Source organism: Helicoverpa armigera, chromosome 13, assembly GCF_030705265.1.
Source record: "Helicoverpa armigera isolate CAAS_96S chromosome 13, ASM3070526v1, whole genome shotgun sequence".
Taxonomy (NCBI): Eukaryota; Metazoa; Arthropoda; class Insecta; order Lepidoptera; family Noctuidae; genus Helicoverpa; species Helicoverpa armigera.
The window spans coordinates 102,652-215,389 of record NC_087132.1 but is presented as its reverse complement, the minus strand read 5'-3'; the positions used below and the strand labels follow the sequence as shown (position 1 = coordinate 215,389).

Sequence of the window (112,738 nt, the reverse complement as noted above, 5' to 3'; positions counted from 1 at the left end):
ACATTGTACATAATGAGCCGTGCCATAAATATGTGTGTACAGACTACGACCAACGAGCATGCATCACGCAAATGTCGACCGAACCGGGAATCGAACCCGGGACCTCAGGTTCGGCAGTATGGTGACCATTGCGCCATCGAGGTCATCGAGAATGTACGAATGATGGAAGCACTATTTGATGTCTGCAATGAACAATATGAATAGCAAAGGACCCAGAATGGAGCCCTGTGGAACTCCCGAACGAAGTTACAAAACTCCAACCAGAGGTGTAACCTTGAAGCACAATGCAGGTTGCGTTCATTTTTATATACAGGGGGAGAAGCACCGGTAAAAGTCTCCGTGAATTCCAGCAAGGTACAGCTTTTTCAGCAGCATGCGATGATCAATGCGGTCGAACGCACATCAAAGAAATTCTTGTTAAAAAGGCATATTATAATGTTAATGATTATTTCACAGATACACGCAGATGGCAGCTCTGAAGTGGAACAAAAGTGCTTTATTTTATTTTGTATTTTTCGGTGTTCTAAATTAATAATTGATAAATTGAATTGTATAATTGTAAAATAAATTGATAATAATTAAATTGTAATAGACAGCTGTGTTGCTGGGAAGTTTGTTCTTCACCGTTTCTTCTTTCCAGCCATAACACTAGGAAGTGGTGAAAGGGGGCGTTTTGGGGGTGCTGTCATTCTTGTAAAATGTTGACGTTAAAAAGTACTAATCGTATTAGCCTATATTTTAATAAATGATTTTGACTTTGACTTTGCACGCACTTGCTGTAGTTGGTATAAACCACGTCTACTTGACGCTGTACCATACCATTTGTAATAAACTATTGTGACAGAATCAATCCAGACGAGGACGAGCGGTTCCTAACAAAACCGTACTGCTCATCGCCAAGAATTGTCTAAAAACTATCCGTTCAAGGACTTTTGAAAAAAGGCAGATTTTTTAAATGGGGTGGTAGTTTTCCATGTTGGCTTTTTTTGCCCTTTTTGAAGAAAGGAGTGACGAAAGCAGACTTCCAAATCCTTGGGACTTCACCTTCAGAAAGAGAACGCTTAAATAGGATAGTGACAGGTTCAGCATGACTATCAGCACAAGTAACTATGAACAATGGAGGTATAAGGTCTGGTCCAGCTGGTTTGATTGGGATTAGGGATATGAGCAACGTTTATCTAGTTGTATTTAAAGGGTGCTAATTAAACGTATGCATGTTGCCTTCTAAATTACTAAGTCGGCCACAATTAACGAGCATCTAAATATTACTATCTTAGCTTAGCCACTAGTTATCTTCTAAGTAAACCACTCTAAATACAACTCAGCATGATGGTTATTTTTTAGCATCTAAATTTGTAGCATGCATTCTAACAGTAAACTTCTAAAATACTATAAATGACATCATAAAATATATTTATTTAGCTTCAAAATTTTTAACTCAGTACGTTTAAAATATAAATGTTCCCATGCGAGCTTATCGTCGCAGATGGTTTTCACGCTCACCATCGCAGCTTCGGCTTGCTGGCCAGCCTCAGCCGCGGTGGCGAGCGTTAAAACTACCTGCACCTCAGCTCGCAGGCCGCCTCGCTACGCGGTTTTGAATTGCACTCCAGGGGTAGGGCAGACGGGCACGCCACCATCGTGGCGGTAAGTCCCCTCTTTGAGGAGTGGCTCGGGAGGAGTCACGGCGCCCTCACGTACCGCATGACGCAGGTCCTCACCGGACACGGTTGTTTCGGGAGGTACCTGCACCGCATCGGTCGTGAGGAGGCGCCCGGGTGTCACCATTGTGCGGACAGCCCCGAGGACACGGTGGACCACATAGTCTAGGTGTGCCCCGCATGGGAAGGGCACCGCCAGGTCCTCGTCGAGGCTTTGGGCGGCGGCGACCTCTCGCGTCCGGCCCTGGTTCAGGCCATGGTCCGGGGCGAGAGGGAATGGGATGCCGTCGCCTACTTCTGCGAAGCGGTCATGCTCGAGAAGGAGGAGGCGGAACGCCAGAGAGTTCGCACCTCTCACCCCGGCCGCCGCGCTGGACCAGGTAGTCACCATGGGCGCCGGGTATCGCGAGATGACTCCCGGCCACCGTAGGCGTGGGTCTGTGGGCGGTGAGTTCGGGTGGCTCATCGTCCCTCTGTCTATTTAGACGACAGACCCGTGTCGACTGCGCGCGTTGTTCCACGCGCTCCTCAAAGAGATGTCAGCAACCCCAGCGGGGCCCAGCAGGGCCAAGGCCTGCCGGGGCTGCGGGTTGTTCGAAAGAGATACCGCGGCCCTGGTACATAAAAGGCCTATGACGGAACACGACGGTTTTTAGTCAGTAAGAGTTTGACACTCCCTCACCGCTGCTAACCCACAGCGGGATTGATGAGTTTTGACGTCGGAAAAAAAAAAAAAAAAGGCGTAGGGCAGACAAGACTACGTGGAGTCGGTTTTGCAGCGATTCGTTTTCTTCACTAACTTCAATTTTTAATACAATGTTTTTTTAATTGAAGGTTATAAATGGCAATATGCTAAATAAAAAGAATCCAAATTAAATTCTACCATAAAAAAAAAACTTGACTTGATGACAATGTATATAAATAAGAAGGACAAGTTACAATAATTGATGATCTTTTATTGAAGCTTTCTAGTAGATGGCGTTGTAAAATAGACGAATTAGTTTATTAGAGGCTATGTCAAGCCAAAGCTGTGGTGGTGAGCGTGAAAACCATTTGCGACGATAAGCTCGCATGGGACCGCCGGAGCCCTGCAGCGTCGGAGCCGCGACAGAAGCCATGCTTGCTGCATGTTGCACGCTTACTTCCATGCTGGGTCAATTAATATGGGATGTGTTATATTTTAAACAAAAAACTCAGTACGAGTAAAAAAATTAGCAACTAAGTAAATAAATATATTTTATGATGTCATTTAAGAAGTTTACTGTTAGAATGCATGCTACAAATTTAGATACAAAAAATAACCATCATGCTGAGTTGTATTTAGAGTGGAAGATAGCAAGTGACTAAAATAGTATTATTAAGATGCTCGACGCTTTATTAATTGTGGCTGACTTAGTAATTTAGAAGGCAACATACATTTTTAGGGCGAATAATGATATTAAAAAGTAGCCTGTTTAATTAGCACCCAAAAAATAAAACTTTTTTACTAATCAAGTGGTACAGACAGAGTATACATTTATTTTGAATTGTAGCACCATTTTATTTTTAAACCGAGTAGGTACTTAAATAAAAACTAACTGAAATATATATAACATTAGTTTATTTAGTGCCTTCTCAAATAAAGTGTAGGTATTTTTCAGTATAAGTATCGTATTATAGCGGGAACAGAAATTTTGTGTCTTCGTTAATAAATCAGAAATAATGCTGTGTGTAATGCAGGGTTCTTAAGATACAGCCTGGTGACAACCGGACATATGAACAGCGACTAGCGAGTCTTATTGATAGCGGGACCCTAAATAAATCATAATAAAGTGTTGGTATACCACACACACACATAAGCCTTTACTTTCACTAAGTACTTATTTCCTGTGATGACTTACCTATCACAACATATTCATTCGATTAATATTTATGCCTGTGGCATATCTGAAAGACAAACAACTGGCAGACAGATGCACAAACAAGTGATTCTACGCGGTTTATTTAATCCACTTGAAACCTCGAATCCTAAGGAAGTCCACAAAATCTAAACGAAGAAAAAAAGATAGGTACGGTTAGGTACACGTCGCGTGTGGGAGGACAATATCCGCTGTCAGCTGATGATGAGGTCGACAGAAACATTATGTTGAAGATGACAATGAGGTACCACAACCCTAGCAAGCATAGTCGTGCGAGTGGAGTCGTGCCGTGGAGGGTGAGCGGGGCGCGCGGCGGCGACGCGGCGGCGCGGGGCGTGGCGCGGCAGTGCCGGACCCGGCCGCGACCCGACGCGCCGCTCTCATGTCGCTGTTCTTCAAGTTCAGGAGCGGCGTGAGTATCGCGGCGTGTCCTCGCTGTGTTCTGCTATTATAGTGCTTTGTGGCTCCGAGCCTTTACCTGTGTCCTATCAAACTCAAATCGAACAAGCCTTACTTATCTGTTTTATTGGGTCCAGCAATGTCGTTAGGAATTTGTCTCGACTATACCTATCTCGCATTATTGCTACCCAATATGCATTTTTGTAACATAACCGACGACTGATGACGAGGGACTCGTGTAACTTTTTGAGTCAGATTGATATCACTATACCTACCTTCTTGTATAAAATTCCAACCAACATGCTTTACGATTATCAAATGGTAACCTACCTACATAACAATTTAAAATAAGTGAATTAGAAGTGTAGGTATCAGTAAATGTGATTTGGATATTGGGATGTTGGATGGAACTGTACCTTAGCAAGTACGAGAGTGAAACAGTGCCTCCATCCATAGCAATTGTAGTCCAGCATATCGAGTGAGTAGTAAACTACATAATGTGGTCGAGTGAGGTGACGGGCGCGTGTGTCCGCGGCGAGGCGAGGGCGCGTCGGTCGCCTCTCTGCTTTGTGTACTACATCGACAGTTTTATACTGTACTGTATAATTTTGAATTGTTATTTTTTTGAATTGGAGTCTTGACTAAAATAGCTCGGTAGGTAGGGAATATTGTAAAGTACTTATTTTAAACTTCATTTTTCTGGTGTTAAATAATTTTATGGTGATCGATCATTATATTTTACCAATTTTACTAAATACATAACCAATCAATCAATCAATTCATCTTCACACTAGCATACATTATGTTGTACAAAATTGTTAGTATATAAAAAACGTAAAACTATGTTAGTAGCACTTCACTATGCACTATGTCAATGTGGGTCCCTGTGGTACTTGTCCGCGGAAGCGACGGAACACCACGTCCTGTGGCCAGAAGTTGTCGTCCAACACGAGGTGCAGGAAACACGTCGGCACTCGCACCGCGAACGCCTTGAAGTTGGCGTTATGGCGCGACTCCAGCAGCTGTACTCTCGGCTTTCTCGACTCTCGTACTTCAGCTTCTGGCGCACGTACTCCACGATGTCCTCCGCCTTAGTGGTGTAGTGCAGGCGGGAGATGTACACCGGGGTGTTCGGCTTGGCGGCACGGGGTTTGATGTAACATGTCACACACTATTTATTATCTTACCTGATGGAGCTGAGTACCTGGGTGACTACTACTTGATTAATTGTTTAAGCTGCAGCAACTAGTATCGGAACATTTGGCTTCTTACTACAAACATGTAGATTCTTAGCTATCTACAAATAACATCGGGAACTCGTGACCCACAAATGATCGTGTTTTCTGAAGCATCCATCAACGAGTACGTACCGCCCCCAGCTCCTCTCCAATACTATGCTTTTATACCATGAAGCATGGAGCTCTCTTTAGGGTTCCCTACTCAAAGGGAAAAACCCTATTGTTTTCACTCCTCTGTCCGTCCGTCCGTCTGTCACCAGGCTGTATCTCATGAACCGTGATAGTTAGAGATTTCTTTGATCTAAGGTTAGAGAGTTGAAATTGCTCCCATGTAACAAATATGTTTTTTTGTTAATTTTTTCTCGATAACGATAACGGCAACAGGTAGATGCGGTTTTATAAATAATGGTACGAAGCCCTTCGTGCGTGAGTCCGACTCGCTCTTGGCCGGTTCTTTTTTCTTTTCTCGGGTGAGAATCATGTTTAATGTGTTTGAAGCTGAGTAAGCCGGCGAGATGATCTCCCGTTGCCAGACTTGCTTACATCTGACTCAAGTGTGCGGAACATGTGGCCGGGTGGGGCTCCACAACTCTTAGGAAAGCGATCGTGCCTCTGCGCCATTCTCGGGGCGCTCGCCAAGTCGATTTAGAAATTCGACGTAGCGCGTAGCGTTTTAGGGACCAGGATCTCGGGAATTTATTCAATTAAAACATTAAATAACTTTAAATCTTGAATTATTGGACTGAATGTAAGAAGTGACAAGCTTAGTATCAGAACCTCATGCTATTCTTTTTACATAGAACAATGTTTAAATATTTGTCCAGCTTGGAACAAAATATTAGGAATAAAACCAAAAGACTAAAAAGTTAACTACTCTACACTGCCCTACAGTTTTGGCAGCGACCAGTGGCGGATTAACGTATAAGCACTACAAGCACGTGCTTGGGGCCCCTGTTCTCCAGGGGCCTCCATCCTCTGCTGGCGTTTCATTTTATACCTACATTTTATCGAGATTCATCCACAATATGTCTGTAATCACAGTGCTGTTGATTGTTGTACGATCGCAGAGATTTTTTTTCAATTGTGCAGGTTCCCGATTCTCCTAATTTTACTTAAGCGACATACGATTCACGTTCGACTCGGTTTAGCCGAGATCCAATCCTGACTCGATTACGATTTAAGCGTATATGGCAATCCGCTATTTTTTCTTTGAAATAAACGTTTTTATCCTTTCTGTCATTCAATAATGAATCATTTTGTCTGCAAATGATTTACGATTGCAAAATGATTGTACAGCAAACTACCGTATAGACCAAAATCACCAAAATAGCAGACCAATCGCAAACCAATCGAATGTCATTGGAATACGATTCTTATATTAGTAGCAGAATGCGCGATAAGGTTAAAACTGCTATTCCGATCATATTGCGATTCAATTTCTATTCGATTTTGACAATATTAACTTAGGAGAATCGGGCCCCAGTTGTTATACCTACAATTTTAAAAGAATTAATAGGCAACGATAGCGTTTTGAAGTCGCTATCGGACACTCGTTGGGAAGCTCACGTGCAATACAACAAACATGTCCAAAAAATTTAGGATGCTTTAGATCAGTGGTTCTTAACCGGTGGTCCGCGGACGACTGGTGGTCCCCGGAGGCCTTCCAAGTGGTCTGCGGACCAACGTCGCGTTGACGTTGTTATCGATCTTACGTATATATCCATCTTACTTGTCCAACGAAACTTGTAGAAAGAAATGAAGGTTTGAAATGTAGCCCTTTTACGTAATTTTGGTCCTGAGTCTTAAAAAATAATCAAGATTTCGCGCTGGCTTCGCTCGCGTATTCAGAAACTATGTGCCTTCGTTTTTGCATTTGTCAACAAACAAAAAATTAAGTACGTTTGGGATACATTTTACCTCCGTGCGAGTAAGAAAAAAATTTAGCGCTCGCTTCGCTCTCGCATTTGTAACTACAAAGGCATCACGCTCGCTTCGCTCGGTCAATTTCTTCAACCTTCCATTCCTTCTATTTCCATTCAAGCAATAGAGTTGAATAGAGGGTCTACACAGGCTCTGTGCTTAGGGCCTCGGAGACTCTTAATCCGCCACTGGCAGCGACCCTCAACCTAGGCTACGGCCAGTATCATGAAGATCTTAGTTCTGCAAAATTCAGATTTATTTTTTCTTAAATATTTGACTGTCAAGAACTTCGATCAACAATACTACTAGATAAAGGATCAGGAACAAAAAGACGTCGGTGGCTACGGCACAAATGTGAACAATTCCAAATTCAAATCTACATTTCCTAGAAAAAAGTTTAATAATATAAACAACTTCAGTTTATTATAACGCTTCATGCTTAAAGATAAAGTTCAATTTCCTTTGTAAAATATATTTATTCACTAGCTTCTGAACGCGCTAATCTCAGGAACTACTGGTCCGATTTGAACAATTGTTCTTATTCTAACTCTCCCATAACGGGCCAGCTGGAAGAAATTTCTCTTGAAATAAGCTGTGCCTATGTACTATATGTTCTATCTTTCTTCTTTTCTGTATTCTGTGTGTGTATCTGTGTACATGAACTATTAAATAAATAAATAAATAAATTGTTTAGATAGCCCATTTATCGAGGAAGGCTATAGGCTACTTTTTATCCGGGTTCGTGCAGAGGTTCCCACGGGATGCGGGTGAAACCGCTGGCAGAAGCTAGTATTTACCCAATAAGTTCAGTTCGATTAAATTTGAATTGTGATCTTTCGGAGTTAAAACAAGTACATGGTTCACCTGTAACTGGCAACTGTGTGTGTAAGCCCTTTAAATTACTTGTATAACTTATTATTTTTGTTGATTTATAAACAGAACCAGTTGGTTCCTCTACATAGGTATAAATTAATAAAAAAGTACACCTATTAATTACTTTTAGGTTGAGGTACCTATATTATAACCGCAATCAATAAGATGACGCCGCATATCGAATGTTAACTTAGACAATACATTTGAATTGGAATATCTCGCCACTAGTCACTAGTCGACGCATTCTCTTAAGTGACTACTTAATTGAAGTACCTACTTATAACTAGGTAACATTTTAGTCGCGAGTTCAGAGCGTAACAAACCTCACACGAAAGTGTGAATGGTCTGAAGTCCCCGGACAGCGGCATTGATGCGAAGTTGCGGCCTTTAAACAATGTACTCTGTGCTCACAAACTTAGGCGTCTGTCCCCGGACGCGGCATTGATGCCCCTCAAAGCGGCGTCCGTCGCCACCTGCGTCCGCGAAGTGTGACGCGCGATCGTGTACCGGTCCGCTATGGCCGTGCTGTCAAAGCAAGCTGTGGCCGCTGCTGGTGGTCGCTGGTCGCTGTGCGAGGTGTCGCGCGATACGGGTCGGAGATGATTCTAATGACACGCCGCCACTGTTATTTTACTCATATGTATGAACACTGAGTAACGGTGTTCTCCCTGAATCGATCTCTGTGTTCGTCCAGCTATATGCGTGTTGGATTATATAAAGCAAAAACTAATACAACTTTGGTTGTTCTTTGTTCTATAACAATCTACTGTTTATTTAACTCTACACACACTGCGTGATCTTGTTAGACGGACGTATTGCTTCAAGTACCATTTAAAGTATATTATTAATATCAAATTAGTATATTATTTCTTTTAATCCCATACCTCCTATAGGTTATGGGCCCAGTGCGAAAAAGGACATTTAGTAGTGAGAACATTCAGTAGTGCTCTGTGTTTGTCCAAATAAATGTGACAATTGGATGAAAAGAAACATTAAGCCTAATGGAGAAAAGTTCGGAAATTTAGAATGTACACTGCTTGACTCGAATGGGAAAAGAATCTAATATTATAGTCGAACGGTCTTGTTGACGGACGTGTTGCTTCCGCGACTATGAAAGGAATGTAGAATAAATATTTCAAATTAAATTAAAACATTATTTCTTTTATCAGCTATAAATTAGAGGAGGACAAAAGCCCTGTAAAAGGATCACTGTTGAGACACTATCTGAAAAATATCGTTTTGCTTCCAGAAGTAAAATTAAAGTATACCAGTTTAAAGTTGTTGAAGAAAAATATAATAAAACAATACAGCACAAAGAAGAATACAACTTCAAGAATGGAAATTTAACGCAAAGGACACAAGGAACAGTTACAAAAGACAGACAAATATACAAATGCCCCAGAAAGGACAAGTACTGCCCTGCAAGAGGGAACGAAATCTTTTCAGGATTTGCGTTCATTGGAAAAAGACCACTCGACAATTAAATTCCTATTCCACATCATGGGAAAAGAATTAAATAATTTCAGGAAAAGTACATTTATTTCAGCAACTAATTTCAGTAAAGTTACAAATTATTGTTAAGTAAAAATTTAATTGCGCAAGCAGGATTCACCAAATATTTGACAAATAACACAAATTACAAAGTATAGAATTGATTGAAAACAATTATAATGGAAAAATGAAAAGCAGATTATTTCATAACATAAAGTATCTATTCCTTGAAAATGTCAGAATTATTAGCTTAGAGAAATAAATATTAACGGATAAATGCTTTATTACTTAAACTTTCACAAATATGATGGCTGTTATCACTGCAATTTAGAAACTAAGAAGAAAATATCACTTAACGATTGTTAAAACTATTAAACAGATAGTACGCTTAAAAACGGACTATGAAAGTTAAAGATAATTAAAAACTAATAAAAAGTAATACAAAAACAAAAACTATTTGAAGAATACAACATTATAACAAACTAATTCAAGAAACACGCAGAGGGCATGAAGAAACCTCTTGTTTTATGTTCAAAAGACAGACAAATATACAAAACAATACCCAGATGAGGACAATAGAGGATTGACCTGCAAGATTGAATTATATTTTCAGGATTTGCGTTCATGACAAGCGCATACCATTATGAAAAAGACCACTCGACAATTAAATTCCTATTAGATTCAGGAGCGTCTGATCACATCACAAATGAGAGATGATCTCTTCACATCGTTTGAATGTTTAAATCCTCCTTTAAAATTTCAGTAGCAAAAACAATACATTTATTTCATAAAAAAATAAAAATTACCATAAATCTTAATCATCAAAAAATGAGTGCAAGGAATACTTAAGTAATTTATTGAGTCCGAAGTAAAAAATAAGGAAATACCATAAAGAGCAGCAAGAACATTAAAATGATATTATGAAAAGGTAAAATACAAAGAAAGGTAAAAATAAAAAGGTATTTTAGAAAAATCTTATAGTTTAATAAATAAAATAAAAAAGCGCTTACCAAGATGAAAATAAAGATGATATTTTATGGCATCAACGCCTAGGACATATAAGTAAAACTAAATTCCTTTAGTTAAAATGTTAATATGATTGATTAATTAACATGAAATAAAAATACATAACTTAAATATAAGTTGAAATTATGCATAAAGGGAAGCAGACTCGAAATTATAAATTATAGACAAAAGTTACATTAAACGCCCATGTTTATTGTAAATTCAGATGTTTGTGGTCCTATAATATCTTAAATAAAAACAGAAATTATTTTGTTTTATTTGTTGATAAATGTAACATTATCCCACATATGTATAACTTACATCAGAAGTGCACATAATTTTAATTATGTCTTGCTAAAAGTGAGACTAAATTCAATTTCAAAGTAGTAAATCTTTATGTCTATCAGTGGTGAATACTTAACACCGTTTTGAAAATACTGTCGAGATAAGTTTATAATTAATGTTTTAAGAAGTTTTAGTCAAAGTTAAATGGTGTGTTGCAACAAAAAAACGCACAATGTTCTAGCTCGTGCTATGTTAAATGGCACTAAAGACATTTAACTTTTGGGGAAAGTATATACAGGTATTTAATAATCCCATACGCCTACGAAAGCTTAAGTCAATCTAATATCCATGTAGATGTGGCATGATAGGAAACCTAAGCGTTCATCTCAGGTTTTCGGTTCGAATGGCGTTAATATTCCCAGTAAAAATTTGACTAGGTCGGAAAGGAATTGGTAGGTTATGAACCCAATGGTTATAAAGTTTGTTATCTCTCAAATAACTGACTACGCTGTACATGGATTGAACGAAAAATTTTAGTCATTGCGAATATGGACTGAGCCCGGACCATGAACGGAGTAATAATACACTTCCCAAGACGAAACTGATAATGACTCCGTAACAAAATCAGTGTCTTATAAGTCTATAAAATGATTAAATGCTGATAGCTCTCAATCTGATGAAGTGCAGTACAAGCGATATTCGTGAAATCGGTAGTCATGACGAATACCGAATTATCGTGAAAATGCATCAGTGAAGTTATAATTTCGTGCAGATTAAGTAATTATGGCCTCGTGGTCACATCCGTGACGTCTGTAGTTTTCATAAGTTCGTATTCGTAGTGTATGAGTGAGTGGAGTGCAATGCGGAACAAGGATTATTCTTTGGTAGCGGCTCGCTAACTGATAGCCACTGTTTACATTACATTTCAGTTCAATGTAACAATTGCCAGCTGCCACTGTTTCTTGCGTGTTGATGGTACGATGATTCTTCATACATAATTACATACATAGCAATAGCTGCTATTAAAAGGATTCAATGTTATGACCAGCATAATAAAATGTTATGATACCCTTTATTCAGTTAGGTACCAAAAATAATTTCCATTTTTAGGCGGGTCAATTTAGACATAAAAATAGTGGTCAAATAACAATAACTCCCGGAAAGAAATATGTATTGGTGGAGAGCTTGGGTTTACCATTTTAAATAAAGTTTTAAAAGTCCCCATCGATCCCATGTGTGCTTCAAAAGTTATTCGGAGTCGCGAGAGCTAAGTTTTATCAAATCATCATCATCCTCCTGAATTTTTTACTTTTCCCAATTTTATTCGGGGTCGGCGTAGCATGTTTTTCCTTCCATACTCTTTTCTTGCTCATCGCAAGTAACATAATTTACGTAACTCAACATACATAAATGTAAAACTGGTAGGTTCTAAATGTAGGTAGGTATATTGGGTAAATTGGTATGAGCAAACGCGGCTTGGTTGGTGACCGATCGTTAACTTTATACCTAATAATGTTAAAATTAAAACTAAATATTCGGGTCGGCGTGGAACTGCTGAATGCGCGCGATTGATATCAATAAAACTGTACTTTGTACACACTGTTTCCAACCATATCGACTTTCACAATCCCCAGTTTCTAGGTGTCTTCTATATCCGCCCGTTCATGAAAACCTTTCACAAGATGACTATTTCCGCATCAATCCCATACCATGACACCGGTTTCGCATTTAGTTAAACTTTTAAACTTCTTTCTACCGCATGCATGCAATTGTCTTTCATTCGTCGCTTTTGTGGGCCAGCACTCTGATCCATACAGGACATCACGTCTAACCATAGTCTTGTGAATTTTCCCCTTAAGTTTAAAAGGAGAATGCGAGGGTCACAAATACTTTCTGTTACCTGCCGCCATTTCATCCAATCCAATCCTGCGTTAATTCTGTGCGTAACTGTCCGACCTAATTCGCCATCAAGTTGTCAAGCGCTATGGCTTCAGGACTGGGGCCCGATTCTCCTAATTTTACTTAAGCAACATACGATTCACGTTCGACTCGGTTCGACTGAGATCCAATCCCGACTTGATTACGATTGAAGCGTATTCATTACGTAGTACGTAGTATTCATTCCGCTATTTTTTCTTTGAAATAATTTTGTCTGCAAATGATTTACGATTGCAATATGATTGTACAGCAAACTACCGTATAGACCAAAATCACCAAAATAGCAGACCAATCGCAAACCAATCGAATGGCATTGGAATACGATTGGTCTTATATTAGTAGCAGAATGTCCGATAAGGTTAAAACTGCTATTGCGATCATATTGCGATTCAATTTCTATTCGATTTTGACAATAATAACTTAGGAGAATCGGGCCCCTGGAACCGAAATCGCAGAGCTACATGCTAGGTCATACAAACAGGTTCATACAATAGTGTGTGCTACTTTGCCGGGACACGGCCGCCGTCTCCGCCACGCTCACGCTTACGCTTTGTTACAGGCTGGATATCGTTTCGTCATGTTAGTTTAGCTAGCTAATTTTCACCTAGGCTAACAATGTTATAAAACAAGTCTAGTTGTATGAATTTCTATTCAGACGTGGATGTTGACAGCCAATGTTTTATTAATTGATGTTCCAGGTTAGGTTATTGTAAGCAACGATACCCGACCTCCCACCGTGGTAATGTAGGCAATACGCTGCTTCTTATCTATGTTAGGTGCTCACCCCTGCCTGCCAACTGCCTAACAGGACAGTCAGAAAAATGTAATAACCGCCGTAAATTAGGTACTTAAGCAGGGTAAAAACCCAGTGGTCAGCTTGTTAGTGGAAAATAAAATTCTAACTTTTTTTAAACTCTTATTTTAATAATGTTCTATTCTAGCGCGTACACTTTGTTTCGAACCATTTAAGAATGTATGTTAAAAAAATGGTGCGATATGTTATAGCGACGAAACATAATGCCAAATGGAAGCTCTGGAAGAGCATTATTGCAGCCAATTTGAATCCCAGACCATACGAACATAGTGTTCAATATTTACGTCCCTTAATAAGTTGGTCTTTAACACGTTGTACTGTTGAAACGTAGACTACATACTGTATGGCTAAACCATAACGAAAGTGAGCTAAAAGGAAGGGCTATGCTCGGAGTGTCTCTGGTGGATACAATTCGCAACGAAGTGATCCGTCAGAGGACTAAAGTCACCGACATTGCTTCCTTGTTCGCATCTGAACAATCACCGGCTATTTAGGACACGGACAGTCGTCACGGATATCTTGTAGACCTACGTGTTGGGTCCAAGTACCGTAGAGCAAGTGGAGACGATAAAGATTTCAGTAGTCGCGGCAATTGGTATATTGATTTCCTTTCATCCCATACCAGGAATAATTTGTACATTAAATAAGACTGACGAAGTGCTGATACTATCTCTTATGACTCTGTTCTATTCGGTCGTGGATTGCGAGTGCGCTATGTGCATCGCAGTGTTCTGTACCCATCATCCGTCCAGTCATCCGCCTCCCTTACAAGTATTTTGTTTGGCTTATAAAGATCATAATTCATATCTTACAGTAGTTACATGTATATTAATGTGCAGTACTGTAATTCTTTTTAGATTTTGAGATCCTTGTATTCACCTTAATTGGGTCAACAAAAACAATTGAGTAATTGAGATAAATCTAACGATAGAACTTCGCGGTGTAGGATCAAAATTAGTGGATATGTAAAGAATAACATGCCACGTGTTTTCACACATACCATTAGAACCCTACAGTGCTGAAAAGAAAATGGATTGAGCTTGATGATTTTGAATTGCGTTGCTAATTGTGAACTGAGCCCTGTTGTGTACGTAACAGAAACTGGCCATAATTGATTAGATCTCTGCTGTGATCTTTCATCCCCGATTGTTTATAGTTTTATGGGTACAGCCGGTGGAAGAAGTAAAAGCGACAACCTCATACATCTGATGGCAACACCCAGAACAAGAATCGAATATATCAATATCTTAGCTTGGCGAAACGAAGTATTACCGATGTTAGCCACTTGGAATATATAAAAATAATTATTTGGCTGTCCAAAAAATACAGAGTAACCGCGGCGTCCATGTCGTTAGCTGTTTGTACAACGCGATAACAATATGGCGATAAACTTGACGATATGTGGCCACACAATTCTCCGTTTCAGAAGGAAGCTTAATCGGTGACTCGTTTACGAGTGCGAAGTACCTAAGTAGGAACTCAGTGACATTTATAATTTCGTGCAGATTAATTGAATTTTGGCACAATTATGGTTAGATCCGTGTATCGACTGTAGTTTTCATAAGGTATTCGTAGTGTTTGAGTGAGTGGCAATGCGGAACAAGGATTATTCTTTGGTAGCAGCTCGCTACTGATATTTTATATTACATTTCAGTTCAATGTAACCAGCTGCCACTGTTTCTTGCGTGTTGATGGTACGATGATTTTCATACATAATTACATACATAGCAATAGCTGCTATTAAGAATTCAATGTTATGACCAGCATAATAAAATGTTATGATACCCTTTATTCAGTTAGGTACCAAAATTTCCATTTTAGGCGGGTCAATAGACAAAATAAATAATAAAATAACAATAACTATTGGTTTTTATTTTAAATTTTGTTTTAAATTTAAATAAAGTTTTGTCCCCAGCGAAGTTTGTGCTTCAAACAGTTATTCGGAATTTATTTTATCAAATAATATTTAAATTTTTACTTTTATCAAATTCGTAATCTCGCAGTAAAGCATTTCTCCATCCAATTTCATAAGAGTTGGTAGGTAGTATGGTAAAATAAATGGTAGGAAATTGGTAAATTGGTATACAAAATTTTTGGTAGGTCGGTAATTTTATTTTTAAAATGTGGCCTTATGACCGATCGGGTAACTTTATACCTAAATATGTGAATATAATAAATTCTCCAAAACCTGAATCCGCCATCGATATCAAAAAACGGTCATGTACACTGTGCCAAAACTCGCTTATGATCCATCCATCATCCGCGCATGACAGCCGGTTTTGCAAAAACCTTGCGTCAAAAGATGATTCTATTCCTGCATGGACATGCGTCAAGATGACAGATCCATACACGACATTACGTAAAAATATAATCTTTAATTACCCTTTTTTAAAATCAAATGCAAGGGTTCATAGTCGTGTTACCAGCACCTTTCATCCAATCCAATCATAACGTGCGTAATGTCCGTAATTCCCAAGTTAAAAGGCTATTTCAGAGGGGGCCCGATAATAATTTTACTTAACCATACGCCACGTTCTCTATCCAATCCCTGTGATTACGTTGAAGCTGTCCGAGTACTAGTATTCATCCGCCATTTTTCTCAAAATATTTTCAAATGACTACGATTCCAATTGATTGTAAACTACCGTAAGACCAAAATCACCGTGCAGACCAATCGCAAACCAATGGAATTGAACGATTGGTACTTATATTAGAGCGAATGTGGTAAAACTGCTATTGCGTCATTTTCAATTTCATTGATTTTGACAAGTAACTAAGTATAGAACCGAAAACCAAGAATAGCTAGAAAAACAGGCATACAATAGTGTGTTACTTTGGGGATTGGAACCGTATTACGCTCACGCTTAATGTTTGAATAGGCTGGATAATTTCTCATATTAGTTTATAGCTAATTTCACCTAGGCTAACAATGTTATAAAACAAGTCTAGTAGTATGAATTTCTATTCAACCGGAATTTGAGAGCCAATGTTTTATTAATTGAAACCAGGTTAGGTATTGTAAGCTACGATACCCGACCTCCCACCGTGGTAATGTACAATACGCTGCTTCTTACGCTAGTTTTGTGCCTTGTGTTAACAGGACAGTCACGAAATGCAATGCTTGGCCAGATTACCGCCGTAAAAAAATTAGGTACTTAAGCAGGGTAAAAACCCAGTGGTCAGCTTGTTAGTGGAAAATAAAATTCTAACTTTTTTTAAACTCTTATTTTAATAATGTTCTATTCTAGCGTATACACTTTGTTTCGAACCATTTAAGAATGTATCTTAAAAAAATGGTGCGATATGTTATAGCGACGAAACATAATGCCAAATGGAAGCTCTGAAAAGCCAATTAGTTACGACCAACATAGTGTTCAAACCATTTTAAAAGACCAGGGTCAAGGGTCTTTAACCAAGGCGTCCTACTGGGGCGAAACGCGGAGACTTACTTACATACTGTATGGCTGGTCCATACCATAAGTTGAAAGTCGCAGCGTAAGGAAACACTATGCGGAGTGTTATGGTATAAATTCGCAACAATGATCCGCAGAGGATAAAGTCACCGAGGCTTCCTATTCGCACACTGACCAGTGCACAAGCATGTTAGCAGACGGACGGACAGTCGATAGAGCAGATAATACTTGTAGTGTACCTACCGTGTTTGGGTAACGTAAACGTAAACGTAGAGCACAGTGGACCGACGATTTAAAAGCGCACTATGCATACAATTGGCTGATATGAAAACAGTTTCAAATCTCCAAAGCGGAATTTTAACTTACGACTGACGAAAATGAGAGATCAATCTATCTCTCTATGACATCTGTCTCTTATTTTGGTCAGTGGATTGTTGAGGTAGACGCTATGTCGCATCGCAGTGTCCATCCCCTCCGCCTCCTTACAAGTATATGTTGTATAGAAGATCAAGTCTTCGTAGTTATGTATATTAATGTGCAGTTCTTAATTTTTAGTTTCTGAGATCCTTGATTCACTTATTTTTCAACAAAACAATTGAGTAATTGAGATAAATCTAACGATAGATACCCCGACGGCTGTAATCCGAGATCAAAAATATATGTGGATATGTAAAGAATATTACATGCCACATTCTTTTCACACATACATACAAAAATTAGAACCCTAAAAGATGCTGAAAAGTGAAAAGTTTGAGTACTTGCTTTTAATGAGGCTGTTTTTCCTTTCAGCGTCTGTCTCATTGTAACATTGTACCCTAACATACATAACAGAGTACTATAATAATCTGATTAGATCGCCAAGGCGCGGCTTCTTTCATCCCTAATAATGTTAAAATTGAAACGGGTAACCTGAATGCGTATACAATCGAAACTGTATACAATCTTCTCAGCACGGAATCTTTTGGTCGTCTATATTTTCATATAAAATTCAAAGCCTACGCAAACTAATGTAGAATATGTTAGCCGGAATTCTTTTAGAATGCGCCAGCACAGTTTGAGCCTGGAGACAGTCACACCTTAACCGTCCGTCCTACTGCGCCGGTAGCCGCCAACCCGCTGTACTCGCGACAATATGGCGGCGCTCGAACTTAAGCACATCGTGTAGGTACTGGACCAATCCCGACTTTACGTATGCGTAGTACTAATTGGTAACTCGTTGAAATTTTGGCAAATATTGCAGCGTCAGCAAAGTTACAAGAACAATACTCTTTGAAAGTTGGTCTTATAGCTGTATAATTAAAAGTATTGCGAATATACTAAGGGTTATTGCACCGAGAGGGTCCTCTCGCTATCACTACAGGTTTGCTCGTGAAAATACAGCACGTCGGGGCTACACACCGCTACGAGATTTTGCGAAGAAAAAAACATTACTACATGTCATTCAGTGTACTTCTATCAGTAATTGTTATTGGGTGAACCTAAAGACATTAAACATATGTAAAATCTCTACATTCTCAATTCTTTATTGCATTCCATAATGTATAACAGGTTGTTGGTAGGTTATAGATTAGTCACTTGTTATGGACCCTGTTAAACTCAACAATAATAGTAGCGCGTACAGGAGTTTCGAGCATTGTGTGTTATATTACTATGGACAATCATAATGTAAGTAAGTTCAAGATTTTTATATTATAATTATTACATTGTTTATTCAATTTTCTTTTTATATATTAGGTTTTCTAATGGGACGGTTTGTATTTTTTTTTAATATAAGTATGTATGTAGATGTTACGTTACGTTTCAAGCAGAGGACCACCATTATCATGTTAGGGAGTTAGCAGATTCTTCGTAGAAATTGTTTATTAAGGCCGTGTCCGCTTTACTCTTAGCTGGGGTACTGCCGTAGGTATTCTATTTGACTTATAATATAACTAATGTGACAGATTGTATATTTTATAAACTCGGTTAAAAATAAATCATCAGAAGGTAAAATAAAGCACCTTAGACCTCGCGTTCTTACCGTTGTTACATGTACATTACATAATTCTTCTGCCATTGAGGCGTTCACAAGACATTGTAAATCCGGAGGATACCCCGACGCTTGATCCGAGCACAGCCTCGCTCGACCATCGAGTGTCATGCCACACATGTACGAGCACATCGAGGCAAGCAGCACTTGTGCATCAGCTGGCAAACGCGTGAGACGTCGCCTACTTATTACGAAGTCACTACTAACTCACAACTTATTATTGAAAAAATCAATTTCAAAATTAAACTTGACTGCAAAACTGCACTTTTCGAACGTCAGAAATTTACAAAGAAGACAGCCCCCAAAACGCCCACCCTTCACCACTTCCTATGTGTTTTTCCTGTGTCTGCGCAAATGCTCGTGCACTATATGTCCTGCGTAGTTGGCTAATCTCCTTTCCGCAGAACAGCCGCCGTAGCCGACCTCGGCTAGGCATCATCATCGTGTCTCTTTGGGAAGAAGTGGCGCACTGACTCCCCACTAACACATTGTACAAGCAATATACATTTGATATAGAACATTGGCAGCACCCAAAGTCCAATTAATGTGAAAATAATAGCGACGTGTATCGGTTCTTCAAGATTTTATGTCATCAAATGATTTCTAGAGCATTGCAAAAACTTACTTTTTGCTTTATATTGTACTAGCTTTTGCCCGCAACTTCGTTCGCGTGGAATAGTGACTACCAGTCATTTTGTGTGATAAATATTGTATTATATGTTGAATAATTTTACATTTATATCAAATGTAATAAAACATTCTCAATTCTTTCTAAAGTTTCAAACTTATGTTGTACCATTATTTCACACAAATCGGTTCAGTAGTTTAGGCGTGAAGAAAAGACAGACAGACAGACAGAGTTACTTTCGCATTTATAATATTAGTTTGGATTTCTTTGATCTGAGGTCTTGACATACATTCGAATAGCATGTTACCGTACTCATAACTTTCACATAGGCTACCTTTTAAAGAACAAACAACTAAGCGAAACGATCTGCTGTCTAGATACTTGGTGTAAATACTTGGTGCTACGCAATGTTATAAAAACTTCTTGGCGCAAACTCTTGGTAAATAACTCTAATCTTAATAACAATCGAATAGCTGCATAGGCACATCCGTTGATAACTACTCACAATATCGATATCATGCCACTGCCCATAGCACTTGTCATATAAAAATTCGCCTACTTATAGAAGTATTTGGACTATCTATATTGAAAAAGAGAAGTTGTCATGTTCGGTTTTGAAAACGCCACCTATTAGTGTGAATACAACAAGATGTAAGGTAGCTTAATCTTGCTTTTGAATACCGCAGCAGGTGCTGCGTGGCAATGGAGTGCGGCGGGCGGATATAGAACATCAGCCCCCTTCCGCAATGTGAAAATAAAACCGCTCTCTCCACCGAGCTGATTTCAAGTCGGGGCTGCACGTGAACTTCAGCGACAAGGGCGAGGTAGGTGACCGATGAATGTAATGACTTGTCACTTGCAACTTACCTTATTGTCTAAAAACTCGTTGTGGTAAATTCGGCATCACTTGCATGTCTGTCTTCAAACGTGGCAAGTGCCAACAACATTCTCCCACTCCTTTTGTTAAAGAGACTTTCTCTTCTTCAATCGCGAAAAGTAAATTATAAGTATAACGGTACCTGGACTGTTTATAAAGGTGTTAGATACCAACCCTGATAGAAGTGGTCATTGTCGCAGGTGAAGGAGCGGCGCGAGAAGTTCCTCACGGCTAAATACGGCAGCCACCAGATGGCGCTGATCCGCAAGCGACTCGCTGTCGAGATGTGGCTGTACGACGAGCTGCAGAAGCTCTACGACACGCCGGTGAGGCCCCGATACTTGCTACTCAGTCGCTAACCTATGTCGTTCCTTCGTTTCCTTGGTCGTCCACTTCATACATAAATCATGCCAACCCTTCCAACAAAGCAGTCAGTCCACTGTTCTCCATGCCTTTTTCCTGAGCAACCACCATTTGGTTAAGCTGTCCTTCCTCTTTGTTACATCTTTCAGTCACTTTTTGTACTAGCGCGTTCATTGACACGAGATCAGTGAGGTAGGTATTGCAGACAGGACCTCGTCAAGCGTGAATGCAACGTTCAGTCCGCGCAGGTACATTAAGGCTACGCGCAGACCTTAACCCTTTGAGCATAATGGCACAACCTTAAGCGTAACGGCCTCTACGCCCTAGGACAGCCGAGATAGAGTTATAGATAGTGCTCAATATGGATATGGGATGGAGCCAAAACATGACAGAAAGTCTTCAGAGGGTGCGATACATTCCCGAGGCGTTTTCGAGTACCCATGTGGTTTATCAGCGGTGAGGAGTGTTTTATAACGACTAAAACCATTCCAGAGTCAAGCGAGTATCAGACTCCGCGGATCTCATTTTTATAACCGTTGTTCTTTAAAACCATTGTTTCACCCCGCGGTTGTTTCGATCAAAGACCCCACCGCTGCTAGTTGTTCAAAAGTTGGTAAAATTACGAAAAAGTTACCTGGTACATAAAAGGCCTACGACGGAACACGACGGTTTTTAGTCAGTAAGAGTCTGACACTCCATCACCGCTGCTAACCCACAGCGGGAGGGGTCATTTGACGATTTTTGCCATCATTTAAAAAAAGGCGGTAGAACCCGTTACAAAAGTATTAACGAAGAATATCTAGACCCCAGAACTTTTTTGTTGACTTTTTATCGACGTTTTCTAACAAAATCGTTTTTTTTTTAAGATTTATGAAAGGATCATAAACAAGTTTATTTATAATATTGTGTCTTTTTTACAGGGTAACTCTCATTCAACCCTCTCATCAAATGTGATCCTAATTTAGCAACTTTTGAAAAATCAAAGGATAGTTAATTGTATCCATGATGAGTGTACATAATAAATGCGAAGATTACGTAGAATCTCACAAAAAAACATTTTTATCTTGAACTAGCTTCTGCCAGCGGTTTCACCCGCATCCCGTGGAAACCTCTGCACGAACCCGGATAAAATGTAGCCTATAGCCTTCCTCGATAAATGGGCTATCTAACAACGAAAGAATTGTTCAAATCGGACCAGTAATTCCTGAGATTAGCGCGTTCAAACAAACAAACAAGCAAACTCTTCAGCTTTATAATATTAGTATAGATGTAATCTTGTACATAGTTTACAATATGCTTGCTTACAAAGTCAGACTTTTATGTGAGTTTTGAACCTCTTGTCGTTCAGTTTCAAAATGTTAGTTGATTAGAGAGATCAGCCAACTGCGCAGGCCACTATTATAGTGCACAAGCATTTGCGCAAACACAGGTGCACTCACTATTCACTTTCATACCCCAATCCGACTCGACTGGAGACAGATCAGGCGCAGCACCGACATTTACGTGCTCTCCGATGCACGGGTGTACCAATCACCAACTTCCAGGCTCCGGGCTACTTTGTGAAAGTCTTTTATTTATAGCGATTTCGGCCCAACTAAGGAATCGAACCCGAGACCTCGTAATAGCCGCACTTGCGACAGCTAGACCAACGAGGCAGTTGGTATATTATTATAACGTTTGACACAATATTCCATGCAAGATGTCTGTAATTTACAATAAACTCAAAAATCAATCAATCACAAATCGGTCAGCTGTTTAGATTTCTAACCATTTAATATGTTTAGCTTCTTGCATGCAGGCAATAACACTATTGCAGCCCAATCCTAATTTTTGTAACGCATTACAAATTGCAGAAAGATAGCGGCGGAGGGAGCGGAGGGGGCGGCGCGACGGGCGCGGCGAGCTCGCAGGAGGTGGAGGTGGACATCGACGAGCTGCTGGACATGGACAGCGACGAGCTCCGCCGCAGACACCTCACGGTGCGTGCCCGCTGCTACTCCAGACACTTCTTTCATTAAGCCCGATTCCCTAGTGTGTCTGTGGCTTGCGCATTTTTTGAGTGACCCAATTTTAGTTTAAATCAAAATTTTAAATACTTCACGAAATGGACAAATTTATGGTGCATCTACACGGTGCAAGTAGCATGTAATGCAATGCTTGCAAGCATTTTAAAAACGTGCGGATCCAGCGACTCGCGCGTGTACCAAAGGGAAATACCGCAGTTTCCCGACTATAGCCCGTACCTATCCCGAACCCACTAACTCAGAAAAAATTTAATACATAGCTCGAAATAGCAAAGTGTACAGCGACATCTCTCTGGAAATTAGGTTACCACTCTGCAAAAACTAGATGGGTTATGTTTGTTGGGTTCTCAGTTGTAATTTTGGATTACGTGAACTGAATTTAAAACTTCTTTTTATATTTGAAACTAGATTTCCGCCCGCGTTGAGTTTCGGTTATATCGCGTCTCCAAGAGAACTCTTCAAAAGTCCGCGATGAAAAATATCCTGTGTTCTTTCTCAAGGTCAACTCTATATCTGTACCAAAAAAAATATTGCATCTCCGGTTAAATTAGTCGATCTTCACACTGCCCCGTAACATGCTGCATATTGCGTGTCGCTGTCGACGCACCTACGCGCGTTCCTGCGGGAATCCAGATCTGCAGCATCGTGCGGGTTTTTTGCGCACTCACGCGTGTCATGTATGCAGATGAGCTCTGTTTCGTGGCTGAATCCCCTGAAGTCCTGCAACAGCTAGTCACGAACCTTCACAAGCAGTGCTGTACATTTGGTCTAAAAATCATTATCAAAAAGACAGATCACAGAAGTGATGTCTTTAGACAATCACGGACGTCAAGAACTGGCCATTATGCTTGGTGAAGATGTCCTGAAGCAGGTCGATAAATTTAGATATTTGGGGAGCACTATAACAGCAAAGTGCGACCTTGACGCCGAAATCAATAGCAGAATTGGTGCTGCAGCCGCTGCTTTCGGCAAATTCGACAAGAAGGTCTTCAGCTCCCATGACCTAAAGATATCCACAAAGGTCTCTGTGTATATGGCAGTTGTGTTGCCTTGTATACTCTACTCAGCGGAAACATGGACACCGTACCGACGCCACATCAAGCAACTAGACCGCTTCCACCTCAAATGTCTGCGCAAAATATTAAATATCCGTTGGTTTGATCGCGTGCGTAACACAGAAGTATTGAGGAAAGCCAATGTAGGTGGCATTGAAGCATACCTCATGAGGAGACAGCTTCGTTGGTGCGGGCATGTACTGCGCATACTAGAGTGGCCAAGCGCATCCTCTACTCCGAGTTGCAGGAGGGCAAGCGGAAACGTGGCGGACAGCTGCTGCGATACAAGGATGTGCTGAAGCGCCACATGAAAAGCTATTCCATTGATCCGTCTCAGTGGGAGAATCTGGCATCCAACCGCAGAGACTGGAGAAGCCGCGTTAAAGCCAAAGTCTTTGACTTTGAAGCACGCCGGCTTTCTGAGTTGGATGCCAAACGAGATGAGTTGAAAGCTCGACCACCGGTAGCTATCAACTACAACTTTCTGGCTGGTACCCTGACATGTCCGCAGTGTGCGCGGACTTTCACGCACAAAATTGGATACTCCAGCCACATGAGAGCACGCGCACGCCATTAGGGTCGAAGTGGTCGCCGTTGCCGAAATCGGCGTGGAAGAGATTAGATTAGACATAGGATAAAAACTTGACACTCAAGTGTATGCCTGAAAGTACTATTCAACAGTGAAGGTTTGAAGCTGAACTGATGATGGAGACCAGAGAGGGTCGAGGGAACTCGACAACTGAATATGTGAACTACCTCGTGTTTGGGCTTATATTATTTGTATTGACGAGACCTTTGCAACAGTGAAGGTTTGGAGCTGACCTGATGATGAAGACCAGAGAAGGTCGAGGGAACACGACCAGTGGCGGATTTACCAATAGGCCAAGTAGGCCAGTGCCTAGGGCGGCAGATTTAGAGGGGCGGCAAATTTAACTTTTGTTTGTTTACAGATTTTTTTAAATAATTATACGAGTACAAATGCGCGTGATCCGCATGAACGCGCGTGGATGCATTTTCAGTGTGTTGGACTGTGCGTGTTTTCCATACAAACGGAGACACTTTCAAACAACGGAAGAACACGCATCCACGCGCTACGCTGCATCATGCGGGGCAGTGTGATAATCGCCTACACACTTGTTTGGGTACTTTTGTGTCCCAAAAGTAAAAAATTTCGCGCTCGCTACTTTTTTACTTTACGGGACTTTTTTTTACTTGTTTTGGTACTGTACTGTTCCAAAAATCAAAAATTTCGCGCTCGCTACGCTTGCGGTTTCTTCTCTTTACACTGGTTTTTCTCACACATGTTTGGGTACTTTTGTGTCCCAAAACTAAAAATATTCGCGCTCGCTGCGCTCGCGGCTTTTTCACTTACCTCTGCTTTTTGGAAAACTAGTAAGTTTGCAGTGATCTGACTCCGGTTTCTTTATGTTAAACCTAGCAAAAAGCATTTTTAAGTACTTCAATTATAATTAGTGCTCAATAGGTAGTCGAATGGATGCTACGCCGCCACTAATCATAGCAACCGAACGAATTAACCGATTTCAATTTAGTTTTTTCTTGTATTACGGGTGTTTTACGGGCGAGTATTCTTAGACATGTTTGATGAAAATCGATTGAGCCGTTTAAAAGTTACAGAGGTTTTACGCTTTAAAGTCGCTATCAAATAAACTTGTCAGGTCAACATTAAACTCTTCAGTATATAAGTAGAGGGTTGCAAAAATAATCAAGTAAATGACAGAAATATCATTAAGTCACAATCATTAGGGGCGGCAAATTTGTAAATCCGCCATTGAACACGACAACTGAATATGTAAAATACCTCGTATTTGGGCTTAAACTATTTGTATCGATGAGAACTTTCCAGTTATACTGATAGTGACAGCTATTCGTATCACTGAAAAGTTGTAATTAAAAAATCTTGTTTACAAAAAATTAAACGGACTTCCAAAAACCCTAAAAAGCAAAAAATAAATAATTTTAGGTGCATCGGCCTAGAAGTCGGTGGCAAAATTAACTTAAGAACATTCATTAGAAACCGACTTCAAGACCGATGCACCTAAAATTAGTTTTTTTTTTGCTTTTTAGTGTTTTTGGAAGTCGGTTTAATTATTTTGTAAAAAAGTTTTTAATTACATAATTGAAAAATGTTTACGTAAGCATGGGGTAAAAGCTTTACTTACTTTTGCTGACAAGGGGGATGGGGGGGGGGGGAATAATTGTAATAAATCTGCTTACGTAATATTTGAACGGCTCCTTTCAAATCAAAAAATAAACCACAAAAAAAATTACCACTGAAAACCCAACATACCATTCAGTTTATCCCCATTTACGGAACCCTAAAACAAGTTATTTTTTATATTTCAGATTTTACTAGCGGATGCCAAAAAACCACAAAAAGATGTACACGTAAGTAGAAATGTTTACAATAGCGTTGAACTCTGGACCATCAGGGGCCCGATTCTCCTAAGTTAACCGTCAAATCCGTAGCGGACCCCAATCGGGGTGTATGGCTCAGAGCTAGTATGTTGATTGTAGTTAAGTTGAGTTGACGGTAAAACACGGCAGATCACTTGAAATAGTTTATTTCTTAAAGTCACAAATAGTTATAAGTTGGCTGCCCACCGTGCCAATCGCGATGAGTGAAAAATGTCAACTAAGTTTATATTGAAGAATTATATTAAAGTAAATTAAGGTCGCATAGTCAGCAACCGAGTCATTGTACGGAAACCGTACATGCTCCCAAGGGAAAAAAGTGAGATAAGAAACCCGAAAGGCGAGTTGGGCAACCATCACAAAGCAAATAAAATATTAATTAAAGTGTAAACATGCATAAATGAAATAATGTAGAACGAATAATAAAATTAAGCAAGTATAAAGTAAAACTATGTAAACATTAATTTGAAGATATGTCATCAAAACAAAATCCTTTTCTCGATTCCTGCGTAGTCGGGGACCGGATCTCTCGCATCTCGATGTTTACTTCTTCGTTGTCAGCTCCTTTCTGTTGTTCCAGTTTAGTGCTTGGTGTAGTATTCGAAGAATTAATTTTTCTTCGCTTCTTGATAATAAGGTAGATGCCAACCACAGCAAATCCTCCCAACAACAAGGAAGTCGTAGAGTAAAAATACACATCGTGTGGCGAAACATTTGAAAGCTGAGGCAGTACTTCCTGTCGTTTCTGGTAGGCGATTTGACGCTCAATTTTGGCCACGTCTTCTACTCCACGCAATTCAGTAATGTTCAATTGTGCGTTCCTCCAACCTAGATCGAACATGTTGTTTATAGTTGAATTTATGGTCGGTACTTCGATATCCGATTCCATGTTTACTTTACTTCCCATGTGATTGAAAGTAAATATCGTGGCATCTTTTTTCTGTAATAGACACTTTGGCGCCAAGGCGATAACTCCTGTCCCGTCAATGACCGCTGGTGTCACCTGATCGCTACATATTACGCGCATCAGCTGTTTGTTGCACAACGTAAACAACCAAACGTTGGGTTTATGTAGTTTTATCCAAGTTTCCTTGCAAGTTATGTCGTTAATGACGCACGCCAGCGATGTTTGTTGACTGAACACTTTAGCCTCACATGGTGCATCTTTATCATGGAAACTGTATACTGGTTGATTGGAGATGCAGGTGTATTCGTCTTCTCTGTAGGCGGTGCAATGACGCATGTCCTCTTCTTCCAATGTAATATGCGAGTTTTTAATCAGATTGATTGCGATGAAGGCTGATAAAGGTTGCACAAGTTTCAAGTGTGTCTGTCTCATGAATGGAATTGGGATAACACGATATATTTTGTAGTCATCATCACTTAGTAGTGGAATGTGCAACTCGAATAATAAAAAGTTACGTGTAATTCTGGCTTTAACGTGAATAAGTTCATACATGTCTTGAAAATCCTTTTGGATATCCTTAATGGGGAGTGAAACTCCTTGCGGTAGTTTTCCTGATATGATGTTGAGCTGCTCAATCAGCTGAGAGGCTGAAAAAAGGTGCGTGTCTAAATGGCCTCGGTAGATATTGGCTAAGGCATTCATCAGCATGTCTTGAATTCGGTGTAAATCGTTAAGAATTAAAGTTGAAGTTACTGCGGCCGAATTAATATCACTAATCGTATATAACATTTGCGCTCTGTTTTCTATTTTTGTGATTGCGCTGCAAGTTCGATTCATGTAAACTTGAACGTTTTGTAGTTGTTTATCCATAAATTGCGAACTTCGCTTAATCATGTTATTTTCTGCTTCAACAATCAGTGTTTGATTTTTCATTAATTGAAGTAAATAATTATCACTTATTTGTAAGTGTTTTATATCCTGTTCGTATTTCTCGGCAAAATCTGCATCGAGGACACCGAACAGCGTCCTTGCTAATTTTCCGAACCCGTCAAAGTATCCTCGCCTCTGTCTTGAATGTTGCGATAATAAAATGGAATTGTATTCCGTAAGGTAGTTCAATTCGTAACGCAGGTGATCGACGACGGTTTCACAGGGTTTGTATTCGTGGGCTATTTGTTGACAAAGTATATCCACTTGATCGATGTACAACTTTATCTTACTCGTGGCTTGCCAATATGAAGTTAAATTGTAGAAGATTAAGAGCGACCATTCGTCGTGTATAAGTTGCAGCTTCCCTGCTTCATCAAAGTATATGGGTTGATTATTGCGTATCGAGGTCACCTTATAGTTGTTAGTCGTGAAAGGCGCTGCTTGTGTGATTCCAAATATTGTCATCATACACAGTAGGAGCAGAGAGAGTAAACTATGTTTGTTCGTACTAGGGCTTCTCTCCCTTCTTTGTTTTTTAGGTTCCGGCGGTTCCTGTTTGTTTACTTCGTTTACTATTTCTTCCGTGCATGGTAAGTTGCGGCGTACCGGTAACGGCGATAATTTCACGATTGGTCGTTTTAGTTGACCTTTCTTAGTTTTTAAGGTGACGACGCGTACATTTCCGTCAGTTCCCGGATGAAGTTCCACCACTCTCCCGAGAGCCCATCTTCCCGGTGGTAAGTTTTCGTCTTTGACTAACACTAAATCTCCTTCTGCCAAGTTTTCTTTGGGTTGTTGCCATTTGCTGCGTACTTGTAGTTGCTGTAGATATTCGTTTGACCAGCGCTTCCAGATGTGTAAGTTTGTTTGTTCTACGAGCCTCCATCTGTTTCTCAAGTCGTGCTGGTTGAAGTCTTCTTCCTCCTTGGCTGGGGACAGTAAGGGCCCGCCAACAAGGAAGTGCCCAGGTGTCAAGTATTCTAGATCTTCAACGTCTTCAGACAGTGGGCAAAGCGGGCGTGAATTTAAGCATGCTTCAATTTGAGTTAAAAGTGTTGTGAACTGTTCGTAAGTAAGCTTCTGTTCTCCCAGAACTCGCTTCAGATGATACTTCATAGATTTAACGGCGGCCTCCCAAAGTCCACCAGCAGAAGGCCATAGAGGGGCGTTAAAATGCCATTGTATTTTCATGTTGTTTATCTCGTCATAAAATTCAGATGTTTTGAAAGTTTTGTTTTGTTCGAAATCTTCATACAGTAATTTTGCGGCACCAACAAAATTAGTTCCATTATCTGAGAACATATGCTTCGGGGTACCTCTGCGTGCGCACATACGCTTGAAGGCGGCTAGAAAAGTTTGAGTTGTCAGGTCAGACACCAACTCGAGATGCACCGCCTTGGTGACCATACAAATGAAGATGGCTATATAAGCTTTGCATGTCTTTACGCCTCTCCCCTTGTTGATCTTGATGTCCACATGGCCAGTAAAGTCCACGCCAGTATTCGTAAATGGCCTTGACGGTGTAACTCGTTCTTTAGGCAAGTCCGACATTATTTGCATATTACGATGAGGCTTAAAACGGTGACATCGTATGCACTGCCTAAGTTCCTTTTTTACTGTCCTGTTTCCACCAATTATCCAGTACTTGAGACGTAAATATGCTAGTGTGAGTCGTGCGCCCCCGTGGAGGGTATCACGGTGAGCTTCTTGAATGATCATTTCAGTAAATCTTCCAGTAGCAGGGAGAATAATTGGATGTTTTGATTCAGGAGGCAGCATTGAGTTTACAAGTCGCCCTTTGACGCGCAGTAGCCCATTCTTATCGAGAAATGGGGTTAACTTCAAAAGGTTACTCTTTGTAGGTATTGTTTTGTTTCTCTTTAAACAGTCAATTTCTTCACCAAAGTAGGTTCTTTGTACGTCTTTGATCACCATGTTCGTTGCTTCAGTTATTTCTTCAGAAGTTAAATACGTAATCCACTTATTCCTTTCGCAATCGGTTAATTTATTTTGCCGGACGCGTGAAGTGATGAATCGTATAATCCACGCAAGTACTCGGATTACACGCTTGATACTGCTGTGCTTATTCAACAAGTTGGTTATTATTTCGCTGTTTTTGTAAGTTGCAACGCAGCATGTGTTGTTTACTGTTAGAGTGTCACATAGTTCATCGCCCTGTAATTGGAGGGCATTGTCTTGTTTACTATGTTTTAATTTTAGCCAAGAGGGACCCTCCCACCAGAGCTTGAAAGACAGAAGTTGCGATGGTAAGAGACCTCGAGTAGCACAGTCAGCAGAGTTCTCTTCCGACTTAACGTAGTCCCATTGTTTAGCAGGGATAATACTGTTTATTTGTGTCACTCTATTGGCGACGTACTTGTCCCACCTATTTATGTCTCCCTGTAGCCATGCTAAGACGACCTTCGAGTCACTCCAGCAATGTATTTGGAGATTTTTGTAAGAAAGAGTGCTCTTAATTTTCTCCATAAGTTTGGCGAGTAACAGTGCTCCACAGAGTTCCAGTCTAGGCAAAGACATCTTTTTACTAAGCGGCGCCACCTTTGTTTTAGCGGCGATTATCGTAGTTGTAAAGTCTCCATTGCTGTTTTTCACTCGACTATAAACGACACATGCGTATGCCTTTTCGCTTGCGTCGCAAAAGCCGTGAATCTCGATTGTATCCTCTGTACACTGAAGCCATCGTGTAACCGAAATCTTGTTGATAGAAGGAAATTCCTTTCTCAATTTTTCCCACTCTGCAGTTATGTCATACGGCAAACTGTCATCCCAGTTGGTTTTGCTGATCCAAACCTTTTGAAAAAGTAGTTTTGCTTTTATAGTCGCAGGCGATAGGAAACCAAGAGGATCGTATAATTTACTTATCTCACTCAATAATATTCGTTTCGTCAGAGATTTCTTCTCACATAGTCTCCATTGATAAGTAAATGTATCCTGTTTTTGATTCCACATCATCCCTAACATCTTCGTATTGGAGGTTTCAGGGCTGAATTCTATATTAGCTTTAGTGCTTTTCTGGTTATCTGGCAAGCCCTCTAGTATAGATGCTTCGTTACTCGTCCACTTTCTTAAGTTGAAACCGCCTTTTTTCAGTAGTGCAATGAGTTCAGCGACCACCCTCTTCGCATCCTCAATGCTGTTCTGGCCATGGACGAGATCGTCCATGTAGAAGTAATTTTGTAAGGCGTTGGCGCTCTCAGGATAATTATCCTTTTCATCTTGTGCTAGTTGATGTAATGTGCGCATGGCTAGAAAAGGCGCGCTTTTCATGCCGTAGGTCACGGTGCATAGTTGCCATTCACGTAAAGGTTCGTCCGTAGAAGATCGCCACACAATAGTTTGTAGATGCTGTTGTTCTTCTTTCAGCCATATATATCTGAACATCTTCTCGACATCTGCCGTGAAGACGTATCGATACGTACGCCAGTTAATAAGTAGGGTAAACATATCCTTTTGTAAGTTTGGGCCTGAATACATAAGATCGTTCAAGCTGTTGTTATTGTTCGCCTTGTAAGATGCGTTAAAAACAACTCTCAATTTTGTCGTTGTAGACTCTGCCCTTAGAACCCCGTGATGTGGTAAATATACTTGATTTTTACTACGCGTTTCCGCAGTTATGGGCTTCATGTGACCCAGGGAAATGTACTCCTCCATAAAACGATGATATTCCCTGCGTAGGTCACTGTTCCTTAGCATTTTCCTCTCGAGTTGTAGGAACTGAGCTTGGGCTTGCGACTTAGTAGCTCCTAGTTGAGCGCTGTAGTTTGCTTTCATGGGCATTTGCACCACGTATTTCCCGTCAGCTAATCTTTCCGTAGTGGATTTATAAAAGTCCTCACAATACTGATCTTCGTTAGTTAAGGCGGCAGTGTCTGAGATTTCTTCAGTTTCCCAGAATCGTGTCATGTTTTCGAGATCATTAAGTATTGCAAAGCAGCTAAATGTTTTGACATTCCCACATAGTATCCAGCCCACTCTTGTTTGTTGGGCTACGGGGAAGTTGTCCTCCTTTATGATTCCAGTCAGTATGAGTTCTGAATAAATGTCGGCGCCCAGTAACAAGTCAATCGGACCCGACTCATTGAAATGGGGATCTGCAAGTTTCAAGTTGTCTAGGTAGTCCCATTTTCGTATGGAGAAGGAGACTGTGGGTAAGTTATTTATGAGTTTCTTCATCACTAAAGTTTCCAATTTAAATTCGTAGTTGGAATGTATAGATTTGCAATCTAAGTTGATCGAACCTTTACAATTGCCAGACAGTGACCCGACACCCGACACAATAGCGCTGACTTTCCGTCTCGGTAATCTGAGTCGCTGCGCGGCGTCTTCGGTCACGAGACTTACTTGCGAACCTTGATCCAGCAAGCCCCGTAAGTTTATGTAATCACCGTCAATGTTCTTAACCTTTAAAAGGACAGTTGTCAGCAGGACTTCCCTTGTCTCGTTCGTCAAGTTGTTCACAGCGTGTGATGTTGATGGTATGCTGCTACTATTAGGTGTGGAACGGTGGTTCTGCTGGTTTCCGTCATCATGCAGTAGTGTATGGTGTGCCTTATGACATAGTTTACAAGTTTTTCTCGAATTGCATTTACGTTCTCCGTGACTGTATAAACAATTTGGACAAATACGCAAATTCCGCACTGTGTCATTCCGTTCCTTAGTGCTCATAGCCAAGAATTTGCCACATTGCATTAAAACATGTTCAGTTTTGCAAATCGGGCAATTCCATGCCATTGTAAACAAGGCTCGGGGCGACTTATTAAGTCTGTTAAAGTTTGATGACCCCTGGGTATTATATTTATAGTTATTGTTTCGAGCGAATGACACATTGTTGGCTGGTTTATATGACGTCAGATATCTAGGCGACGAGTGTGACCGTTGCTGATTATTCCCTTGTAAAGCTTCTAGGGCCATGAACTTGTTTTCCAAAAATTGGGTGAATTCCTCCAGGTCAGGGAATTCCCTCGGTTCCTTGAGATCCTTCACATACTCATTGTAAGTCACCTTGTCGAGTTTTTGAACTAAAAGATGGACGATTATCGGACCCGGGTTGCTTGTGTCCAGACCAATGTTGCCGAGTCCGTTCAGACACTCTAGTGTGACGTCGTGCAACTTTCGTAGGCTCGCAGCGCTTGCTTCTTGTATGGTAGGTTGATTTAGCAACGTGTTCATGTAGGACGTGAATAGCAGACGTTTGTTATCGTAACGATGTGTGAGTATCTCCCAGCAGGAATTATAGTTCTCCGCACTAATACCGAGATGCTGTACGATTTTTTCGGCTTCGCCCTTGAGTTTGGTCTTAAGGTGTTGCATTTTTTGCGCTTTCGACAGTGACGGATTGTTGTGCACACTCTCCATGTAAAGATCTTTGAAGGTAGGCCACTGATTATAGTTTCCGTAGAAGTCCGGTATCACAATTTTCGGTGTAGATTTTTCATAGTGAACGTTGTTCCAAATATGATGATGCAGTTTCTTTCGCAAGTTATCATAAAGGGTCTCTGTAGCTTCATATTTTCGTTTGTAAGTTGAGTCTTCGTCATGTGAAATATAGTCTAGTTCCCAGTTAGTTTTCTCAATGTGTTCCCACTTGCCTTTCAAGATACAGAGATTATCCTCAAGCTCCCACTTTTCCATCGAGGAGTTTAAGTTCAGCTTCTCCACGGTACGCTCAAAAGCTCGAAAGTTACAGTATTGCTGTCGTAAAAGTTCCTGCTGTTTTTCACTAGTCTTGTCTAAATCGCGAGGAGGGACGTGAAAGTCGATATCATCGAAGAAAAATTTAGTCTTTACTTTACCTTCAGGTGCAGAGGGTGACAACTCTGCTTGAGTCTTGGAAGTCGATGGTAGCTCCGCTTTCCGTTTCAGTATATCTTGTAGAACGTCCTCGTACATCTTCTTAGTGTTGCTGAAAACGTCGTCGACGAAGTATTGGATGTCCGTTACGCCTATTTTTTCCAGTAGTTGGTGATTGAACACAAACTTCTCCCAGTTCGTGTTCAGTCGGGAAAGTCGCTCCTCCAAATACTCCAAGGTTTTTCTGCTTGTACTGTCTTTCTTGTAGTTGGTGCTGATTTGCTTCAAGTTGTTGAAAATTGTTTCTTGGCGACTGATTATTTCATTGATGTTCTGAGCCATTGTTATATATAGTCTTAGTTAAGTTGGATGTTGAAGTTTAAGTTGAAGTTCATAGTTCGATAGTACCACAGGATTACGTCACCGCAGGCACTAGTTCAGTAAAATTGCGAGTATCGCAGTTAGTTTTCTAGATACTAAGCGTATTTTATCTCTATTAGAGATATGTGCGCCTTCTCAATCCTACTGGGGCGACCCGCTTCTGGGAGACCAGTAAGACCGATTCGCTATCGCTAATAGGGATTTTCACACACTTAGTATCCGGCTCGAAGGACCACTTTTTATGTATGGCTCAGAGCTAGTATGTTGATTGTAGTTAAGTTGAGTTGACGGTAAAACACGGCAGATCACTTGAAATAGTTTATTTCTTAAAGTCACAAATAGTTATAAGTTGGCTGCCCACCGTGCCAATCGCGATGAGTGAAAAATGTCAACTAAGTTTATATTGAAGAATTATATTAAAGTAAATTGAGGTCGCATAGTCAGCAACCGAGTCATTGTACGGAAACCGTACACGGGGTCTGAACATCAATGTCACCGTAAGCTCGGTTTAGACCCCAATTGGGGTCTGCGAATCAGTCATACACTTTCCTAATTATTTACGCTCATATTTATTTTCTTTCCAATCAAACCACATTTGCGAGTACTAAATAAATTTAAATTATTTTTACGCATTCAAACCTTTCATATTTAGCATCCCGTTAGAAATATACCTTTTTAAAATCCAATCGTAATTACCGGGAATTCTGATCGAACTCGCCATGTTTGTTTACATTAGTTGTTTTTTTTAATTTGAAGACGCATAGACAAGATGGCGACGGTGATAGAAGTTTTGCATCGAATGATCCGATTCGTTAAAATAAAGAATCGATTTAATAATTTTATATTATTTGATATTATAATATTACTAAATTGTATACGGTACCATAATCTGAAAATAAATTAGGAAAAGTAAAATGACTTAATTTATTTTGAAAAAAAAATGCTAGAAAATCAGTGGTAGAAAATACGTTGTAGCCGGAATAAAAAAAATTTTCGGTTTTTAGGGTTTCCGAAGACGGCAAATGAAGACTTATTTATTTCTTCGGGTGTTTTATGTGCAGGATTCCTGTAGACCTGCCAAACTTAATGGCGATTCGTTACTTCCAACTTTTTAACTGAGCGGCAAAGCTATTTGACGAGAGCCGTAGTTAGGTGTAGTTATAGCAAAATTTTATGACGTTTTTATTGTTTGAAAGGGCAAATAGTTCGCTGTTCATCGAAAGCTGGTCCAAGATGGAAAGATGGCCGCCGCCGACTTATTTTTAACCGATTTCCCAAAAAGCGGAGGTTCTCAATTCGACCGTTTTTTTTGTATGTTTGTTACGCGATTACTCAGCCATTTATTTATCGATTTTGATGATTCTTTTTTTGTTTGATAGCGTATACTTTCGAGGTGGTCCCATTATCATCAGGTCAGGATCTGATGATGAAACCTTGAGAAATTGAGGGCGACTTTCGAAAGTTGCAGAAAGACATAGGTTGAAATCTTATCACTCAGGTGTTTGCCTGGTAGCACTATTCAACAGTGAAGGCTTTGAGCTGACCTGATGATGGAGACCAGTGAAGGTCGAGGGAACTCGACAACTGAATATTTAAACTTTCTCGTGTTTGTGCTTATATTATTCGTATTTACGAGGCCTCTGCAACAGTGAAGGAGATGGAGACGAGAGAAGTTCGGTTGTCGAGTTACCTCGACCTTCTCTGGTCTCCATCATCAGGTCAGCTCCAAACCTTTACTGTTTCATAGTGTTATCAGACATACATCTGAGTGTCAAGTTATAACCTTATCTATGCTTACAATTTTCGAGAGTTGCCCTCGATTTCTCAAGGTTTCCATCATCAGATCCTGGACCTAATAACAAATATGGGGAATATACCCTTTCGACCAAAAACAAACATCCAAATTGAGAACTACCTCCTTTTTGGGATTCGGTAAAAAATATTTGGTGACTTTAAAATCAATCAATTATTCATCATTTATTTATTTTTTAACATATAATTTACATTTTTAAATATTAAATATAAAAATAAAAAACATTTAAAAATATAAAAAATAGGTTGCCACCGATATCGGGCACAGGGTCCAAGGTACCGGTGGTTAGGGTCCCAGAGACAGAAACCTCCTCACAATACGTGCCGTATCAAGGAGTACTGCCTTCTGAATCAGTCCCTTGATCCAGCCGCCCAACGAGAGCCTCCTGAGGTGTTCGTCGAGGCTCTTGGCTATTAAACCATTGGCCGTAACGACAATCGGCACAACAACAGCCGTGTCGACACTCCACATGGCGACAACCTCGTGCGCTAAGTCGAGATACTTTATTTGTTTCTCTTTCTCAGCTTTCACAAGGTTCTCGTCATGCGGAACGGCGACATCGACTATCATCGCGCGGCGCGCTAATCGATCTATCACCACAATATCAGGCTTATTGGCTACAATAGTCCTGTCAGTGATGATAGATCGATCCCAGTACAACGTGATATGGTCCTTTTCGAGAACTGGGTCGGGCGCATACCTGTAGTACGGTACCTCAAGGTCTACAAGGTTGTATTGCAGAGCAAGCTGCTGGTGGATAATCTTGGCCACTTGGTTATGTCTGTGCAAATATTCACCATTAGCCAAACGAGAACAACCAGATATAATATGTCTGATAGACTCACCCGGATGGTGACATGCCCGACATATGTCAACCGTCCCGTCTTTCACGATATATCTCCGGTAGTTATTCGTAAGGATAACTTCGTCCATAATAAATCATAAATCAATCAATTATTATTATTGTTTCTCATCATCAAATAAGTACATTACTTTGGTAGTTACAAATTGCATTATATTTCAGAACACCAGGCTTACCCTCCGCCGAAACAAAAATCTTAGAATTGTTGAGAAATAATATAAGAATAAATTAAAATTCCGTAATAGGTAATAAAAATTCAATTAAAGTTAAAAATTATTACGAATGACGCAACACCAAAATAAATAATACATATAAAAATTTAATGCTAAAAACTTTCATAAAACTTAAATATCTCTTTTCTTAACAACAAAAACAAATTGAACCTATAACACCGGTCTACAGCATTTTTGCGCACGGGATATACATGTGGTGGCCTTATCGTAGACTTGACCACTTCATGAAATGACTCGACCATTTCATGAAATGGTCCCGTTTCATGAAATGTCTCACTGTCTATTGGCCACATCATGATGTGACTTGGGCAAATCAATGATGAGAAATCGTTTCTCGATATGTGTGTCGTAGCCATATCGTAGAATTGACCACTTCATGAAAAGCTTGAGCATTTCATGAAATGGTTGCGTTTCATGAAATGTTCATGTTAATTTGACCAGATCGTTAAATCGTCAACATTTCTCGATTTTGTCATTCACGTTTGGCCGTATGGTATAATAGGGTATCCATAAAATATTTAATATAAATCCACAATATTTTGGGTCGACCCATTGGAGTTTTTCATAAAATCTGGTAGTTGTGAAATTTTTCACAGCTCAAAATTGTAAGGAGGCAAAAAAACTTAGGTTTTTTTCATAACTTCAATTGCAAATATTAAGAGTAAGAACTTGTTCATTGTCCACTACCATTTGTACCATCCGTTGTTGTTGTGTTGTGTATTGTAACTAGTAAAAGTCGTGGTGGCCTAGTGGGTAAAGGACCAACCTCTCAAGTATGAGAGCGCCGGTTCGATCCCAGGTCAGACAAGTACCAATGCAACTTTTCTAAGTTTGTATGTACTTTCTAAGTATATCTTAGACACCATGCACTGTGTTTCGGATGGCACGTTAAACTGTAGGTCCCGGATGTCATTGAACATCCTTGGCAGTCGTTACGGGTAGTCAGAAGCCAGTAAGTCTGACACCAGTCTAACCAAGGGGTATCGGGCTGCCCGGGTAACTGGGTTGAGGAGGTCAGATAGGCATTCGCTTCTTGTAAAGCACTGGTACTCAACTGAATCAGGTTAGGCTGGAAGCCGACCCCAACATGATTGGGAAAAGGCTCCGAGCCTTTGGATGATGATGAACTTGTTCATTGTCCTTTAAGTCCGAAATGCATAATAATTTAAATAAAATAGGAACTTTCGTAACATTTTAGGAATCTTAAAATAGAACACACGTAATCTAAAATGACGTAACCTGTAGGTTCACTGCCTCGTTGGTCTAGCTGTCGAGAGCGCACCTGTCGAGCACGAGGTCTTGGGTTTGATTCCCGGGTCGAACCGAAATCGCTTTGTGGGTTTTAGAGACTTTCACGAAACAGCCCGCAGCCTGGAAGTTGGTATTTGTGCATCGGAGAGCACGTAAATGTCGGTCCTGCGCCCGATCTCTCTCCGGTCGTGTTGGATTGCCGTCCCATCGGGCTATGGAAGTGAAGAAATAGTGAGTGCACCTGTATCTGTGTGTCACCTCGCAAATTCTTGTGCACTATAATATGTCCTGCGCAGTTGGCTAATCTCCTTACATGAGAACAGCCGCCGTAGCCGATAATTGGCTAAGAGGACATTATTGTTGCATAGGTACTATGTTGCAGACTATAGGGGTAGATGAGTTTCCCCCACCTTACCTAGGTCTGCGCTCAGCTGGCTCGTTTGGGATGCGTTCTGAGAGCGGTAGGTTCTTGTATCTGGTGGATGTTACACTCGCTACTACTCGCAAGAGGTTTTCATTTTTAGTCGTCAACCTTGTCCATCAGTTTTATGAACTTTATTTAATATTTCAAAATACTTCTCCATCGGAATTATACGGATAGCAGGATCTTCGAGGCATTTTTCCTTAAATAACTTCATATTTTAACAGCCAGTAATAGTCCATGGACTTCTTTGGCGTGGTCACCCTACTATTCTTGATTTGTTTTATAACCTTATAATTAAAAAACGTTGTTCACCAACGTAGAATTATTTTATATTATTATTATTTTCGTCGTACACTCTTTTGTCACTTTCTTCCTCAAACGAATTATTCAATTTTTCGCTGCGAGAATTTTCAATGCAGTCAACGGCCGCCATCTTCAAACGTAAATAAAGCGCTGGCAGCGCCCCTAGGGGCAATTTACATAACTATTTTACAATGTGATCAATTAATTTTGATCATTTCATGAAGAAGCCGAGCTTTCAGTTGCACATATCGAGAAACGATTTCTCATCATTGATTTGCCCAAGTCACATCATGATGTGGCCAATAGACAGTGAGACATTTCATGAAACGGGACCATTTCATGAAATGGTCGAGTCATTTCATGAAGTGGTCAAGTCTACGATAAGGCCACCACATATATATAGTAATACTTCTGATCAGGCATTACGGACTTAGAATTCATGTGTTGAAAGTTAGTACAAATTTTTGACTTCCATGTCGCGATTCAAAATTCCCGCCGAATCAACGGTAAAGTAATATGTCAAAATCTTTTCGAGCAGAGGGGTTAATAATGTCAATATTGCAGCTTTAACCAAATAGCAGTTTTAACCATATCGGGCATTCTGCTACTTATATAAGACCAATCGTATTCCAACGACATTCGATTGGTTTGCGATTGGTCTGCCATTTTGGTCTATCTATACGGTAGTTTGCTCTAGAATTATATTGCAATTGTAAAGGATACAGAAAAGGATAAAACGTTTGATAAATGATAAATGATAAATCCCGACTCGATTACGATTGAAGGGTATGTGGCATTCCGCTATTTTTTCTTTGAAATAAACGTTTTTATCCTTTTCTGTCATTCAATAATGAATCATTTTGTCTGCAAATGATTTACGATTGCAAAATTATTGTACAGCAAACTACCGTATTGACCAAAATCACCAAAATAGCAGACCAATGGCACACCAATCAAATGTCAATCGAATACGATTGGTCTTTTATTAGCATAGTTTATTAGTAGCAGAATGCCCGATATTGTTAAAACTGCTATTGCGATCATATTGCGATTCGATTTCTATTCGATTTTGACATTATTAACTTAGGAGAATTGGGAACCTGCTTTTCATACTCTGCGATTTTAAACAAATCAAAATGATTTATTAATTCTGCAGGTGTAAACGAAAAACGTAAGTTGATATTCAATTCTTATAAAATTTGTGAAAAAAAAACTAAGTGTATTAATGACTCTTGTCGATTTTGAGCAATGAAAAATTTCACAACTACCAGATCTATTTACGAAATAGTACCAATACTTATTTGTTATACAAGAGTGCAAAGTTGCTTTTTAACCGCGGGCTCAATTTTGATGACCGAGCAAGCGAAGGATTCTAAAATTGAAACACGAGCGTAGCGAGTGTTTCAATAATTAGAATCCTGAGCGATAGCGAGGAATCAAAAGGTGGTGAATCTTGCACTCGAGTGCAACACGTAACTTTTCATTCCACCTCATCGAGGAAATTACTAGATGCTAAAAAACAAAATGGCGCGCACATATAGTATCAAATTAAAAAGAAGTACCTATTAAAGATCATTTTATTTGAAAACTCAGTTTAAAAATGAATCAAGGTTAAAATCTATGTAAAAACAATAATAAAAATTAATTAATTAAATAATTATTTTAACCAGTATTTTATTTGTTTAATATGTATTTGTTTGAAAAGTCTTAACAAGATTGTCACAAATGGAGTATTGCACACGATGTTCTAAATTCAAATCACTTTGCCGCTCTAGAGGATAAAAACGGCTTTTGCGCTCAGATATCAAAGGGTAAAAATACTCTTTCCGAGATGGTGGGATGAAAAATATATCAACATTAAGAAATATATATATTTCAATTCTCTTTCTAGGATGACAATATCAACTGTGACAACAAAAGGGTTGAAAAAACCTATAATATTGACGGTAGTACCACGGGTAGTTTTTTCTTGCCCGTGATACTACCAGACCGCTTGGTAGTACTACGGGAAGTAAAAATTGCCCGTGGTACTACTGGTAGTACTATTGGTAGTACCACGGGCAACAAACGATTAAACCGGCCCACTGTGGATTTCATCTCGTTACAATAAATACATCCGTCAATTTGTTGGACCTACTGTCTAAATCTCTATTCCACAGCTTAAGCAGTATCAGATGGTAGCCTACATTAAACATCTACGAAGTGTCATACCATCTCGGAAGGAGTAGTTTTGCTCTTCGATATCTGTTTGATCTTTACTCACTAGGCCACAATGACTTTTTCCTATCAATCCAAATAACTTACAATATTATTTACTTTTCAGAAATTCATAAACGACTTGCTAGAAAAAGCGAAAACCCTGTAGGTTATGGAAGCAAATCTCAAGGATCGAACGTGAGGAGCGGGTCTGCAGGTGAGCCCCGTCTTCCTTTAGGTATAATTAAAGAATAGTAGGTACTAATCATTATGTCCTTAGCTTAGAATACGTGTTGTGAGTAGTGCAGGAGCGCGCCGCTCCGGGCATACATATCACCGGCATATGTATTACTGACGAACCATTTCATAATGACGTAAACGACCAAAATGTAGTTAGTTGTTGGTCTTAAGCATAAGATATTCGGATCATTATATTTATTGTCCGCGCGTATGAGCACGTTTTTGGAATCGCGCTTGCAACCAAATGCGAAACTTGTACTAGCGTTGCTACGTTTAAATAAATAAGTTTGTTACAGTGTGAGCATCTTTAAGGCGTTACCTAGACGATCAATTAAATTATTTCGCAATATTGCAATAAAAATATTGTGCACTAAAAATGTAGCTAAAATCATTGCGCAATCTTCAATATTAACTTTATGCGGTCAATTGTTCTCTATTTGGAATATTACGCAATTATAATTGATCGTATAGGCTGAGCCGACCCATCGTCTTTGATCACAGAAATCGTAATATTCAGATTTGATCATTAACGGTTCGAGCAGCACGCCGAAATATGAACGTGTCTGTAAGCGCGTTAGATATTAAGAAAAATGAAGGCTTAGCCCGTGAGTTTTCAAGAAACTACTCTGCCTGGTTGAAGCCTTTCAAATCAAAACGTGTTAAGCTGCTTCCTCCAATCTGTTCGATTTATTGATATTTTTCTCTAGATTGTGGCTTGTCATTCAATTAATTAAATACCCATTGGAAGTATGATGTCCCGATACCTACTGGGCCCCACAGGGTTGTAGGTAATTCTACAATCCTAGAAATAGGTGTAGGTCGAGACCGATAAAGAGGTACAAGCGCCGCTCCGGTTGATTTTGGCGACCGGACTTGCACAGCCTAGAACCTGGGCGCAGCCCTGTGAATGGCTTTCTCTTTAAACAACATAATATCACTACTTAGTCATCAGAGTGATGTTCTTGGAAAATATATCAGTGATTGATTGTCGACCAATAGACCTCTCCAAATTAAATAGGTAGGTAAATACTCTTATGGCTGGCTACCGTGCAATAAGTGGTATCTTGTTCAACTGATTCTGGCTGGCTAGAAGGTCTTTTATGTATGTACTTGTCAATATTAGTGTAAGGCGCTCCCTAGACGGTCAACTGAATTGCGCAGTATTAGTTACGATATTGAAGATTGCACAATGTTTTTTGTCGTAATGGTTACCACCATTACTACCTTTTTAATTATTTTAATAGCTGATGCCTAGATGGCGCTGATCTTGGTACTTTACTGTAAGGAACGGAGCTTTACATCATATCAACGTTACCTATGTAATTTTCAAGTCGTAGGTATAACAAAATTTCAACAATTCAAAATAGAAAATGGCAATAACAAACAAAAGGTGAAAGTAAGTCGCCCAGATTCTTATCCGAATGTCCGAAAGGTTTTGAAATCAATTTGTGCAGAAATCTATTACTTTATTATTATATTTTATAAATGTTTGCATGCCTAATCATAGAATGTACTGGACTCAACACTTAACACCATATTTTTGTACGTACATTCTTAGCAAATAAATCATTTCATTTTTTAATTGCCCAGTAAAATAGGTACAGCGTCATCTATAATTTTCTTGAGAACTATTTTATTCTATGTAGAAGAAAGAAATGAAAACCTCCCATTGCACAATATTTGTATTGTAGGTAATATAAAATATTGCACATTGCATATTGTAGGTCTAGGGGCCGCCTTAATTAAAATTTTAATCTTAATTAAAAATAAACCATACATACAAATAAAAACTATCGATATGACCATTTGTTATAAATGTAACAGCACATAATATGTGTACTTTAAATTGTGCCGATGTTACGTAAGTAAGAAGGTACCCAGATATTAAGATTAAGCCTGGAACAAGTGGTTATGCTCAGTATCCAGTCCCGGAATAGCGTTTCAAATTTCAAAATGTATGTTCATTATGTAAATTAAGTATATATGCCTTTACTATCCCCTGCACTACAATATGTTATTATACAATATATTTTTGTTATTATATAGATATAATCTAGACCTAAATAATCAGACATGTGTGTGTATTGATACTGTACACGCACTACATTGGTATTGGACATAGTGGGATCCTGAATCTATGTGTATGTTATCAATTTGCGTGGAAATTTTACTGACTAACGGATCCAAGGAAATTTATAAACTTGCAGTTCTTATTATTTTCCGGTGACATGCATATTGCTGTATTACATGTGCCGTAGGAACCTGCTACTTGCTTAAACTCGGCACATTGTTTTTATTTGTAAGCATACTCAGTGCCGTATTAAGCTTGCGCGGGGCCCGGAGCACATTCGACCAATAGGTCCCCGTTTTGAGTATGAACAGGGTTATTATTGAGATTTCTCTGTCCGTCTTTCTTGGGTCGAATAAACCGGCGGTCGGCAACCTTTTGAAAGGCAAGAAATGCACGAGAAAAATTTTGAAAATACGCGAGCGAAGCGAGCGCAATTTCTTCATCAATTTTACTGATAAACGATTTTTTAGGGTGCCGTACCCAAACAGAAAAAATTCCTACATATCCATTCAACCAAATGAATAATTCAATGTAGTTAAGTAAGCGAAATTTTTAGTTAAGGAGGTCAAGGCCTGAATAATGAAAAAGAACAGAAATGACCTAAGTGTAAGGTGCGAGCGAAGCTAATTTTTTGTTAGATGAAAACATAGAGCAAGCATTTAGTTAACTAACTATACGTTTCCAGGTGTTTCGTTTGTCCGTGAAAACTACTCCCTTCCCGTAACCGAATAAAATATAGCCCAGTATGTTACCTGGCGATAGGATAGCATGAAAACAGAGAAAAAATCATCAAATTAGTCTAGAACTTGTACGTAGTGCACTGCAAAAAGTACAAACACACAACCTTTTCGTTTATATTTTCTGCATATTTATGTATCTACAAAACGTTCACGGGCCGCAAGACATCGATCGGCCGCGGGTTGCCGACCCCTGAGATAAACGATGGTGCGCGGGGCCCCCTAATGTGCGGGGGCATTTGCTACTTTTGCTACGCTACGCTACGTGGCTAATCCGGCACTGAGTGTACTGCGTGTGGAATGTAACGTATGTGTATTAACAAAAGCAATCATTTGCTAATTGTAAATAAAAAACGTAATTATAACTTAGCTGTCGAAAAAGCAAAGCGGCATATCTACGCCATGTCTGTTCCGTATCTGTGAGTGACAATGTAATTTATAATAGAATATACGAGTAGCAAAACTGTGAGAAGTGAGCTTAGAGGTTTGCGCACGTATCGGCGTTGCTGCACCAGCAGCTACGCTCCGAGCTCGCGCTACTGCTCAACCAGTGGCCAGAACAAGTGTAGGTGTGTAGGTACACACTACTGTATCCTTACACTATAAGTGAGTATTGTTTATTTTTTATACTCTGGAAGTAGTTTCCACATTGGGCGCCTGTGACCTCGCCCAGACGGCTCGTGTTGGTGCGCAGCGCCGATGCGTTACACATCGTTGCACCAGTGGTGGTGCACTGGACCTAGTCTCGGTAGTGTTCGCGATCGCCAGGTCGAAGCACTTTGTAATAAATAATTTTAATAAAATAAACATCTTTTATTTAACTCCTTGTCGTAAAAAACCTAAGTTGTAGTTGTTAGGGCCGTCTAAACCTATGGAGAATATGGGAATAACCCGGAAGCCGCGAAACGCCCCTGGATCAGGAAATTTCAATGAAATTAATGAATTGTCTTGTAGTGCCAGTTGCGGTAGATTTACACTACGGCCACGTCGTCTACACTTTACTGTTGTTTTCTTTTTGACGTGACAACGTCTTATAAATCGATGGAGCCGGCTGCACGCACGAAAAAACATGACTCATGCGGCGTTACCTCGCTCTGAGGCGTTCCGTTTAAGGCTTGAAGTGCAAGCGAGAGCACGCAATGAGCGACAAAGAGGCACGATCGGCCTCCGCTTTCGGCAGCGTTCGACATCTGACGATCAATTTCTTATGACGTTGTCACGTTCGACTATCGTCAGTAAAGGCTCGAGCAGACCGGATGCGTATGCGTAACCACGCCGTAGTCACGCGCGTAGTTACGGCGTAACCATGAGTTGTAATGTATGGAAATGTATGAGACAGGCCACACCGCTTGCGTAACGTAGACACGCGCGTCGTTACGCAAGCGGTGTATACTCCATATTACCTGTGCTAACGCTCTCTACGCATACGCATCCGGTCTGCTGGAGCCTTAAACCGACTTTACAGACAACCGTTTTTTTTTGTCTTTGCTTTAGGTTTTAGAACTTGTGTCCCAAAATCTAAAAATTTTTGGGCTCTTTTGGCTTGCGCTATAAAATAAATTTGGAGTGTTCGGTTTCCAGTTTTTAAGTAAAACCTAGCAAAAAGTTTACTCCGTTTTTTAGTCCTTTATTTAACAAGAAAGTAACTCCTGGTTTGAACTGTCTTATTGAAGAATATTTTTTTTTGTATAGTTTTATAATTGCAAAGTGCCACCCGATACTACTCCGCCACTGACCAGCCTATCCAAATATATGCGTATCTACTACTACTACTTCAACTAAAAATAAATAAAATAGGTATAATATTAGGTCTTTACCTATGAAATTGCCGTGCTGCGGTAATGGCAATTTCGAATCATAATATTTTTTGTTTGGCAAAGAATTGTATCTAATTTCAAATTATTTTAAAAAAAAAACAGAATTCTTCTTCCAAAAGTAGTCATTACTTAATTGATTAATTGGCTACATTGTCATCGCATTTCAATCTTCTTCTTTATCATGGATACCTTAAAAAATCAAGTAACAATGGAATATGATTACCGTGGTGTAGCAACGCGGCACAAGCGGCACGTAACATCAACGACGTTTACGGAGCTAACACTGCTAACTAACGCACCACCTGTTATTGGTGTCCTCGCTTCCGTTTTGGAAATTTCGACCTGAAAGTTGAACCGAAGACTTTGGTCGACAACGATGAATGAGGGTTTTTTCCCTTTTTTCTGCCACCGGGTGGCGCCACGTATGCGTCTGGTCCAAACAGCTGTCAAATAGTATGGAATTGTAGGGTCCGAACTTATTGTTTATTGAAATTCTGTTATATTGGAAGTGTTATTGATTTTATTATGGACTACGGTCAGAATAAGGTTTCCGAACTAAAAATTGAGCTAAGAGAGAGGGTGCAAAAGTCACTGGTACTAAGGAAAAGCTTGTTGAAAAATTTGTTAACACAATATGATTTAGTTTTTTTTATTTACTCAACCGCAATAGTAAAACAATAATGCAGTGCTTTAATTATAAAATTAAAAAAAAAAACACTAAAATCGTTCACTATTCATAGTAAAGATAAGCACTTTGACAGTTACCAGGACCCCGATTCTCCTAGGTTAATAATGTCAAAATCGAATAGAAATCGAATCGCAATATGCTAGTAGTAGCAGTTTTAATCATATCAGGCATTCTGCTACTAATAAAAGACCAATCGTATTCGATTGACATTTGATTGGTGTGCGATTGGTCTGCTATTTTGATGATTTTGGTCTATACGGTAGTTTGCTGTAAAATCATTTTGCAATCGTAAATCATTTGCACACAAAATTATTCATTATTGAATGACAGAAAAGGATAAAAACGTTTATTTCAAAGAAAAAATAGCGGAATGCCACATACGCTTCAATCGTAATCGAGTCGGGATCGGATATCAGTCGAATCGAGTCGAACGTGAATCGTATGACGCTTAAGTAAAATTAGGAGAATCGGGGCCCTGGACCTGACGACTCGGTGCTGCCACCTCGTGGACGCCATTTTAGAAAACCCTCATTAAAGGCGATTGTGGAAGCTGATGATACACAATCTACGACTAAAGCTTTCGACGTTAGCGTCCAAACAAGATTGATCCATTTACGTCAAATTGGCAAGGTAAAAAAGCTTAACAAATGGACGTCCCACGAACTCAATGAACGCTAGCGCGAAGTATGCGTCGAGACTGGCCTTGCATTGCTCAACAGACAAACAAATGAATGATTTTTTCCGTCGTCCACCAGTCACCAGACCTTGCGCCTACACACGAGGTATAACTTTTCCAGAATTTGGATAAGTTTTTGTCGGGTAAAAAATTCAGTAGGTACCTACCCGAACAAATGATTGCCTCCCGTCCAGCTAATTTCTTTAAGAAGGACATCAATTCACTGCCACTGAGTTGGCAAAGAAGCATTGATTGCATGGGTAATTATGTACTTACTTTGATAAATACATTAAAAAAAACGTTCAAATTTTTTCATACAAAATTTCATAGGTAAACTGTTAATTAAAAAATTATCATCCGTCACATCCCATTTCTAGCATCAGGTTCTCGTCAATTAGAAACATGAAGAGAACTCGTCAAGACAAATTCAACGAGCCCAAACTCGATGCGTTTACTAAAAGGCAGTTCAGGGTTACGTCTTCTATCTTCGTGCCCTAACAGCAGACCAGCTCAGTGGTTCCAGAAGACATTAGTGTTTCAAATTTCAGATCCCACATATGTGTGCAAGTAACTGAGCGTGTAACATTCCTATCACACCTATCAAACGAGCTGATGACCTTGAAGACCTGAACCGATTTCCACCAAACATAGCTAAGAACACTCCCGAATGACATTCCTTTCAAACAAAAAAACCGCATTACAATCGAATCATCCGTTTGGGGTGTGCGTTCGCGCAGCGGAATGTTGTTGAATTTAAAGATTTTAATTATGCAGATAATTAGTGTAAGACGTCCTATAATTGTGTATGGTAAATAAAAATTTGTGTATGCAGCCATTGTGGAGAAATTCACCAAAAACAGATTCCGCTGGGCGAACGTTGTCCTGGCGGAACTTTTTTTAATCCATAGACTTTAGAAGAAAAGAGATGTGTCCGAAAATTAGTGTGTATTTGTGTATAATTGATAATGTATGAATGAAATCAGTGCATGCATAAACTTCGGAGAAATTCAAGTTTCCGCTACGCGAACGTTTGGCCATTAGCTAGTTTTCATATAAAGCGCTTACATAGAGAGCTGTAGATTTTTACATACGTTGTTTTGAATTTGTTTATATTTGTTTAAAAAACAGATTTAGAAAAAGTTGTAGGGTTTAAAAGATAAAAATATAAACGTAAAATACACTTATTAGGTCTTAGTTCTTAAAGTATGCAGTTTGGGGTCTAGATTTTCACGTTTACACAAACCTTGTAAGTGTCTCCAACATGTTGCCAAGTATCAATGATGTTCCGTTAGTAATTAAAAAGTTATAGGATACTTTACCATGAACAGATCACTGTTTACAAAGCAGTCGAATATCACGACCTTCTAAAGGAATTGCATGGTAAAATGTATGCCAATAATTAGTTTAATCATTCAACTATTCACTTGCAAAATTTCATGTCATTAAATTCAGTAATTAAAGAAAGACAATTATAATACTGACGGAGCATCGAAACCCTACATAATCCGACCAAGTTCGGATAGCTACAAAAAAGCGGCCGTGCCATATGTCTAAGCAACGTTCTTAACTTGGTAGGTTAGTATTTATTAATATGGTACAGTTGCGTACACAAGCGTTAGGAAAAAATAAAACAATTGCATTTCTTGATTGAAAAATATTTTTTTAATAATAATGCCACTATCTACGATAAAAATAAATCTTCAATTAACCAGTACTTCTCTATTTAAATATCCGTGTACAAAAATATTTTTACTATTATTACTTACATAAATTACTTGACTACGTGATAAAAATAACGTTAATAAACGTTACGTATTTTAACTAAAATGTCGTAGATAGTGGCATTATTATTAAAAAAATATTTTTCATTCAAGAAATGCAATTGTTTTAACGCCTGTGCACGCAACTGTACCATATTAATAAATATACTAACCTTCCAAGTTAAGAACGTTGCTTAGACATATGGCACGGCCGCTTTTTTGTAGCTATCCGAACTTGGTCGGATTATGTAGGGTTTCGATGCTCCGTCAGTATTATAATTGTCTTTCTTTAATTACTGAATTTAATGACATGAAATTTTGCAAGTGAATAGTTGAATGATTAAACTAATTATTGGCATACATTTTACCATGCAATTCCTTTAGAACAGTGGTTCTTAACCGGTGGTCCGCGGACCACTGGTGGTCCCTGGAGGCATTCCAAGTGGTCCGCGAAGCTTAGCTTCGCGACGTTGCTATACGTTATCTAACTTAATTTTTATCGACTTATAATTGCGAGCGGGGGTTTTCGTATGGACGTACATATATCGGGTGTGTCGTACCTAGTCCCCCCCATTCATGAAAATGTATGTTTGGGCTACATTTTACGTAATTTTGGTTTTCGAGTCTTAAAAAATCATTAAAATTTCGCGCTCGCTCCGCTCGCGTATTCAAAAACTGTATGCTCTTATTTTTGCATTTGTCAACAAATAAAAAGTTAAGTACGTTTGGGCTAAATTTTACGTAATATTTGGTTGAAGTCCGATAAAATTTTAGCGCTCGCTTCGCTCGCCTATTCAGAAACTATATGCCCTTATTTTGGCATTTGTCAACAAACAAAAAGTTAAATACGTTTGGGCTAAATTTTAAGTAATATTTTGGTTTAAGTCCGATAAAATTTCGCGCTCGCTTCGCTCGCGTATTCAGAATCTATACTATGGCTCTTATTTTTGCATTTGGCAACAAACAAAACGTTAAGTACGTTTGGGCTACATTTTACGTATTTTTTGGTTTAAGTCCGATAAAAATTTCGCGCTCGCTTCGCTCGCGTATTTAGAAACTATATGCCCTTATTTTTGAATTTGTCAACAAACAAAAAGTTAAGTACGTTTGGGCTACATTTCACGTAATATTTGGTTTAAGTCCGATAAAAATTTCGCGCTCGCTTCGCTCGCGCATTTGGAAACTACATAGGCAAGTTTTTCTTTATTTGCATTTGCTTACCTACACAACTGCCAACATGCGTTTAGCTTTGAGTTGACCCAAGCTGACCCAAAATTCATTTTTTTTTGGTAAATATTAAAGAAATGAGTACTAATTAAGGTAAACCGATGAGGTGGTCCCCGGCAAGACAACTTTGGTCAAAGTGGTCCCTCAGGTCAAAAAGGTTAAGAACCACTGCTTTAGAAGGTCGTGATATTCGACTGCTTTGTAAACAGTGATCTGTTCATGGTAAAATATCCTATAACTTTTTAATTACTAACGGAACATCATTGATACTTGGCAACATGTTGGAGACACTTACAAGGTTTGTGTAAACGTGAAAATCTAGACCCCAAACTGCATACTTTAAGAACTAAGACCTAATAAGTGTATTTTACGTTTATATTTTTATCTTTTAAACCCTACAACTTTTTCTAAATCTGTTTTTTAAACAAATATAAACAAATTCAAAACAACGTATGTAAAAATCTACAGCTCTCTATGTAAGCGCTTTATATGAAAACTAGCTAATGGCCAAACGTTCGCGTAGCGGAAACTTGAATTTCTCCGAAGTTTATGCATGCACTGATTTCATTCATACATTATCAATTATACACAAATACACACTAATTTTCGGACACATCTCTTTTCTTCTAAAATCTATGGATTAAAAAAAGTTCCGCCAGGACAACGTTCGCCCAGCGGAATCTGTTTTTGGTGAATTTCTCCACAATGGCTGCATACACAAATTTTTATTTACCATACACAATTATAGGACGTCTTACACTAATTATCTGCATAATTAAAATCTTTAAATTCAACAACATTCCGCTGCGCGAACGCACACGAAGTTTATGCATGCACTGATTTCATTCATACATAATCAATTATACACACAAATTTTTGGACACATCTCTTTTCTTCTAAAGTCTATGGATTAAAAAAAGTTCCGCCAGGACAACGTTCGCCCAGCGGAATCTGTTTTTGGTGAATTTCTCCACAATGGCTGCATACACAATTTTTTATTTACCATACACAATTATAGGACTTCATACACTAATTATCTGCATAATTAAAATCTTTAAATTCAACAACATTCCGCTGCGCGAAAGCACACCATCCAAAATAAGCAAAACAAAGACCTCCCTGCCCTCCTATAGTGCTTGCGTAATACTTGAACGGCCCCTTATGAACGTCAAATAATATAAAGTTTATTCTAGTTGTCCATTCCAAAAGTAGCTTCCTATGGAGAGAGAAGAACGGGCTACTCCATTCATATCCCTTTGTTTTAGCATTTGCTTACTAACAGAAGGTTGCGCCCACGCATTCAGTTACTCATCTATAGGCACAAAATAAATAAAACAAAATCATTATTAATTTTACTTTTATTACAAATGTATTGATTGAATCTTTTTTGAAGTTTTAAATTTTTTGTTTTTCTATTACTAAGTACAAAAATAGTACATATTTGATCGATAAGCCCTAAGCCTTAGAGGGTCAGTCTTGTTCCTATCTTATAATTATCATGGTTTTGCATAATAATAATACGTGAGTGAGGTCAGCGAATTTCGTTCATAAACAATCTGTCATCGCTGTGTGGTGTAATTAAGGTAGGTAGGGTAATAACATGTTCGATTACTATTATTTTCAAAATACAACGCTTAAGGTAGTTCTGTACATCGCGATCGATCGTAGCCAGGCGCGGCCTACGACTGTCGTCGATCGCTCTCGATAATAGTCAACCTATGATCAAGTATGGGGAACCGGCCACCGCTGCCGAAGCCCGCGACAGGCGCGCGGCCGACGAATGGCGTGAGCCGCGCGCGGCAGTGTCTTGAAATTAGTAGATTTTGCTCAGATCAAGGAAATAAACAGATAGAACGCGCGCGAACAAAGTGAAGCTTTTATTTATATGTGCGCGGCAGGTAAGTGGCGCCGTGTACGGACACGTGCATCTGTGTGCGTTTACGGTTGCCAGATATTGAGAAATACTCCCATATTTTTATTCACTTAAATTGTTAAACCTGAAATCTTTAAGTATGTCTTTACCATACACTATAAAATACGACTGCGAGGTGTATTTGTGTGATTTTTTAAAGTCTGCAAGAGTTTTGAGTTGCGTGGTACAGTTAGTATCGTTAGTTAATGGCAGGAGGTTAAAATATTCGTCATGAATTTAAATGCACCATCGATGTTTTTTTATGCACAATAGGTAATTTTCCCGTCATATATACTAGCAACACAGACGATTTACTGTTATGGTTTTGTGTTTCAAGTGAGCCGAAAACATTTTATGGAAAATAAATATTAAAACAAAACTAATAACAAGGGTTATCTGTGGAAAGATATTCCATCTTGTTTTTGTGAACAACTTTTGTACAAACATGTTTAAACAAACAGGACGGCTCCTGTTTGTTTAAACATATTTTGAATTATAATGACAAATCACTAGTGACGTGTGAGCGAGACGATGTGTAGCTCGGTACTGTCGCGAGTTTGTATTAGCTTTTGATATTGTATTTGTTTTGGTGGACACACTCGCGTGTTCTGAGCGCTCCATCTGCCTATTTCTTTGATCTGAAAGACTTTGTGGGTTATTCCCGCTCGGTAACGCCCTTTCGTCAACACTGTTGACGATCGGGAAAAAAAAGTTTAATTCGTTCGCAGTGTCAATGAATGATGGTTTTTATTTTTAAAATATGGAAATCAAAATATAACCTGTAACGGATTTTTAAAATGTTTTAATGGATTATGTTAGATCTTTTTAAACACAATCAACTAGAAAATAAAAAATATTGCCTTATCATGTGCATCATAATGACAAATGCACACCGACGAGGCTCCTAAGGGCGGCTCGCAGTGCTCTCGCTCTCAGTAACGCGAGTCACATCAAGATTTTTGGTCGCGTTTAATTTTATTTTCGTGTCATCGTGTCGTAGCAGACTAATTTTTTTTCTGTTAATAATTTGTAGATATTAATGAACAATAGGCATTTTTTATGTAATGGGTTTTAATTACTATACCTACTCCAGCTGTTTTGGTAGTTAAGTAGACTAAATTTGAAAACTCAGTTTAAAATTAAAGAACAGCTAAAAATAAATGTAAATACAATAATAACAATTAATTAATCAATTGGAAGATTATTTTAAGCAGTATTTTATTTGTTTATATATTACCAATCGACCCTATCTTTAAGAGTAGAAATTAAGAAGGATACTACATTTGTATTGTAATGAAAACAAAAGGAAGTTTTTCCGACTAAATAAAAACAATTCTGGTTTTACTAAGATTCTATAACTATGTTATTAAGCGCTAGACCATGTTAAGATGCGTACGGCCGCGCGCGTCTGTCGCGGGGCTCGGCAGCGGTGCCATACATCTTTATAGTTTGACTATTGTCGCGAGCGATCGACGATTGTCGTAGGCCGCGCGCGGCTGCGATATCATATCATTTATTGCATTCCATAATGTACATTACGTGGAAAATATAAAATAATAGAGGTAGGATAGATCGCGATGCACGGAATTCTACCTTTAAGTTCTCATAAGGCAATTCCTATCACAGTTCGTCTTCTGGAGTTTGAACAACACTTTCTTCAGGATTCTTCATAGAGGTAGTCAACGGAGGTCCGCAGCACGTCTCAACTTAACTAAAGAATAAGAAACAACAGTGAAGGGTCAGGCGTCTGCGGGCGGCGGCTCGGGCGCGTGCAGCGGGCGCAGCGCGTCGCGCAGCTCCACGAAGCGGCGCTTGAACTCCAGCCCGCAGCCGCGCGAGCGCCGGAACTCCAGCAGCGTCAGCGCGTCGCCGCAGCGCAGCGCCGCCGCGCGCATGCGCAGCTCCGCGCCGCACTCCAGCGCCAGCAGGCGCGCGTGCAGGCGGCGGCACGTGTAGCCGCGCTCGCGCCCGGCGCCCGCCAGCGCGTCCAGCGCGGCCGCGGCGCCGGCGCGCAGCCACACGCGCGTCATGCGGCGCCCGAGCGACAGCGCGGCGGCGCCGTCGGCCGGCGAGGCCAGCAGCAGGTCGTCGGCGTGCGCGGGCTGCGAGTAGCTGATGAGCGCGTCCATGTCGGCGGCGGACAGGTCGGACGGGTCGGTCGGGTCGGCCGCGTCGGCCGCGGTCGGCTGGGACCGCCACGCGCGCGCCGCGGCCTCTGTCGACGGGAACGGTCGGGAAATTCGTCTCGAGTCGCCGGCGATATTTGTTTTTTTTTGTGAATTGACATTTTTATTTTATCCACGACATACGGGATATGGCAGCAAACTTAGCCGCAGCATATAAAAGGAAATCAATAATCTAGCAGTGAAATCAAAAGTGGATTACTTATTCATAAATTTTATTATTAATAAAGTGTCGCTATTGATAATTTGCTGTGTATTTCTGTAGATTAAATAAAGGTTTCAACCAAACCAAATTATATTCTTCAAAAACTTCCACTTTAAATATAAACAATACAATGTAGGGACAGAATAAATTCAAAACCCTCACTATCCAATATTTTCGTAACAATATGGATTGTCTTCGCTATTATTGTTCTGAATTTCAAGAAAGTTATGCAATACTGGACAGTGAGACAGACATAGTACAAAATAAATACGCATAGAAATCAAGTTCACAGGGCCGGAAAGAAAAGGTTCGTCGTATTTCAAATTGATTCGTACAACGTATTGCCGTAGTAAATATTAAGGAATATGTGGTAAGCACATGTGTATTACCTTTTGAAACGACACAGAACTTAAGGGAAATAATGTATAATTGATCCTGTAATGTTGTTATCTTTCAACAAGAATTTATAGATTAATGAGAGAGATGCACAATTTCAGCACCAGAAACAAACGTAAATTAACCGCATCCAACTATCATATTATTTAATTTGTTGGCCTTTGTGTACGCATTTATAATGGAATCCCAGTTCATCTATCACAACTAAAGGACAGTTCTAGATCAGTCTTATTAAAAAGGCTATAATGATAATTTCACAGATACACGCAGATGGCAGCAATGAAGTGGACACACTGTTTATTTTTTGTTTTCAGTTTTTTAAATACATACATGTGATTATAATTTTAAACTATTTTGTATTGTTTAGTTGTAATTTAATTGTAATAGACAGCAGTGGGTGCTGTCCTTAGTAATTTTGAAGTGAAAAGCGTTTTTGACTTTGATGTTTTGACATGCCATTATTCAGTTAAAAAAAAATGACAATTAGCAATAGTCAGTGGTAAAGTCAAAGTCGTGGTGGCCTAGTGGGTAAAGAGAAAACGTATCGAGTATGAGGGCGTGGGTTCGATTCCAGGTCATGCAAGTACCAATGCAACTTTTCTAAGTTTGTATGTACATTCTAAGTTTATCTTAGACACCAATGGCTGATAAAAAAAGATGAAGGAAAACATCTTGAAGAAACCTGGACTATATAGTCTGAAACCACCAACCCGCATTGAGCAGGCATGGTGATTAATGCTCAATCCTTCTCCGTGTGAGAGGCCTGTGCCCAGCAGTGTGGGACTATACGATGGCTGTAACAGCCAATAGTCAATGCAGTGGCGTGCCTAGGGTTTCAAAATAACGCATGCCCAATAAAATCAGTTTTCAACTGAGTATGTATTTAGTATTTTTTCATAAAATCGAGGTCGAGGGCTCACAGTTTGAGATTACGTTACTGTGTGTGATTTTGTGTGGGCGCACTCTGTATATAGCTTGACTTCTGTGCGTACTTATTTTGTGCACGTGTTCCAAACCGAGCTTTAATAATTTTGGTTCAGAATACATTTTTAATATAAATATTGATGATGTTGCATCGATCGAAGACGTAGCATCCAGCGCCGCTCAGGTGCGTAGATAATGCGACGGTGCAGTGCTTTGGTAATCTAGCTTTATGAGCTTTTAGCACGTCACGGAGCTAAATCGCCAAAGAGCCGCACCGCGCTCGTCGCGCCGGCGCAGTCCCCCGCAGCAGCAGCAGCGGCACCCGCCGTGCTGAGGCACCAGGCGGCTCCGAGACCGACCACTCAGAGTCACCTAGTACCTGAGACGGCGCAGCGCGGACACTCACCCGGCTCGCGCAGCCACGGCAGCGCCAGCAGCGCGTCCAGCGAGGCGCGTCGCGCGGGGTCGGGCGTCAGCGCCCGGCGCAGCAGCGCCCGCGCCGCGCCCGCCTTGTCCCACGCGCCGCGCCCGCCCGCGCACCACGCCGCGAAGCGCGCGTCGTCCGCCTGCGCGCGCTCCCACGGCAACTCTTCGGACAGACAGCACGTCAGCGCGCCGCGAGCCGGCGCCGGTCCCGCTGCGTGCGCCGCGACTCGTAACTTCGGTACCATAACTTTAGGGTTTGCGAACACGCCTACAGCTAGGATACCAAAGAGACGAGCCGCGACAGGGCGGGCTGGGCTGCGGGCGGTACTCACCGCCGGCCAGCATGGCGAGCAGCACGAGCGCGGCGGCCCACAGGTCGGCGGGCGGCGCGCGGTAGGGGCGGCGGGCGGCCGTCAGCACCTCGGGCGCGGCGTAGGGCGCCGTGCCGCACACGCGCGACAGCAGGCGCTCGCGGGCGCCGTGCCTGCGACAACATCCAAACCTACATTCTTCACTTCGTCTCGCACAAAATTACGTTAAAATTTATTGATTTTAGTAAACCCTTATTCATTTTTTAAATGCCTATCAAATCATACACCGCTTCTTAGGGTTGGAATGAAAAAGAAAATCAGTCCCTACTTTCCGTGTAGGGGGGATGCAACAGTACAACATTTATCTCCACATTTTAGTACCAAAGGAGATTGGGCAAGAATGTATGAAGTTTGGTCCAAATGTTCACCACAAACGAGACCTATATAATTAAATAGTCCACTTAATTTAGAGTAACTTTTATTAAGAAAGTAAAAAAAAAACAATGCCAAAAAAAAGTTATAGCCAAAAATGTTTTCTTAATTTTCGGTAGTTTTTGTATGTTATCATTATTATTTTTTATTTTATTCCACTTCCATTTCTGCACTTTATCTAAAATTAATTGAGTAAGACACATTTGCATATAAACAGTCCATATTTTTTTGCCCGATGGGTGTAGGAATCATAACCAATTGAGGCGCCAGAAGTGCTTGAATATACTCAGCGGTGCCTGGATCTAAGAAAGTTCTATGTAACTGGTGGTGTCTTCTGTCTAGTAATAAACAATTCTATTTTGTCAGAGGTTACAGAAAGTACGAAAATCGAACATCACGATAAGTAATTGAAAACATGAAATTGAAAAAATCTATAAAATGTTTTATTTGATTTTGCTATAACTTTTTTCTGGCATTATATTTTTTTTTACTTTCATAACAAAAAATGTTCTATATTTAACGGGCTATCTAGCCGTATAGGACTCGTTCGTGGTGGACATTTGGACCGGAATCGCCCATTGTCCTTTCAGCTTTCTAGTGCAATGGTCACTGAGATTAACCGCGGACAGGCGGATGGCAGACTTGTTATTGACTACGAAACCCTAAGGGTCAATCCCCACTGCAGAGCAGCGACCGGCAGCGGCCTGCAGCGGCCGGCAGCGGCCGTAAATGCAAGTGATTTAGCGCGAGCGCGGCGTCCCGCGCCGCGGTCTTACATTGTCCGTGCTCTTACGGCCGCTGCCGGCCGCTGCTCTTTCAGTGGGAATTGACCCTAATATAGGGCTGCCATCCGTCCGGGTTTCCCCGGATTTGTCCTCGTTTGGAGACCGTCCGGGGGCCGTCCGGGGGCCGTCCGGGCGGGGTTTCAAGAAGTGTCCGGGGAAAACCCGGACACTTTTAATGTAAGGAAGCACATCTATGTTTAAAAAAAATCGTACTCGTTCGGGGAAAAAATGCGATTTACGCCAAATGTCCGGGTTTTTTAAATATTTGTCCGGGTTTGGCGAAATTCGAGATGGTAGCCCTACCCTAATAGTACCTAAACTTAATTTAGTTTAATATTTGAGTCAGTGACGTTGCGTTATAAATAAGACAGAAAAGTATAAATTCAAATTTGAACAATTTGAATTTAAACTTGCTACTATTGAACTATTATTTAGATTCATAATGTGAAGTGAATTCTAGCGTCATGTTGAGAAGCAAGTTATTAGAGTCACAGAGAGAGAACATGTTGTTTAGCAATATTTATTTAGCTTTGCTGTGAATGCTATAGAATTTAGAACACAAAAATTATTCATAGGTATGTCATTAAAATATGTGAAAAAAATGTCATATACATCCTTAATTTGTTTTTGGCTTATATTACTATTAATTACACTATAATTAGATAGGTATAGTAAAAACTTCTATTGTTCTTTATCTATTATTTTCATTTACTGAACGCGATATCTCAAGATTGGTCATCACTGTCGTCTAATCTCATGTGCATTGCGTGCAGTAAGCAACCCTCCCCTCACCACCGTCGCGCACTAAATTCATGTATTGTCATCAAAACTCTCAGCATGTGCAAAATTCCAACCTGAACGAAGACCGGGAAGTGGGTTAAGTTTCTTTATTTTTCTTATACAGTCATGGTCAACTAATTAAAGACACTGTTGGAATCTTAACTTACCGGGGCATTTCATCTGTATTTATTTTTTCAGATTGCCATTGGAACTTTCTTCTCTATTTTAAAATATCTAAGAGGGCTTTGTGAAATGTTAAAACTAATGTCTATATTCAATAAAGCCCCGCACCTGGATTTTTTTCGCTTTATCCGAATCGCGGGCGGTACAATAATCCATAACGAGAGCTGGCCATCTAATTAAAGACACTCCACATTTTTCAGAGATTATTAATATTATTGAAGTTACCTTCCTACAACAACATTCCCTACACTATAATTAAACATTCCAATAAGTATTCATATTTGGTTTGTTTCCTTTTACCTCATTAACAGTACGACATCCCTAAACGAGCAAGCGGTCAGTTTTGTAGAAGTCGCTAAGGGAATTTTCTTCCACGCTTAATAAAAATCTGTGTAAAATTGATCTATGATCCATGTACGACTCATTGCCATAGTATTTTTCGCCCATTACTAGTTTTTGTTTCATTGGATTTGTAATAGGCCAAACCAAAACCGTCATAAGTTGCCCGATCAAAGAGTAATTTTTAATATACTCTTGCAGTGTTTTTCAGAACGTTTCTAATTTGGAAAGTCCTAATGATTGGTAAATTACGCAGTTCTTGAAGTCGCCTATTTTTAATAATACCTTTCTGAAAGGTCTTACACTAAACAGTGGCAAGCAGCCCCACACTATAACATTTTCGCCTCCTACGTTTGAGAACTTTCTTTGTGTACTTTGGTTCCATCACATGATTTGGAGGTGACTAAAATCTTTTTTTTTTTTAGAATTCATCAAATCCCTTTGTTTTATCAGATAAAAAAAACATTTTTCGATACTTTTTCAGAGCAACTTTCACCTTTGATAGAACACGCCAACTATAGTATGGACACGCGGTGCTTTTCCAAAAGTAACATCTTCCTATACCTACCCATGCCCTACAGGTTTTCACGACTCGGCTGTCATCATAAAGTTCTGCAGACACAATTTTCGTATTTTTAGCATCAAATGACTCCGAAAAAAATGTACTTTAATATTCTCTATTTCCTTATAACACCACTGTAAAGTCTGTTTGCGGACAAGTTTTCCTTGGCGTCGGTTTTCAGTTGTTTTTTTAGTGCCATTAACAAGGCATCTTTAATAATAAATTTATTACCATGTCTTTATTACAGTTCATGTGGCATGAATGAATCCGCATGACAAAACTTTATTTAAAAAAGCCTTTTAACATTTTACTCCCCAGAATTTTTGTTTTAGTCGTATTGATTGGACTAAAATGAAAAATTTTTATAAGTTAACCTAAACTATTACCTAATTTGAGTTCATATAAATATTTTACTCACTTTAAAAAAAAAATATGGCGACTATTTCTATCTTTCGTTTTTTTTTCTTAGTTCGGCCTTTATTGTCTTTAATTAGCTGACCAGCCAAGTATCCGCTACAAAAGTTAGTGTTCAGTTCCCATAGAGCGTTATATATAAAGTATTATAGAAAATAATTATTTGTTATACAAGAGTGCAAAGTTGTTTTTTAACCGCGTGCTCAATTTTGATGACCGAGCAAGCGAAGGATTCTAAAATTGAAACACGAGCGTAGCGAGTGTTTCAATAATTAGAATCCTGAGCGATAGCGAGGGAATCAAAAGAGTACAAGGTGAAAAATCTTTGCGTTCGAGTGCAACACGTAACTTTTCATCCCACCTCATCGAGGAAATTAAAAAAACAAAATGGCGCGCACACATGAGTATCAAGTTAAAAAAGAAGTACCTATTAAAGGACACAATGTTATTTTTGTTTTAATAATAACTAGCTTTTGCCCGCGACTTCGTTCGCATGGAATAGTGACTTCCGGCATATTTTTGGTTTGTACCAATAGATGGCGCTATATGTCCGGAATAAATTTTTGGTTTGTACCAATAGATGGCGCTATATGTCCGGAATAAATTTTATTTTTTATTTTTATATTTTTTTTTGAAATAAAAACTATCCTATGTCCTTTCTCAAGTTCCAAACTGTGTCTGTACCAAATTACACACAAATCGGTTCAGTAGTTTAGGCGTGAAGAAAAGACAGACAGACAGACAGAGTTACTTTCACATTTAATATTAGTTAGGATTACATTACATTTTATACAGTGCTTTAGGCACTTGTCTCACCGGCAACGATTAACGAGTAACGAGTAGAGCTAGAACTAGAAACGAGTTAGCGAGACGCGGGGAGCGAGTGCGTAGTTCCGATATTTGTGTAGCTCGGCTATAAGCGAGTGTGCGAGTGAGGCGGGCGATTACTCGCATCACTCGCTCGCTAGACACGCACTGTAGAGAAATGACCACTGGTTGCTCACTCGGCGTGAGTTCTAAACGCTTGGCGAGTGTCGCCGAGCGAGTGTTATCTTCCATAGATTTTGTCGCTCAGCGACAAACTAGTGAAGCGAGTGCTCGCCGGCAGTGTGAACAGTCAGCGATCAACTATTTGTATATGCATCTCTTTTATTCACACGGAAAGTATATCTATTGTACGTTTCTTGAGCGAGAAAATAGCCGATAGTTAGTCGTTTTCTCGTCTTTGGTGGGACAACTGCCTAAGCTCATGTCAGTACCACAACTATTTATTTCACTTCGAGTCGGGGGGTGTCTTTAATTATGTGACCACGACTGTATAATATGTTACTGTAAAATCCCGAACTGTGGGAAAACCTAAGTTTTTCCAGTAAAACCTAAGATTTACAGACATGAGTTGGTAAATGTTAGAATTAATTTTATAGATACGATTTAATCGGACTTCTACCATTTCAATTCATGTATTGCTACTGGGTTTTACCAATGTGGACTAGTAAATGTTAAACAACAAAACATGTCATAACGTGCTCAGCGCATTTCGTTGCTAAATACCAAATAGAGAACTACTGATACAGTTAGATAGATATGATAGAGATTGAGATATTCAGAGAATACAAGTTGTGTTTTAACAAAATAATTTAAATAAGTTGGTTTTAGTCTGTATTTATTACTATCATATGATACCTTTATAATACTATGTACCTGTTTTGTCTAATCTTCTTATAATCTTCTTATAATATAAAACCGGCCAAGTGCGAGTCGGACTCGTGCACGAAGGGTTCCGTAAATTACAGTTAAATCAACCTATCTCAAAAACTATAAGAGATACTTTGATCAAACCAAAAATCGTTGAAAGAGTTAATTAGCATGCATCACCTCTATTTTTTTTAGAATTTTATACCCCGTAGTTATAAAAATAGAGGGGGGGGGACATACTTTTTACGACTTTGAGAGCTGATATCTCAAAAACCGTTCACTTTAAGAAAAATGTTTTTTAGAAAACTTTATATCATTTTAAAAGACCTTTCCATTGATACCCCACACGGGTATGTACATCGAAAAAAAAAATTTCATCCCTCAGTTACATGTATGGGGGGCCCCACCCCCAATTCTTTTTTTTACTATTTAGTGTCATATTTTTGTAGCGGTTCATACAACACATATTCCCATCAAATTTCATCACTGTAGTACTTATAGTTTCCGAGTAAATCGGCTGTGACAGACGGACAGACGGACAGACGGACAGACGGACAGACGGACATGACGAAACTATAAGGGTTCCGTTTTTGCCATTTTGGCTACGGAACCCTAAAAATGAATCGCAAAATGTGTTGGTAAGCGCATAACTCAACAACGCCTGGACCAATTTGGCTAATTCTTTTTTTGTTGTGTTTGTTATAGTCAGGAGAAGGTTCTTATGAAAAAAAAAATAGGGTAAAGTAGAGAAGTCAGTTGACGGGAGCGAAGCCGCGGGCAAAAGCTAGTAGTTCATAAAAGTAAATGATTAAGAATTACTCTTTTTTTTATTCCTAAAATCAACATCTACCAGCTGACAGTGGTTAAACCTAGCATATACTGAACTCGAAAAAATCGACGTATTTTTAGAAATACTCACATTTATCAAATCATGTCGGTAAATCCTAAGACTTGTACTCAAATCTTAAGATTTACCGTTGTTCGAGGTTTTACAGTAACATATACATAGTTACAAGTGAAGCTTATACAAGCTGTTGATTTGCATCCGTGCCATAGTCAAGGACGTAAATATGCTAATGATTCTCGACCCAAATCAACGAAAAAATGGGTAGGTAATTTTTTCATATTTTTTTCTTATTTACGTATATCCGTCAGTGTAACCCAGCCGTACTTTAATTCGGCGCGTGTGTTACTAGCCTTAGGCCCATAGCACACGGCGTTTTTTAAATGCGCTGATAACGCGCGTTTCAGGAACGCGCTTCTTCGGCGCTGTAAACGCTAATTGTTGCGTTTGCATTGATAATAGAAACGCGCGCATGAAGCGCGTATACGCGCATTTGAAGCGGTACAAACGCGCGTACAAAGGAGCGGAGTAGGGCAGAGGGGGTGGGGGTCCACCACTGCGCCCGCGCCTCAGTTGCAATAATGGTTTATTGTGTGCTGCGCGTGTATCTCGTTTAAAATGGAACCCTTCGACACCGACCGCTTTATAACAGAAATAAACAATCGTCCAGCTACATGGAATTCACTACTGCCCGAATATTCAAACAAAGTGTTAAAAAGAAATGCTTGGGATGAATTGTGCCAAATTTTTTATAACAATTTTAATGAAAAAACCAGTAAGGAAAAAAACCTGGCAGGTAAGATTTCTTATATTTATTTAAAATAATTTATTATAGTTTATAGTGCGACGGTACATAGAACAGTAAAACAGTAGAACATGTAATTAGGTAGGTACCAGTGGCGTAGCCTCCATACAACACGATTCCCATCGGCTTCCCTTGGCAGATTCTAATAGGTATATGTATTTTTTATATTTACAACAATAGCTTCACTGAGCCCTAGTCTTACAAAAATCTATTCGACTAATCTACGTAATTATCGCAAACAATATAATTACATTACACCAGGGTGACCATTTGTGGTTCCTGCCATTTTGTACAGATTATTAAGACAAAAACCCTGGCAGTTGGCATAATTTATTTAATTAATTTACTGAGAGTCTCAGTAAATTAATTATATAAATTATTAATCTATTTTTTGTCCTTAATTAATCTGTCAAAATGGCAGGAACCTGCCACAAACGGTCACCTTGCATTTCACAAAATATTCTTCAATAAGCTGAATACAAAATACGCAATGTATTTGAATCGCGCAAACGCACACGTATATTATTTTACGCGTGCCGATTTTACTCGCTCATATTTATGGGAATTCAAATGTTTGAAATGTATGCGATTCACGCATACATACACATTACTACCACATGCAAACACTGTCGATAATATGAGCCGGGTAAAGCCGATCTGTGATAGCTTACAATCTTTATTATAAGAATATTATTTCGTTTCATTTGTCCGTTGCAATATAATGTTGTAAGTTAAATTTGACCCACTTGTCGGTTTCCAATTAAGCTGAAATTTTGCATAAATGTGTAAATCGCATGACAGTGGAATATTATGATGATGTATGACGTAGAACTGATCTGATGATAGAGGTGGAAGGTGGCCATAGGAACTCAGTAATAAAGCGATGTACTTCCATCGAGTTTGGACTCGTTTCATTTGTCTTGATGAGTATTTTGTATTCAGACAGTTTCCAAGGTCTCATGATGGAGCTGGAGGGTGGCCATGGGATCTCTGTAATAAAGCAACGTAATTCCGTCGAGTTTGGGCTCGTTTCATTTGTCTTGATGAGTACTTTGTCTTCAGACAGTTTCCAGGGTCTGACGATGGAGCTGGAAGTCGGCTATAGGATCTTCGTAATAAAACAAAGTAATTCCATCAAGTTTGGGCTCGTTTGATTCGTCTTGATGAGAACTTTTATGTAAGTAATTTAATGACGTCTTGTTTATTGACGCGGTAAACTTTTTTTTGTGCTGGCTTTACTTTTCTTTTTTCACCCTACGCTACTGGTAGGTACCCTAAATTTTAGAATCTTGCCATGGTACTGCACCTTCATCACTAATAAAATAATCAGCGTACATATTTCGTATCATAGTTCCGCTTAATTGTCCCTGTGACCGTCTTGCACCAATCGAAATCAAACTTGCATCTTCAGGAGGATCTTCTAAACCAACTATACTCAAAGAATTATGAAAATTATAACCGTCACGTTCACGTATGAAATTATGCAGTACACAACAGGCTTTCACAATAGCCACACTGAAGTCCACGCTAACGTTCAGTGGCCGATTAAAGATTTTAAATTTGTTGCTTAATATACCAAATGTACATTCAATGTATCGTCTGGCACGTGTCAAGCGGTAATTATATATTCTTTTCTCTCGTGGCAAGATTTTTCCAGCGTAAGGTCTCTGTAAATGTTGAGATAATGCAAAGCCTTCATCTCCAACAAACGTAAATGGTATTGGCACTCCATTATTAGATATTGGTCTCGCATTTGGTATATTATAATTTCCTTGCCTTATCTTTTTGGTCCATTCACTACATTCATTTATTGTTGAGTCTGCAGCCTTTCCATAGCATCCGACATCTATATCGATAAATCTGTAATTTGCGTCACATATTGCAAGCAATACGATGGAAAAATATTTTTTATAATTAAAATACTCTGATCCACTATGTTGAGGTTTTATAACTCTGATATGTTTTCCATCGATAGCCCCAAGTAGATTGGGAAAATTTGCGTATTTCATAAATCCTTCAGCAGTTTTAGATGTGATTCCTCGGTTGGTTCTGGCATACAGATGTTTTTAATTTATCCCATATTATTTTCACTGTTTCACGGACTATGATGCCTGCCGTCGTTTGTCCACACTTAAAGTCATAGTGAATATCTGAGAAATAGCAACCCGTAGCTAAATACCTGAAAAGAATAACATTTTAAAGCTTCTCTTGTTATCGTAAATTTTACATATTTAATTAAAATTAACCTACAACTACTTATTTCAAATGAATTAAAATTAACCTAATAAATAACTAAACTATTTACATTATTATTGTTTTCAGTCATTGAACTTCAAAGAAAATGGAAGAGCATTAAGGACGCTTATAAAAGAGACAAGGCGAAGAACAATAACTGTTCCAGTGGATCTGGAGCTAAACCTAGAAGACCCTACATATATTCCAATTTGCTAACTTTTTAGACCCGCTTTACGAAATAAGATCTCCAAGTCAAAATGATGATGCAGCACTGGGAATAACCAAGACTGTGATTTTCAAAACCACATTCACCAAAGAAGTCTAAAAGACTCCAAAACATGAAGACCCACAAGACAAATTGTATGAAGCACTGACAGCAAATCTCAAACAGTCTAAGGAAGCGAATAATACAATTTTATCTGAAAATCCCGACATACTGTTCTTAATTTCGTTAGCTAAAGATTTTTCTGCTATCAAAGAGGAATTTAAGTTAGAGGCCAAAGCTGATATGATAAATTTAATTCGTAAATATAAAAATATGGGACACTCATCGAGAATATTGAATGAAAATAGATACCAAGGTGCATTTCAATATGAACATCAGTATGGATACCAGTCTGGATATCAGTCTGAATCTGGATATCAGTCTGAATTTCAACCACAATATCCAAGTAATCAATCAGCGCCAAGAAACGAATCTGTCAGTTCACTTCAAAATTTAGATAGCAATGAATCGGTTACAAATGACTCCGATATCATATCTGACATGTATGATGATATTGAATAAATCTTTTCTCTTATTCATAATCTAAGTGCACTTATAACATTTTACGATTGATTTAAAAATGTAACAGAACAATAAATAAATAAATAAATACTAGTTGTTTTCTTACCTCAATGTGATGAGCAAACGTTCTTCTGCCGATATACATGATCTCATTGCTGTATTTTGACGAGTTAACTCAGGTTTTAGAATCAAAGAAGTTCTTGGAATGACGAATATGACATTCGATAACAATTATAAAATTTCTTCCATCTTCTATGTATTACCAATTTTTTAAAAGTTGTATGATAATGACCACTCAATCTTTTTTCACTCGTAAATGGATCTATCCAATAAATTCGCTTTTTTTTACGTTTTTTACTTTTTAAAAGAAGTACTAAAGCCAAAGTAAGCAGTGTTGTCTCAACCGACGCCATTGTACAACTGAAGAAGAGGAGTCTCTGATCAAAACGCAAAAGGTACGAGCGACTACAGCGCGTCTTACCGCTGTACCTGCGCGTATACGCGCAGAAGAGGCAGGTTTTATAATCGCCCCGTGTGCTTAAGTTACAAGGTTGCGATCCAATCTCGTTTGAATCGTGTATACGCGCGTTCTCTGCGCGTCGTCAGCGCGTTTAAAAAACGCCGTGTGCTATGGGCCTTACTACCGCGCTGCGCACTCACACAAACGCAAACGATACATGCACAAAGCATACGCAACGATCGTTCAATAAAAATCGTAGATCATCCAGCCTACCCAAATTCACCCAATCACAGTGCGAGTACTCCCACACACTCGCCTCGCCGCTCCCCGCGTGCCCTTGAAGCCGGAACAAACAAGCGCCGACGGACGGCAAGTAGTGTGTTTGATGTCGCCGCCGCTGCTGCGTACGTGCGCTTTGAATTCCGCGACGTGTAGGTACAATGTGCGAGATGACGGAAAACTACACGAACACGAGTTGGTGGCGATGGTCCGCCTGTATGCCATCAGTGACAACAGTGTACTAACAGCCATCCATCCTCCGAGCCTTTTCCCAATCATGCTGGGGTCGGCTTCCAGTCTAACCGGATTCAGCTGAGTACAAGAAGCGACTGTCTATCTGACCTCCTCAACCCAGTTACCCGGGCAACCCGATACCCCTTGGTTAGACTGGTGTCAGACTTACTGGCTTCTGACTACCCGTTACGACTGCCAAGGATGTGCAATGACAGCCGTACATACCTATGTTCCGGGAAATGTTTACCGACCGGGAACCCTCATCACGGAGGGTCATGCTGGTCATGTGACAGACTTATGTGCTAGGACCGTTAACTTAGTGCTTTCGACACATTAAAAACGAATGTGATAGTGTTATGTTAGCTGAAGGACAACCAGCTACCTACTTCGTCGTGCTCGATTGTGCCAAGAGTGTGAAGGTGACAGCTTTGAACAGTACCTCCGGGTAACTAAACTAGGTAATTTATTTATTTGTACATTTTGTAAATACGTAGTCAGCTTAATCAATTTTATTAGTGTAAATAAGTTGATTTCTTAACCACGCCAATAATACCTACGAGCCGAAAGAATCACCTCGTGCCTACACTTAACTAACACATCTTTCACCAATTTAATCGAAAAGTAAAAACAAAATTACTACGAAATCTTTACGCTGAATGTTAAAGCAAACCGAAAATGTTATCAATCAGCTGTTAACAGGTCAGTGAACTTTCCTTTAGCGCACTAGTATTACGTCATTAATAAGATTTCCGTGTTCCAAGGTCCTAAGACCGTTAAGAAGGAAGCAAAATTTCTAATTATTAACCAATTTAATTCAAAAATAAAAACTAAATCACTGCGAAAACTTTATGCTGAAAGATAAAGCAAATCGAACATTTTATCAATCAGCTGTTAACATGTTAGTGAACTTTCTTTCGCGCACTAGTATTGCTTATTACTGTAGTTAATAAGATATCTGTGTTAAATTTATGCTCAAAAATTAGTACCTAAGTAAAGTAAAACGAAGTTAATGACAATAATGAAGGTGATTTTCGAAACTTTAGGTAAAATGATTGCTATCGCGTATCACTCGGTCTCGCTCGCTCGCGCGCTCGCGCTGTCATGTCGTAGATAAGACACTCACACATCGACACTCACGCACACACGTAGACATTAGTTTTCTCTGTCTACGCACACATAGCTGCCATCACGCACACACTATGGCCGCGGGGGAATTCTGTTATGATTTGTGTTTAACCGTGGGCTTAATTCTGAAATACCATGAAATTACAACATCAAAAAAAGCAGCGCATATTGGCTTTTTCCCACCTACCGTAATTCAAATCGATTATTTACGTATTTAATTTTAACCTCCTTGACTATGGCACGGATGCAAATCAACAGCTTGTATAAGCGTGTTAAAAAAATATCTAGTATTATATTATACGATGCCTCATCGTTTGAAAACTAGCACAGATAGTGTAGCTTCCCAACAGTGAAAATATTATTCAAATCGGTTCAGTAAATCCGCAACTTATTGAATTCAAATTAACAACCAAATATTTTCTCTTTATACATACCTATATTTAGTATGGAGTTATGGAGTATAGATGAACTGTAAGTTACCTGAAGAGGGTCGCCATGCCAAAATCTGAAATCTTGAGTTGATCGCGGTTGTCTAGCAGCAGGTTCTCGGGCTTGATGTCGCGGTGCGCCACGCCGCGGCCGTGCAGGTAGCCCAGCCCGCTGAGCAGCTGCCGCCAGTAGCGGCGCGCGTCCTCCTCGCGCATGCCCACGTCGGGCTCGATGCGGTCGAACAGCTCGCCGCCCGGCGCGTACTCCAGGAACAGGTAGTGCAGGCCCTGGTGCGTGCGCTCGCCCAGACAGCGCAGCACGTGCGGGTGGCGCAGCGCGCGGTGCAGCGCCGCCTCGCGCGCCGGCTCGCCCGCCGCCTCGCCGGGCCGCGCCACCTTCAGCGCCACGGCCGCGCCCGAGCGCGCGTGCACCAGCAGCCGCACCCTGCGAAGCGCACCACTCAGTGCCGATTCACTTGGCTACACGTACACTGCGAACGTATCGTGCTAATTGTGCGCCGAAATGACAGGCTTCTCAAAGACGACCGCAGAAGGCGTCGGCGGCAGTGACCGCGCGAGGTGGATAAACTTTCAAGGATGCGCCGAACCGCCGTGACTCGCTTATATCGTTTTTTTCTCCCTAAATTGCAGTCGATCTAGTTCCGCGTTGTTACAACTAGTTACTCCGACGCAGAATATACATTTTACATCTTAATTTTTCAATGCTTTTGTTTTGATTAGTACATTTTCGTTTGTTTCTAGTAACTCGTTTATTTAATTAGGTATTTATAATCTTAATTAATCGCAAGTTTGCTTGGTTTTTAATCGATTAAGTTTAACATTTATAGGAAATATCATAAATAAGTACCCCTGGTAACTTTAATGAAGTGATGGCCTGAAACACAGGTTTGTACATACATCTACATCAGGCAGGTCGCAACATACTATTATGATTTGAATTCCTAGAATAAACATAAGCTAAGAATGTAACTAACTTAGCGTGGTTCCTTATTTTTGAATTATTTCAAATCTTATTTCGTCCCTTTGGGTCCTTGTCCTGTTTTGTCCCTTTGACAGTTAATATATTATTATTAAAGGGCTCCCCAAAAAAAAGGTTTATCAATACGGATGCTTATACGTGTAACGTACGAGAAGAAAGTAACTTTTCTTTCAGAAAATTAGTCACTTAAATATAGTTTTGGGGCGTCTGAAGTTTAGCGCATTCAACGTTAGGTACAACACGTGGTTAAAAGTAGGTAATAACTTTCACATCTAAATGTAAATATGTGAGATGTGCTAGACAGCTAAAAAACGATTTACTAATTTGGTGTATTCGCGGAAGCTACACCATGATTAGTTCGTAAAGCGTGTGTTTCACAAATTGAATGGAAAGTCGGCCTCTCGAGCTGCTACGGAGTAAGGCGCCGACCGCCACAGCACCGCGCTTTTATGCGCATTAACCGAATCTGTTACTGTTACTGCCTTTTTTTATCGTCCCACTGCTGGGCACAGGCCTCCTCTCACATGGAGAAGGATTGAGCATTAATGCTCAATGCTCAACCGAATCTATGCTGCTATTATAATTAAGTTATTGCAGAAGAAAAGATTGACGTTGTAAGGGCTACTGATTATCTTGTAACAATAAGTAATTTTCCCGGGACGAGGGAAAAAGCTTATCTATCACACTAATAAAGCGAAAATGTGTGTGTGTTAAAACTTGGCTGTAAAAACATTGCTCGGGTATAAAAACACCAGAATAAAAAATAATGAGATGGTGGCCTATTGGGTAAAGAACCAACCACTCAGGTATGGTAACGTCTCGTGTTGTGTTCGTTTTCAGGTCATTGTATGTACTTTCTAAGTATAGTCCGTCCAGGATAAGATCCAGGTAGTGAGTCAGGAAGCGAGTGGAGCCGCTGCCCAAAGTTAGTTATGAATACTTTTATGTAATGTGTTCAAAATGATGATAAAAAAAAGGTGAAGGAAAACATCTTGAGGAAACCTAGACTGTCTGAAATCACCAACCCGCATTGAGCAAGCGTGGTGATTAATGCTCAATCCTTCTCCGTGTGAGAGGCCTGCGCCCAGCAGTGGGCCCAAAAAAAAAGGCTGTAACTGTTCAAAATGCATGAAAAACTTGACTTTTGACGTTTAACCCCCTTTCATAAGATTCCATTAAGGAAAAAACATTAGTACTGCGAATACGAATAACCTTCAGCAATTCTATTGGTGTATAAGTTTTACATGTATAGTCATTGATATAGATCATACACGAATTTAGCTTCGAAACATCGCTAATAGTTTTGATATAATATTACTTGTAGTAAAAATATAAAGAAGTAGCTTCCGCCCGCGGCTTAGCCCGAGTAGAGTTCGGTTATATCACGTTTCCAAGAAAATTCTTCAAAAGTTCGGGATAAAAACTATCCTATAATCTTTCTCAAGGTCAATTCTATCTCTGTACCAAATTTTATTAAAATCAGTTTAGTGGTTTAGACGTGAAAGCGTAACAGACAGACAGAGTTATTTTCGCATTTATAATATTGGTAGGGACTAGTAGGGATGTAATTTGGTCTAAGTAGTAGGCAGACAATCAGCCCTTTTGGAAAATCAAGTTTACAAAATAGCCCCCAAAACGCCTACCTTCACCACTTCCTGTGTTATTGCTGGGAAGAGAAATGTTAGAACACAATCCTCAGCAAAGGTTTTGTTATTGGTGGTATGGTACATTAATAAGTCGGCTTTGAATTACAAAATTATTATACTACTAGCTGGTGCCAGCGACTTCGTCTGCGCAGGTTTAGTATTTCGAACAATATGTTTACAAATTGTAGCCTATGTGTTATTCTGATGTATAAGCTATATTATTGTAAAGTTCCATTAAAATCCATTCAGTAGTTTTTGCGTGAAAGAGTAACAAACATCCATACATCCATACATACAAACTTTCGCATTTATAATATTAGTAGGATTGGAAATACTATCTAGTTTTTTCTTTTGATAATAATGTCTATGGAGTTTCCTACCGGTTCTTCTCCATGAGGACAACTCTGGAACCGTGCAACCTGTCTGATGTTTCGAAAGAGCTGTCATAGGCCTGTTTGAACAAAAAAAACTACTTTGATAACTAATTTAAGAAAAGCATTGTTTCCATAAGAAAATGAATAGATTCCTTCAGTTCCAGATAAATGGCTAACGTCAAGCGTAAGTGTACGTCGGACAATTCTGTTAGAGTCGACAACAAGAAAAATAACGATAAAACGTCGTAAGAGCTCACTCGTAAATTGGAGTATTCCACTTACGACACCAACATTATAAGCACCAATACTGTTATAGTTTCTGCACTGATCAGTATTTAACGTATGATTGCTGATGTAAAAGTACAAAAAAAATCCTCTTATGCTAGTTTCTAGGGATATGATGTAGAATTGTAGATTCCGTAACGTTTTTAAGTAAAAGCTACCGATAAAACTTGTTAAACTTGTTGTTCTTAAAAGGTTTCCACACAAAAAAAAAAATGTTTCTGCTGAAGTGCCAGGAGGCCATAACTTGTGATGTAAGTAAAGTTGCTAAAGAAGTGAACTCTGTGTCGATTTATTTAAATTGTTTGTTGTGTAGTTTGTTGGACATCATTACACCTTTTTGCTATTTATGATCTCTTGGTACTTCTGTCATCCCTCCCCCCTCCCCCAAAATCTAAAACTGAAGAACGCTACACGTCGGCTAGTTTTGCTTCTATCATTATTGGGCACGTCCACCAACCAATAAACGACATTCATGCGCAATGCCTACAGAAAAATAAATTATGAAGTGTCGATTCACGACTTAAGACAAGACTTAAGTGCCATTGAAAGAGCGATTTTACAACTAAACTTACTTAGAATGCTTTCGTAAGTAATTTGTCAAATAAGCATAAATAATAACCATAAAAATAAAATTAGACATTTTCTCGATATTCAGCTCCTATCACCAGAAGAGATTGTCACAATTGGTGCTGTAAGTGGAAATAAATTTTGTTTTTTTTTTTTTGTCATTTCTACAGCACTGTAATGCACCTGCGAATTTCATTAATCTATACTAATATTATAAAGAGGAAAACTTTGTTTGTTTATAGGTACTAATATTATAAAGAGGAAAACTTTGTTTGGTTGTAATGAATAGGCTCAAAAACTACTGGACCGTTTTAAAAAATTCTTTCATCATTCGAAAGCTACATTATCCACGAGTAACATAGGCTATATTTTATCCCGGTACGGGCAGTAGTTACCTCGGGACGCGGGTGAAACCGCGGAAAAACGGCTAGTGTTATAATATTATCAGTATTGATTATTTGTTTGCAATAAATAGAATCAGAGATTGGACCTGATTTGAATCACTTCAAACTCACTTCACTGATGGTACACACTTTTGGGTGACAGTCTGTATTTTATTTTGGGGACTGGAAGAAGTTTCTCCAGCTTGTGACACGGCAAGAAACAACTTGTAAAATTAGTCATAGTAAAAATCTGTTTTAAGAGCATCTACTGACTACAGATGTCACCATTATTCCTCCAGGTTTGAGATAGAAAAAAGTTCTGTTTAACCGATTAACAGAAATAAAAGATTTGATTATTATTACTGCAGCTACAGACCTATTAGCAATATAATGCTCACGAGGTTCGAGCTACGCAGCTCTAACTTGTCACAAGGCTAAGCAGATAGGCACCCCTTGCCTATTTAGTTACAACTCTGTAGTAAAGATGGCTTCAAAAACAACAGAGGAATATGATCAACATAAAGAACTATTTAATATTTCTGATTAACACTTGTTGAGCAGTACATAGATCACTGCAGCTGAAAGCTCGGGTCTCAACAATACACTTCACAATCTGTTCTTAGTTGTTTTCACAATATTCATACTACACATATGACAAAATGTCTGCATACAACATATACAATTTCATAGAACATGTCTTAAAACTTTAGGATAAGGATTGAGGACAATTATTTTTTTGCTGCTAACTGATTCAGTATAAATACAACCCAACTGGGGTTATTATTCGGGAATAAACGAGCTTACAGCTCTATTACAGCTATCTTTAATGGTAAGTTCGTAAATGATCAAATCATTACTCAATTACGTACCTACTAATCAATACACATTCATACAATTGTTTTCATGAAATTATTGATAATATTCCTCCTGTAAGCCTAGAAACACTGTAAACGGTTTCGTACTTACTCGCCATAAGCACCTTCCCCCAGAACTTGCGCGACCAGCCAGCCCTCGACGAACTCAGCGCCGCCGGCAGCCATCGCCCCGCCTCGCTGTCACCTGCAACACGACGCACTATCAGCACCCGGCGCGCCCAAGCCTGCTGTCTACCAACATATTGTACTACACTACCCATCCCCTCGGTACAATGCTTTTTGTTCAACAGACCTTGCCGCCGAACAGGACCACGCCGCCGGGTTGCGGCTTTATTATTTTTTTTTTTAATCGATTGATTCAATTACTAAAAATACGTAGTCCTATCAACATATTGTAAGGATTTAAATGATTACAAAACAAAAAATCTTTCGATTAACAGCAATCTGACGATAAATGTGCCCTAAATGGCGGAAGGCACGTGGAGATGAGTGAACAAAGCGAAAGCCGAACAGCGCCGTCGCCCGCCAGTCTGTCGACTTGCCATGCCACACAATGCGATAACGGTAATTCAAGGTACTCGTAAAATCTCAGAAATAAAGTTATCACGAATAATTACTTCAAAACAGATAACTATTTTATACCCAAATTATTAAAATTACTGAACACTAACCTTCTACGTAAGATCAATGGATCACACCATTTTGCCATTTTCTTTTCTTCGACGCCCGTCCGTTCTCCAATCGCCATTCGCGCGCTGATCCTTGCTGATTCGCCGATGGCGGTCCGAGGTATTGCCAGCACCACTTCATAGCAAAATTTTTCGCATTTTTAGGTTGAAATTCCGTCCAGAGCGGGAAATTTAATTTTTTTATATATATATTTGTTTAATAATACTAATTTGAAGTATTTGTCTTTAACAACCTTTATCAAGTGGTAACAAAGGACGCGCCTCCAACGGCTGGGTCGATCATGCCGATCTTGATGTAAAGCCGGGTCCAGACATGTATCATTTGCCCGATCCTGTCACCGTATCCGATCACCGTACCTTATCTGCGTACCTATTGTATCAATCCCCGTATCAAGTTGCGGACGCCTTCAATTTGCTCCGTATCCGTATCTTCACAATAGTCATGATCGTGTATTACGTTGCCCAGGGGCCCTATTCTGCTAAGTTAATAATGTCAAAATTGACTAAAAATTGAATTGCAATAGCAGTTTTAACCTTAGCAGCCATTCAGCTACGATAAAACCAATCGTATTGCAATTGCTGACATTTGCGATTGGTCTGCCATTTGGTCTATCTATATTACAATCATACATCATTTGCAGACAATATGATTCATTATTGAATCACAAAAAAGGATAAAAACGTTTATTTAAGAGAAAAAAAATGCAGAATGTCTTGGATTTCATTCAGTCGAATGTGAATCGTATGTCGCTTAAGTGAAATAAGGAGAACAAATTATTTTCAAAATCTCTCGGGCTATGTGGAAAGTTATCTGACTGACTTATTGTATCCTTTTATTCCATTATTATTTTATATTTTTTTAATTGTTGAAGACAAAAACGTTTCGTTATACGAAATAAAATTTCGTATGATGAAATTTTCTATTCGTATAACGAAACGTATATCGATCGTAAGATATGACGTTCCGTTCCTTGCATTCACGTACTTAGATCAGCGCCATCTAGTCATCAGTGAGGAAAATAATGAAATAGAAAATCGTTCATTGCTTGAAAAATATCTAATATTGTCAATATACAGTGAAACCTGGTTAAGTGAGACTTCAAGGGTCCTGCAATTTCGTTTCACTTATAGAGGTATTCCACTTACCCGGTTTCTCAGATACCCAGGTATAAATAAATATCTTTCTCAGTTGCAGAGGGTTCCATTAATAGAGGCCAGAATACAAGTTATTTCAGTTATAGAGGTGCGATCATTAAGTAAAATAACGTGCCATGTTTAAATTATAAATAGGTTTAAATAGAAAAAATAAAAGTTTTGGCACATTAAATTCGACACAATCTATCGCGTGTCTTCACACTTTCATAAACGGTTATAACTTTAGTTTTTCCAGGCAGTCGCTTCTTGTAAAGCACTGGTACTCAGCTGAATCCGGTTAGACTGGAAGCCGACCCCAACATAGTTTGGGAAAAGGCTCGGAGGATGATGAACTTTAGTTTTTCCGTAAACATAAATAGTAAAGCAAAACTAAAACTGGAACCATTGAGACTTCAAATTACATAGTAGTTAAGTGCGGAATTTAAACAATAAGTTGGCAAAGAAACAAAACGATGTTGTCTCAGTGACAGAGGTTTATGCGTATAAAATTCACTTGCTGTCTCATTTATAGAGGTAACTGTGATGATAAAACAAAATTACGAATTCCAGTTATAGAGGTTTGCTTCGTCGCACTAACAGAGGTAAATCAATGCCAAGGTGATGGGACCGCACCATGAGTTCCAGTTATGGAGGAATTTCACTTACCCAGGTCCCACTTAACCAAGTTTCACTGTATTTAATATATAAAATAATAATTTTATTTTTTTTTCCCATATTTTTTGAGTATGTTTTTTAAATTATTAACAAGATACATTCTTTGTATTTATTTTTCGTTTTGGATTTTAGTAAATAAGGACCACTGCCAACCACTGCTTGCGGTAGCGTTGGCGGTCGGGATGCCTCACTCCCTCAAAACTCTCTTACATCGTGTTAAGTGTAGCACTCCCTTATATCCTAATAAGTGTAAATAATTGGAGGCTATAATTATTTTCTTTTGATCAAACTTCAATGCTTAAGATAGTTAAGGTAAGGGTGAGTGCTAGCTAGCATGTGGTGGTTATATAAACCATTTTTGCTGTAATTTTATCTCAATATTGTCATCTACTGTAATATACAAATTACATTGTATACAAATTTATATATCAAAGAATGTTTAAGGTTCTTCTAACCTACAGTCAGATATGTGTTGCTGGGGAGTTTGTTACGCTACTTCTTCTTCCCAGCAAAAACACATAGGAAGTGGTGAAGGGTGGGCATGTTGGGGGTTGTCTTTTGTAAATTCCTGACGTTCAAAAACGTCGTGCTGTCTTCAGTGGTGGCGTAGCATCGGGTGGCACCCGGGGCGGTCTACAAAATATAATCACGGACTAAAATTCTAAATTAAAGTACTTAAAAATCGTGTAGAAATCATTCATGGTGCTTTTTGCTAGGTTTAACATAAAGAAACCGGAGACAGATTACTGCAAACTTACCTATAAAGCGCTTGCGAAGCGAGCCCGTAATTTGTGAGTTTTGGGACATAAAAAAATTACCTAATCCATTTACTGGTTTAGCCACAGGAGTTATTTTTCGTTTTCATAATTTACAACATCATGTGTAAAGCAGATAATAAAGTTAGGAGTATCGAATCGAATACTCGAATATCTTGATCAGTTGACAGCTGTCAGTTTTCAAGGGAGAGTTTCCGTTGTGTGTAATGGTAATGACAGACTCTATATGGTGTTCTAATTCTCGCACATTTTTATTAGATTTACTTAAAAAAAAACTGTTTTTATTTTTACGTATTTTTTTTATTTGTGCTAATCGACATAATATTAACCAGTATATTAATTAATTTAATTTAAAATGATTTTGTTGGTACGACACACTCTGTATATCGATGCTAGTACGTAAATCAACGTATAGTACAATTTTATTGTAGGTCTGGCGGTCGCCTAAGAAACTTCTGTCACAAATGACAATTTTAGTACTGTCATTTGTCAGTCTTCTAATAATTTCTACTATTCAGCAGAATTTTGTTTGTTGAGTACACACATATACTTATACATAGGCAACTTGTTTATGACTCATACATACATAAAGAGGCAATCAATATTGCAGGCAGAGTACAACAGTTATCTGAAAAGGGTTCTATTGTCCAATTTGATTACAAATATGGTAATATAAAAGACATTTATATATATGAAGCAAAATATTGTAACCCTATCGTTGAGTATTAAAAGTGAATAATTCTGTTACAGGCTGGCTATTCCGAAGATCAACTGGCAGGTTAGTTACTAATTCATCCAATAAGTGTAACGGTTGCGACGCAGAATTTGTTGGTGCCGTGAACTTGCAACGAACAGCAAGATAGTGTTGCACTCGAACTCGTTATGTGAGAGGGCAGCGTTGTGGCGCTCACGCACATTCCGTGACTCATGTCATGTCAATCAACGTCTTTACCGAAAGCGGTGGCTGTTACAAGCGCCCTAGTTTCCTTATATGGTTTGTATTTTAAAGTGATCCAGGTGTGTCGCCTGAGCCGACGGCCTCGCTTGCGCTGTGGCTCGCGGTTAGTACGTTGCCACACGCCCTCGCAACATGTTCATGTACGAGCCGCCCACGAAGCTAAAGCTCACGTCTGTCGAAGGTAGCTCTCGCATTCTCAGCCACGCCCTCTCCTACTGTTGTGCCCAAACTTACTGGCAAATGGTTATACTTTAACTTTCTACTGTTGTAGAGTTCCAGGAAGCATTCCAGCTGTTCGACTCTCGGGGTGATGGCAAGATCCATGTAGCACAGATTGGGGATGCACTGCGAGCTCTGGGGCAGAACCCCACTGAATCTGATGTCAAGAAATGCACACTCCATCTGAAGCCAGATGAAAGAATTTCATTTGAAGTGTTTCTACCCATTTACCAGGTAAGATCAGTTGCCACCTATGCATTCTGTCAGTTGTGTGCACAACAGGAAAATTATTTAATGCATTGTAATGCTGGCATGTACAACATAATAGTAAATACTATAAATTGTTCTAGCTGAGAAACCTCCTCCTTTTGTAAAATTGTTTAAATAACAGATCTAATCTAGAATAAAGGAGTATTATTTAGAAATAAATGATTATGATTTCTTTATTTCTATACATTCTATGCTATGCAGTGTCTATGATTATTTTGCATAAAACAGCTCATGATTATTTTAAGTAGAATATTTATTTTTATTTACACAACATAAGTAACAGATTATAATATAATGTTTTTAAGTGTCAATGCTCAAAATAACAAAATAATGAATGTACAAATCACACAGGTCATTTAGAATTTGATATAATCTTTACTTTTTAACAGACTTCACTAAAAGGTGGAGGTTCTCATTTCTTCAGACTCTTTTATTTATATTCACTGATGATCCATAGATGCCTGTATAGATTTGAAAAATCCTTTACCTTTTTGATCACATAGTCATCAGGTCAAAATCTAGGGGTGGAAACATTGAGAAATCAAGGGTAACATTCGAAAGTTGTAGATTAGGGTTTACTCTATGCATTAGGGTAAAAACGTACTGCGCAATGTATGTAGTAACTATCTTGTGTTCGGGCGTATTCTCCATAAATTTCTATGGACCCTGGGCTATCGATGGCCAGTGATTATTTTGGTACTAACGGGTGTAGTTTGGTCCTATACTTACTGTTTAAAGTTCTATTGTTGTACTGTACTTAAAAACGGAAACAAAATGCATTTTTGTATCTGAACTTTTGGACTTTTCTGGCAGCCAGTTTAACACAGTGTAACAAGCTGAGATCAACTACAAGCTACAAGTACAAAATAATAAAAAACATTTTCAAAAACACATATCACATGATCAGGATTGATTAGAACCAACAATCCAATATCTGAACAGGGGTTTAAAAGCTTAGAATTGAGTAAAACTCAAAAACTGTGAATAATTGAATGTTAGCTCATACATTTTGGATTCAAAAGTTTTGCAATAGAGCTATTGTTTGATACTAATTTCTTGGCTGGCCACTGATAGCCCAGGGACGCCCAATCTCTTGTATAAAATAGTCACTGAAAACCTAAAAATATAAAAAAAATAGTTCTAAAACCACGTATACACACACATCCTTTTAGATGCATCAGTCTAGAAGTCTGTGGTGAAATGAATGTAGTTGCATCCACTCGGTATAAAAAGTCGTGGCCTAGAAGGTAAAGAGCCAACCTCAAGTATGAGGGTGTGGGTTCGATTCCAGGTCAGACAAGTACCAATGCAACTTTTCTAAGATTGTATGTACTTTCTAAGCATATCTTGGATACCAATGGCTGATAAAAAGGTGAAGGAAAACATCTTGAGGAAACCTGGACTATATAGTCTGAAATCATCAACCCGCATTGAGCAAGCGCGATGATAAATGCTCAATCCTTCTCCGTGTGAGAGGAGGCCTGTGCCCAGCAGTGGGACGATACAAAGGCTGTAACAGTAACAACAGGTATATACCGACAATAGAGACCCACACTTTGGAACCGTGCACCTAGCTATTGACGTTTCTTAAACACCTGTAATAAGTCTATATGAAATAAAAATGTTTGACTTTGACTTCTTCTTGATCTTCAGCCTTTTCCCAACTATATCGGGGTCGGCTTCCAGTCCTATCGGATGCAGCTGAGTTACAAGGAGCGACTGCCTATCTGACCTCCTCAATCCAGTTACCCCGGCAAACCAACACCCTCGATAAGATTGGTGTCAGACTTACTGGCTTCTGACTGACCCGTAACGACTGCCGAAGATGTTCAAGGACAGCCAGGTCCTACAGTTTACCGATTTTGCAAAAGAGTGTAATAACCATTTATAAATATGCCTTCATAGTTCCGTTGTCCATAGATTTCCAATGTATTCACTTCGCAATTTAGCAACACACTAAGTATCCGACGCTATTGTATGGATAAATGTATCAAAATCAGTTTCAAGAAAAGTGTTGTTTTTTATTTTTGTTTCAATTATAAACGACTTTTGAAATGTTTATAAAAATAAATGATGAATATGTACGTGCATGCGCCCGGTGCAGGCCATCTCGAAGGCGCGCAGCGGCGACACCGCCAACGACTTCATCGAGGGGCTGCGCCACTTCGACAAGGACGGCAACGGCTTCATCTCGTCCGCCGAGCTGCGCCATCTGCTGTCCACGCTCGGCGAGAAGCTCAGCGACGACGAGGTCGGTCTCCCATCAACCAAAACCTTCTATCTATTTATTTATTTAGTTTGGCTCTTCAACAATGAGTCCACGGTTAGGTACATCTATAACTATACATTTAAACTTATATCTAAGTGCCTCATCACTTAAAGAAGAGCACTGCATGCACTATAATTTGCACATAAACTTAACTATGCAAGAAAAAGCAAAGAAAATGAGACAGTAAAAAAAACAAACTTAATACATAACATGCTGTCAGACAAATATTTGTGACTAAATTAATTGTCACGATTTAGAATCCTCTTAAGCAAGGTTAGAGGGATCTTATTATCTATTTTCAACCGACTGCCAAAAAGGAGGAGGTTCTCAATTCGTTGTTTCGTAAATTCTCATTTATTTTTACCTTACACATCCCTAAGCCCTGTTGTTAATACATAGGTGTAATAGGAAATCATGTTTCGCATAAGAAGTTTGAAAACGATCGTTTTTAGCTCCAGGAAAGCTTTCCGTTATATCTTCAATTAAAGAATACTGGGGCCCGATTCTCCTAAGTTAATAATGTAAAAATTTAATAGAAATCGAATCGCAATTTATATTCCGATATTATCGCAATAGCAGTTTTAACCATATCGGGCATTCTGCTACTAATATAAGACCAATCGTATTCCAACGACATTCGATTGGTTTGCGATCTGCTATTTTGGTGATTTTGGTCTATATGGTAGTTTGCTCTACAATCATATTGCAATAGTAAATCATTTGCAGACAAAATGATTCATTATTGAATGACAGAAAAGGATAAGAACGTTTATTTCAAAGAAAAAATAGCGGAATGCCACATATGCTTCAATCGTAATCGAGTCGGGATTGGATCGCAGTCGAATGAGAATCGTATGTTGCTTAAGTGAAATGAGGAGAATCGCGCCCCTGGTCGGTGTAGTGTCGGTAACAGTTGTCGCGTCGCAGGTGGAGCAGCTGCTGCAGGGCCAGGAGGACTCGCAGGGCAACATCAACTACGAGAACTTCGTGCACCTCATCATGCAGGGCTGAGCGCCGCGAGCACTGCGGCCGCGCGCCGCTTATTGCATGTAGACTGTTTAACGAAACTTAAGATTCCGTATTTGTATTCCCTTTTTTAATGTATTCCAAAATTAAAATAATTTTAAATAATGTTTGTACAGAAGTTAAAATATATAAATATTAATAATATTTCAAAAGTTTTTTTAGGGATCCCTTGTCAACTAGGAACCCTTTTAGTTTCGCCATGTCTGCCTGTCCGTCCGTCTGCGGTGAATCTAAGTAAAAGCTGAATACCAATGTGTATCTGGGGGCACGGCAGTGCCCCAGCCAAGTCTAGTGTTAATTACGCCGACAAAATAGTAGGTAAATAGTTATTTTATTTGTTAAATTTTGAATATACAAGAGTGTAAAGTTGCTTTTAAAAGCGGTCTCGTTTCGTTTAAACAAAAACAGTGACTGAAATTTAAAGAAACCCAAGGCTTAAACACCCTCTTGCCGATAAAACGCTGATTGAAAGAGCGTGCGCACACTGCAAAGATTTAGTAGGCCGATAGTTGATTTTTGCTCTTAAATCATTATGAAGATAAATGGAAGTACAAATAACAACGATTGGGTATTTGTTCGGTATCCAGACCGACTAAAAACTGTGATTGAATTCACGATTTTCTAAAAAAAATCCTGATTAAATAGGGTGCAGAGTGCGCGCAGGCTAAATGAACCAAAATCATGCTGCTTGCATAAAGCTATTGGAACCTCTGCCAGGCATCTGTCACTCAACGTACTTGCGCCCGATAAATGCCTACCGCGCGGTGTCCCTCGCCGGCCCCACGTGACTCAGGCGCGGCTCAGGGTGCACAACAGACAACAGTCACTCGCACTGCGCGCGTTACAATATTTATTATTTTTATTTCGTGGCCAGTTAGGTATGCGCCGTTTGTTTTTTATTAGGTTTTTAATTAATGGCGTCCTCGGCCGATTTCGGCCACGGCGGCTGTTCTCATTTAAGGAGATCAGCCAGCTGCGCAGGACATATTACAGGAGTATTTGCGCAGACACAGGTGCACTCCCTATTCCTTCACTCTCATAACCCGATCGGACGGCAATCCGACACGACCGGAAAGAGATCAGGCGCAGGACCGACATTGACGTGCTTGCCGATGCACGGGCGATTCAATCACTAACTCCCAGACTACGGGCAGCTTTGTGAAAGTTTAAGAAAACCCACAAAGCGATTTCGACCCGCCCCGGGAATCGAACCCGAGACCTCGAGAACAGCAGCCGCGCTTGCGACCACTAGACCAACGAGGCAGTCCCCGATACAGGATCAAAGGCGTTCTAGCTCCAATGGTAATGCCACCCCAAAAGGACACCGATTTTCCGCCTTGCTGAACTGTTCCAGTGGCAGTTCTTTGTCTTTCACGGTCGCCTGGTCTTCTCCAGACACGGACACGTCGGTTATGGGCCGGCGCCCACTGCCGGCGTGGCACGGCACGGCATGGCTGGTTATGCAGTGGTATCCCGCGGGGTGTAGTGGCATGCCGACTAGGGCTGCCATCTCGAATTTCGCCAAACCCCGACAAACATTGAAAAAACCCGGACATTTGGCGTAAATCGCATTTTTCCCCGAACGAGTACGATTTTTTTAAACAAAATAATACCTAATTTGTAATCCATTTACTATTAACATATACTTAAATTCAATGAGGTGCTTCCTTACATGAAAAATGTCCGGGTTTTCCCCGGACACTTCTTGAAACCCCACCCGGACGGCCCCCGGACGGCCTCCAAACGAGGACAAATCCGGGGAAACCCGGACGAATGGCAGCCCTAATGCCGACGCATCCAGCTGAAAGCCTAGCCAGTCTGGCATTCATCAGTTTTGCGCCATGCGCCCCACCGAAATGCTGTACAAGTTTCAACCTTATTTCAACTAGCTAGCAATCATATTCCTCAACCCATAGTGTCTCGCGGGATGCAGTGGCGCACCGCGGCATCCCGTGGAATGAATAAGTAAGCCACGTCATGCCACCGCATCCTGCGGCACGTCGCGTCATGCCGTGGCATCCTGCGGCACGTCGTGGCATCGTGGTATACAAATAAAGTAACATAGATTCTAAACTTATTGAAATAAAATAACTTAATAAGCATTAAAATCCTTTGCCGTACCATGCCGTGCCACGCCGGCAGTGGGCACCGGCCCTATCTGGATTAGTGCTGATTCGGGATTCGTCAACGCACAGACAGTTTTGCCAAATAACTTTCTTCATTTTGACGAAGTCTAGCCCACTGCAATCTTCGTTGTTGTGATGCCGGGAATTGAGCGGAGCTCGCCAAGACCTCCGTGCTCGTAATCCAGCCCGGCAAGCAATAGCGAACGGTCTGCGTGCTAACTTCAAGCCCAGAGGCGGCCCTGACTTCTGCTTTTATTTTAGTGGATTTGATTGTTGGATCACTGGCTGCCAGCAATCTAATATAGCGCTTTTGGGCAGCTGTCGAAACAGATGGGCGACCGCTGCGGGGTCGGTCAGCTAAATTCCCCATTCCGCAGTGGCGTGCCTAGTGTTTCAAAACAACGCATCATAACGAGACCTGGCCATCTAATTAAAGTCACTCCATCTGCTCAGAGGAAGAAATACAAATTATTAATATTATTGGAGTTACCTTTCTACAACAACATTCTCTACACTAGAATAAAATATTCCAATAAGTATTAATATTTGGTTTATTTCCTTTTACCTCAATAACAGTATGTAGGTACAACATCCCTAAACGAGCATGCGGTCAGTTTTGTAGAAGTCGCTAAGGGAAGTTTCTTCCATGCTTAACTAAAATCTGTGTAAAATTTATCGATGTTCCATGTACGACTTATCGCATGGTATTTTTCGCCTATTACCAGTTTTTGTTTCATTCAAAAATTTGCCACTACGCTTCAATCGTAATCGAGTCGGAATTGGATCGCAGTCGAACGTGAATCGAACGACGCTTAAATAAATTAGGAGAATCGGGCCCCAGGTCAGGCAAGTACCAATGCAACTTTTCTAAGTGCTTTCTACGTATATCTTACTTCTTAGACACCAATGACTGTGTTTCGGATGCACGTTAGGTTCCGGCTGTCATTGAACATAATTGGCAGTCGATACGTACGGGTAGTCAGGAACCAGTAAGTCTGACACCAGTCTAACCAAGGGGTATCGGGTTACCCGGGTAACTGGGTTGAGGAGGTCAGATAGGCAGTCGCTTCTTGTAATGCATTGGTACTCAGCTGAATCCGGTCAGACTGGAAGCCGACCCCAACATAATTGGGAAAAAGGCTCGGAGGACGGACCAGTTTTTGTTTCATTGGATTTGCAATAGGCCAAACCAAAACCGTCATAAGTTGTCCGATCAAAGAGTTTATTGTTACTATTCTTGCAGTGTTTTTCAGAACTTTTCTTATTTAGAACGTCCTAATGACCGGTAAATTATGCTTAGCTTATAAAAATATGCTTGTTTCTGAAATATGATTTTACTTAAATTCGCCTATTTTGATAATACCTTTCTGAAGGGTCTTACACTAAACAGTGGCGAGCAGACCCCACTGTAACATTTTCGCCTCCTATACATTTGAGAACTTTCTTGGTGTAGTTTGGTTCCATCACATATTTTGGAGGTGACTAAAATCTTTTTTTTTCATAATTCATCAAATCCCATCGTTTTATCAGATAAAAAATCATTTTTCAATACTTGTTCAGAGCAACTTTCCTTTGATAGAAAACGCCAACCAACAAAAGTAACATCTTTCGATACCCATGCCCTACAGGTTTTCCCGACCCGGCTGTCATCTTAAAGTTCTGCAGACAAAATTTTCGTCCTTTTAGCATCAGATGACTCTGAAAAAAACAGTACCTACGAATAATGTGAATGGTTCTCTATTTCCTTATAAAACCACTGTAAAGTCTGTTTGCGGACAAGTTTTCCTTGGCGCCGGTTTTCAGTTGTTCTCAAACCTTGACTTTTTAGTGCCATTAACAATTCATCTTTAATAATAAATTGCCATGTCCTAATTAGGTACAGTTCAAGTGGTATGAATGAATCCGCATGACAAAACTTTATTTAAAAACCCTTAAAAACTTACCAGAATTTTTGTTTTCGTATTGATTGGACTAAAATGGAAAATTTTAACGAAGGAAACCTAAATTATTTACCTAATTTTAGTTCTCATAAAATGTATATGTAAGCGAAGGATTCTAAAATTGAAACACGAGCGTAGCGAGTGTTTCAATAATAAACCCTTATTCCTCCTCCTCCTTATTAGAATCGCTTACTATTAACATTTAATTATTATCCTTAATTAACCAATAGAACAGAGCTGTCATAGTAAATGTTGTTCCTGTTAAAAAGACCTATCCATCGATATATATGACTTTGCTATTGGTGGGGTTTATCTTATTTAACTTGAGATATCAATAGATTATTAAGTTAACTTTAGTTTAACTTTTGCACAGTTTTTGATCTATATCTCAGAACGGACAAACATTTCAACAACGCTGTCATAGTAAATGTTTTTCTACATAAAAAGGCCTATCGAATGATATGTATGACATTGCTAATGGTGGGGTATACCAGGTCCCAATTATTTGTGCCCATTGTCCTTTCCTCGATTAGGTGGGATGAAAAGTTACGTGTTGCACTCGAGTGCAAAGATTTTTCACCTTTTGCTCTTTTGATTCCCTCAGAAACTCAGTTTAAAAATGTATTGTGAGTAGGTAAGTACCTAGTTAGACTAGCAAGTCGAAGAAGTTAAACGTAGCCGAGCGGGAATTAGCGTCGTTTCCTGCTTGCGAGTAGTTGCGAGCGCTCGCCTTTGTGTGCAGGCGGCGGCGCTTGCGACGCGCACACAGCGCAGGTGCGGCGCGAGGTCGCGCGGACCTTCCTTGGGCAGACTCCGTGCGGGAGCGGTCAATCGATCCCGCGCTCCGCTCGCGGCCACTCCTGTCCCGCTGACATGTGCGCGCGCGCGTGGGCGCCCGCGCTGTGCGCGCTGGCCGCGGCCGCCGCCGCCGCCGCCTCGCTGCTGCCTCTGGACGCCGAGCGCCTGCACGCCAGCGTCGGGGGCTTCGCTGTCATGAATTGTCACCTTGACTTTCCCTTCGGCAACGAGATTCCTTATCACTTGCAATGGGATAAAGATGTAAGTAAGTGACATGCTGTATTCTAAATGACCCCAAATAGCTACAGTAGGTACGATCCGTTATTAAGTATATTACGATTAATCGTAACGATCCATTTGTTGCGTCGCGTCGTACCTATTGCCTCTCCACTCACAAAACTGTTGGTTTGAAACGATAGATTGTATTTATTGCTTGTGGTGCTCTTTGCTCAGTCTAGCTACGTAGTCAACAACAACAGGCATGTTATTGCGGGCTCTTGTAGTTGGAGCTATAGCTATAGCGGGTAAGGTAGGTACCTACAATGTCGGCAACCGTCACACATCTACTTTTAAGGGTTCCGTACCCAAAGGGTAAAACGGGACCCTATTGTTTCGCTCCTCTGTCCGTCCGTCCGTCTGTCACCAGGGGCCCGATTCTCCTAATTTTACTTAAGCAACATACGATTCACATTCGACTGTGATCCAATTCCGATTCGATTACGATTGAAGCGTTTGTGGCATTCCGCTAATTTTTCTTTGAAATAAACGTTTTTATCCTTTTATGTCGTTCAATAACGAAACGAACGAATCATTTTGTCTGCAAATGATTTACGATTGCAATATGATTGTAGAACAAACTACCGTATATACCAAAATCACCAAAATAGCAGACCAATCGCAAACCAATCTAATGTCGTTGGAATACGATTGGTCTTACATTAGCAGCAGAATGCCCGATTTGGTTAAAACTACTATTGCGATTCGATTTCTATTCAATTTTGACATTATTGACATAGGAGAATCGGGATCCAGGCTGTATCTCATGAACCGTGATATGGCTACGACATATATATACCTAGTGTACATATTTTTATTTAAATTAACAAAGCATATACCAAAATGTAGGACTCTATTTCTTTGATCTGGAGTAGCACCAAATTTTTTAATATCTAAGGGATCTATCAGAGAGGGAGCGGTCACGCCGTCAAGCGGTCAGTTTTGCGTTCTTTGTGTTATACGTTACATAGATATGCTCACACAGGAGGCATTCTGACCGCGTCGGTCAAGTAGAAGTACCTAGTCGTAGTAGTAGTCGAACGCAAAACTGACCGCTCTGTCTGTTAGATTCCTTAGAATCACTATCACTATATAGTTACCGGCACGGATATTGAGCTCTCGGCGGAAGAGTGGGGATCGCTTTGCGCTATGCTTTGCGCACTGAACACATCCATACTAATATTATAAAGCTGAAGAGTTTGTTTCTTTGTTTGAACGCGCTAATCTCAGGAACTACTGGTCCGATTTGAAAATTTCTTTCAGTGTTAGATAGCCCATATCGAGGAAGGCTATAGGCTACTTTTTATCCCTGTAGGGGAAGTAGTTCCCACGGGATGCGGGTGAAACCGCTGGCAGAAGCTAGTAAGCAATAAACCAATAAATCGCTTCTGCGCAGGTGAAGGTCAGGGCTCAATATCCGTGCCGATACCTGTATCTTTGGAACGATTATTCTTATTAAAAGAAAAATCAGTTCTGTGCGAATTTATGTTATTTGATCACTATTTATGTCGAACGAAATTATCTGGGCTGTAGTACCTACCTAGGTAAATAGGTAGGCATACATATAATATGCGCTGCCACCCGTCCTCGCATCCATCTTAGCGAGCTCACGTCGTAGGTCACAAACAAACAAAGTGAATCATAGTTGTAGTAACTATTATAGTAATGTGTGGTTGTCGTTCTCCGGTGGACGGTGGTGTTAACAAATAGCCAGCTGCACACAGCTATCACATCTATTCCATAGCCCGTATAATACGAGTGCTTTATAATGTCAAAATTGAATAAAAATTGAATCGCTATAGCAGTCTTAACCTTAGCGGGCATTCTGCTACTAATATATACCTATAAGTAGTATTCCAATGACATTTCATTGGTTTGCGATTGGTCTGCCACTTGGTCTATACGGTAGTTTGCGCTACAATTATATTACAATCGTAAATCGTTTGCAGACAATATGATTCAATATTAAAGAATCACAGAAAAGGATAAAAACGTTTATTTAATAGAAAAAACAGCGGAATGCCACATACGCTTTAATATTAATTGAGTCTTGATTGGAGCTCAGTCGGATATGAATCGTATGTCGCTTAATGGGTCCGCGAGACGATCAAGTGCACTGGACAAGTCTATGTGCCTGACAGTTTCACTTGACGTGACTTGAAGATGCCGTCAAGTCCACATACCGCAGTCGCTCACCTCCCTGAGCTCAGGAAAGTGGTCGTCACAAAAATTAAAATGGTTTCCAAAAAATGGTTTGTTGAAGTTGGTTCTTAAAGCATTAATTATTTTCTTCAATAAATCTTCGGTGTATGCAGGTTTCTATACTCGAAGTGCTTTGACTATGCTTGATAAAGCAAGCGACCTTTTGTTTTTATCCGCATACTCCTTACTTTGAATTTTCCACAATGCAGGATAATCTCTATAGAGAGATAAAACAAAATCACGCTCGGTAATTTGGTCGGCGCTTGCCGCCAAAGCATCGTCTCGGTTCGGTTCGTCGTCCGCCATCTTCGATGTTCCGGGGCCCGATTCTCCTAATTTTACTTAAGCGACCTTCGATTGACGTTCGACTCGATTCGACTGAGATCCAATCCCGACTTGATTACGATTGAAGCGTATGTGGCATTCCGCTATTTTTTCTTCGAAATAAACGTTTTTATCCTTTTCTGTCATTCAATAATGAATCATTTTGTCTGCAAATGATTTACGATTGCAAAATGATTGTACAGCAAACTACCGTATAGACCAAAATCATCAAAATAGCAGACCAATCGCACACCAATCAAATGTCAATCGAATACGATTGGTCTTTTATTAGTAGCAGAATGCCCGATATGGTTAAAACTGCTATTACGATCATATTGCGATTCGATTTCTATTCGATTTTGACATTATTAACTTAGGAGAATCGGGGCCCCGGCCGCAAATGAATAAAACTTGTCAAGTCGCATCAAGCGCAAAATTTTTGTCAAGTATGGTCCAGCCCGTAGATACTTGACGGGACTTGTCAAGTCAACGCTGTAATATTCACTTCAAGCACGTAGGCTGGTCCAGTGCACTTGATCGCCTCGCGGACCCATAAGTAAAATTAGCAGAATCGTGCCCCAGATGCTATATTCATTGTGTGTATTTTTATAAGTAGGCATTTTAATAATAATTTTGTTCACTGGCTTCTAAAACTGACTCGACGCGACGAAAGTAACCTAAAACGTTGAAATGTTTGTGAAAGCTAAACGTCAAACAAAGTTATGGGTCTGATAAACGGCCAAATATGGGCAGTTAAGTTATTCTCCGTTTAGACTGAGTTTAACTTAAGCTGCGTTGCTCGGAAACGCATTTGAAGGAGTTATCGAACCAATAACTCTAACGGATAGATAAACTCTCGTTAACTGGACCTCAGGGGCCCGATTCTCCTAAGTTAATAATGTCAAAATCGAATAGAAATTGAATCGCAATATGATCGCAATAGCAGTCTTAACCATATCGGGCATTCTGCTATGCTATTTTGGTGATTTTGGTCTATACGGTATTTTGTTCTACAATCGTATTGCAATCGTAAATCATTTGCAAACAAAATGATTCATTATTGAATGACAGAAAAGGATAAAAACGTTTATTTCCAATAAATAATAGCGGAATGCCACATACGTTTCAACCGTAATCGAGTCGTGATTGGATCTCAGTCGAATCGAATCGTATGCCGCTTAACTAAAATTAGGAGAATCGGGCCCCAGAAAGCGGGCATAAGACAATTGCCTGTCTTTTTGGCTTTTGATTACTTACCCGTATTCGACTGCCAAAGATTTTCTAATGTCCGACGGGACTCACCAATTTACCGTGCCTTCCGGTCTGAAGAAATACACATATACATAACTAGCCGTTTTCCCGCGGTTTCACCCGCGTCCCGTGGGAGTTACTGCCCGCAACGTGATAAAATATAGCCTATGTTACTCGCAGATAATGTCGGGAAAATAATGTCGGGACACCTTTTCACACACGGTCGGTTAGCCCCATGGTAAGTTATTAATTAACTTGTGTTATGGGTGCTAACACAACTGATAAACTACATATAGCTACACATATACATATTTATAAATACATATTGTAACACCCAGACCACGGCCAACAAGCATGCTCATCACACAAATGTCGACCGAACCGGGAATCGAACCCGGGACCTCAGATTCGGCAGTCCGGCTTGGTGACCATTGCGCCATAGAGGTCGACTAATAATATAATATAGCTTTCTAATGGTGAACGAATATTTTAAATCCGTCCAGTAGTTTTTGAGTTTATCCATTATAACCAAACAAACAAACAAAGTTTTCCTCTTTATAATATTATAGATTATTATAGATGGTCATCTATCCTACGACCAAGGAAGGCGCAGGACGTTAGTCGTGGTGGCCTGGGGCTCGATTCTGCTAATTTGTGATAGCCCTCTACGATTCACATCCGACTGAGATCCAATCACGACTCGATTAGGATTGAAGCGTATGTGGCAATCCGCTATTTTTTCTTTTAAATAAACGTTTATTCCTTTTCTGTGATTCAATAATAAATCATATTGTCCACAATTTGATTGTAGAGCAAACTACACTATAGTATAGACCAAATGGCAGACCAATATCGCAAACCAATGATATATCATTGGAATTTTGGAATACGATTGGTCCTAAATTAGTAGCAGAATGCCCGCTAAGGTTAAAACTACTATTGCGATTAAATTTTTATTACATTTTGACATTATTAACTTAGCAGAATCCGGTCCCTTATGGGTCAAGAACCAACCTCTCAAATACGAGTGTCTGGGTTCGATTCGACTTTTTTTAAGTTAAACTGTAGGTCCCGGCTGTCATTGAACATCCTTGACAGTCGTTACGGGTAACTGGGTTGAGGAGGTCAGATAGACAGTCGCTCCCTATCTCTTACTCGTACTGAGCTGCATCCGGTTTGACTGGAAGCCGACTCCAACATAGTTGGGAAAAGGCTTGGAAGATGTTGACCTATCCATCATCATCAGCATCGATCGACCCGTGCGGCTGATACTAATTAAGTACCTAGGTATATGTATACTAGGTAGCCACTGTAGTAGCTCAAGATGGTACTACCTCTGTAGTGACTTTGTGTGCGGAGAACTTTACGCTGTTTAAGCTACTCTCACTCTGCACAATAATTACAGCTCCAACTTAGGTAAGTATGGAGCATTAGAATCCTGATATTTTTGGAATCCCGTTTTTGTGACGTTTAAAATTGGCTTGGTACTTAATCTCGCGACGGGTGTACCTAAGAGCCCCGTTTGTTAATACATATAGATTAGTCCCCATTGCTGTTTTAACGATGATGGGGTGATTAGTGTGTTGGCTAATGAGATGTGCGAGCTCGGCACGGACGGGTGGGCGGCCGCCGCGCCCATGCGCTTGCTTCGCGACAATGCACAATGTTCCGTCACAAAGCGAAGAGCGGCGCGCCTCTCGCGTACGCGTCACCGCGCTCGCGGCTCGGGCGCGTGGACGAAATCAGCTCACACCTCATCTTATGTTCGTAACTAGCGCCGACTCACAAATTACCTCGTTGTGATGCTTATTTAGTCATCCTCGTCGCAGCGATCATCCGACGACTACCTACTTCAGTCGTTAACTAGCTTAATGAAGCAACCTACTTGGTCGCGTTACCAATTGTGTGCTATGCTGTTTACCACACTTGCGTCTAGGTGTCATGCCACAGATGACTAGGTAGAGGTACCTATATATACTTATTAATTTTATTTATTTACGAATTTTTGTACACACGCATATAAAGAAAGACGACAGGAAAGAAAGAATTTAATAAGGTAAGGTATTTCTAAAAAATATCTTTCTGCATTCCTGCGAAGGGGAAATAAGAATAAAAGAGACCCTGCGTGGTCATGCGATGTCTACGTAGATTTTTGTACATGTTAACGTAGGTATATGTATGTAATCCGTCATTGTATACAATTTCTAGGAAATCTGTGAATTTCCTCAAACCGCCCGGAAATGTGTAAAATAAATTACATTATACACATTTCCTAAATAGTAATCGGAAATGTATATTTAAGATATCAAGGGGTAAGTGGGAGGGAGGTACCGAAGCGAGGGTATTGCATTATCCGATCGGGCGCAACGTTACCTGATTGAAGCGAAGCATGCAAGAAGGCATGCAGCATGGAAACATACATGCAACATGCAGCAAGCATGGCTTCTGTCACGGCTCCGGCGCTACGGGGCTCCGGCGTTTCCATGCGAGCTTATCATCGCAGATGGTTTTCACGCTCACCACCGCAGTTTCGGCTTGCTGGCCGGCTCATCCCTCCGCGCCTACGCGGTTTTGAATTACACTCCAGGGGTAGGGCAAACAAGACTACGTGGAGTCGGTTATAAATGGCAATATGCCAAATAAAATGAATCCAAATGAAATTCTCCCATCTGCATAGTAGGTACGCTAATTCTCCCAGACAAAAGGAACTCGACAGAGGACCTCGTCGGGGCAATACGTAGCGGCGACCTCTCGTGCCCGGCCCTGGTTCAAGCCATGGTCCGGGGTGAGAGGTAATGGGATGCCGTCGTCTCATGCAGACGCTGGGGAAGTTCACACCTCTCATCCCAGCTGCTGCCATGGACGTAGAAGACACCACGGGCGCTGGGTGCCGGCCATCGTAGGCGTGGGTCTGTGGGCGGTGAGTGGCTCATCGTCCTTCCGTCTCTTAGAAGACACGAGCTCTTCTCGGCAGCGCGCGTTGTTCCACGCGCTCCACGAAGAGATTCAGAAAACCCCAGTGGATTTAAGTCACTTACAGTCTGACACTCCTTCACGCTGCTAACCAACAGCGGGAGGAATCATTTGATGATTCATCATAAAAAAGTCGACAATAACTTAAACCGTTTTTAAGAATTGGTCAATAGTAAGTTGGTTGTACCATATTTATTACTTTGGCTAACTTTGACTAGCTATGATGAATAATATTCAGATAAAGTGATTAATTTATCATATCGACGCTTCCGACAACAAAGGTCGTAAACACCAAAATAGCACTTTTGGTAATCAACGAAAAACAAAAAATAATTTCGTTTTTGGCTTATATCTTTTTAATTTTAAAAGTTTTAAAATTGTGTTCTATACAAGAAATACGTAAAATACGATGGTGTTTCATAATATATTATTGCTATTTATGTCAAAGCCTTATTTTAAAAGTTAGCTTGGAGATACACCCCAGAAAATTCAAGAAGTTGGTATTTACGACCACTAACAAATCAATGAGGAACGATTTGTCTAACGGAAGTTAGAAGTATGCACCAGTTTTTAAATACAATAGTTCTGGGTTTGGTTTTAACAACCATATACTGAAATAAAAATGAGTGTAAACACCACGACCTGATGCGATGGTATGTAACAAACATGGAAATATCTGAAGTAAATAATGAATTTAAGACTGTAAGTTGAGTTTTCATTATTTGTAATAAAAGCAAAAAAATAAAACACAAATTGACATAATTGTGTCCTCAAACACAGGCACCATGTTTGTGATAGGTGCTCCATGCTGCTCTCCTCATCGCTGCCACTGCGGGGAAGCTGTCAACAGCCTCGGTCACCACGGCCTGTCGTGCAGCCGGTGTGCCGGCCGCACGACGATGGCAAGAGACCAGACGGCATGTCGCTATTTCCGTGGAAGGTGGGTAGGACATTAATGTGGGACGCGACATGCGTCGACACTCTTGCGCCATCTCACCTTCCCGGAACTGCATGTTGTGCTGGCTCCGCCGCTTCCAAGCAGAGAACCTCAAGCGGCGCAAATATGGTAACATTATAAGCAATTACATGTTTGAGCCGTTTTGGGTTGAAACTCTAGGGCCGTGGGATCCGAGCGCCCAACTTCTTGCCAGGGATATTTCCCAGCGCCTAGTTGACACTTCCCGGGACCCAAAGGCTGGCTTTTATTTTGCACAGAGGTTGAGCATTGCCATCCAACGTGGCAATGCTGCCAGTCTTTTGAGTACATTACCCAGTGACAGCGATGAGGAGCAATTGTTTGATGCACTGTATTCGTTTTAAGTTGTATATACAGGGTTACTGGTAAGTAGACCGCATCCTTTCATGAGGTTTGCCGTGCAAGGAAGATTGATAGTACTAAGGCGATCTTCACACTGCCCCGCATCATGCTGCGTATTGCGTGTCGACGCACCTACGCGCGTTCCTGCGAGAGTGCAGATCTGCATCATCGTGTGGGTTTTTTGCGCACTCATTCGCGTAGGTGCGTTTTGTAGATTCACGCATGGTGGCTCTCATCGAGTTCCATTTTCAAATACACACATCACTCCCATTCAAAATCACGCGCGGCTCTGCGGGATTCAGTGTGCCATACCTTGCATCTCGCCCCGCACCTACGCGCGGGGTGCATGTTTCTCCGCGTGTATGCGCGTGATCCGCACGAACGCACGTGGATGCATTTTCAGTGTGTTGGACTGTGCGTGTTTTCCATACAAACGGAGATACTTTCAAACAACGGAAGAACACGCATCCACGCGCTACGCTGCATCATGCGGGGCAGTGTGAGAATCACCTAAGCTAAATCTAAAACAATGCCATCTAAATGACTTTTTGAATATTAACGTCAAAAATTTCACAGAACCATTAACTATCTTTTAAGGTCATAGATGGAGTTGTGTATTTTTAACCGACTTCCCAAAAAGGAGGAGGTTCTCAATTCGTCGGCAACTTTTTTTTTTTTTGTATGTTCACCGATAACTCGGAGACGCCTGGACCGATTTGCAATTTTTTTTTGTTTGATAGGGTTTACCTCCCAGGTGGTCCCATAATCACCAGGTCAGGATCTGATGATGGAAACCCTGAGAAATCGAGGGCAACTTTCGAAAATTATAGGCATACGCAGGGTAAAAACTTGACACTAAGGCGTATGTCTGATAACCAGAGAAGGTCGAGGGCACTCGACAACTGAATATGTAAACTACCTCGTGTTTGGGCTTATATTATTCGTTTCCACTGACTTCTAGGCTGATGCACCTTAGAATAGTTTTTTTTTTGCTTTTCATGCCATAAATAAATTAAGCTGGGGTTTTGTTAGTTTAGTTAGCTAATCTTCCAGGAATGTGGTGGCATAAAAGCAACTTTAACTTTGAATCAGTACCTACTTTTGAGTAGACCTTCAATTAATTTTATTGTGGTGAAAAGCATGTAACGCTTAAGGATCGTAGAAGAAAGGAGGAAGATTGATCTCTCGCCAGGGCTGCTTGGCGTGAGGCAAGGCTCCTGTAGCTTGAGAAACAAGCCCAAACACAAAGTGCAGATTAAAGAAATGGGACAGCTTCTCGCTTTAATACCATACGCACGTTAAATACTTTATCGCCTCCGGAAACGTACAAATAATGCGTTGCACGCCAGAGAAATATATTTTCATTAAACTTCTGATTTGTCAGATCCGAGCTGAGTCTAAAAAAATCCTTTTAAATAACTATGTTGGATGTCATTCAGTTACAAAGACAGAATTGCCGTCAAACGTGTTTTGGCCAAATGTGCCCCGCCTGGAAGAGCGCCGCCGTGTCCCCGTGGCGGCAATTGGCGCGGTGACCTCTTGCACCCGCCCCTGGTTCAAGCCCTGGTCTGGCGCGAGTAACGGGATGCCGTTGCCTCCTTCTGCGTAGCAGGCATTCGGCAGCAGAACGACTGAAAATTTGCATTTCTCATCGCAACCGCTGCGGTGTACGTAAAAGACTCCTCGGGAGACGCGAGTCGAGAGACGACTCCCGGCCATCGTTGACGTGGGTTTGTGGGTGGTGAGTTTGGATGGTTCGTCGTCCTTCCGTCTTCTAGGAGACAACAGATCCATGTCAGCGGCGCGCGTAGTTCCACGCACCCCTTAAGGAGAGGCAGCGAACCCCAATGGGGCCCACCAGGGCCAAAGCCTACCGGGGCTGCAACATTGCTTGAAAGAGTTGCCGGTGATCTGGTATACTACATGGTGGGTTTTAGTCAGTATGTGTCTGACACTCATTCACGCTGCACCTACAGCCAGACCAGTCATCTTCAGTAAAGTGGATATGGTCATCTTCATCACGTATTTACCAACTCATAGTGCTTCTCTAACTGTATATATCGAATTTCCGTTTGTGCATAGCACAAAAACCAAAGAGTCGGCCTGCCTACGGCAGCTTTTAAACTAAGCAAGTGTAAAAGTATTCAGAATTATATTCATCCATGTTGAATAATTGAACACATTTACAAAAACCACAATAACAGTAGGAACCAAAGCGAATGATCTTTTAATAAAGATCTGATTGACCCGAGGTGATCAAGTCAGGTCTGGTCTGTTCGCTCATCAGATCTTTGAAAGCGGTTCGGTGGATAGCTACTGTCGTCCTGTTTACGTGTGACACAAAATAATGGTATATAACTTAATTTTGTGCAGTAGTGACTCACAGTATAAACAGCACTTATGATTCTTCTGATTAGCTGGCTCCTCCAAGAAGTGACAAATTGCGAGCGCACATTCTGATAATCTTGGCAAAACTGCAATAGCGTGGGAGTGTCAGACTCTTACTGTCTAAAACCGTCATGTTCCATCGTTGGCCTTTTATGTACCAGTGCCGCGGTTACTCTTTTGAACAATCCCGCAGCCCCGGCAGGCCTTGGCCCTACTGGGCCCCGCTGGGGTTGCTGACATCTCTTTAAGAGTCGCGTGGAACAACGCGCCGCCGACAGGCGTCTGTTGTCTATCCAGACATGAGCGATGAGCTACCCGAATCCACCCTCCACAGACCCACGCCTACGCCACGTGGCCTGGAGTCGCCTCGCGAACCCTTCTTCGCTGTCGAAAAATTTGTTTTGTCATCCCTACTAATATTACATATAAATGTGAAAGTAACTCCGTCTGTCTGTCTGTCCTTCACGTCTTAAACACTGAACTGAGTTTAATAAAATTTGGTACAGAGATAGAGTTGACCTTGAAAAAGAACATAGAATAGTTTTTATCTCAGACTTTTGAAGAGTTCTCTTGGATATAAGCGAACTTGACGCGGGCGGAAGATAGTAGAAAATATCAGTGCCACCTAGAGTCATAATTTTTTGAAAATGAACACAGCAGTTAACCTTAGACAGACAACGACTGTCCGATAGAGCAGGGTCACGAGCCGCGCGAGGCGGGCGCGGGTCGCGGGGCACGGGGCGGGGGCGGGGGACGCGTCGAGTGCCGCTCCTGCGCTAATGTGCGACTGTCTCACCAAGTAGACAATTACGGGTCCCACGCGCACTCGGCCGTGGTAGGTATCGCGGGGCTGCTGGCGCATGCGCACATCCCACGCGCAGCACCCGCCCGGCCCCGGCTCGCGTCACGCCACGCGCTGCTGCCATCGCATCTCCGATCAAAGCATTTCATTTATGCGCAGGTGTATGCGCGATTAAACATTAAAAACTTAAAATAAGATTTTTTTTTTTAATAAATTTTTAGCTATCGCTGACTAGGTCTTCAATGAAATGATACTCATATTGTAGAACTGCATTAAAAAGAACTACTCCGCCATCTTGGATTGTCCGCCAAAAGTACAAACATCCGAATTGAAAACCTCATCCTAGGTACTAAGGGTACTCCTAAGGTCATTTAAATATTGAAATAGTGTTGCAGTAATGGCGTGGTATTGCAGGGAGACACGATATTCTCGTGGTACAGCGGCGCGGGCACGGCGCGCGTGGCGGACCGCTGGGGCGGGCGCGTGCGCCGCGTGCTGGACGGGCGGCTGGGGCTCGGCCGCGGCTCCATCAACGTGAGCGCCGTGCGCGAGACCGACGCCGGCCTGTACCGCTGCCGCGTCACCTTCCCCAACCGCACGCCGCCCGCGCGCAACAACGGCACCTTCTACTACCTCGACGTGGACGGTGAGCACGACACATCGCAATGCTTAGCTATATGAGTGGCTTCTGGACTGACTCGAGTGCTCCCTACTGTTCAGGAGGTAATCTGATAGTGACGCCGCCAATGAACGTGACCGTGCTGGAGGGCGAGCGCGCCGAGCTGGAGTGCCTGCCGAAGAGTCCCGAGGCGGCGGTGGAGTGGTTCCGGGAGGGCACGCCGCTAGGCGAGCTGCCCGAGCTGGCGCTGCGCGCGGAGCGGCCCGCCAACGGGTCCCTGGTGCTGCGGCGCGCCGCGTCGGGGGACCCCGGCGAGTACGAGTGCCGCGTGCAGGACCCTGCCGGCGCCACGCAGAGCGCCAGCGCCTTCCTCGACGTGCAGTGTGAGTGTCACGCCGCGCGCTCGCAGCCGCCGCCGCCCTCCTCTCTAATGTTATGTCGTTTCTGTTCTAGATAAAGCCAAAGTAGTGTATGCTCCGAAGGAACGCTACCTACCGTACGGCAAGCCCGCAAGTCTGGACTGCCACTTCAGTGCTAACCCACCGTTGACTAATTTGCGCTGGGAAAAGGACGGCTTCCTCTTTGACCCCTACAATGTCCCTGGAGTGTTCTATAGTAGGAATGGAAGTTTGCTGTTCAATCAGGTAAGTAAACAGTTTTATCGGTACCTACATCATATTAATTTACCTTAAAACTAATACAAGTCTTTAGACATATAATCTGTATGTTACTGTAAGAGCCCGTATTTATTGGTTAATCTCAGGATCCAGTAGTTAGGAAGTAAAATATCACAACACACATGATGATGCTGATGATGATGAGGATTCTTTGATACTGACTCTGGTAATAACCTACACGATAAATGGGCTATCAGAACGGAAACTATATTTTAAATCGAACTAGCTAATTTACAGGTCCTGAGATAAGAGCCCTCAATCAAAATCAAATGTATATTCGCGAAACATTTCGAGCGGAGATAATCTATGCGCGGTTCCAGGCACCGGCTCTTGTCGTGGTAGTAGGCAATCAGTTTACTGTTGCTCGAATTTGACACCTTTGGAAAACCAAGTGAAAGATCCGCTAGTATGAAGGCGTTTTTACTATAGTGCAGAGATTTGTCCGATAGTGCACTGTCGTTGAAATGGCATTATGTCAGAACCTGCACGGTGAAGTGTTTTCGTCCAATAGGGGCAGGAGCGTTATCGTTGATTTCCGACTCTAGTTAGAGGCAGTTCAGGCATTTGGGAGAGCTTAACTTTGACAATGTATTGATGTAAAGTGCCCCGCTTGCAGGTGGACGAGTCGCACGAGGGCGAGTACTCGTGCACGCCGTACAACGCGCTGGGGTCGGAGGGCGCGTCGCCCGGCGTGCGCGTGCGCGTGCAGCGGCCGCCGGCGCTGGGCGCGCGCCCGCAGCCGCTGTACGTGGCGCGGCTCGGCGCCACGCTCACGCTGCCCTGCGCCGCCGCCGCGCGCAACCACCACGACCGCCCGCTGGTGCGCTGGGCGCGCAAGGACGGCGCCGAGTTGCCGCCGGGCCGCCACCACCTGGACGACGGCAACCTGACCGTGGTGGACGTGGCGGAGGAGGACCGCGGCGTGTACGTGTGCACGGTCAGCAACGAGGCCGCCACCGTCGACGTGGAGACCGAGCTGCTGGTGGAGAACGTGCCGCCGCGCGCGCCCTACAACCTCACCGTGCGCGCGCACACCGACTCGCTGCACCTCGCCTGGGTGCCAGGTCACTACAGATATACTGGCTCAGACACGATATTAAATCGATGACCGTCGGCGGCGTCCCGGGCCTTTAACCGCACCGACGCCCAAAAATTATTTTGATTTCAGGTCATAATGGTCTGGAAGTGGACTACAACGTTTGGTATCGCGAGCGCACCGTCAGCGAGTGGCGCACCATGAAGATCTTGACGAGAGGCGTCACCGAGGCCACGCTCGTCGGCCTGCGCCCCGGCACCGAGTACGAGCTGCGAGTGCTCTCGCAAGACCTCATCGGCGACGGCCTCTTCAGCAAACCCGTATTCGCAAGAACGCTGGGTAACCGTGCGACCGGCATGTCTCCGTCTGAAAACCAATCTACTGAATTAAACATCGCATCGTATTACTCAGGTTCAACCGACGGAGACGTAGGCGAAACCGAAAACGCTGCAGAGGTCGAGGAGACGATGGAAGCAATAGAAGGAGAGCAGATCGCTTATGCCGCTCCCACCACCGAGGAGAGCGCCGGCTCGGGCGACGGCGCCGAGCTGGAGGTGACGGTGCGGCTCATCGACGACGGCGCGCTGGTGCGCTGGCGCCGCGAGCCGCTCGACCAGTCGCGCTGCACCGTGCGCTGGTACGAGGGCGCCGCGCCGGGCGAGCGTCTGCTGGCCACCGGCCACACGCTGCACGACTACATGCTCGGTAGGTGCGGCGACTGCGGCGGCGCGCGGGCCGCGGGCGCCACTAACCCTGTCTGTCCGCAGTGAGCGGCGCGGAGGAGGGCGCGCAGTACTGGGCGCGCGTGCAGTGCGCGAGCGGCGCGCGCGGCGGGGCGGCGCTGCGCGTGCCGGAGTACGCGCGGCTGCGCGGCGTGGCGGCGGGCTGCGCGGCGGCCGCGCTGCTGCTGGCGGCGCTGGCGGCGGCGCTGTACGCGGCGCGGCGCCGGCTGTGGTCACGGGCGGCCCCGCGCTGCGACAAGCGCGCGCGCTGACGCCGCGCCGGCGGCCTCGTCCCTGTGATCTATATGCACTCTTTGACTCTTCGTGCCGTGTATGGATGCTTTTTTGAAGTTGATGTTGTTATTTATTAAAGTATGTCTGGGTATGAAGTAGAAACTAGTTGATTAATATTTTATTTTTTTCTTAGGTAATAAGCTGATGTTGTAAAATAAAAAAAAAACAACCTTATTTTATTTTTATTTTTTACCCCAATTATGCCCGATATGCTTGTTCGACCAATCCCCATTGAGTTAGTGAATGTTACAGCCTTTTATCGTCCCACTGCTGGGCACAGACCTCCTCTCACACGGAGAAGGATTGAGCATTAATTATCAATACATAAGGGGAGTATAAAGGGAGTACAAAAGAAATACATAAAGAAGTTTACAGATTAGAGAATATAAGGGATTCCATTATAGGAGTACATTAAAGAAGTTCATAAATCCTTGTGTACTCCCCGTACATAAGGGGGTATATAAGGAGAGTACATAAGGAAATACATAATGGGATTAAAAAAGGAAGTGCCTATATAAGGGGAGTACACAAGGAGAGTATATAAGTGGAAAACATTACATCCCACAGGATTTCAGTCATCAGATCCTAACCTGGTGACTATGGGACCAACTGGCAGCTATTCCGCGTGGAACAAAAAAACCACGTAAATCACGTAGGTACAAATTGACCACACTTGGTACAAATTAGGCAACACTAACTTTAATTTCTGTGTGAACCGGCATTATAACCTCGAAATGCTAAACATAAAACAATAGTCTCATAAAATGTCACTAATATGCCTACTTTCCAAAAACATACATAATAGTGTCAGTGTACTTACAGTTGCTACAAGAAATCCTTATGTACCCACACATCCTTAGGTACACCCATAAAATAATAGAAGAACGCCGCAATTTTTTTTCGTTTACTACTTACAATTTACTCTTAATTTGTGTAATCGAATCCAAAATGGCAGCGTTTGCGTCATTTTGGTAGTACTGCTTTTTAGTGTTACCAATCCCATCCAAAACAATAATGTGAAAGACTGCCAAGTTCGATAATATGGGAATGCTTCGCCTATAAAAGAAGTGAGATCTGAATAAGTACCAAGTTCCATATACATACCTCAGTTAAAAATAGTTAATTTTTAATGATGTTACTTGGCAAGTTTTCACACACCTTGTTATAAATTATAAACGCAATGAATCAAGTACTTAATTTTCTATTAAAACTTGCCAAGTACACGCACGCATGTAGCAATTTCCTGTCGGGGCAAAGGGCGGGTGGGTGGTTAATTTTTTGACGTTTGGTAAGAGCTATCTGCACGTGAGTGGTGTCGTTAGAAGCGCCTCGGCGAGAACTATCTAACGGTGTGCATATGAAAGGTAAAAGCACAGATTATATAATAGTTACTACGTAACAGATAAATCACTCCATACAAAAAAGTCCATACCTACTGTTATAAGCACCTACAAGTTCCCCAACTACCTACAAATTCCTAGCTGCGTTATAAAATGAACCTTAAAAGCTCGAGCGCTTGATTGTTATTCCAATGCGATATCGCACAGTTCAGTGACCGCAACCGTGCCGTGGCCGTGCTTAGGGTTGCTTCTTACAATTTATTAATAATTAGTAGGAAAACAAAGTTACGCTTATTTTAAGATGCCCTTTTTTAAAACTGAGTTTTTAAATAAAAAGTAATATCAAGAATATTTTTCTTTAGTTAACTTGCCTACTAAAATGGAGTATGGGTACATAATATTACTAAATATTACCTAATACGTAAGCATAGGTAAGTACTTACTTAAGTAAAGCTTTCGTCGAAATCAAAGGCGGTTTCCAACTATTTTTCGAGCACAAGTGCCATACCCCATATGGTACAACTCTGTCGAGTGTTGATACATACCTACCTAAAATTGGTTTCTGCGTAGCGACACGCGTAATGTTCCGAGTCGTCATTAAATTGGACCAGAACTATACCTACTTACACTCGAGATATGTTTTGAGCTACAAAACTCACAATACAGTTCATATAACTAAGTAGGTATCTAAAGTAAAATAAGTACCTAATGATCTCTGTCGTTAAAATCATAAAGTAGATAAGTATTAATTTAATTTAAAAAAAAAATGAATTACTAGATAAGTTCATAAATATAAAATGTTTCTAAATCTTACAATAGTCGCATATAAACCTACACAACTCAAAATAATCCATCAGTTTGTTAGGTAGCTTAAAAAACCTAATAAAAACCAACAGCATAACATGCCACGAAATAAAAATAATTAATATTGTGTTGCGCGCGGCGCGTGTGACTGTTGTGCGCCCTGAGCCGCGTGGGGCTACCGGTAACCCAGCGAGCGGTAGGCATTTATCGCGCGCAAGTACGTCGAGTGACAGAGGCCTGGTAAAAGTAGTAGATTTTTTTATAGTTATGGTCAAAAAACAGGTTTTTTAGTACTAAATTTATAACAAATTATGCAGAAATACAATTTCTATGGCGAAACTGGTGGATTCTCAAACTCAAACTCAAACTCAAAATCGTTTATTCAAATTAGGCTGATAAATCAGCACTTTTCGAACGTCAAAAACAAAAGACAGCCCCCAAAAACGCCCGCCCTTCACCACTTCCTATGTGTTTTTGCTGGGAAGAAGAAGTGGCGCAACAAACTCCCCAGCAACACATGTCTGTCTGTAAGGTTTGAAGAACCAGAATGTATACAAAACAAGTCAATAAGTCATAAAAAATATCATTATCACATGATAACTATTATATAAAATTAAGAAAGAAAAAAAAACAAACTGAACACAAGTAGGCTAGCACACAGATTTACACCTATAAAGACTAAGTACTCAAGCGTTACTTATAATCCATTAAGTGTATCTAAAGCCTCCTGTTAATAAAATAAAAATGTATTTTTAATATAAGCATAGAATCAGCGTGCCCACCTACCAGCCCCGGATCTTCAATTTTTATTAGGCGGGGCAAAATCTGAAAAATGCCGCCCCGCCTACCTACTTATGTTTATTTTCACCTTTATCATCCATATAATATTAGATATCAATATGTAGGCAGGCAGGGCCGTCTCTAGCTCATGTAGCGCCTGAGTGCAACCATGACCCAAGCGTCAACTATGTATTGAAGTACTTACAGTAGTTACAAGGAATATAAATAAGAAGGTTCGAATGAAGTGCACTTTTTTGGTTAAAAAATGTGTCCAATTCATTGTAGGCTCAAACTGTCCGCCAGGTTTAAGCTATGAAACTCGAGACAGACCAAGGTAATTGTAAAAAGTAGCGCGAGCGAAGCGAGCGCGCAAATTTTTCAATTTTGGGACACAAAAAGTTAATACCTATGTTTTAAAAAGCGCTGTAAAGTAACAAGCAGTCGGAAGTCGGAAGTCGCAAACTTTTTTGTTTTTGAGGATTCCATAAAAAAATGTTTTCTTCATTTTACTTATAAAAGGTAAGACAGCGTGGACTTGACTTATGAAGTTATAAAGCAATGCATGTATAATATAAAGGTCGCCGAAAGACGCTGGATGCAGGTCGCCTCCAACAGGTATCTGTGGAGATCTAAGGGGGAGGCGTATGTTCAGCAGTGGACGTCCTATGGCTGCGATGGTGTATAATAATATTTCGCGAGCGAAGCGAGCGCGAAATTTTTTGAGCCTAGGACACAAAATTATCTGATCAATTACACTGTAAAGCGAACTTTTTTAAATTATTTGTATGAAGACTCACAAATTAAACTGTGAATTATGTACAAAAAACGTGATCCGTGACCGAATCAATGACCCACCACGACCGAGTCCATAAAAATAATAAACAATCAGAAAAACAGTACACACATTGTCATTAAACCGCGAGCGTAGCGAGCGAGAATTTTTTCGGTTAGGTTAGGTTAGGTTAGGTTAGGTTCCCGCGGACTCGCCGTCCGCGTACCGGCCCATAGTGCTGCTCGACGAGGCGGGCAAACTCTTTGAGCGTGTCATCGCAGATCGCCTCGTCAGCCACTTGTGCAGAGAGGGGCCGGACCTGGACGACAACCAGTTTGGTTTTCGTCGCGGGCGCTCCACCGTAGACGCCATAATGCGCGTGAGAGCCCTGGCGGAGGAGACGGTGTCCCGGGGTGGGGTGGTGTTGGCGGTGTCTTTAGACATCTCCAACGCGTTCAACACCCTGCCCTGGAGCTGTATTCGGGAGGCACTGAGATATCACCGCGTGCCTCCCTACCTCCGTCGCACAGTAGGGGCCTACCTAGAAGGTAGATGCGTCACATATCGGGGACATGACGGTGCCGGTCGGCACCTCATGACGTGCGGTGTTCCACAGGGATCGGTGCTGGGGCCGCTCCTGTGGAACATCGGTTACGATTGGTGCTGAGAGGCGAACTCCCGTCGGGCGCCGACTTGACGTGTTATGCGGACGACACGCTTGTCACTGCCCGGGGGAGCTCGCACAGGGAAGCAGCGTTGATAGCCACGGCTGCGGTGTCACAGGTGGTGAACCGCATCCGGCGCCTGGGCCTGGAGGTGGCCCTCAACAAGTCGGAGGCCATGGTGTTTCATGGCCCCCGACGCGCGCCGCCGTCGGGATCACACATCGTGGTCGGTGGAGCCCGGATAGCTGTCGAGTCCACCATGAAGTATCTGGGATTGGTGCTCGACAGCCGATGGGAATTCGGCCCCCACTTCCGGCGGCTGGTGCCCAAGCTGATGGGTGCAGCGGGCGCGCTGTCAACGTTGCTTCCTAACATGGGGGGCCCGAGCGCCGCCTGTAGGCGGTTGTACGTGGGAATCGTGCGGTCCATGGCCCCATATGGGGCCCCTGTGTGGGCGATGGACCTGGCGGCCAGCACTCTAGCCATTCTGCGCAGACCGCAGAGGGCGATGGCCGTCAGAGTCGTCCGCGGGTATCGCACGATTTCCTACGAGGCGGCTTGCGTCCTGGCCGGATCCCCGCCCTGGGACCTAGAGGCTAAAGTACTCGCGTCGCTGTATCGGTGGCGCGAGGAAGAGCGGGCACGGGACTCGAGGCCGGTGCAGCGGCAGATAGCGCAGCGCCGAGCAGAGCTCCGTCAGGTCTTGGTGGCGGAATGGCGGCAGAGGCTTCTGCGCCCTACCGCCGGCCTCGCCACCGTCGAGGCGATCCGGCCAGTGCTCGACGACTGGCTCGGGAGAAGGCACGGCTCCCTGTCGTTCAGGGTGACGCAGGTGCTGTCGGGGCACGGCTGCTTCGGCAAGTACCTGTGTCGCATAGGCAGGGAGCCGGACGCTCGGTGCCACCACTGCGTCCATGGCGGGGACACGGCGCAACACACGTTCGTTCAGTGTGTTGCTTGGGAGGAGCAGCGCCGTGTCCTCACAAATGAAGTAGGAGGCGATCTGTCGCTGCCGGCCGTGGTACGGAAGATGGTCGGCAGCGCAGAGTCGTGGGACGCAGTGGTGTCCTTCTGCGAGGACGTGATGTCGCAGAAGGAAGCTGCGGAACGGGAGAGGGAGATTTCAACTGCCGATCCCGCCCGCAGCAGGCGCTCCGGGCGGAGGAGGGCAGACAACGCCCTCTTCCGCCCCCATGAACGGGTCCAGGGGCGAAGGACTTGGGAAGTCCCCGCCCCTATTCAACGGACCCGAGGCGGAGGCGCGCGCGGGTGTCGACGCGCGCCTCTGAGGCGTTGCACGGGGGAGTTTAACACCTCACCCCCCCGTGCCCGAGGCGAGGCCCGCAAGGCGGGCCAGCACCAGTGCGGGGCTGCGGAAGAATTTGGATTCCCGCGGCCCCGCGCCCACGTGTAAGGAGGACACAGGGGGGTTTTAGCCGGTAAGAGTCCGGCACACCCCTCCGCCTCTCCCAGGCGGAGGAAGTCCATGAGGATTTCCCGGGAAAAAAGGTTAGGTTAGGTTGGGTTTTTTTTTTTTCCCGCCACATTAATTGGCGCCTAAGTAATGCTTATTCTCTTTCATACCAGTTCTCGCTGATTTTCCTCTCGTACTTTCATGCTTCATACAGTGTCTTTCTATTATCCTTCCTCATTCATTCTTGTGGGTGGGACTCCCACTTTTGTTTTCCTATTCTATTTCCTATTCTATTTTTATATTTTTTAAAAATTTTGTAGGGGGAATGAGTTCTCTTACTCCTTGTTTTTATTTTACAGCTTATATAGCTTATATTAATATTTTACGTTCTTATATACTATTTGTTTTATTTTACTTATATTCTACCATGTTACACCTACTATCTTTCTTATGACTATTTATAATATTCTTATGTACTACACTTACAATTTTATGCTTCTTATTACTATGTTTCTATGTTATAATCTATATTATAAATAAAACATAGTTTTATACAGTCTTGTTTCTTTTTAACACGGTTTTGGCTACATTCTCGCAGTACACTAAAAATTTATTTCTAGACTTGCCCGACATCACGTCTCTCACGTTGTCCCTTGTCAATATGATGCCTAGTTGGCATTCTATGTTGTATCTGTCCCGTGTGAAAATGGGACACTCTAGAATTATATGCGGGACACTCTCTTCTGCGGTTAGGTCGCAGACGCACGATGGGCTCTCCTTACACTTGAAACGGTTCAAGTATTCTGAGAACCCACCGTGCCCCGTTAATACCTGTGTGAGAACGCCTGTTGGCCGCACCTGTTTCACAATACGGAAGGCGGCGATGGCGTCAGGAAGAAACATCTTCGTCACCGAGGCCGTCTCGCCCGACACATATCTCCGATTCCACTCACCAAGCGAATCCTGACGGATTTGTCGCCTGATGTATGAAATCGGACATTGGTCGTAGTCTGGCTTCCTCCGTGACGACAATGCTGCCTCCTTCGCCAGCTCGTCCGCACGCTCATTCCCTGGCAGGCCCGCGTGGGCTTTGATCCAGAACAGAGACACAGCTTTGCTCTGGTTCAAGGCTTGAGACAAATTTGCTCGCGCGCGGACCGCCAGGGGATGAAGCGAGCCATGGTTTGACAGCGTCTGCAATGCTGCCATTGAGTCGCTGTACAAACCATAGCTCGATTCCGTGCGTTTGAGGATTACGTCTGTTGCCCTGCAAATGGCCAGGAGTTCCGCCTGGTAGACCGTGCAGTACGCGGCAAGGCTAAGTTTGAGGTTCTGGACTTCGCCCTCATTATTCCATAAGGATAATGCGGCTCCGACCTTCCCCTCAATCTTGCTGCCGTCAGTGAAAATTCGCACTGTCTGCACGTTGTATGTGTCTACCTGCTGTTGATCAGCAAGGCACACGAACTCCAGGGGCATTTGCGTGGCTGGATGAGGGGCTTCTGCAAACCTCACCATACTCTCTATCTCTCTATCGCCCGGCACAAACTGGGACGACCCTCTCCTCGCCGCATACAGGGCTGCTGCCTCTTGTATGCGGAGGTCTAGAGGAAGTATCCCAGAGAGCACCAGTGCGGCATTGAGAGAGACAGTACGGTAGGATTTACAGAGCTTCTGGACGAATCCTCTCTGGACAGAGGCAAGCCGCTTCCGTATTCCCTGCTTAGCGGTAGCGGGAGCCCAGGCGGCAGCCGCGTACGTGATGATAGGTTCGATGGTTGCTGTGTAAATGGTGTGGATTATGTCTCGATGTAGTCCCCAACTGATTTTTGCGGCGCGGGAAAGCTGCTTATATATTTCGGCTGCCTTCTTGCAAACGTTTGCGGTGTGTTCGTTGAACGTGAGTTTTTCATCAATGGTGAGTCCTAAAAGCTTCATCTTCTTCACCATACCAATGTCGACCCCGGCCATGTTCAGGATTGGGGTGTCGTACTTGAGCTTATTGGTTATGAGCATCGCACAAGTCTTGTGCGGTGCAAACCTGAGCTTGTTCCTGACTCCCCACTCCCGAACATGGGCGAGGGCTGCATTGGTGATCCGTGAGACTTCAGCTGCAGTGTCCCCATCCACGACGAGGACGATGTCGTCCGCAAACGCCTGGACAAAGTTCCCACGCCGTTCCAGGTCCTGTAGTAGTGGGTCCAGAAGTAGGTTCCACAGGATTGGTCCACCGATTGACCCTTGGACACAGCCTTTGTTCGTCTCTCTTGTGCATTCCTCCCCGGCATATCGAACCCTGACTTTCCTACTGTCGAGATAGCTGTCTAGTAGCCTCCTGACATTTACCGGGCACCCTTCCTCAGCCAGTCTGACTCTAATGGCAGGCCACCAGGCGCTATCGAACGCTCCCTCTATATCCAATGACACCAGGACAATTAGCTTTTTCAGCCTCAACTTGTCCTGTACGTGTTTCACTAGCGTATAGAGGGCGTCCTCGGTGCTCCTCTGGGGCATAAAGCCAAACTGACGAGTACTGAGCCGCGGCACGAGCTGCCATTTAATCCGTGCTACTATCATCCTCTCCAGGACCTTCCCCAAGACCGGCAGCAGACCTATCGGTCTATACGACTTGGGGCTCTGATAATTGTCCTTGCCCGGTTTTCTTAGGACCACCACCGTTGCCTCTTTCCAGATGTCCGGGAAATGTGCCAGTTCTAGGCATTTGTTGTATAGGGCAAGGAACGCGTCCGGGTCCTGGTAGATTGCTCGACTGCAGATATCTGATGTTAATCCATCCCCTCCTGGTGCTTTCTTCGGATTGAAACCTGCCACGGCGGTCTTCAGCTCCAGTGATGTAAACGGTGGATCATGGTATTCATCATGAGTCCACCCGTTTATTCGACTGGCCGCTTCCCTAATCACCCTGTGGTCTGCGTTGTCCTCTTCTTCTGTGTCCTTTGGATAGAACGTATCTGCAAGTAGGGCTGCCGATTCTCTTGGGTTTAGGAATGCACCATCGCTAAATAGGGTCAAGTCTTCCTGTCTCCTGGTGGTTCTGCCTATGATCCTGTAGATACCTTCCCACATTCCCTCTCGATCTTGCTTCCGGCAAAACTCCTTCCAACTGGCGACTTGGGCTTTCTTTTCTTCGATCTCATACTCTTCTTTTGCTTTCAGGTACGAGTCAAGGACCATCGCTCTCCGGACCGGTGCGGCATTGCGGATGCGGTTTTTCTTTCTTGTTACCTCCTTTCTCATCAAGGCGAGCTCCTCGGACCACCACGGAATTGTAAGTTTACATTTGTTTTTAACTTGTGGAATAGCTTGTTCACATGCTTCTTGAATAATTTTTCTATATATTATAACTGTCTCTTCCAATTTTTGTTTGCTATTAATTAACTTTATACTTTCTAAATTTAAGTGATTTTCTTCTTTCAGTTTCTCTAAGTTTGTCTTAAATTTTTCCCAGTCCGCTTTCCTTGTGTTGAATTTTCTTGTCGTCCTGCTTATGTTCATACCCTTTTCCCTTTTTACCTTAACATTAAAAAATATCGTGTTGTGGTCCGAGGACGTTGCACTTGTGTCGACCCGCCAGTCGTCTACCAGGTCAAAGAGGTTGAGCGAGCATGCCGTGACATCTACATGGCTTTTAAACGCTCTACCACCTCTCATGGTATCGAAAGTAGGGGTGTCGCCAGTATTCAGTACCTGAAGCTCTAACTCTTCCAGGGTCCCGGACATATCTTCACCCCTGGGGTCTTCTACAGTACTGCCCCACCAGGAACTCTTTGCATTGGCGTCGCCACCCATCAGCAATCCACCGTTGGCCACTTCCGTTTTGATCTGGGCGATCTGGTTCAGGTATGGCCCTATCGGTTGGTCTGGCTCAAAATAGTATGAGACTACTGCGATTTCCCAGGCTTTGGTTCGGATCCCCACCACGACGATGTTGTTTGTGGTGAGTTTCGGGTGGGGGATAACATCAAGGTCATCATCAAAGACAGCTATTGCTGCCTTAACCCTCCCACTTCCTTCATCCTCGCACTGGTAGATTCTCGCACCACGGTAGCTCTTCATACTTCGCCTCGCGCCCACGTACGGCTCCTGAATCAGCGCCCATGCGATCTGCCTTTCACTGGCCTCTAATAAGAGTTCGGTGGTAGCCAGTTCCTTGCGTTGTAAGTTTGCTTGGGCCACACGGTAAGGTCTTGCTGATTGTTGGACGGAGTGTTTCTTGGGACAACCTCAGCAGTATGCTACTGCCGTCCTTGCTATTATATCCCATTTCCTCCTAATTGCACAATCCGAACTGAAGGCATTGTGTTCTGTTTTTTCTAGCCTTGCGTGCGTGCAGTTGCAGCATATCGGTGTTGAACCCGCTAACCAATCCGGACAGTCATTTCTTAGGTGCGGTCCGCCGCAGTGACTGCACTTCTCTACGGTTTCCGTGCAGATTCTTCGGCTATGCCCGTATCCAAGACAGAGCGAACATTGGAGGAGTGGGCTCTGGTCTTCGGCCCGTATCCGCTGGAGGTCGATATAAACATATCCTCTTTCTGTCACCCGTCTCCAGATGCTGGGCGAGGTACTAAGCACGATGTGTCCTGTGTGCGGGTTTCTTGCTTTCTTCCTATATTTAACTTCTAACCTATCCGC

General features: G+C 41.4%; 4 protein-coding genes across 8 annotated transcripts; 3 read left to right on the top strand and 1 right to left on the bottom strand.

The window, feature by feature from the left end:
* The first annotated feature begins 8,505 nt into the window (after positions 1-8,505).
* LOC110376881 (protein phosphatase 1 regulatory subunit 14B) lies at positions 8,506-45,310 on the top strand. The gene is made up of 6 exons (XM_064037545.1): positions 8,506-8,581; positions 20,370-20,416; positions 20,670-20,795; positions 22,686-22,811; positions 26,276-26,317; positions 41,583-45,310. The coding sequence occupies exons 1-6, from the start codon at positions 8,506-8,508 to the stop codon at positions 41,622-41,624; spliced, it is 459 nt and encodes a 152-aa protein (XP_063893615.1). The 3' UTR covers positions 41,625-45,310.
* Positions 45,311-52,011: 6,701 nt separating this feature from the next.
* Positions 52,012-75,443, bottom strand: Grp (grapes). 4 transcript variants are annotated; one of them, XM_049840371.2, is made up of 7 exons: positions 75,217-75,443; positions 74,637-74,729; positions 72,442-72,512; positions 69,468-69,860; positions 57,050-57,201; positions 56,698-56,880; positions 52,012-54,798 (listed from the first exon to the last, which is right to left on the bottom strand). In XM_049840371.2, the coding sequence occupies exons 3-7, from the start codon at positions 72,453-72,455 to the stop codon at positions 54,323-54,325; spliced, it is 1,218 nt and encodes a 405-aa protein (XP_049696328.2). In that variant the 5' UTR covers positions 72,456-72,512; positions 74,637-74,729; positions 75,217-75,443; the 3' UTR covers positions 52,012-54,322. The 4 variants fall into 4 exon arrangements, with proteins under 4 accessions (XP_049696328.2, XP_049696326.2, XP_049696327.2 ...); XM_049840369.2 differs by lacking the exon at positions 72,442-72,512 and having other exon boundaries at positions 75,217-75,422; XM_049840370.2 differs by lacking the exons at positions 72,442-72,512; positions 75,217-75,443 and adding an exon at positions 74,838-75,186.
* A 2,873-nt stretch (positions 75,444-78,316) lies between these two features.
* LOC110376864 (myosin-2 essential light chain) lies at positions 78,317-82,705 on the top strand. Of its 2 annotated transcripts, XM_021335480.3 has the most exons (5): positions 78,317-78,486; positions 78,570-78,597; positions 79,049-79,230; positions 81,371-81,517; positions 82,463-82,705. In XM_021335480.3, exons 1-5 carry the CDS (start codon positions 78,391-78,393, stop codon positions 82,544-82,546), a joined length of 537 nt encoding a protein of 178 aa, XP_021191155.1. In that variant the 5' UTR covers positions 78,317-78,390; the 3' UTR covers positions 82,547-82,705. The 2 variants fall into 2 exon arrangements, with proteins under 2 accessions (XP_021191155.1, XP_021191156.1); XM_021335481.3 differs by lacking the exons at positions 78,317-78,486; positions 78,570-78,597 and adding an exon at positions 78,707-78,958.
* A 4,638-nt stretch (positions 82,706-87,343) lies between these two features.
* Positions 87,344-102,481, top strand: LOC110376870 (protein borderless). Its single transcript, XM_049840362.2, has 8 exons — positions 87,344-87,686; positions 99,374-99,605; positions 99,680-99,961; positions 100,032-100,222; positions 100,872-101,319; positions 101,424-101,630; positions 101,703-101,996; positions 102,059-102,481. The coding sequence occupies exons 1-8, from the start codon at positions 87,501-87,503 to the stop codon at positions 102,283-102,285; spliced, it is 2,067 nt and encodes a 688-aa protein (XP_049696319.2). The 5' UTR covers positions 87,344-87,500; the 3' UTR covers positions 102,286-102,481.
* The last annotated feature ends 10,257 nt before the right edge of the window (positions 102,482-112,738 follow it).

Bases quoted from the DNA above. Each gene is read 5' to 3' on its own strand.
- Grp (XM_049840369.2), bottom strand. From the start codon at position 74,710: ATGGCTGCCGGCGGCGCTGAGTTCGTCGAGGGCTGGCTGGTCGCGCAA. The intron at 57,202-69,467 runs GTAACTTACAGT...ATGTTGTCGCAG, and splicing joins GGCATGGCGACCCTCTTCAG to GCACGGCGCCCGCGAGCGCC. The intron at 54,799-56,697 runs GTGAGTGTCCGC...TCCCGTCGACAG, and splicing joins GCCGTGGCTGCGCGAGCCGG to AGGCCGCGGCGCGCGCGTGG.
- LOC110376870 (XM_049840362.2), top strand. From the start codon at position 87,501: ATGTGCGCGCGCGCGTGGGCGCCCGCGCTGTGCGCGCTGGCCGCGGCC. The intron at 99,962-100,031 runs GTGAGTGTCACG...TTTCTGTTCTAG, and splicing joins CGCCTTCCTCGACGTGCAGT to ATAAAGCCAAAGTAGTGTAT. The intron at 100,223-100,871 runs GTAAGTAAACAG...CCCCGCTTGCAG, and splicing joins GAAGTTTGCTGTTCAATCAG to GTGGACGAGTCGCACGAGGG.
- LOC110376864 (XM_021335480.3), top strand. From the start codon at position 78,391: ATGACTCATACATACATAAAGAGGCAATCAATATTGCAGGCAGAGTAC. The intron at 78,487-78,569 runs GTAATATAAAAG...ATTCTGTTACAG, and splicing joins CCAATTTGATTACAAATATG to GCTGGCTATTCCGAAGATCA. The intron at 79,231-81,370 runs GTAAGATCAGTT...CGCCCGGTGCAG, and splicing joins TGTTTCTACCCATTTACCAG to GCCATCTCGAAGGCGCGCAG.
- LOC110376881 (XM_064037545.1), top strand. From the start codon at position 8,506: ATGGCCGTGCTGTCAAAGCAAGCTGTGGCCGCTGCTGGTGGTCGCTGG. The intron at 8,582-20,369 runs GTCGGAGATGAT...CTCTCCACCGAG, and splicing joins CGAGGTGTCGCGCGATACGG to CTGATTTCAAGTCGGGGCTG. The intron at 20,417-20,669 runs GTAGGTGACCGA...TCATTGTCGCAG, and splicing joins ACTTCAGCGACAAGGGCGAG to GTGAAGGAGCGGCGCGAGAA.